Source organism: Patella vulgata, chromosome 6 (assembly GCF_932274485.2).
Source record: "Patella vulgata chromosome 6, xgPatVulg1.2, whole genome shotgun sequence".
NCBI classification, from domain to species: domain Eukaryota; kingdom Metazoa; phylum Mollusca; class Gastropoda; family Patellidae; genus Patella; species Patella vulgata.
In genome coordinates this window covers 21,008,991-21,119,826 of record NC_065884.2, presented here as the reverse complement: position 1 = coordinate 21,119,826, position 110,836 = coordinate 21,008,991, and the positions used below count along the sequence as shown (strand labels likewise).

The 110,836-nt window shown below is 35.8% G+C and overlaps 2 protein-coding genes, 1 long non-coding RNA gene and 2 other non-coding genes across 7 annotated transcripts; 2 read left to right on the top strand and 3 right to left on the bottom strand.

The window, feature by feature from the left end:
* Positions 1-9,643: 9,643 nt before the first annotated feature.
* On the top strand, positions 9,644-20,179 carry LOC126825491 (nucleoporin SEH1). Its single transcript, XM_050555126.2, has 9 exons — positions 9,644-9,867; positions 11,034-11,084; positions 11,423-11,644; positions 12,740-12,876; positions 14,891-14,983; positions 15,688-15,828; positions 16,760-16,838; positions 17,745-17,823; positions 19,881-20,179. Exons 1-9 carry the CDS (start codon positions 9,757-9,759, stop codon positions 20,021-20,023), a joined length of 1,056 nt encoding a protein of 351 aa, XP_050411083.1. The 5' UTR covers positions 9,644-9,756; the 3' UTR covers positions 20,024-20,179.
* A 15,587-nt stretch (positions 20,180-35,766) lies between these two features.
* LOC126824636 (deleted in malignant brain tumors 1 protein) lies at positions 35,767-93,312 on the top strand. Of its 3 annotated transcripts, none has more exons than XM_056101551.1 (28): positions 35,767-35,948; positions 38,271-38,322; positions 40,216-40,360; positions 41,896-42,017; positions 42,621-42,764; positions 43,720-43,819; positions 44,691-44,842; positions 45,199-45,345; positions 47,179-47,266; positions 48,202-48,332; positions 49,530-49,682; positions 50,344-50,422; positions 50,973-51,097; positions 51,410-51,550; positions 53,069-53,162; positions 54,197-54,315; positions 55,126-55,272; positions 57,044-57,125; positions 57,796-57,917; positions 59,871-60,023; positions 61,058-61,136; positions 61,995-62,134; positions 63,511-63,684; positions 86,065-86,164; positions 87,018-87,139; positions 87,575-87,754; positions 88,112-88,309; positions 91,490-93,312. In XM_056101551.1, the coding sequence occupies exons 2-28, from the start codon at positions 38,271-38,273 to the stop codon at positions 91,864-91,866; spliced, it is 3,666 nt and encodes a 1,221-aa protein (XP_055957526.1). In that variant the 5' UTR covers positions 35,767-35,948; the 3' UTR covers positions 91,867-93,312. The 3 variants fall into 3 exon arrangements, with proteins under 3 accessions (XP_055957526.1, XP_050409860.2, XP_055957527.1); XM_050553903.2 differs by lacking the exons at positions 86,065-86,164; positions 87,018-87,139; positions 87,575-87,754; positions 88,112-88,309; positions 91,490-93,312 and adding exons at positions 65,543-65,642; positions 66,498-66,619; positions 67,055-67,234; positions 67,592-67,789; positions 70,970-72,793; XM_056101552.1 differs by lacking the exons at positions 35,767-35,948; positions 38,271-38,322; positions 40,216-40,360; ... (18 more) ...; positions 61,995-62,134; positions 63,511-63,684 and adding exons at positions 74,594-74,707; positions 75,522-75,668; positions 77,453-77,534; ... (3 more) ...; positions 82,376-82,515; positions 83,904-84,077.
* Positions 58,854-58,957, bottom strand: LOC126825903 (U6 spliceosomal RNA). Its single transcript, XR_007682299.1, has one exon. It is a non-coding gene; the product is annotated as a U6 spliceosomal RNA (small nuclear RNA).
* Positions 79,218-79,321, bottom strand: LOC130013273 (U6 spliceosomal RNA). The gene has a single exon (XR_008788669.1). It is a non-coding gene; the product is annotated as a U6 spliceosomal RNA (small nuclear RNA).
* Positions 93,313-95,802: 2,490 nt separating the features above from the next.
* Positions 95,803-100,237, bottom strand: LOC126824652 (uncharacterized). The gene is made up of 4 exons (XR_007681600.2): positions 100,148-100,237; positions 98,424-98,584; positions 98,125-98,319; positions 95,803-97,180 (listed from the first exon to the last, which is right to left on the bottom strand). It is a non-coding gene; the product is annotated as an uncharacterized LOC126824652 (long non-coding RNA).
* Positions 100,238-110,836: the final 10,599 nt, after the last annotated feature.

Here is a 110,836-nt window from a genome sequence, read left to right as displayed (position 1 = left end):
CCTTATGAGATAACAGAATTAGATCACTGCTTTCTAAATTAATTAGAATATCATATATACTATTCAAAAAAAGTAGGGGATATTTGATTTTTAAGTGTTATTAAAGTCACCTAATGAAACTGACGAAGAAACAAATGACAAAATGAAATGAAGTTCACATTCATCGATTTATTCCAAATGATCGTTAGACTAAGTAAGGCACAGACTGACCATTATAAGGGTAAAATGATACCCGGGGTCAAACAGCAAAGTTACCACAGCATCACAACCAAGTCAGTAACGGGTAAATCCTCCTCTGTTTGCCAAACAAGCATTGATCCGACGTGGCATACTCCTAATGAGACGTCTAAGGTCATTTTGGTCCAGATTGTCCCATTCCTGTTGCAACGCAGCAGCAAGTTCTTGGACATTGGCAGTACGTTGTTGACGTTGACGTAACCTCTGTCCAAGCATGTCCCAGACATGCTCGATGGGGGAGAGGTCGGGACTCAGTGCTGGCCAAGGTAATGTGGTGATGTTCTGTTGTTGGAGGTAACCTGCAACGATCCTGGCCCTGTGACATCTTGCGTTGTCATCCTGGAAGATGAAACGGCGGCCATGACGTCGTGTGAACGGCACAACATGGACTGCCAAGATGTTGTCCCGGTAGTACTGGCCTGTAACACGCCCTGCAACAACATGTAAAGCCGTTCTTCCAGCAACAGTGATGCCTCCCCACACCATAACAGAACCACCCCCAAATCGATCATGTCTGATGACGTTAACGTCTTGGAAGCGCTCGTTTCGACGACGCCACACCCTCCTACGTCTGTCCAAAAAATCAACAGTGAACCTTGACTCATCTGAAAACATCACATTGCTCCAGCGTCGATTATCCCAGTGTTGACGATCCCTACACCAACGACGTCTTGCCTGAATGTGATGATCTCTCAAACAAGGGATCACGCCAGGACGTCGGGCGCGAAGGTGACCCCTATGCAGTCGATTCCGAATCGTCTGGCCACTCACTCTCACACCAGTGTCTGTTTGAAGACGAGCGCTGATCTGATTTGCTGTGATGACACGATTTCTCAAGGCCAAGGTACGGATAAATCGATCCTGGGCTTGAGTTGTCGCCCTTGGTCGACCTGAGCGTGGCCTGTCCTGTACAGATTGTGTATCACGGTATCTGGACCATAGCCTGCTTATGACAGACTGAGAAACATTCATCGTCCGCGCCACAACCGCCTGTGTTGTGCCGATCTGTAGCATGCCAAGGGCACGTAACCTTTCATTTTGGGTAAGCCGACGCATATCAAAATTTGTTTTCTGGTCACTAAAACAATTAAACTGATGTTTCCACCCTGGAATTCAATGCCACAATGACTGTAACATTCAAAGTTAGAGTCGTGCAAATCTTGGGTTGGACCCCCATGATGATCCCAAGCCTCACCTGCATTCCATGCGGTAGCTATTGGTGCGTTTGGGCGTCACATGTAACTGGAAATGTTTCTTCTGTTAGGTTCTATAGTGACTTTTTTCGTAGTCATTTGCATATTTTAGTATTATGCCCCCAAAATCAAATATCCCCTACTTTTTTTGAATAGTATATTACATTTAATTAACTTTACTAATGGTAAACATACAAATTGGGGATACAAAATATCAATCTGTTTCACAGAGAATTACGAGTTTTGTAATATATCTCTATCAAAGATGACTGCCTTAACACGTGCTGTCACAGCACGCGGCGTCAATCATTGGCTGAATGGCGCGTGCATTGTTTACATAAGACGTTACTGCTTCGGAGAGAATGCTGCATTTTAGTCATTTTAATACCCATTTACACTAAATAGGAAATAATTTTTACCTACAAATACGTCAAACGCCTTTATTTATTTTTCCAATACATAAAAAAAATGTTTTAGAATTTAATTTGTCGCAGGAAAAAAGTTAATATTTCTGGCCCATTAAGCCGCATCGATGTCATCCTTATCAGTGATTGTAGCGGCCTAGCAAATATTCACTGCGGATCAGTGTGACAAAATATAGGAAAAAATTAAAATGGATAGAAATAAAGACCGAAACAAAATTTAACAGCAATACTTACTGGACAGTTAGGAAACAAAACCAAGCCTGCTATGTAAATTCTAGACATCTGAATTTGACCCTGGGTTGGTTCGCAACAGATGTTTTAATGGGTAAAATCACAGCATTATAATTATGTTTCTTAAGTAAAAGTCGATAACCACATGCAGTTAATATAATTTACTCAATATGAAACAAAGATTTTAAGTTTCTTTAAAGAGTAAGCATTCCTTATATAGTGGATGTCACTCATGGTTAATCTAATTATGTAATGCTAGGTTTCCGCTATCATGATTCGTGCTACGGTTGGAATCGTGGTTTTAATGGTGGAGTAATCGTAGTGTTTGTATCAGGTTTTATCATATATTGAGGTCAGTCGTAGCAATCGTGTTGATCGTATCCGAATGTATCTGCACTCCTATCGTAACGCATCACACGACATTAACTATATTACAAAATTACAGGTTTATATGTTTGAATTTCTTTAAAATTAAAAACAAAATAAAAAACAACAACAAAAATAAAAACCAACAAAAAAACCCAAGCTCTCAATAGTGGTACAATGCGTTGATGTGTCTTGTAGGTGGTTCCAGTCTAAAGTTGTCTTGTTAAAGAACGAGTTTCGAAAGAGTGATGTTTTAGTCGTTTGGATTTTAAAGCATTTGGAATTATTAAATGAGAACTTCTCCACAGGATTTTGATGGTCAAAGTCACTGAAATCTCGAGTCTTAATCCTGCGTTTTTTTCCAATTGGTGTAATAAATTCCTGAGGGGGCAATGATGGTCAAAGTCACTGAAATCTCGAGTCTTAATCCTGCGTTTTTTTCCAATTGGTGTAATAAATTCCTGAGGGGGCAATGATGGTATTTTCCCCTCGACCACTTTATAGAATATCACAAGACGTAACATGCGTCGACGTTCTGTGAGCAGTGAGAGGACTGCGTCCCTAAGCATTTTGCTGTCACAACCCTCTTCTCGTGAGCAAAAATCGCCGGCAATAAACCTTGCAGCTCTCCTCTGGACCCGTTCGAGTTTCGCAATGTCCTCCTGTATGAATGGGTCCCAGATCGTTGCTCCATACTCAAGGATGGATCTAACCAGACACAGATAGGCAGTTCGTCTGCATGCTGATGGACAATGTTTCAGATTCCTGATGATAACGCATAGAGGACAATTTGTTCCTTCCCTGTTTTTGTGATGCTAGATTTCCATTTAAGGTCCTCAGAAATAGTAATGCCAAGGTACGGAGCTTCCGATGTCTGTTGAAGGATGTGGTCACCAATTGTGTAGAAATGTGGCTTTTTGCTTCCAATGCGCAAAACTGTGCATTTCTTGGCATTGAACGACATTCCCCAGTCCTTGGCCCAGGTTTCCAATTTTTAAAGATCATCTTGTAATTTGGTGGTGTCCTTGGATGTTTTGATTTTCCGGTACAGAAGACAGTCGTCTCTGCAAATAAGCGAACCTGTGAAGTTACAGCATCTGGGAGGTCGTTTATATGACAGAGGAACAGCAGGGGTCCAAGAACTGTCCCCCGGGGGACCCCTGATAGTACCGGTGAGCTCACTGAGTGTTCTCCGTCCACAACCACTCTCATGTCACGATTGCACAGAAAGGATGTTAACCACTGATGGATTTCTCCATCTATACCGTAGTTTTTCAGCTTGAAGAGAAGTTTATTATGGGACACTGTATCAAAGGCCTTAGAGAAGTCCAAAACAATTGTGTCTGTCGGATTCCCTTCGCCATGGTTCTTCAGGAGGTCGTGCATGGTGGTGATTAGTTGGGTTTCTGTAGAATATCCTGATCTAAATCCGGAGTTGAGTTTTGTAAGAATCCTATTTTTGTCTAGGTGGTCCAGCAAATGTTTACAGAGGATATGTTCGAAAACTTTACAAGATACACAGGCTAATGACACAGGTCGGTAATTTACTGGTAGGTGAACATTCCCTTTCTTGTATATAGGTGAGACGTTGGCGCTTGTACAGTCCTTTGGTAGTATTCCAGTTGCTATAGACTTCCGGAAAATGTATGTTAGAGCTGGGACCAGTTCGTCTGCACATTTTTTTAAAAATTTGGTTTAGAATGCCATCTGGCCCTATAGCCTTGTGTGTCTGAAGGTTAGCGAGTAGTTTTGCTACTCCTTTCACAGTGATTTTTGGTGATGGCAAGGGTTTTTTTTACATTGGCAGTACGGGGTGTTTCTGGTACTGATGTGTCTTTGTTTAAGACTGACACAAATTGGTCCAGCAGGATTTTAGCTTCCTCAATGCTGTTGTTCATTGGGGCACCATTTAGTTTGAGAGGCGGAACTCCAAGATTCTCTCGTCTCCTAGACTTTACAAGGCGCCAGAATGGTATTGTATTATTGGCTCTTAATCCCTCCTCTATTGTATTGTTTATGTATGCGACTTCTGCCCACTTAAATTCGCGCTTACATTTGTGTTGAAATGCCTTGAACTCAGCCGTGCTTTCCTTTTAACCGTACGCCTGACGTTAAGATAAAACCATGGTAGTGATAAGCGACCTTTCATGACTTTAGGTGGGATATGTGTATCCATAGATGTTTGGATACCAGTCTTGAATGAATCCCACATTGTGTCCATATCGTTCTTGGTTGTGGTGAGTTTGATGGATAGTTTGGTTAAGTCACGCTTGAGGTTCTCCCAGTTTGCTTTCGCATATCGGTAGCATTTTCGTGGCTTCCGGATAACAATGTGTGGGATAATGTCAATATCAGTGACTACCATTGCATGATCACTGATGCAAGAGACACTAGTTGAAAATTTAATGAGGGATGCATGGTTTGTAAGTACCAGGTCCAGGATGTTGTTGTCTCTACATTCATGGTGCACGTGGGTAAGTCCATTATCAACTGAAAAGTTTATAAGAGCTTGTGTAGCACTATCGTCGTTGCGACGTTGTTTTTAAATTTATAGACAAGGAATAGGGAAATAAGATGGGTTAAACAACATTTTTTATCTTTACAAATTATTCTCTATTGTCAGTCTTAAGACACTGTAAGAAGTAAATACACAACGTGAAGTAGAAGTGAAGACAGCTAGAGACAAATTCTAGACGATCACAAGGCTACAGAAATATGTTATAGTAAGAAAAGATGCATATGGGTCGTACGTAGGATGTGGCGACCGGTCTGGCATTCTCGCTCTACATGTCAGACAAAAGACCTATGGTGCTACACTTGTTGAACATCTCGCTGTGGGGGACTCTTTCCAACAGTCAGATCTTCCCAGTTTATGCCAGGACAATTGAAGTCACCTGCTACTATCACATGTTGGTTTGGTGTGTTAACTGATAGTTTATTCACAGATTCAACAAGAAGATTAATGTCACTTATGTTCCTGTGAGGCATATAGAATAATGAGATGTAGAGGTCCCTTTTTTAAGTTTATTTTTTGACCAGCATATCTTGCACTGTACATGACACTCGTCACTAAGAGTCTGTCATACGGTCTGTCATTGAGTCAACTGGAGGGGTTTCGATTCCTCGGTTGTACGTGACAAGGAGTAGGGTCGCCTGTACAACCTCGTGGGTTTTCTCCTGGGCTTCCGGTTTCCTCCCACTGCTAAAGACCCCTACGCGCAAGCGAATTATTGAAATAAAATTAAACCATATGTTAGTCCCGAAATAACCTAGTCTGTGCAATGAGCCTGGGTTTAAACTCTAATTAATGATATTTGTATTGAGAAATTGCTAAGCTTAGCCATACCATTATAGTTTTCTGCTGAATGCTAAAAATAAACATTACAGAACAGATTTCCAGGATGAAGAAGTTGTTTGCCAGTACGTGGATACCTTTAGTTGACGTCTCCAGTCATGTACAATAATTATGATTGATTACTAAGGTATAAATATGGTTTGTTATAAACTAAACACCACAGAGAGTGACGCTCCAGTAACTTGGTACAACCGACGATATGTGAAATGCTTAATCATTATATATTATCATATAATTGTATTATTGTTCCTGTATTTTTAAAATAACCAGATGAAACAACAACCAGTTTCACTAGTATATCCTTTGGTACTATATCACACTATTGTATTTGATAAAAATAATATTTTTCTACAAATTTCTACAGAACATCAAAGCAAACTATGGAATTACACACATGGCTTGCTTAGTTTTCTGGAGAACTATAGTATTTTCTGACGATAGCAGGGGCCTATTAAAATCGGTTCGCCCGTTTATTTTTCTATGTGCCAGTAAGTGTGTCAGAGATTTTCTGACACAATAATTAATAAATGAGCTAGATTATTCAAACTTGACTAATTTGACGAATGACCATTGTTATAAGCAGGTTCGTTGATCAAGGGTTTGGAGAGAGAGAGAGAGAGAGAGAGAGAGAGAGAGAGAGAGAGAGGGGGTAACGTCCACTCGACACAAACTAGGTCATTTCGGGACTAACATATGGTTCAATTTTATTTCAATAATTCGCTTGCGCGTAGGGGTCTTTAACAGTGAAAGGAAACCGGAGGACCCGGCGAAAACCTATAAGGCTGGACAGGCGACCCTATTCCTTGTCACGCCATCTGGGGAATCGAAACCACTCCAGTTGACTCAATAACAGACCTTATGAAACAACACCCACGCGTTAACCATTCGGTCATCCAAGTTCCCTATTGAGATGTGATAACTTTGATTCTAATTATGTAGGAGCGGTGAAACATGGAACAAAATTTCACTACATCAATATCTTAACTATGTTCGATAATGAACATTTGATTGGTCGAGACTTTGGGGCATAACACCTTTGATGGTGAGAATTCTCTACTTAGGCTACAATATCTCAACTTTTAATTGGGGTAAAATTTTCAAACTTGTTGTTGATGTGAATGCCTTGATTAGGTTCGATGTTTAATAGTTTCTGCTTAGGCAAAGCAGAAATAAGGTTGGTCGAGACTTTGGAACACGACAGCTTAGATTTTGATAGCTGGAGTTGGATGGTATAGTTTCACAACATAAAAATATTACTAAGTTCGATCATGGACATTTTCTGCTTAGGCTAAGTATACATAATCAATTTATCGATGCTTTTCAAAAAGATGAACATGTAATTTATTTTGGGACTGACGTGGGCGAAAGCCGTCTCGATGTTTCTTTGTAGCATTCTGTAAACTTCTAAAGAAAATTACGCATGGTTGCTTGGATCAAATCCATCGATGCAAAACTATAGTACGTAATTTCGGATCTATGTAGTAAGTCCCTAATGTGACAAAATCTACAGATTGCGTAATTATTTGACCTGTTATGTTCTCTAGAATCTCTCAAAATTATGTCTGATCCTACACTCTTTTATTTTTCGATCGCCAAATTCACCACAATTTATTTTAATCTTTGAATTGTTTTACTGCGAGCTATTCGGCTGTCTATTCCATCGGTCCAAAAAATATTTCTAGTTCAGCCATTTCGTGTGTCGCTTTTTTTCAAAAGCTATGAATAAAAAAAAGTGAAGTCGTCGGCCAAACCAAATTTATTTTCTGTTCTTTGGGAACACCGATAGTTCAAATTAGCGTTCTCCCATGGTCAACTCAAGTATAAAATTTACAGAAAATGTACAAACAATTTCACGTTAGAATAAATATTTCAGGGTCGTAGGAGCGATTGTCCACTGGTTGATTTGTTGTTGTTTTGTGGTTGTGAATTTACTTTTAACTTTATGACCGGAAAAGGATTGTAGGGCTATTTATTAGTCTGGTCACAACCCCCAGATCCGTGACCATTTGTCGGGGAACAAGGTTTGGCGATGGTTTCTGATAGAAGGGACCCTAGTAAAGATATTTGTAGTTTGCTATTCTAAAATCTACGGGCTAACTTCCTGGAGTGACGAAAATCCAAGATGGCGGCCCAAAATGATCTGAAATTGACCTGTTGGCGAAATGACCCGCGCAATATATCATTTTATAGTTTTTGTTGACCACCGGACCCATTTTGGACGGCTTCCGATTCATCTCACAAACTGTTTCTCTAATATGGCTGCCAAAATTTAAAATGGTGACAGAAATTGGCTCGAAAGGTATTCTTTCAATACCAATAGCGACATATGTGATATGTCGTTTCAGGGGTTGCGGGGGACAATAAACGCGAATATGCCATTTCTATATAAAAAAAAGAGATAGCATTGAAAAAATAAGCATTTTCGCAACTACAAACCTACACGTGTAATAATAACAACCATAAATAGACATCCACGAATCTTATCCTGCATATATTTCAGGTATCATAATACAATATATAATAATATATTCAGTAGCGGGACTCAAATATCAGAAAAATTGTATTTTGAGTCATCTATCGGACTTGCGCAGTCAGATTGAGAAGTATTGTTATTTTGGGAGATATCGAGTGAGAAGTTGTTTTAAACACTTAGACATAGAGCATCGGGTGTGTATCATACAGACAAACATGTTCTATCCACTACTTTCCAACAATTCCAAAGAGATGGGATGAATGAAATAGAGTTTTATGGCACGTCAGCTCCAACCGGGATATATTGCGCCAAACATTCCAAAGAGACGATTTTGGATTCTGGAGTCTGTAAAAGCAGCATTATGTAGGGTTGATATAGTTAGCTCTCTTGGCCTTTTGCATAAAACTATCGGTATCTAGTGGCATACGTGTGGTAAACACTATCAATTGTATGCTTCCATTAAATTAGAACAGTAAATTATGATTTTTTTTTCATTTTTTGCCGATTTGAATGAATTGATTATAATATTTCTAATTGGCTGATCATCATGAAACAAAACCTCTCAAGAACATTTTGTGCGGACTGAACAATTATGCATCAATATCTACAGAAGCTCAAATACGAACTATTTTTTTTTATTATTATCTCCTGTTTTTATTTTTAATTTGTAATTTTGAAAAATGATTTCTGATTTATTTTTTTAAATTATCGATGTTTTAGATTAATTTTCAGTTTTGTTACTTTTTATTTCATATTTGTATTTTTTATCTTTAATTATTTTGTATAAAATTTTTTAATTTTGTAAATGTGTTTTCAATTTTATAAATTTGTATCAGAACCAACAGACCATTCCGGTTCATTCATATCTTTCACAGTAATAGGACTATTACTAGAATGCCCTGTCGCCATAGGAGCCACTGTGGCCAAGTGAGTAAGACGCTGGCTCGCTAGCCTGGAAGTCGCGGGTTCCCTCCCGGTGTTGTCCGGGAAAGTTCATCGGTATTTGCGGGGATTGCGTGGCCGAATGGTTTTGTGTGCGTTGAATCCGAAGATTTGCCAAATATATATAAACTACACAATGACATAGGCCTACTTATGGAAGAACAATTACTGATTTATTTAGGCGACGTTTCGAAGAGTATTCTCTCAACGTTTTGAAGCTAGTACTATACAGTTACTAAATGCCTGTAAAAGGTCATATGTTATATATATTACGTCATTGATTCAAAATGTCACGTTTCGCTTTTTACATAGACAACGAACGCACAAAGTGGCTGAACTCGGGCACCATAGTTGGAAATTATTTTATATCTAGGGGAACTAACTCTAATTAATTGTTCAGCGGAAGTCTCCAGTGTCGGGAATGTCACACATGAAAAATTCCAGTTTGAAAGTGACAAGTCTGGATATCAAAATGTAAGAAGAAATTGAAAGTCGCCCAAAGAAAGGCGAAAGAAATAAACAAGGGGTGAAAAAATGTTGGCTACAAAAGCTTTCCCAGCTGCCCATGAAGATCTAATTCACGATATCGAATACGATTTTCATGGAAGACGAATGGCAACATGTTCAAGTGACCACACTGTAAAGGTATTAGGCTATATTAAACAATATATAATAATATTATTTGGCATTACCGCCTTTTGTTGTATTATTTGTAATAACATTATTATTGGCACATAATTTCGAATGTTTCTCTGGGGATCGCTTTAAACCAGTTTTACAAATGCTTTCTTTATGTGTTTAGTAGAATTTATAAAATTTTTGGTACAACCCTCGATCTTAACCTCAGGTATTACTATTACAAATGAATGATAATGGTTTAATTTACAACTGCATGTAACTGAGTATTGTAAAGGCAACAATTTTGAAAGTAAAAGTTGTTAATTGAATTGGACGAAATGGCACTTTTGCACCTCTACCAGTTCCCGCACCGCTACTTCACTTTCGTACACCTAAGTTAAGTAGGCCTACTTCTAATAATAAGTGCAGGGGACTGCACCAGGTTCACAATTACACAAAACAAATCTATGGACATAACACAATACGCAAAAATCACAGACAAACGTACATATCAGATTAAGTGAATGGATCCTGGGGACTAGCCGTAGGCTTAAGCATCCACTGTTCTGTACAATTAGTACCGGGCCAGTAGTGAGTGATACAGACTTCACTCAAAAATGAAAACTAACAATAAGGAGGAATATGTCCCAAAACATTGTATAATCCTAGTACGAGTCATAATCTGCTATATGCCACATGAAATATGAATGTAAGCCTATTGAAGGAAAAAAATTACCAAACTACCATAGTTTCCAAGTTTTGAAAATAAAATAAAACAGCAAGGCATTACAGTATGACTCTTCACAAAGTGCAAATAATTTTACTAATCAAAGACAGGGTGTTATGTCACACTATGAGAGGAAGTCTTATCAGTATTGTAGGTAAACAAACTAGCAGCACATGCAATATAAAATTTGAGTCTGTGAACACCTTGGTTTGTTGAAAAGGTCTACATGATATAACAAAGTTGTTGAAATATTCAAATAATGACTTTTAGTCTCTGTATTTATAGTGACTGACACTTCCTCTCATTAAATGTCAGACAGCCATTTAGTCAGCTGATTAAAAACAAAATGATATGCACTTTAGGTTGTGCAGGATTGATTCTTTGTTGACTAGAAGAAGTTATTGAATGAAATACGATAAATCTGCAACAACTGTTGTTCTCCTTTAAGATTTGATTTTTTTTCTAGGTGTGGGATTGTGATGAAAATGATCAATGGCAATGCACAGCAAGCTGGAAAGTAAGTACAAAAAGTATAAACAAAACTTATTATCGTACTTAGACACACCAATTTAATTTTCCATTCTTCTGGTTCTTGATAAAAATTAAAATTGCCACTTGAATCCTGTGAAAAATGTTTTGTTTAAAATTTGAAAACTTAAAAATTTGGAACTAAAAGCTTTTGAACAGTACAACCAAGTACCTTTTCATACAAATAAGAGGGGCTTTTTTTATAGGTGTTCCAGAAGAACAGAAAATGAAATAGATGTGACCTTAGCACAAATTCTCAATGATCTTCGATGACTTCAACTAAATGTTTTATTTGAAAAGAAAACTTGGTTTATTATGTTTTTCTAGGCTCACAATGGGTCAGTGTGGAGAGTAACATGGGCACATCCGGAATTTGGTCAAGTTATTGCAACTTGCTCATTTGATAGAACGGCAGCTATATGGGAAGAATTAATTGGTGATCAGGCTAAAGATGGGAAGACACAATGGGTTAGAAAGACAAGTCTGGTAGATAGTAGAACTTCAGTTACAGATGTAAAATTTGGGCCTAGACATCTTGGTTTACAACTGGTACAAACTTTTTATTATGATTTTAATTATTCTGGGTTTTTTTACCTTCGTCATCTGATTTAAAATCAGATGGTAAAACTTTTTTATTTCACATTAAAGATACGTTAGTTAAGATATAAAGAAAGGTTCAGACATTTCTTGCTATGATACTGATAGTTCAAAAATAGATAATGAAAAATTAATATAATGTCAGTCAAATTACTTTGTTCTGAGCAAAGTTGTGAATGTTTGATGTTTTGACAACAAATAGCCATAATTGGCAGACGAAAACTCTCAATTGTCAAGTACCATTTCCATTATTGTCAGTCCTTTTCATTGGCAGTCTCCAGCCATATCAACTTTTGACACAGATTTGGCGGGCATTGTCTAATCCACTTACTATCTAAGCCATCCGGTTGTCTCGATAATTGGTTATTGGCTTGTCATGTGCATATTCATTTGTAAGTGTCTAAATATTGATTTAAATAACATTTAAAGCCAGAAACACATCAGGCAATGGACAAGTTGAGCTCTCACATAATGCCTCTTGAAGATCTGACATATTTTGTATGACTTGCTACAGTCACATTGACATCTGACATATTTAGTTTGAAGTCGGATGTTCGGATCACAAAATATGTTGGCTACTCAGTTTCTTATTGATATTTATTATATTTCGGGTCAGGTACAAGTTCAAAATGTCTAGTACTTACATGTGTTCATTAGTGCGTGTCATTTTGTCAGGTTCAACTAAAATCATAATTTCCACTCTACACAAAATAGGTTAGTTTGGAACTAACATATGGTTCAAAATTATTTTAATAATTTGCTTGCTCGTAGGGGTCTTTATCAGTGGGGGGAACAGGAGGACCTGTAGAGAAAATCCACGAGGTTGGACAGGCGTCCCTATTCCTTGTCATGTACACCTTGGGAATCGAAATCATGCCACTCATTCAATGACAGACATTATGATCTAAAGCGCACTTGTTAGACCATTTGGCCACCTGTGACCCAACCCAAAATGTCCAGACAGTACACATACAATAAGTATCTACTTACATTTTTAATATGTGTGAGATTAATTTGAGTATAAATGTTAATTAAATATATTTGTAGGCGACATGTTCAGCTGATTGTATTGTACGTATTTATGAAGCACAGAATGTATTAAATCTAAGTCAGTGGTCGTTGCAATATGAAATACAGTGTGGTATAACTTGTAGCTGTCTGTCATGGAATCCATCATTGTCCAGGTAAACATCTTTAAATGACAGTAAGAGATTGATTTATTTTTAAAATGTCAGTGTTTAAAAGGCTCATAGTATTTTCAACAATTTTGTGTAAAGATTCTTGCATACTTTAAAATTAATAACTTAAATACCATTGATGATTTTTACAAACTATTTGACACAATAACCCTCAGAAAGCTTGAACCTCATCTGACTTAGGACTTCATCTGACTTAGGACTTCATTTGCTTGGATGGAGCTAAGGAAATACCTTGATTCATGACAATTTCTTGTGAACACTCTATCTACAGACTACATTTATCATCTGATGTTGTTTACATTAGTGAGATGAAGAAGCCTATTTTGATTTCAATAATTTCTATAATTTCTTCGCGAGTTATGGTCCGTGTTTCATTTTGTTGCACCTTGTGAACACTAACAAAGTTATCATCTGATCTCTATGAAATTTATATGCATCATTTAAATTAGTGAAACAAAGGATCCTGTTTAATTTGAGCAATTTTTTTTATTACTTCCAGGGATATGGCCCTTGTTTCCTTTTTATACGTCCACATTCATAATGTGAACGTATTATGCCGTCGCCCCTGTCTGTGTGTGTGTGTGTGTGTATGTATGTATGTGTGTGTGTGTGTGTGTGTGTGTGTGTGTGTCTGTGGTTCGCCTACAGGGCGCAATTCTTCATGGATTTTCTTCAAACTTGGTATACTTATTCCTTATACCCCAAGGAAGATCCCTATTGTTTTTGGTGCATGCCCGACCCCCCGGGGCAGAGCCACGCCCATTTCTAGTATTTGTTTGTTTGTCGTCTACAGGCCACATTTCTTAACTAATAATCTTGAAACTTTGCATACACATTCTTTGTACCCTAAGGAACATCCCTATCGTTTGGGGTGCATGCCCAACCCCCAGGGGCAGAGCCACGCCCATTTTCTTTTCGTGTGTCTTTGTGTCGCCTACAGGGCGCAATTCTTACTGGATTTTCTTCAAACTTGGTATACTTATTCCTTATACCCCAAGGAAGATCCCTATTGTTTTTGGTGCATGCCCGACCCCCAGGGGCAGAGCCACGCCCATTTCTAGTTATTCTTTAAGTGGCATTTAGCGATCAGGGAACAAATTAACAGAACACAGTTTTTATGGGATACAATCACTAGTTTATTCTAAAAGCACGACGTTTCCACAAGTATTCTCTTATCGTTATCAATCAAGCAAAAAAAAACAAAAAAAAAACGTCATGCTTTTAGAATAAAGACATCGATTGTTTTAAAATAAAAATTGTGTTCTGTTAATGTGAACGAAATGTTATACTGATAGCAGTCCTACAACCCAGTTTTATTTCACAGACCCTCAATGCAAACTGGACCATATCAAACAAAACAGGAATGTGGACGTATATTGCTGCGTTAGCGATGCTCTTGTTTGAATTTTGTGAAGGCTCGAATGACGAAAATTACCATCCATATGTATGAAATTTATATGCATACTTTAAATTAGTGAAACAAAGCAGCCTACTGAATTTCAGCAACTTATAATTACTTATAGAGTTGTTGCCCTTGTTTCACTTTGTTGAACCTTGTGAACGTTCGATCTGTATGAAATTTATATGCATGATTGAAATTAGTGAAACAAAGTACCTATTGATTTTCGAGAGTTAAGGCCCTTGTTTCAGCTTGTAGAAACTTGTGAACTTACAAACGACGAAAATTATCATCTGATCAGTATGAAATTATTTTGTAAATGTCCCCTGTTACCTACAAAACAATAAATATGCGACCGCCTTGTCGACCGCTCAGATGATTAAGCTGATGTGGGTGTATTTTTCGTTGTCTGGCCATCATTCATTTGGGATAAGCAACTGTCAAGACATAGCTGCTATGTGAGCATATTTCTATGCTTTGTGTGGCTATCTTTTTTCTTATTATTGTATTTGTTTGTATGTTAATAAACAATGTTTGCTGTATTCTGAGAGGTAGTACATGAATAGAAGTCCTTGAATATTTAACATTAAAATATTTCAGACTGCATCCAATGATGATAGCTGTAGGTAGTGATGACCCATCCCCGGCTACTGGAGGAAAAGTACATATATATGAATATAGTGAAAATAGTCGGTAAGTTTTTTCTAACAGGACTGGTCAGCCGAGAATTAAATAAAGTTGCTCAGTAATTTGACTTGTTAAATACGACTTGTAAGGTTTGTTAATCTCTCATCGCAACCTACAATATTGTGAAAGGTGAATCTCTCTAATAGGAATATCGGTCCAAAAATGGTTCAATTCCGTTTAGTATTTACAATGATGTGTAATAAGCCTGCTGCCATTCTGTTGTGGCCAAACAGAAATGATAGGCCTGTTTTAAATCTAATTAAATCCAATCTGGCAGATTTTTTATGTTAAATAATCGATATGAGAACAGATTAGCTTGTATTAAGCCAAGAGAATTTTGATATTTTACCAAAAAATGCTAATGACGTATCAATACTTTAAGAAGTATTTGAAATATAGCAGTGACCTGCAGATTCTGTTGTATATACTCGCTGAACAAAAAGAAAGTAAAAAAGAGTATATCAAGAAATCGTTGATCCATTAATTAAGGTCTATAACTTTAGCTGATAACTGGGGGATGGTTTTACTTTAAAACCAGGTATATTTATAATGCACATCACTGAAGGTTATTCTCATAGCTTCTGATAGTTATTTGAGCCTTCCGTACAGAATTAACCATTTTGATTCACTGTAATATATCTTACTTGGATTGTTTAAGATCAAGCCATCACATGGCCAGGAACATGAGTATGTGTTCTTGATATTGACAGGAAATGGAAGAGAGTAGAGATTATACCTGTGTCTACAGAACCAGTACATGATTTAGCTTTTGCTCCAAATCTAGGTCGTTTGTATCATACACTAGCTGTAGCCTCTAAAGATCTCAGTATTTTCAGTATTAAACCTCTGGGGTAAGTTCATTATTAAGTTTTTTTTATATTGAATTTGATTCACCATATCCTATTGTCCACTTCAATGTATTTTACGGCCAGACATTTACCAATGCAGACGGACATGTCCAGCATATATAGACGAAAGAGAATAACTGGTGTTAATATTGACCTTTTATTTTAAAGCACCAAAACCACACGTGTGGTTTGATTAAAGCCATTAATGATGTTTCATACATTTTGAAATTTAATGTGAATTGAAGTAATGTTATTTTCCAATCATGTTGTTGAAAGACTCCTCAGTGAGTGGGAGCCAAGGGGCTAAGTGAGTAAGATGCTGGCTCAATATCCTGGAGGTCGATGGTTCGATCCTGTTGTTGACCGAGGAAGTTCATTAAGATTTTCCAGCATGGTTTCCCCCTGCAGTGGTGCAGGAAGGAGGGCCTGACAAGGACAGCTGTCTAATCGTTCAGATGGTATGGAAAAACGGGTCCCAGTGTACACATTGGCATGCACGTAAAAGATCCCTAGGCAGTTGGAACGCCCCTGTCCGAGCAAATTTTCCCTCATAACACACTGTATGGGAGCAACTCTTATTTTCATTTAAACAGCACCTAAACAACATTGTTTTGATTGAAAAGATTAAAAATAAAAAACAACAACATTGATTGCTGGCTTGGGTCATGGTTCCTGTAGTAAAGGGGGGTAACTCTAGTTCAATCCTTTAGTGATCTGTAGACTCATTGAATTAAAAAAATAAAGCATTGGATAATCACCGGTTACTTGATCTTCTTATTCTTCTAAACCAAACAACATTGTACCATGGAGGTGTTATCTGAGTGCAACATAATCACATTTTGTATGCTTAAATTTAATTATTTCTCAAGTGGAGATACATCTAGTAAGTATACTGTGTATCTGAAATATTCATATTTAAACCTTTTAATTACAGTAAAGAATCTTTAGGCTCAGGTGGAATAAGTAAATTTGAAATGCACAGAGTTGCAGAATTCTCAGATCACGAATCACAGGTATGATTAAAGGTCTAGTTGTATATTATAAAAGGGTCTAATCTTTCGAATGGTATTAAAAACCGCTGTCCTGTGTATACCATTGACAACACTTTAAAGATCCCTGTAGGCTGTAGTGTCGCTGCCCTGGCAAACTTTCCGTCATAGCCTGGTTGGTGCAATTGAGTAGGATATTTATTCTGTGGCATATGTTTTTTGATAAGGTAACCATTTCTCTGTGTGTGTGTATGTATACTGGACCACCAATAATATATATTTTCTTTATATGAAGTGATTGTTGGCAATATATTAACAATACAAAACTACAAAAAAAAAATATAAGATTACACACTACACATATCTTGTCTTGTACATGATACCAGCCACTACTTACTGTATTTGGACTAAAAACATATTCAAACTAATTTATCTATAAAAGGTTTGCTTCAAGTCCCTCTCAAGAAAACCACTTCATGTATTTGTTGTTAGTTGCTGTCCATTTACCAGATATTTCGATACATAAGTAAATTCTTGGATTATCCTCTGCCAACTTATTTTTCCTCTGTTTAATCGCAGAGCATACTGGGCATTTAAATCTTTCAATGTTCTTACAACTGTCAGCAATTAAATCAACATGCTTAAGAAGCTGTACTTGTGTCACTTGAGCAGACAGACTGTCAGTTACTGACACGTACAGTTCTGTTTCTCAAAGAATCCAGTAATTTTCTAGTAAGATTGGTTATCTCTACTCTCCATATATACAAAATATGCCATACTTTTATTGTAAATAACGACTCTATGATTACTTTCGTTGGAATGTGTATCTTTAATCAAGCACAATTAGCAGCCCAGTTGAATAGTACAACAACAAATTATGATATTTGAACTAGTACATATTTAAAGTTTCTACTGTTTTATTATAATCAGGTATGGAGATTAAGTTGGAATGTTTTAGGAACAGTTTTATCTTCATCTGGTGATGATGGCAGAGTTCGATTATGGAAAGGTAAGGTTTATTAAACTTTGATATTTTCATATTTTCATGTGGACGTATTATGCCGTCGCCCCTGTCCGTCCGGATCGAAACTTCATGGATTATGGCCCCTGATTGTACGAAAAATCACGTTTTTAGCCTGTGGACCCTATAGAGGTCACAATTTTTATCAGATTTATTTGAAACTTGAAATGTAAGTTTATAACCTAAAGATCTCGGTTCCTTTCGATATTCGCGCATATCGGACAGTAACTTCTTGAATTATGGCCCCTGTTTGTTCGAAAAATCGTGTTTTAGCTTGTGGACCCTATAGAGGTCATAATTTTTATCCGATTTAAAAAAACGTATTATTATATCACCGTTACACCCTAAGGACGGCTGAGTTCGAATTTCGTGAAAATCGGCCCAAAACTGACATACAAAATGGTCGCCCTTCGTTCTCAAATAGCGTAAAAATATGGTATATCAAGGTTGTGGACCCTATAGAGGTCACAATTTTAATCCGATTTTGTTGAAACTTGAAATGTAAGTTTATAACCCAAAGATCTTGGTTCCTTTCGATATTCGCGCCTATCGGACCGTGAATTTATGGCACCTGATTGTATGAAAAATCGCGTTTTTAGCTTGTGGACCCTAGAGAGGTCATAATTTTTATCCGATTTAAAAAACCGTATTATTATATCACCGTTACACCCTAAGGACGACTGAGTTCGAATTTCGTGAAAATCGGCCCAAAACTGACATAAAATGGCCGCCCTTCGTTCTCAAATAGCGTAAAAAATAGGGTATATCAAAGTTGTGGACCCTATAGAAGTCACAATTTTTATCCGATTTTGTTCCTTTCGATATTTGCGCATATCAAATTGTAATTTCCTGAATTATGGCCCTTGATTGTAGGAAAAATCACTTTCTTCTTAGCTTGTTCTCTATCCATCTCTCGAAAATGTGGGCGTATCCTGCCTGGCAGCCACTGGTTACAGTTAATATAATTATGTTTTATTTGTGTTTTTCCACAAATCATAATATAATTATGTTTTATTTGTGTTTTTCCACAAATCGGAATTCTCAGAATCTAACCATAGGATCTTTCTGAAACTTTGACCTACTTAAAAAAAAAACCCAAAGGAATGGTGGCTTTTGCATAGATATATTTTTAAAATGTTTTATGTACTCAAAATACCCAAATGTTTTGAATGAAAAAATTGACCTACATAACTGTGACTTTTTACCCTATTTTACTTACCGGTATTCTTTTTTCTTTGAGTGCCACTGGTTAAAGTTAATATAATTATGTTTTATTTGTGTTTTTCCACAAATCATAATATAATTATGTTTTATTTGTGTTTTTCCACAAATCGGAATTCTCAGAATCTAACCATAGGATCTTTCTGAAACTTTGACCTACTTAAAAAAAAACCCCAAAGGAATGGTGGCTTTTGCATAGATATATTTTTAAAATGTTTTATGTACTCAAAATACCCAAATGTTTTGAATGAAAAAATTGACCTACATAACTGTGACTTTTTACCCTATTTTACTTACCGGTATTCTTTTTTCTTTGAGTGCCTTGACGAAATTACCCCATACCTCGCTCTATCTATCTCTCCAGATGAGAGGCAGGCCAAGTTCGTATTTTGACTAAAGTATGGCCATTTGTTGGACTTTTTTTCACCTGTTAAACTGAGTACACTGTTTACAGACAAATTCAATGAAAAATCAGTTTTACAGAATTTTTTCCATCTATAAATATTCTACATTAAAGAATTAAGTAATATTATCATGTATAAAATTTCCTTTGTGGGGCTTCAATGGATAATCAACTAATTATTTTAAATTTAATTTCAGATAAATATTTTGAATATAATTTCCGAACATTATTTTAAATTTATAATTTCACTAATTTCAGCTAATTATTTAAATGTATAATTTCTACTAATTATTTGAATATATATTTTCAGCTAATTGTTTTCGACATTTAATTGCATCTAATTATTTTAGATATATTATAATTTCAGCTAATTATTTTAAATATATCATTTCAGCTAATCATTTTAAATATATCATTTCAGCTAATTATGCGGGAAAGTGGAAATGTATACAGGTTATAAATGGTAATGGACAGAAAATATCAACAACAAAGGACAGTAAAATAGTTACGGTTACATCTAGCAATAATCAGACACAGAGAATATACCAAGTTCATCCTGTTTGAATATAAACTTTTCAAATATCTGATATTGTAATGCCAGTGGCAGTTAATTTCATAGTATCCAGCTACCTATTTGATAGTTAACAGAGAAAATGTTTGATAAGCTTAAGATTTGATCAGAATGTACTTTATTGGAAAATAAACTAAAAATGTGTTTAATTATGTATTCTAGAGAAAACAGGTAAATCATGAGCAATGCATCATTAAAATCTGAAGAATTAAGTTTAAAAGTCAATCTATCGAATTTATGTATACAGGTAACTGGTTTAGTGTCATTTTGAATTTTCCCAAATTTTTGATTTAACAGATGAATAGGTTTATTGTAGTCTTTTATACATATAATTATGATGGTTTATCATAATGTAACTCATTCATCCATTTATTCAATATATCATGCCAAAATAAAATGCTTATATGTAAATGGGTGTGTCTTTATATGTGCCCACATTTCAGTCTGGAAGTATTATGTCGTTACCATCTCTGTCCATCGGTCCAATAATTGGGGATAGGGGCTGAAGTTTTTGACAGATTCTTTCCAAATTTGGTGTGAACCATTGTTATCATGCGAGGACGAGTACTATTGGTATTGAGTCTTCCGAGAATTTCCCTTCCAGAGTTATACCCCCTTTTCGGAAAATCTTTTGGTGGCATAGAGACTACAGATTTTATTAGATCTTTTTCAAATTTGGTGGAAATCATTGGGGTCATGCGATGAGGAACGCCTTTGATATTCAGGATCCCACAACTTTGGTGGGTATTCTATTTATGCCCCATTATTCTAAAACCTTGAGAACCAGCTAAAGGCTAAATTGGTGTAAATCATTGTGGTCACCACAGGACGAACCCTATCGATAATCAGTGTTCTGACCTTCCAGCCCGAAGTTACCTCCCGTTTGTCGAAACCTTGTGAACGCAATTGAGAGTATAAAGTTTAATAGGATTTGTTTCAAGGTTGGTGTGAAGCATTCAGGTGATGAGGAAATGAAATAGGGTTTAACGTCCTACTGTTTTGCTCCTAAACTGGGCTAATGAAGAGGGGCATACGCCATACAGTGTGCTATGAGGGAAATTTTGCCCGGGCAGCAGCGCTACTGCCTATTCTTATATCGAATTCCAACTGCCAAGGGATCTTTTACGTGCACGCCAATTTGTACACAGGACCTTGGTTTTTTGTCCCATCCAAATGACTAGACAGCTGTCCTTGTCATCACTGCATCATTGACAAGGGGAAACCACGCCGGAAAATCTAAATGAACTTTCTCGGCCAATGCAGGGATCGAACACCCGACCTCCAGGCGAGCAAGCCAGCGGATGAGGAAATGACATTCAGCTTTCCAAGACTTTCAAAGTTGTGCATCATTATACGAAACCCTTGTTAACGCATAGAGGCAATAGTTTTTAACAAATCTTTTTTAAATTTTGTGGGAAGCATTGGGGTCACGAGAGGACAAACCCTATCAATAATCAACAATATGCACCCTTGAAATGTGGTCGCATATTGTCGTCGCCCCTGTTCTTCGGTCCGGCGTCTACAATTGCTTGTGGACGCTCTAGAGGCTAAAATTAATACCCGATTGACTTTAAATTTATACACAGTGTTTAAGGTCATCAGATGAAGATTTCTGATTATTACTGTCAGAGTTATGGTCCTTGATCACTTTGAAAAAACTTGTGGATGCTTTAGAGACCATATTTATCATCTGATTGGTTTTGTATTTATACACTGTGATGACGCCCATATATAATCGTTTCAATTGACTTTAGATTGATACACAGAGTTTAAGGTCTTGAGACGAACAAGTTTATTGATTTTCAATGATTTTTGAACGGCTAGATCCATGATATTAAGTGTTTTGTATACTAAACGAATTCTAATGATTTTCTGATAATTACTTAATGAGTTGTTACTCTTAATCAGATTTTAGTGTATTATAATGTTTCATTAACGGCAAAAGCAAAAATATGCGACAACTTTTGTTGACTGCCGGACAATTTAGCTGATGTGGGCGTAAGTTTCATTGCCTGGCAACCTATCTTTTACAGATTAATTGTCTAATTATATTAAACATATTTATAAGCATCTTAAAATATTCCCATAGACTTAAATAGCCTTAATATACATATTATATTACAAGTATATACCCCTGGGCAAGAAAATAGAAATATTCACGCAGAACAATCAACTCATTTACATTTTTTACTTGACAGTTATGACAAACTATCGCGTTTCATATTAACCAATATCATTATGTTTTCCCCACAAAATCTAATTTAGTTTTTTGTAAGAGCCATTCTAACAGGCGGTGGGGAAAGTTGACGCATCGTTGCTGAAGAAAAGTTACGTCCTGTCAACTTTTGTCAGAAAAGGTAATCGTATTTATTTTGTTTGCTTTGCCTTAACATAAAATCTATTTTGCAATTTCTTGGTGATAATCTTGTTTCATTTGGCAAGATTGGCCGTGCATGGCGTCTACTTTTTTTGTAATTTGATTGTCAATTCATAAGGTATAGTCGAAAATCCATCTTAGAAATTAAAGTACCCGCCCGAGGTACGGGGGTTGTCCAAAACACCCTAAATAATATGCGATCTATACTAATGTCCAAAAGAAAGTATACACACTAAAAATATGAGTTTTGTTTGAATCAACAAAATGTGATAAAACTACACTGAACATGTCTCGTGCGTCCAAACTCAATATTTCTAAGCAAATAAATAGGAAAACAAATTGACATCGTACCTTAATACCGCATACAATGGAAAAACGACTTTGTTTGAAGCAGGACGAAATGCACAGTGTATACTTTCTTTTGGACATTAGTATATATGACAATTGTTATACTTATTTTTCAACATAATCCCCCTTGTCATCAATGCACTTGTTCCATCGTTTCTCCAGCGTATTAACCCGCCAGAAAATTGTTTGTCAGTTAAAAACCAACACCCCCCCCCCCCAAAAAAAAACAAAAAAACAAAACAAACCCCACAGCATCACGGATGACCTCATCATCCGTCCCAAATCTGCAGCCCCTGATGACAGTTTTGAGTTGTGCGAAGAAGTCCGAGGGGCCTGGGTCTGGAGAAAAGGCTGGGTGAGGGGGGGGGGGTCTTGAAACCACAGTCTTGTGCAGCGCTCACTGCTACTTGAGCGGTGTGAGCTGTGGCATATGAGTGAAATAGGATCTTGAAGTCACACTCCTGTCCCTTTATCAATCTGATTAATATACAGATCTATATTTCGTTCCGTTTTTTTTTATACTACTACATGAAGATATGACCAGTTGTAGTAGAAGGTCGCGTCCGAGGTCACACGAGCGTCTTTTGGCCCTGTGACGTCAGACATTTGATTAACCAATCAACGTTGATGTTTCTAGTGTGTTAAATAATAATAATAATAATACTTGATTTATCTAGCGCCAACAATTCAACTCCGCGAGCTGCTCTCGGGTTACCCACAGTTCCAGGCACCTCACGCCAAAACCTCGCCGTAAGAGACCGTTTCATTGGCTAATCCCTCACATCAACCAGAATGCGGGTTATATTACAACCCTTCCAGACTTTAGTGTAGTAAAGACAAGTAAAACTAAATTTTGAACTATAAAAAACGAAACGAAATAGGATCTGTGTTTTAATCAGATTCTCCCTTTATTTGATCACACAACTTGCGCAGTTCATCTGAGTATATATGCATTATTTATGGAGGAACCCTTCATCAGATAATTTATCGTGATTGCGCCCTCGGAGTTCAAGGAAACGGAGGCATGCACTTTTGAACTTGTTGGGTTTTGGTGACGTTACGTCCTTCCACTGCATACTTTGACTACACTATGACCCAAGAAAGCACGTGGATCTCTCCAATAGACCCCGAGAAGCTGTTGACTGACTCCCACGTTTGTGTTCTTCAGTCAACATTCTGGACAGACATCTTGTTCATGTGTGCAGTGGCTAACTGTCTACCAGTTTCTCGTCTGCCCTGTATTATTGTGTCGAGAGCAGCATCTTGGCTGGACACTTCACATGGGCGACAATACCCTGGTTCGTCGTCAGTGGTCATCCGGCCCCTTATAAATTCAGCACACCAGGGTTTGACTATTGTACGAAGGGTCATTTTCACCTAATGACGTTTGTGTCATGTCATCATAAATTTGCTTTGACAATAGTAGGGTGACCCATGTACTCACAGAAATACAGTCCACCGCTGATAGTTCGAGACTACCACTGAAGCGTGCACATTCGCCGTGCCGAGACCAACTTTCTGACAGTATGATACTATAAATAGCCATGGCACGTGCAATTCTCTACAAATCTATCAACTATTACAGCCGTAAAAAATTTATTGTTGACGATTTTGAATAGCAGTTAAATTAAGCTTCTTGGTTATTACAGCAGATTTAGAAATTACGTTCGTTTCATTTTTTAAATCGCTTTATCATTAACTGTACCGTTAAGAGCGGCATCTTTTGGTTTAGTACAAATAATATCTCTGAATCACTCGGGTTAGGCAGGAACATGATACTAGCAGTAGTTTCATTTTACTTTTACAAGCTTCTTAAAACGATTGTTAAGCTGCCTAACGTGCTTATTTCTAAATTCAATTTCTTGTTCTAGCTTTCTGTTACGTTTCGTAAAAAAGTAGTCTTGATTATCCCGACCTGTCAATTAGACGTAGAATGGTCGATAGACTGGTTAAGCGAGACTAATTTCAAAACATGGGCACGTAACCTATCTTTTACTCAAAAGTGTCTGGATGTTATGGACGACTCTTGGAACCAGTTTTCAGTCTATTATTTATACATGATTAATGGTCATAGCTTATTAAGTACAACATGATCGTTTATTTAGTGACTATAATTGTGTGAAACTGATTTGAGGCTTGGCATATATATAAATATTGTGGCGTAATTGTCGAGATATATGGAGATATTTATTTATGGTGGGTCACCCTAACAATAGCCAACTCGTTTTTGATTATGATTGTTTGCTTATTCTCTTACAACCCTCTACTGATATCAGAACTGCATAGGTATTTTCTGAGAGTTTTGATTTTAAAACTTCTAAGCCGATCCTAAGTTTCAGTGGTGTGGATTCTTTTTTCTTAAGTTAGGTGATCAATAATTAGACACCCACACGGCGAAGTATAAAAATTAAAATGAATTACAAAACAAATTAATCCGTAGTCAATTGTTTTATTTAATTAAGGAACTAAGAGGGATTAAGGGACCAGTCAGTCGTTAATGAGTAGACACACCGGCTGTATATAGGTAATTAAGGAATAAACATTCCGAATATGCATTCGGTCACTGTGACGTCACTGGCGTCTGAGGGGATTAAGAGTGTTTTCGATAATTGGCAAAGTCGTTTTTAAGGGAGGTCTATTTTTACGACTTTGAGTGAAGATAACTGAATTAATTTCAATCAGATTGGTGTGAACTTGTCGTAAAGTGGATATAGTAACCTTTGGCTACACGTATCTCAAAGTTTCCAGGCCCATCTTATGTACACTTTAAGTTAGGTGATCAATAATTAGACACCTACACGGCGAAGTATAAAACTGTCACATACATTATCAAATCAAGTGCACATCGGCAAACCATCAAATTGCAGTAAGTGTTTCTTTATTATGGGGATTAAATAAAACAAATATAAAAAATAATAATACCCAATTCAAATGTTTTAATAGCACATTAGTCATAATAAATCAAAATTATCAATTACTATCAATGTTTTTCCGTTTTATGGGGATTCATTTCTATAAACAAGTCAATTCTACATCACTATCAGTCAAAAATTTTAAAACTGCAAAAAAAACCCCCACCCAACTCAAAATAGGACAGAACTAATACTTTAAAGGACAACCGTTCACATTTTTTGCATAATGTGATTGATATTAGTTAAATAGTTCCCAATTCAGCGAACACTGAACCTGCAGATTAGCGGGTCAACGACCGACTCACCGATCCACCATGACTCTTATATTGAAACAGGGAGTGGTAATTTAACAGCTATAGACCGTGAGAGAATTTCAGATAGAAAATAAAATATTCATAAGAGCAACTGATTACCAAGATATATATTAGTATCTGTACTATACGGTAGCCCCAACTTAGATTACAAATCACAATTAGGGGGTCTTTATTGTTCCCCGTCTTTCGAAGAAAGCAGGGGACTATTAAAATGGGTTCGTCCGTCTGTCTGTCCGTCACACCTTTTGGAACACAAGAACCCTCCTAACTGAGCTAGAATGTTTTCACTTGTGTAGGTGTTTATTAGGTGAAAGCCTTGATGAAGTTCAAATTTGCGAATTTTCTACTAAGTAATTTGATTGGTTGATGCTTTGGGACACGATAACTTTAATTCTAATTAAGTGGGAGTGATGCCACTTGGTGTATAGTTTTATCACATCAATACCTTGACTAAGATCGATAATGAACATTTCTGCTGAGGGTAAGCAGAGCGATAAGCAATTTGATTGGTCGAGACTTTGGAACACAATTGAGATAGAATGTTCAAACATGGTGTAGGCGCGCATTAGTTAAATGCCTTGATGGAGTTCGATGATGAACATTGTCTGCTTACGGTAAGCAGAGATAAGCAATCTGTTTGTTTGATTCTTTGGGGCACGATAACTTTATAATTAAGCGAGAGCATTGAAACTCCGAGTATAGATCCATTATATCATTACCTTGACTAAGTTCGATGATGAGAATTTTCTGCTTAGGCTAAGGAGCGGTAAGCAATTTGATTGGTCAAGACTTTGAAATATAACAACTCTGCTTTCAATTGAGGTAGAATGTTTAAATTTGATGTAGATGTTCGTTAGATGAATGTCTTGACCGAGTTCAATGATCAACATTTCGATCTAAAGCTAAGCAATTTCATTGGTCGATGCTTAGGGACAAGATAACTTTGATTCTATCTGATAGAGAGTGACGAAACTTTGTGTATAGTTGATACTCAGTTTGATTGCTCGATACTTTTGAAAAAAATAAGTGTGCGATTATATCGGGATTTCAGCGGGGGACATTAACCTCACTGTTGGCTTGTTTTTATCGTATTTGTATTGATTTTATTGTTTTATAAAGTACTACAGCCCAATCTTTGAGTCTTTGCATTTGTCTAGATGTCGATTTTGTTTCATTTCCAGATGGTATCTGTCAAAGTATCTCTTGTTGCCTGCATAACATTTTGTTATATATTAAATAGATTACCAGCCAAAGGTAAAGTAATGTTTCTTATTCCTATGTCCACCGCGCTTTTGCCCGGGCAGCAGCAATATGGCCTACTCTAATATCGAAATCCAACTGCCAAGGGATCTTTTACGTAGGCCCACACGGGGCCTCGGGATATTTGCCCCATCCGAACGACTATTTGTTGTTTCTTGCCAGGCCACATGTCCTGCACCACTGACAAGGGGGGGGGGGGCACGCCGGAAAATCTCGATGAACTTTCTCGGCCAATGCAGGGATCGAACACGCAACCTCCAGGTGGTTAAAAACTCTCTTTACGGACCAAGTAGAACTCATGTTTTAAGGCTAGTGTAACACAAGCTACGATGAAGGCCTGAAAAATAACGCTAGTTCAACACAACCAAATACCAAAACTGGACTAAAATCGACCCTTTGTTTCAGTTTATTGCCAAGTTAAAGGCACAATACCAGGCTAAAAGCAAATTTTTGACTTTCGCTCTTCAGAGAACTAATTGATCCAAATATAATTAAATTTGATCACTATCCACGATGTCGACCCCAAAATTGTTTCTTACATACGTTTTTGTTCGTTTTAACCAGTCCAAAGTATTATCTAAAGAACACTTTCGGTCCTTATTATGTTAAATATAAATTCTGAAAATGACTGTTGGCCTGACATACTGGTGCTTTATTGTTGCATATCATCTGAAAATGATATTCTAAAATATACTTAACTCCAAAGCATTTTTCGAATCTATCCAGTCAAACTACCGCGGACAGAAAAAGCGGCCATGTTTTATTATATAGAATTTGTTAGTTTCAGCAATTGGTGGTGTACCTTTATTACATGTAGCGAGATACCCAAAAAATATCTTATTCGGTGAGTTATCTTCTGGTGTCTGTTTTAAATGGGTATTTTTGAACGTCAAGTATCGATATTGGTAAAAGATTTACTGACAATAACTATCTAGAATGTTTATAGACATATTATAACTTAAAGTATACACCCAAACCTATTCAAAGATTCTCAATGTTTAAAGCTTGTTCAATTGTTACAGCTGAAAATACAACACCAAATACCAACGACATCCTTCGACAGGTAAAATTTCCATCCAACAACCCTTTCACACAGAATGAAAACCCACAAATCAATCCAGCGCAAAACTACACACATACTGTAATAGAACCACAAGTGGTCGTTAATGTAGAGAGAAAAAAAGTTAACCGACTCGCCACCGGAGAAGTAGGTGGTAATGGCCCTCTGGTGAATGGTGTCCCACAACGTGCACGTGTTCAGATAGAAGCGTTGCCTCAGACGTCAAGCCATAACGTCACAAATACGGCATTTCCGGGACAGGTAATCCATTATCAACAACTAAACGTCCAAAGCACAGGTCAGGCAATCCCTTCCAAGCTGGATTTGGTTCTTCCCCAAACTGCGGGCAACGTAAACGCGAACCAAATGCAATTGACATCGATTCATCAGCAAGAGTCTGCAGCGAATCAGGGTTTAAGCATTGTTGGTGGTTCGAATAATATTGGTGTCGTTCTATCTGGAATACCTAATTGGTTGCCCGCCAGAAGTAAACAGGCCTTGCCAAGCCAGAAATCCAGCACGGTGACAACAATTTTAGGAAGTTCTTTGTCAAATCTTATTGGGAACTCGGATAATACATTTGCTACAGAAATACGTATCCTGGAAACGAATTCAATGCCACAAGATATTCAGCAGAATACCGAGATCAGCATGCCAACAGATATAAATAATATGATATTCACTCAACAAAAACTGTCATCGCAACAGCAAGTGGTCGCCAATGCTAGACTTCCGGTATCTGCACAGTACGCTCATCGACCACCCCAAATGCCTTTTGCACAGAGTCAACCCTTTTTTACGTCAAGTAGTTTATTGGTACGTACTATCACATTCATTATGGAGTTTTGTATTTTGCATGTATTTTGTTAATTATTTTTTATGCTTTTAGTTTTATAGTAGGACGTTAAACCCCATTTCATTTCATTTTTAGTCTTAAAAAAGCAAGGGAGGGTTTAGCTTTTTGTAGAATAATATTTTAAATATTAATATTATTTAGTAAAACTATTTTGATTTGCTTATTTGATCTTTCTTGCTTATTTTGCAGCAAAGATGGCAGCACTGCAGAACAGTGAATTGTTATCAACGTATCTTAAATATTTTATATACCCGTAGTCGAATAAGTCGACTGCGACAAGTTCCTCGGATACACCCATTACAACTATTGCGTCGGTGGCTTCTGTTCCAGCAAGTGCGCCGGGTTCTCCCGCTCAGACTAGTTCCTCATTTAGTCGCCGTGCGCCTTATTTAACGTCATCGGTGTTTACTTAAAGATACATTCCCGCGTACAAACTGAGTGATGTGATGAAATATTCGGACTAAAAACATATTCAAACTAATTAATTTATCATAATTTTGCTTCAAATCCTTCTCAAAACTTTGTAATTGTCAGGGAATATCCCTACTATAAAAAATCGAGGGCATGTTTATGTCACGTGACTTACCTCTCTCGCTACCTAGCGACGGGTGCGAAGCCGGAGGAGAATTCATAGCATATACAAGACTATGTTGTCTTTAATCGATGACTATTTATTACAAATAAAGCCCAATAAATTCTCGGATTATCCACTGCCCAAGTTTTTTCCAGTGGTTTTTAATTCAAAAACTGTTGCACCATCAAGTTTATCAACATATAATTAAACGCCCACTAACGCTGTTAGATTAGGCAATTTTCGCGCGCTACCTTGGACGTTACTCGAGCAGACATCACTAATCATCGGGTTGCCGATTATGGAAATCCTTACATTTTTGCCCTGTGTCCACTCCATGGAATCCAGTATTTTTCTAGTAAGATTGGATGTTTCTACTTTTCATATATACCAAAATTGCCATACTTTTATTGGAAATAAACACCCGATAAATACTTTTCTGGGAAAGTATCTTTAAATATTTTACTGTCTTAAATGAATATTCCAACAATTCATCCAAGATAATCATTTAGAAGGTATGCCATTAATAAAACTATCCCAGTTTAAAAAAACCCCCACATTCGTCGGGACATCCACGCGAACAGCAGAGACGATAAAATGGTCGTACACATGGCTAAAAATCAGATGTTGTAAAAACCACGTGTTTTAAAGAGAACTACTGGAGCCAATAACAATTCTACCTGTTTGACATTTTGCTGCAATTATAATAGACCAGTGGTTCTCAACCATGTTTTGCCAACGGCACACCTTGGAACACATAAAAAAATAGCAGCACACCTGACTAAATATATATGAAAAATATTTGAACTTTGCGAAATAAAAACATGGTACGTCAGATGGAATACAACCGTAGACAGAGACTAGTCATAGACACATAAAATGTCTCAAACTAAATAAAGAAAAACACAGCTATAAACTTATCAGTAGACACCAGTGAATGCTTAATTGGGATCGCGTGGTTTTTTTACATTTTCTTAGTGTGCCGTTCAAAATTTCGCGGCACATTTAGGCCCACTGGTTGAGAATCACTGGAATAGACAATCATTCATTGTAACATTATTTGATTTGTAGATACTCATTTGTTACTAAATCATTTATTACTATTTATTAATATACCGTTTGTTAAAAATACAAAATTACATGTTTAGTAATTCTTCTTTATATTAAGCGAAAAAAAATATTGAAATAGAAGTGATTTTATAAAATCCCGGGTTCTAATAACATTGCTATTAGAAACAATACATCTTAATTATTTTTGGTGTTGGTGTTGGTGTTGGTGGTGGTGATATTAGAATGGTGATGCTTCTGGGGACGGCGACAGGGTGACATCTTTTACTGCAAACTTCATGCTCCAGCATTTTGTTTTATATTTTCGATTAAAATAGGTTTACAGAAAATGTAGCTCTAAAACCTAGGAATATTTTCCTACAAATATATTTTATATAGATATTATATAGAGAGAATGTAATCTTTTCACGAGTATAAAATCGAAAATTAATTTGCTGAACTTGAGATACTATTAATTTCAGGCTGAAGTAATTATACAATAAAATTTAAAATAAAAGATTTTATCACCAGGTTTCAATATATACCATCTATTAATATTTATTGACATTTGAATTAATCAGTGTCAACTTTAAACTAAATCTGAATATAAATTTTCATACTGTATTATATTGATAATCTAGTCTATACTCCATAGCAGTTTAAATACGAAACTTTCAATAAAGTGCAATACGGTTAGTAAAGTAACTTTGATTATCCAGATGAATGGGACATAATGGAAAATCACACGCAAGAAGGGACCATGGCTGGAATGATTATGAAAAACTTACTGTAACCGGTCGACTATTATTGAATGATACTTCACCCCGTGCTCTAGAGTTGGGTGGTCTGTCATTGAGTCAAGTGGTGTGATTTCGATTCTTCGCTTGTACTTGACAAGGATTAGGGTTGCCTGTCCAACTGCGTGCGTTTTCTCCGGGTCCTCCGGTTTCCTCCCACTGCTAACGACCCCTACGCACAAGCGTATTATTAAAATAGAGCTGAGCAATGTGTTAGTCCCGAAATGACATAGATTGTATCGAATGTACATTAAACCACATCCCACACCCCTCTATCTTTTGCTTTCTGCTATCAATGGTACCTAAAGGACACAGTCTTTAAACTTTTGGAAAAATTGTGACAGTGTTATCATTTCATTTCAGTGAAAGCAATCTTCGTGAATATTATCTCCAATCTCGACAAAAAGACATCTACTGTATGGGTACTATTAGACTTACCTAGTTCTTTGGTGCCTAATTAAATGTTTAGGAAAGGTTTAGCTCATATCTAATAAATTAAACCAATAGTCAGCAGTCAATATTGGTTTGTATTCCACAGGGCTCTGTGCTGAGTCCAGTGTTGTTTACGGCATATGTATACATTTTTTTTAAAACACGACATTGGCACTCACCTGTATGCAGTCTACAGTCTACATTTAGACTAATTGTCATTAAAAAGAGAAAATGAACCCGGTGGATAAAATTCAGCAGTGTATAAGGGGCATCGGAGTCGGAATGATAATAGTGTAGTACTTCCGATGGGGTCAAAACTGGACTAATTCAACTAATAACAAAGACTCTCTCCATTGATGACACCGATATACATTTTTCCTAAACCTACAATGACCCTGGGTGTAGCATTTGGCCAGGAACTAAACATGAAAATAATTGTATAGTTAATTTTCATATTTATAATATTGGAAAACTAAGAGCCTATATTGATAAAGATATAACTGAAATGTTAATATGCTCCTGTGTTTTGTGTCTAAACTGGTTTATTGTAATCCTCTCCTCAACCAGCTGCCCAACTCCTACTGATCCTGAATCGAGTTTTATTTTAACAAAATATACTGATTCTCTGTGAACGACAAGAAACTGTCGCGGCTTACAATTGTTTTTGTTTTCATTTGGCCGACTACAGATTTATTTCGGCTTTGTGTCGAAGAAAGGCATTATTAGCAGGTCCAAGGAGAGGGGTGTGCAGTTTGTATACATCGCTCTGGGGCCCATCAAGCCACAGGAGGTTTATGTCTTATAATTAATATTTTTTGTCGGCATGGCCGGTATTTGTGTCACAGAGCCCCGAACCGACCCCCGATGCCCTACCTCTGGCAGGGGTAAAGTTTGAAACTAGCCCAATTATGGCAGGGGAGCAGGTGGGGGGATCTTGATATGGATGAGTGATGATGTTCGTGACCATAATCACCATATATGTATTGATGCCCGTGATGGGAAATCGTTGGTCTATTGTTTTCTATGTGAAAAATGTTTTGTTGCACCCCCAGGCTACTGTAAAATTATATTACAGAGATAATTCATATGCAATAAAAGATACGCCTTAGTAAATCATTATTCTACCCGCGGCTCATGCAATAATCATTAACATTTATTACTTGGGCGCTTTAAGAAACAGAAAAATTACTTATTACTGTGGAGACAAGCATTGTGAATTTATAATTGTTGGAATACTTTTTCTACGGTTCAATAAATCGAAAATATATATGATATTTGTTCTATAAACCCGTATAAAATGTCGGGTTTAAATGAAGAAGGTCCCTTACGAGGACTCTCTCAATCCACACCCATCGCTACTAGCGGCAAAGATGAAAAGTGTGTTTTAAACACAATTGAGCAAAACCGAGCTTGGTGAGGAATGTTTAAAACTACAGTGTGTGTAAGGAAGGCTTACGACAGTGTCAAAAATATTATACAGTCCAGGTTCTCTGGATTTATTGTAGTTAGGGGTGGCCAACCTTTTATTAATAATAATAATGACTTTTTTTTTAAAGAAGTGTTGAAAATTAGGCTTTAATAGCCTTTCTAACACCCTGTCCATTATAGAAAAAATAATACAAAAGATACAGACTGATAATTAAATAACACACCACACTAATTTACAATAGAGGGGAAACATGTACAAAATCAGTTATAAATATTAAATACAGTATATATGCGAGTTCATAAAACAGAAATTTAAAAACATAGATATAACATGTATTAACAAATATACAATATTTTCATGCTTATAAAATGGAGATAGACAGAGATAAGGGGGGGGGGGGAGATAATATATTTGGAGTAGATTTAAGGTAAAAAAGAAGGGTTTTTTTTCCTGAAAAGATTCAAGTTATTTAACAAAAAATTCCATAGTTTGGGGACTTTAAAGCGTATACTGCTTTTGACATTGACTTTAGATATCATGCACCCAATTGTTCACACACAAATTAAGCTGCGCTATACAACGCTTACAATATGTTCCAACTGTTCACACACAAATTAAGCTGCGCTACACAACGCTTGCAATCTGTTTAGAATATACTGATCTATATTTTGAACTCTAAAAAAGAAACGAAATAGGATCTGTGTTTTAATCAGAGTGACAACGCTTGTACTCCACTCTACTCCAATATACAAAAGTCCATCTTTGTTATGATTCATTAAGCATATTTTTTTTTAAAACTCAAAACAGATTACGCGAAGGAGGTAGCATTCACGATCACTAAAAGGGATGTGCACGAAATAGTAAAGTAGTAAAATAATAAGTAGGCCTGCTACCTTACTTTAAAGATATATTCCCATTGGTCATGTCCAGTAAAAGTATATATGAAAAGTAGGGCCATCCAACTTTATAAGAAAAAGGGGGGTTGGATGGTCGAGTGGTTAGCACGTGCGCGCTGTATCATAAGACCTGTCATTGAGTAAACTGGCGTGGTTTCGAATCCCCGGTTGTACGTGACAAGGTGTAGGGTCGCCTGTCCAACCTCGTGGGTTTTCTCCGGGCTATCCGGTTTCCTCCCACTGCTAAAGACCCCTACGCGCAAGCGAATTATTGAAATAAAATTAAACCATGTGTTAGTCCCGAAATGACCTAGTTTGTGTCGAGTGGACGTTAAACCCCATTTCTCTCTCTCTTATAAGAAAAATACTAGTTTTACTTGGGATTTGATATTTATGGTAAATGGACAGCCATTAAAGAAAACATCGTCTTTAATATGCAATAAGTTCTCCCCCGGCTTCGCACCCGTTCCTATAGTTACGTAACACAAATATGCCTACTTTTTATAGATTTTGTATAGCTTGGGTTATTTCCTCGCGAATACACTGTTTTGAGGGGGATTTGACGCACATACTGATAGATTGAATAATTTGATTCATTGACAGACCGTATGATACAGCTAACGTGCTAACCATTCGCCCCCCCCCCCCCCCCGTTTTTAGTCCAAATATATATCATCGAAGCCTCCATGTCGTACATGGAAAGACATCTTTAATATTACCACAGGCATGCAACGCGCCTCTTAATATTACATAATGTAATTAATAGATTTTGCATATTATGAAATTGATAATGTAATTCATTTACGCATATAACGTTATGTCCACGCAGTTTAACGGTCTATATATGAGTAAGGCTACGGTAAGTACTGCTACAGAAATGTGTCTTGATTACAAGCTGCAGTTAGTTGTGCAACTAACTGCAGCTTGTAACCAAGACACATTTCTGTACCAGTACGTACCGTAGCCTTACCCAATGTGCAGTCAATAATGTACTCAATACCCCCCCACTCAAAAAAAAAGAGTTCAAAATAGAGCCGTCTTGTTCAGTTTAAAATGTTTTAAGCAACTCTTACCCAATATGTAATGTTTTGTTTTTTTAAGTAGGCTTTAACTTAAAATATAAGATAACAAACGTGCATATATGTATTCTAGCTATATATAGTGTGAAATCTATGTAGGTTAAGTGATCGAGATATTAAATCAATATCTGGGTCGGTTTAAGCGAGTCGTAACCATTACAATAATTCCACATCCATTTTCACGTAGTATCATATTTATACTTTATTAAATTGCACGTTTACCTTCAGCCCCTAACAGCAACTGGTTGAAATTTGAGTAAAAATATTTCAATAGCAACAATAGCATGTAGCATGTAGTCAAGACCATTGAGTGAAGAGGTTTAATAAAAATATCGATGAGTCGGGTGGTATCCTAGATTATCCAGTCTACTATTGCGAAACTAAACACTGTCAGCACCTGCGAAATAGTATGATATTAAAAAGGATAAACTAGACAAGGCATTAAAAGAACTCGTTGTAATATTGACTTCTTTTTAGTTTAACAAATGATGGGAATATATCTAACTGTTACCTGGGCGTAAGACTTGTCGTTACATACAGGTATGTATGCTGACCTACTTTACCAATCTACCTGTACAGTACACGACTGACAAAGAATGTCATTCTCACAATATATCCATGTCAATCTACATTTTATTTCAGTCTTGTAATACATAAGATAGGAGATAAAAGTGTTCCGTTTTATGTTACGCAGTGTGGTGAAAATGCAACCTGTTTATGTATAATAATGAGCCTCTATTTAAGATCGCTATAATAATTAATATTGATCATTAAATGGATATATTCTTTATTAAGAGTTATATAATTCAAGCAAATATTTAGCAACTGAAACCGAAGCTAAATGGTGGCAATGGTATATTAATACCTTGACCAACAAATTTAAAATATCGGAGAGAACTGCAAAGTCATTGACACAGCCACGCCTTTTTTTTATTATCCAGTAATTCATGTAACAAAATTTCTCTATTTAAATCGACTATTCATACACATCTAGTCCTTACGACAAGCTGACAATATGATAGTTTAAAGCAGAATGCATAAACCTTTCACGTTTTATTTGAAATTCACAACTGAGTTGAATTTAAAGTAGCTAATAACTCAATATCAAAAATCTTTAATTTCACTTCCAACTAAATAATGTACGTGTAAACTTTGTATTAAATAAGCTATATGATACAGTCTTTACATGTAAACTGTATATAAACTACTTCATACGGTGTTAACATGTAAACTTTGTATAAGCTATATCTTATGATATTTTATGTAAACTTTATACGCTACATTATACGGCCTAAACATGTATACGGTATATAAGCTACATCACACGATTTTAACATGTAAACTTTATAAGCTACATTATACAGTCTTAACATGTACACTTTATATAACCTACATCATACGGTCTAAACATGTAAACTTTATATAACCTACATTATACTATTTTAAAATGTAAACTTTTTATAAGCTACATCAATACAGTCTTAACATGTAAATTTTGTATAAGCTACAGCATACGACCCTAACATGTAAACTTTATATAAGCTACATCATACGGTCATAACGTTTAAACTTTATACTTGAAATTGAATTAAAAGCTTCCAGATGGGTTAGTTATATTTAATCATATTTAATCTTTTGTTCGGGGTAAAATATTTGCTGCAGTTTACAAAAAAAAACTATTCGGTATCAGCTCAGTCTACCTATTGCAGGTTTTCTTTAGGCCTTAAATATTATCTAAATTATTAATTAGCCATTAATTAACTTATCAAGACCATAATCAACCCTCGATGCTATCGTTAGTCTGCGATATTTAGTTAATTTGAATACGTTTTGTGATAGATGAATTAACGTAAAAATGATAACCGAGAGTTTGTTTATTATCCTACCAACGGTAGTTATGACGACCGACGCTAGCCTGAAATTGAATCACTAATATCGCGGTTCAGAGTGAAGCAATTTGACTGAAATTTTCAGAATATTTTGTTTACGTTACCTATGTTTTACCTATTACAATTAGCTGCCGGCTCTTTATCTAATCTTACCTAACGCCCCTTTAAAATGATATAAACCATACACAAACCGATGGATAAATTAAAAGGCCGTCTCTCACAGAAAATAAACACGATAGCAGCCGGTTTTATAACAGTATTCAGTCTAACTACTTCCTTTTGGGTATTCACCTTCTGCTACAAATTGAGCCCATATAGCCCGTGCGATAACAAATTTCACTCATATATACCTATGATTACTACCATTTTTTTAAAATATGTATATTATTATATTATAGCCATTTGTTTATTGTAATTCTTTGATTGATTATCCATGAATTATTTATATATCTTTTTTGTATATATCCTTTGTGTTTACAAGTTCGAATTTAAGTTAGCATGACCCCAACAAGGAAGATAAATTTATAACGAAGAAAGACTGCAATCAAATCAACGCATTCAACATTTACACAAATCTCCACTTTAAGTTTTGATCTAGTTTACGTCTAAAATCAACAAGGGTGTGCTCGGGTCTATTGTTACACGTGTTGAATAATAATCAATCGAAAATCAGGGTTTTTTTTGTCCAATACAGTCAGGTTGTTGAGCATTAAGAAAACCAAACTAGATATCAATAATCATAACGATTTCTATTCTTGTCATTTGGTTTATTGTTTTGGCTAAAATTGAGGGTAGATTTTATATTAGATTAAAAAATGGCGATATAGACAATATATCAGATTAACAAATGGCGATACAGACAATATATCAGATTAACAAATGGCGATATAGACAATATATCAGATTAACAAATAATGACATAGATAATTTTAATAATATGGTAATCACAATTTGCTATTTATCTATTGTCTAGATGATGTCAGCTGTATTTTATGTTTTGTTGATATTCATCAGTATAAATCTAGGTGAGTGAAGTTTTGTTTTAACAACCAACTATAATAAAGAGATACATTATTTGAATAAATTTGAAAGATGCTTAACTCTTTTGAATGTAAATAACGAAGACGGAAGAGGTTGGCGGGATGGGGTCGGGCGGGATGGGTGAGGGGAGGTGTTTGCTGGAGTATGCTTGGGAGTAAATTATAATAAATAATTAAATTATTTGACTTACTCGAAATATGAAAATACTATTAAAGATGTTCAATGATTTTGAATGTAAATAACTTTCGTTTAAATGTATGTTCCTTCAAGGATAACTTGGACATCGTTCCGACCCATAAAACATATTTTTGTTATGTCTAAATACAATCGAACAACCTGTAAAAATTAAGTTATAGACTCAATTGTTAGCCCACACTTAATAGAACCATTCTGTGAGTATTTATAGATTTTAAGTCAATAAAGAGCCATAATTTGAAAAAAAAATATTGAAAGGAATGAATCCCACAGGAAGAGGAATCTGATCTGTAACTCTTCGATATACAGCAGTGTACCGACCTTCAATCAAATAACCTGAATACAATCGTCTTGAACTACATTAAAACTATACTTTTTACAAATTCTTTGACAACGCGGCACTAAAGGATTCGCATTTTTATTTAAAAGGCATAGATTTATCTATTCTATTACTATTCTTTATAGAATAATCAAAATCATGTTTTATATTTGATATATTATAATTTAAATGTTAAACAGACTCGCTCCTATCAATGTATTTCCAAAAATGAATATGAATATCATGCAATCTCATTTTTATTAAATAACTTAAAAAATATTTTCAAAGTGTAAAATTTCAACCATTTCTGCTTCAGCCAATATTGTCTGAATTTAACTGAACTACATGTAATTAAATTACTGCTTTCCGTATATGTATCTGAGATGGTAATTGATTAGCATTTCTAGTATGTGATTCAAGTCATGTTTTGATAATCCTAAATTTTACATCAATGCGTATTAGAGAATACCGCCCTAGTTCAGCGAGTACTACTGGTTCATATGGACATTTAAAAGTACAATTGCTCAAAATTAAAAGTAAGTTGACTAATATAAAGTTACGTCGACCTATATGGGCAATCAATGTATTAAATATCCTATATGTTAGATTTAGATAAAGAGCTAGCCGTTCTTGTCATAATAGTTCAAAATAGATAATATAAAATAAATATTGCTCTTATCTGAGCGAAGGTATCCTGTTTCAAGTACCATTGTTAAGAGAGAGAGAGAGAGAGAGAGAGAGAGAGCTGGTTTAACGCCCACTTGGCACAAACTAGGTCATTTCGGGACTAACATATGGTAGAACCCCATGAAATGGGATCAGTCGGTTAAGCGTAAAAACAGGTATTATTTGGTGTCATGTTTTGAGAGAATCTCGATTGGTGACAATCTAATTGAAACATATATCTATATTTCGTTTCTTTTTTATACTTTTGATGGCCTACACTACAGTAAAGACAAGTAAAATCGAAACTTTGAACTATAAAAACGAAACGAAATTGGATCTGTGTTTTAATCAGATTGGATTGGTGACCACTATGGATAAGAAAGTGAATGTTACAATAGCAGGTTGGACTGTGTGCTATAAATAACAAACATCTTATGAATTAATTAATGCTTAACACGATCATAACTTATCAATTAGAAATCACTAGTAAAAATGCTAATATTTCGATGTATTTTGTTAGAGAGGAAATGGGCTTGAACGATACCAAAATTAACATAAGTTAGCAGAAGATGCTTTAGTATAGTTACAAAATAGATCTGTTAGAGATATGAAATTTAATACTGGGTTGTGAGATATTATGATTCGAACTTCCAACACCTTGTGCCCTTTTGTTACTCAAAACTCTTTACTATTTCAGTCTATGGATATGATAACTTGTATCCGACTTGTGTAGATACGGAAGAAGAAGCGAAACGTTTCAGAACAAGACAAAATTTTGTTTTTGCTGATAACAAACCTCGCTTCATATCATCTGATGCTCTCAATATAACCAGTGCTAGAAGGTAAGATTTCGGAGATATCCTACTTCATCACTCCTGTATGTTGAAATATTGATGCCATGAGCTACAGCTGTTTCCAGATCATTTTTAAAATCTTTCAATGAAGATAGTAATAGATCCTACTGAATAAATTAAATAAATCGAACTTTGGTAGAATAAATCAAGGGTTTATTACATGACCAGAAACACGATGCACTAATCTCGTTAGACCCAAAACATCATGTAATAAACTCGTAAGATCAGAAACATCATGAAATAAACTCTCAAGACCTTGAACATCAGGCAACAAACTCCTAAGACCAGGAACGTCATGCAATAAATTCTAAGACACAAAACATCATGCAATAAACTCGTAAGATCAGAAACACCATGAAATAAACTCGTAAGACCTTGAACATCAGGCAATGAACTGGTAAGACCAGGAAGGTCATGTAATAAACTCGTAAGACGTGGAACATCATGCAATAGACTATTAACACGTGAAACATCATGCAAAAAAACCCTCGTAAACTCCTAAGACCTGGAACAACATGTGATAAACTCTTAAGACCAAAAACTTCATGAGAAATAAACTCCTAAGACCTGGAACATCATGTGATAAACTCTTAAGACCAAAAACTTCATGAAATAAACTTGTAAGACAATGAGCACCATGTGATAACTCGTTAGACCAAAAACATCATGAAATAAACTCGCAAGACCGGGAATTTGATGCAATAAAACCTGTAAGAACAGGAACATCATGAAATCAACTCGTAAGAAACGTAAGGCCATGCAAAAAGACCTGAAACGCCATGCAATAAACTCGTCAGACCTGACACGTTATGCATTAAACTCGTAAGATTAGGAACATCATGAAATGAACTCGTAAGACCAAAAGCATCACGCAATAAACTCGTAAGGTCTGAAACGTCATGCAATTAACTCGTTAGATCAGGAACATCATGCAATAAAATCGTTAGGACCGAAACACCATTCAATAAATCCCTGTTTTATTCTGTTCAGCGGAAACTACATTTCTCTTTCTGCCTGCATCAATTTACCATCCAGTAGTTACCTAAAGCAGTTTATCCAATGGACTGTTGTCAATCTCTATCCTTTTCAAGTTCTTAAAATCTACCAGCAATTTTCCATTTGTTCAGATATTTCCTAGAAAACCATTATCATATGAATGCCTACGAAACTAAACATTCCCGAAGCAATGGTCCAAACGATCGATCTCTCTAATCAAGCAAATCTATCTGACGAATATGATCAAACTGGTCAGTCTAAAAATTCAGAAACAAATACCTATTTGATTTTTGTCGTCATTTAGGATGACGGGGTTGGGATGGCCTAGTGGTCTAGAGTGTAGCGCTTCGAGCTCTGACTGTAGGTCAGTTCTGACTTGCGGTCGTAGTTTCGATCCCTCGAGGGTTTACTCCGGGTATCCCGGGTTTCTTCGCACAGGAAAGACCCTTTAGCATGTTAAAATAAGACAACTTGACTGCGATATCACCATTATAGGTTGGGTATACATTATTTTTTTTTTATTTCAGAAATCAATATTGCATTTGGTATTTTCGTTATTTAATATATAGTTTAAAAATCAGTTTTGAGGAGTTTAACCTTACTGATGGCATTGGATGTCCAACGGAATATCTGGCTTTTAAGTTCAACGGTAAGACGAATTATTGTGGCATTCACAAGAACTCTCAGAATTGAAATATTGGAATCATTGTCATTTTATTTTGTAAATGTCATTCCTGCAATATGCTAGTCTGTGTACATAATATTATTTTGAATTTTTGTTTTAAGAGCATCTGACAAATTTGAATGAGAAAGTAACTTAATTATTTATCAAAATTTCCAATTCTGTCATCATTGTGATAGATTAATTATAAATGATTAAGACATCGTACACGAATTTTATCGGAAGAAACTAGTTTGGACATGCTTTCTATTTATCTCACCAAATCCTTTTGAAACCGGTTTTGGTTTACGAAACTGACCAAATCATAGCTGTGGAGAGGTTTGTTCTGTTTTACTTGCATATAAACATGATGGATATCAAATATATTAATAAACCTATTAGTCCCAAAGATATACATGCCTAACCCAAGTTACGGCTATTTGAAGTGTGCATTTATTCCTATTGATAAAGTCCCAAAAAACACTCAGCATACGTTACATGTCATGTACGATCTGAAAATTTATTAATGTTGATGTTTTGCTAATGATGGATTGTTGGCCATTTTTAATATAGTATGTACATTTTTTGCAGGTGATATTCGGAAAGATTTGAAATTTTGTGGAACATCCTATCCGAAGGTGCTTTATCTCGATCAATACTATATTAAAATAATTTACAAATTTAATCCGGATATTTTTTTGCCTGGAAAAGGATTTAGATTACGGATTGAAGAGAGTGAGTTTTACTACATAATTATGAAAACAAATAGGAAATGAAATAAAATCGGATTTAACGTCCTAATTTGCGGCACCGATCGGCTTTTGAAGAATGGCATACTGTGTGTACTGTGTGATACGAGGGAAATTTTGTCCAGACAGCGGCGCTAAGGCCTAGTCTTATTTTCTCGGTTTTTATCCCATTTGAACGATTCGACACCGTCTTTGCCAGGCCTTCCGTCCTACACCACTGACATGGAGAAACCGCACCGAAAAATCCCGAGAAACTCCCTGGGCGAATACCGGAAGTGAATCCGAGACCTTCTGGTTAGCGAGCCAGCGATACACTGAGCCACCGTGGCCCCCGAAAACAAATACGAAGCATAAAAATTTAGGATTAAACATACATTATGCAAGAGCAAAATCTGTCTATTGCAGGTCTTTCTTTAGACCTGAAATGTTATCTAAATTATTAATTAGACATTAATTAACCTATCCAGACCATAATCAACTCTAGATGGCATTGCTAGCCTATGCGATCTTAAATCGTGAAGGATTACATTATCTATTTTTAAACTATTATAGCGGGAATGGCCATATCTTTGTCTAAATCTTACATAATGCATCCTTAACTTACTGTTATTTAGAATAATATTTAAGTTTAATCAGAAATCACGGATATAGAAATACCAATTAACAGCCAAATATCATTGGGTGTGGAAGAAGCTGTGGGTGACAATTTTTCAGTTGTAGTTGTCTCTTCCTATTTCATCCATTGATAGATAACTGGGCCAGTTCGCAAAATTATACAAACATGTATATTATCAATCCTTCTCATCAGATGTGCCATTGTATATAAAACATTTTAGATTTAACAATAGAAGAGACATTATATTCAGTTGGAAAGCATTTATTTTCTAACATAATATAGATACCAATGTATGAATATATAATTAATATATTAAATATTTCAGGCTCGGCACTATGTGAAACCAATCAACAATTAAATGTTGGAAACACTCCATTATACATTACTTCACCTGCATATCCAGCTTCTGAAGGTAACTACGGAAGGTACGTATTAACCGACGTATGTCCATATTATCTGAAACCTTAAAATGAGTCTAAAAGCACATAAGAATGTATGTAAAGTGATTTATATTCAGTTGTTATGTCTAATCAATTATGTTCGGTGAGAAACGTGAAGAGTCCAAATTGAAGGGCAGTCGTTTACTCCTGCTTAGTTAAAATTATCATTTTGTCCTCTGTTAATCAGCCATCGTCTTGATTATCATTCTGTCCTCTGTTAATCAGCCATTGTCTTGATGGATAGGTATTACTTTGTTCATTACAAATGGCGCGCGAAACCATCAACATTGATTGAAATGGGCCAATGTTGTTAATTTCAAAAGAATTAAATAAAGTGTAGTCCGCCATCAAACGAGTAGAGTGTTACATGTAATGAGTATTGTGAGATAATCGACGAAGAAATGTCTTCGGCGAGTCAAAACAATATGGCGCGTGATATACTTTGTATATGGTATAAATATGCGAGACAAGATAATATCAGAAATTTTAATCCCTTCAAGTGCCAGTGAGAATGCATGATAACGAAGTGTCCAAGGGGTTTATATTAAAATATTTTGTTGCTAAGGGCTTTGTTAACAACCTTAAACTAAGTTGCTCTTTCTTACGTTGATCATAGTTTTCCGCGCTCATGTGCTATTTCACCATATATTTATCTTGCATTATACCAACTTACCTCCAGTTATAATCCCTTTTCTTAAAAGTTATTGAAATAAAATTGAACCATATTTTAATCCCGAAATGACCTAGACGTTAAACACCCCCCCCCCCACACCCCCTCCGCCCCTCTCTCCATAAATTTGCTGACCGTATACAGTCCATACATTAAATTAGGTGATTATTCATTTGCATATTTCAGAGAGATCGATTGTAGCTGGGAATTTAACGCCACTGACGAGAAAGAAGTAATTCTTCTCGAATTCTTGCTTTTCGACCCAAAGATTTTGAAATATTCCGAAACGGCTTATGACAAATCCATATGTTATATCAATGGCTTGGAGGTTCAAGGAAGTATGTTTTTATTTTATATCCGTAATTTGTCACTTTACAAGTGATTTAAATCCACTGGTGGTCTTTTCCATTTGTTTTCACGTGAACAAAGTCATAAAGACGATAGGAAATAATCACGACGAAAAATATCGGGAACGAACCCGAGACCTCCTAGTGAAAGAGTCGATCGTCCTACTCACTGGGCCACGAAGGAAAGCTAATTCTTCATAATTTGTTCATTGAGTAGTATTACTATAGTTTGAAATAAATAAAATTGTTTCGCTGTCCCATGTTATTACCTAAATGACTTAGTCTGTGTTGAGACTGCCTTAAAACTACATCTATCTCTGATATTATTATTTATGAATCTATTTCAGATAAAAAATATATTAACTTGTGTGATGTAGAGTACAATAAATTGATTATAAAAACGACCAACAGCACAGTATCAATTCGTTTTAGAAAAAAGAGCTATGATTCTCATCGTAATGTTTTCATTATTAGATATTACAGTGTTCCTAAATGTAAGTTTCATTTTTCATAATTATTATTTTTAGTATTGTTATAGCATATTTATAATGCGTCCTTTCACATCACGTGTTCAGAAACACATTACAAAGTGGCAATATAATTCTCCCCCCCCCCCCAAATTATGGACATGTTAAAACAAAAAGTTGTAAATACAGTCAGTTAAAATCTTCTTTAAATAAATGTGTTTTAAGCTGGTTTTTTTTAAATAGAATATACACTAAAAGACCGATTTATTTCATAAAACAGGAGCTTAAAAACTAAAAGGTGCTGACCATAAGAGGCTAGTAAACAGTTTGGGGCTTTAAAATATTAAAATTATACCCGTATACCAGTATTTTTATATGGGCATGAAACGCCTTACTTTCTGAGCCGTAGGGGATTTCGATATGCTCCAAAACTGAGTAATAATCAATACTTAAACAATTACAAAAAAGATATTATATTTATAAAATATTCACATTATAAATAAAAGATAGTTTATCTGTTGTAACAAGTCATTGACAAAACCAACCTGATTTTCAATAGGAGCAGTTCAGACTCCAATGGGTTTTATTCATTGCTCGTCTCAGAAAGACCATAAGTACATAGCCACAGAGAACTGCGCTGAAAAATATGATATTCTCAATCCATATATTAGTTGATCACCTCAAATAAAGATTTCAGATAAATTTCAATTTTGCAAATCCGCCAAAATTTTCAGAAATTTCGGTATATATAGAATATACCATTTTTTGCATAGCATAGGGTATTGGTTAATTTCATCTATAACTATTTTAACACTGGACAGAATAAAAGACATTTATCAGAATTATCAAAGTATGGAAACACAACTTGTATAAAAGTAAATAAAATAGCTATATAGTTAACACTCTAAAAGACAATGTTCTTCGTTATCGGTACAATAGAACCAAAGCCGGGTCTCAACGGGGATTACCTCATACCGCATACCGCTCAGTTTCTACTCCGCAATTCAATTTCGCCAGAGAAGTGTGATGGGAGGGAATAATATTTCCCGTTACATATTTCGCGGGTTCGTACACATGCTTAAACAAACTATAGGACCGGAACTTATTATGTCTTGGCCGAATTTAGCACTAACATGGGTTACATCATTAAACCAAACAAGTGGCTTTTCATATCTTTATTTATATCTAATGTATTTAAGTGATTCTTAACACTAAAACTGGGCGAACATGTATAGGCACCCAGCCCATGCCCCTGTTAACCGCAGCATTTGTGTAATACTATATGTCTGTAGGGGTTATTTCAGTTCTATGAAAGATGCTCTGATATTGAAATCGTTAAACAAATGGGTGACAGGTAGATTTAGGCTAATTAGGTACCTTGTATTATTTTACCATTTTCTTAGACTAACTCACTTACAGTTCTGCCACCATCCATTTCTGGAAGTGGGTTACTGTTGTCCAGTCATCTGGTGCACAGATTAGTCCAATTAAATAAAATAAAGTTGACGTAAGAGAGTGCCCAAATGAAACACTTACCCAAATATGGCAATGACCAGCCCAAAAAGTCGACGTTTCGAAACGTTTTATATAGATTAAAGAGCGCGATTAAATTTGCTACTGACATCATGCGGGCTCTTAAAGACATACCCACAGCCTTCCCGCTTTAGATGCCGAGATAAAGACAACAAGCTGTGTTCATAGAGAGACATACCTTTAGCGCGTTGGCTTAGAGGCCGTGGGAGATCATGTTGATCTTTGAGTGTCACATTTCCAGCGTATCTTGCCTGTTGCATTCCCAGACATTATGCCAGCGTCATCATTTGCGACATAAGATAACATGATTGTGTGCTCTTTTTATAGATGACTACGGGTGTACTGGACAGACGGATAGCAAAACTTTAACAGCATACAGAGGTCGCTCACAAGTGGTAAATGTTATAGGGACAAGGTATGTAAGAAATCGAAACGAAATAATTATTTCAATCAATAAAACTGACTATTTTCAATTTTAATAGACTATTTTAAAATCTATTCTGTTAATCTAAGTATTTTGAAAGACTATTCTCCAATCTACTCAGCTAATCTTTGTATTTTAAGAGATTATTCTTCAATCTATTCTTTTTATTTAGGTAAACATTCAGAGAATAAGTGACATTGTAAACATTGTGAGAATAAACTTTAAAAATATTTTATTCAGTGCCCTGAACTATTAACACACTGCTTTGTTATAGAAATGTGTTATCTTAAATATGAGATATTTGATCAATTTCGAGAGAACCCCCTTTTATTTTGCTACTGTATTTTATCTAATCATATAACACACCCAGTTAGTGTTCATCGGGTCCGTGATAAAATAGACAATAGAATGTTTGAGATATAGACCAAAAGAAGTTTGAAATAGACAAATTGTGCACATAGGCCACATAAAACGCTAAAATATTAAATATCAGGGGTTGGCTAACTTTCAAGGGACCAGACTGCAATCGCATAGCACGGCCCGATTTCTGCAATAAAAGGGTTGTTTTTTGTCCCATGTCATCCAGATTTTCCGGCGTGCTGGCAAGGACAGCTGTCTAGTCATTCGGATGGGATGAGAACCGAAGTCCTGTGTATACATTGGCGTGCACGTAAAAGATCTTGACAGTTGGAATTCAATATAAGAGTAGGCCGTAGTGCCGCTGTCCAGGCAAAATGTCCCTCATAGCACACTGTATGGCGTATGCCTATCTTCATTAGCCCAGTTCGTAGCAGAACAATAGGGCGTTAAACCCCATTTCATTTCATTTCATTTATATATCTACCTGTCACAAAACAACATTGCACGCTCATAAATCTGAAGCACAATATATACCTATAGTTTAATAATTGTTTTTCATTTTACAGCGGTAAAATTTGCTCCTGGAATATAGAAGCTGAAAATCCTTCTGATGTGATCATATATGAGCTTCTGTCATATGCAACAAAAACATATAACTGTTATTTAAGACTTCGCATCACTGAAGAGAATAATCAAGGTAATTAATTAGGGTTATTTGTTGTTGGGGATGGGGAGATGACTAAAATGCTTGATCATCTATCCACTAACGCATGGCATGGGCGAATAAATCAAAATATATCTTGGAGATATGTCTTTAAGAAAACCTATAGACAAATGCTTACTAATCACATTTAAGTTTTCAGTTCATAAAAACGTCGTTTCAATTAAGAATAATACTCAATAATAAAATTTCAAGGAACATATATAAGAGGGCTGGGTGAAAAGTTCTAAGCCTATCTGTGAAAGGCATGTTCAAAGTCGGTGGTTTCCATTTATTTTTCTACATAGTTCCATTCGAGGTGTACACATTTTTGCCAGCGATGTTGCGTCGAGGCCTGGATGCCGGCCAGGAAGAAATTTTATTCGGTCACCCTTAAATAATGAGGTCATTATTACTACGGAAATGAAGCCCGACTAGTTCCGTTTTCAGTTTTGGAAACAGGTCTCTTCCATGGTTACAAATCTGGCAAAATATTACCAGGACCTGCTTCAAAACGGCGCAGATTGTCACGGAAAGTCAGGAATCTAACACGTTTCTGATCCGCAGTCAAGAGCTTTGACACCCATCTTGTAGATACTTTTGTCATTCCTAAGTCGTTGGCGATAATGAGCTTAACTCTCTCATGGGAGGTGGTCAATCGTCGATCAGCCATCTCCATGTCATGCACCCGGGTAATGTTTTCTGCAATGGGTGATGATGTTGGCCTCCCAGGACGCGGGTCGTCGTCAAGACTCTCTCTGTCACGCTTAAATTCCGCAGTCCAATTCCGCATAATTCCTAAAGTTGAGACCATGTCGGCATGTATCTGTTTTGGGGTTATTCCTTTCAGTTGCAGGAACTTGATGACTGTCCTATAGCCAGTTTTGTCCATTTTTGGTGATTTCAATGAGTAGGTTTATAAAATAATCTGGTACGAAGACAATAGTAACACTACAGCTGCAGTTCTTATATGTCTATGATTCATTCCACGATTTTACATGCTGGTGGCCAAAACTTGTGTCAAGCCTATTGATCTATCCTTTCAGACTTACAACTTTTCAGCCAGTAATCATATCTGTAAGAAAGCCTAAAGACCAATTCGTATTTATTTTAAGAAAACATATAGATTTGGGTGAAATTATTTTACAGTAGTAAAATTAACAATGATTATACTCTTTGTTCCATATTTTTCAGTCAACGATTCTTTGTGGCCATTCACTTGTATTGAGAAATCAGTAAAATATTATCGTTCATCAACTGGTAAAATTAAAATAGATATTGTAGACAAGTCCCAATATTATGAACATTATGGAGGCTTGTCATTCAGTTTCTACAGTATACCACGAGGTTGGCATTGTTTTATTTACTTATTAGTTTCTAAAGCTTACCGGGGGCCCCGTAGACTCAGTGAGTAAGGCACTGGCTCATTAACCAGGAGGTAAGAGGATCGATCCCGGTGTTGGCCGAGAAAGTTCTCCGGGAGTTTCCAATATTAACACGCTTTATAAATGTCGATATTATTATTATAATTGTCATTAGTGTAAAGACAATGTCTAGGCGTTCGGATGGTACGAATATCCGAGATCGCGTGTATACACCTTGGCCTTCACTTGAAAGAACGCATGACAGCTGGAATTCGATATAAGTGTAGGCCGTAGCGCCGCAGACCGGGAAAAAATTTCAATAGTCCTGTCGGTGGAGAGAAGTAGGACGTTAACGCCATTTCATTTTGTTTCTAAAGCTTGACTGAAAGGGGTTGTTACTCTTTACTAAATTAAAAATTATTGGTCAGTTTTGTTTTTCGTTTCGACGTCTACTTAAATCACCGATGGTAGCCACTGAAGACTTTATCGAAGAGTTTCGTTTGAATGTGTTCATGGTTCGTGAAAAAATAAACCCAGCCATTGCAAAAAAACGACACAAACTGTAGCGAACAAAATATTTTCCTATACAACTAGGTGGCGAGATGATTGAGATTTTATTTAATTTAATTTGTATCTATTTATAGACGTATTGGTTGATACCGTGATGGTTATCACTTCTATTCCATCTTATATCTGGATTCCAGGTTTATCAAGTCAGACAAGGTAATATTAACTACATGAGTACCATATTTTGTCATGTCTACGGGTTTTTCCCGTGTAACTGTTTATGTGTGGTGCGATCCTCCTGTATTTACCAATAGGGATCAGCATAGATTGATGGAATTTTCAATTTGTCATTTGTTAATACTGAACAAGAAATTGAACGAGTCTTTAAAAGTAGACAAATCACAAATACAATGGTACTTGAATACACTATAGTGGCACATACATTTACCAGTAATTTTTAACTTGGCTTCACGTTACAGCTATAGGTTCATACTGATGAATTGATTAATTTCTTGCTTATTTTAAATTTGTATTGTCCATACTATCGTCATGCCCTGCTTATTGTTAATCGGTTTGGCTGCATTGCCAAACTAATAAAACAAAACTTGCTGTTCACAAACTGAGAAAGATTAATCTGATTTCACGACTTAACAGGAGACCCTTGTGGAATGTATCAATCCGATATTAGAACAGCACGGTATCTGTGAAATCGATGTATTGTGTCGTGTGTGTACTGCCGATTTACTGAAAATTTTGCATGTTTCAGGAAAGATGTCATCCAATCGGCCATTCTAAAATCCGGCTTTTCCCAAAAGTGTGTTCAAATTAAAGGATTAATGACGAATCTGTCCGGAGTTGAAAATCTTTATGATTATATAAATGTATATGATGGTTAGTAATGATATCATCTTTTTGTAGCTGTAAGAGATTGATTATTTTGGATAAAGACCATTGACGTTATTTCGATATATATTTGTTATACATAAGTATTTTTCGACTATCTAAATCCAGAGCCGCACCTCGCTTATCAGTGTCGTCATAACTTTATAAACTCCTTTTCTATACAAGACAAAGTGTGTAAAACTTTTTAAACTGATGACTGTCAAACTATATTTTATATAGGTAACGAACGGACAAAATCATGTCTATAAATTACACCAAGGATTGCAATTTACACTATTAAACACTATTATTTATCTATAGGTTATAATGATTATGTGAATAAAATAGATGCTGCCTGTGGAATGAAGTTTGATTCAGTGTCAGGAAGTGGTACCTCCATACTCATCAAGATGAGACCAAATAATATAAATGCTGGAATATGGATAAAAGCAGAAGCGACAGGTAATAATGGTTTTAGTGAAATAGAAACACAACGAATAGCTATAAATGATTAAAATTGTACAAATCGGTATTCTAATATGCGCCATTTTTTCTTGAAGAATAATTTCTAAAGCTGTCTGCTAAAAACATCCAGACAAAATTTAAAATTTGTGACCTTGTTTGTGCGTATTGACCTTGTTTGTGCGTATTGGCCAGAAAAGTTTTTGGATGTTAGCATATGTTTTATTGTTTGGCAACCTTTGTGGAAGAAAACAGGGGACAATTAAAATGGGGTTCGTCTACCTTTCTGTTCGTAAAACTGTATTATTGGGTCTTGTGTGTTAATTATGCAGACCGTGAGAAAAACTCGTGCAAGTTTCGCGCTAAATTTAACCATTTTCACTGCATCTGTGTAGTATACAATAACCCAAAGCGCTGATTGGCTGAGGCATGATCGCGATCTACGAAATGCAATCAGAAAATCCCATTCTCCCTGGATTTCAAAATAGAATTGTACTTGTGATTAATATATGGTTAATAACTGAGCGTTCCCTGTGAATTTCAAAACGAAGCCAGGAAATATTCGGAAATTAATTGTGTTACCGAAATGCAAAATTCTGAACAGTTTTTGCACAAGGGAAATAATATTCGAAGAGAAATAGAAAAAAAATGGAACTATCTACCGATAATTAAACCGTTGTACGGTATTATTTGTTGATAATAATTTTTGGTATCTATATATATATATATATAAAAATAACGTGATGTACCTATTCAATGATTTAATGGCCTCGGCTATTAATTTTGCGAGCAAATGTGAAATACATCGACATTTACGGATTTACCTCGGCTACAGCAGATTGCCGAGGTTAATTGACATGACTGCTTAAGTTCATCAGAAAATATTAAAGATATTCAAGGGGGAGATTCAAGGCCCGTAAAACGAATGTCGTCCTTTTTGTTCTGCACCTGTTTTCAAAAGAAATAATCCGACACAACTCTCTAACCAAATAATTTTAAAATACAAGACGGAACAAAATAACGGACTACGGGCGTGTTTATGTTTGTAAAGGCCCAAACTCATTACTGGGTCCGAGAGCAATAGCTTATTCATACAAAAAATTTGAATTGTCGTAAAAGAGCCAAACACCGTTACGATAGACAAGCCTTGCTGAGACTCTCTTATACGAAATGATCTATCCCGATAAGTGACGTAATTAGCTTCCGTTTTTGTATTTCTCGAAGTCAAAGTTTGTGATGAGTTGAATTTTACAAGAGAAAACTTTTTTATTTGCTGGGATATTTAGTTGTACAATGGATTTTATATTTAACCGGAAGTAATTTCAAACATAAGGTAAGTTTATAATAACCAAAGTTAAGTAGTTTATTCATAACCGAAGAAATTGTGCGCGTAAGAAAGGGTTGTGTGATCAATAAAATCTTCTACTCGTCTTTTTTGATATCAAAAAAATATCATCGCGTTTAAACGGATTAACGTTTAAACGGGCAATTGTATTAAAATTGTTCTTATCTTTCCAGCCACATGTGTACTTAATAGTAACCTAAAAGATTTAACTGTTGGGAATATAGCTAAAGTGATTGAAAGTCCAGGATATCCCCAGCATTTTGTTTGGTAAGTGATGAAGCGGTCCAGCAAGGGCAATAAGTCTTGACAACGACTTGGAAGACAGAATTTGCAATATAAAGAGTTTTTCAGAATCGTGCGAAAGTTTGCACTTGGATTTCTGAAGGAAAATTATCCCTACATTTTGTTCTGTTACATTTTATGGCGATCATCGGTATACATCGATTGGAATATTCTATTTTATTGTAAAGGTATCAACAAAGGGCTCTCGTTCCAATCAAAATTGCCAGTGCCTCGCAATGAGATTGACCGACATTGAGAACAATTTGGCTATGGAATAGAATTGGTGTATATTATTCAGATACATTTCGACTAGGCTTCTATAGCCTATGTAAAATAATGATGGCGCATTATATACACATAAAACAATACTTAAAAGGCCTGACTGAAAAGTTCTAAGTCTATACTGTGAAAGACCTGTACAAAGTCGTTGGTTTCTCTAATTATTTTCCTACTCAGTTCCCTTCGAGGTCTTTTCCCAACGATGTTGCAAGGCCTGGATGCCGACCAGGAAGAATTTTTCTTCAGTCACCCTAAAAAAGTCGTTCACAGCTGGCATCATTACTAAGTAAATGACGACCGGTTAGTTCCTTTTTTGATTCTTGGAAACCGGTGGAAGTCTGACGGGGCCAAATCTGGCAAACAAATTATGAGGATCTGCTTCAAAACAACACAGGTGGCCTTCCAGGGCGCTGATAGGTTCGCAAGATAGTCTGGTACGAGGACAAGAATAACACTGCAGCTGCAGCTCTTATCTATGATTCATTCAATAATTGTACGCGTTGGTGACAAAAGTTTGTTTCAACCCAATTCATCTATCCTTTGCAAGCTTAGAACGTTTCAGCCAGCCCTATACATGTATATAATGTCCCATTATATTTTGATGTATAAGAAGTTGCTTATGTTCGACGTAATAGGAAGCCTGATAGTCCCACTCCACTCTATTTATTATTTTCTATTTGACATTATGGTATCCATAAATCTCTTTTTATTTCAACAATTCCTTCAATTTTCATTTGCAGTCATCAATCTCTGTATTGGCAAATTAGAACTGAAAGTGACAACAAAGTGATTTCTTTAAGCACGGATCCCCATTTAATCACCAACACAAACTGTATAAATCGGCTTCAGATATATGATGGTAGGTACACAATATTCGTTTAATTCCCTTCCCAGTCCCCGAAAGCAAAAATGATTTATGTCGTGATATTGATCCTCAGAACATTTGGATCCTGATTTTCTGAAAACCTTGTGAACATGATAAAAGCTATATTATTTCACGGAAATATTTTATATTAGGTTTGAAGCATTTTGACCACAAGAAGATGAATCCTATAAATTCTCAGCGTTTGACAGCCTATGATCAGTGACTTTCCGTTCCGAAGTTACCCGCCTTTTCCGAAAACCCTTTCAACGCGATAGAGGCTACCGTTTGTTTTTCTAATTCGATGCGAAACATTAGGACAATGAGAGGATTAACCCTATTGATTTTTGCTGGGGGTTTCGATTCCCCGGTTGTACATGACAAGGAGTAGGGTCGCCTGTCCAACCTCGTGGGTTTTCTCCGGGTCCTCCGATTTCCTCCCACTGTTAAAGACCCCCACGCGCAAGCGAATTATTGAAATAAAATTGAACCATGTGTTAATCCCGGAATGACCTAGTTTGTGTCGAGTGGACGTTAAACCTCATCTCTCTCTCTCTCTCTCTCTCTCTCTCTGATTTTTTCTGTTCTCCGTTCATCTATTGCAAAATGGTGATTCTAGGACCAAAATGGGCTCGGTCATCGTTTGCACAGAATTTTGAGACGTGTGTGATGACTCGGTGACCAGGACACACATGATGAGAGGCTTAAGGAAAACGAACATTTTGCGGTTTGTAATCTATTAGAAAATATTAATTTGAAGCTTATAAAATATATTTAAGACTCAAACTTTTTCAAATGTTTTAACAGGGTCAGATAGCCGTGGTGATGTCATATCTAGCTGGTGTTTAGGAACGAAGGAGAGTTATGTATCAACTGGTAATGTTATGTATTTAACCCTCCAGTCACACAACACTATCCCACCTTTCAAACTATTAGTATCACAGAGAAATAAAGGTAGGCGTCTTTTTATTGCCCCACGCCTTTCGAGGAGAAAGCGGGGGACTATTAAAATGGGTCCGTCCGTCGGTCCGTCCGTCTGTCCGTCACACTATTTTGGACACAATAACTCTCCTTCTAATTGAGCTAGAATGTTCAAACTTGGTGCAGGTGTTTATTAGGTCAATGCCTTGATGGAGTTCGAAGAGTAAGCAGAGATAAGCAATTTGATTGTTTGATGCTTTGGGACACGATAACTTAAGTTCTAATTAAGTGAGAGTGATGAAATTTAGTGTATAGTTTTGTTACATCAATACCTTGACTAGGTTTGATAATGAGCCTTTTCTGCTCAGAGTAAGCAGAGTGATAAGCAATTTGATTGGTCGAGACTTTGGAACACAATTACTCTCATTCTAATTGAGCTAGAATGTTCAAACTTGGCGTATGTGTTTATTACGTGAATGCTTTGATGGAGTTCGAAGATAAGAATTCTCTGCTTAGGGTAAGCAGGGATAACCAATTTGATTGGTTGATGCTTTGGGACACGATAACTTTAGTTCTAATTAAGTGAGAGTGAGGACACTTGGTGTATCGTTTTATCACATCACCACCTTGTCTAAGCTCGATAATGAGCATTTTCTGCTCGGGATAATCAGAGCGATAAGCAGTTTGATTGGTCGAGACTTTGGAACACGAAAACTCTCCTTCTAATTGAGGTAGAATGTTCAAACTTGGTGTAGGCTTTCATTAGGTGAATGCCTTGATGGAGTTCGATTATAAGCAGAGATAAGCAATCTGATCGGTTGATGCTTTGGGACACAATAACTTTGGTTATAATTAAGTGAGAGTGATGAAACTCCGAGTAAGTTCGATGATGAGAATTTTCTGCTTAGGCTAAGGAGCGATACGCAATTTGATTGGTCAAGACTTTGGAACATAATTAACAACTTTGCTTTTAATTGAGGTAGAATGTTTAAGCTTGATGTAAATGTTCATTAGGTGAATGTCTTGACTGAGATCAATGATTAACATTTCGAGCTAAAGCTAAGCAGAGATAAGCAATTTCATTGGTCGAAGCTTTGGAACAAGATAACTTTGATTCTATCTGATAGAGAGTGATGAAACTTAGTGTATAGTTGATAATCAGTTTGATTGCTTATACTTTTGAAAAAAAAAATCTGCGATTAATTAATATGTGTCATCTATTTATTTTTGGGATTTCGGCGGGGGACATCAGCCTCACTGTTGGCTTGTTTCAAATTACAAGATGACATAGTGACGCTTAGTGAATGTTGTACAAATGTATTTAATTGTAATAATCAATGTCAACTTTTTCTTATCATTGCTTCTTACACTTTGGCACTGGATCCTATCTAGACACAAGTTCAAATGCACTCTCGCTTTTAAACGATTTCCGATAATACCGTCATAGTTGAAATTGATGCACAATATGTCTGTTCAGGAAGACATAGAAGTCTGTTGTTCATCAATGATTTCTATCTGAGTGATCACTTAGGAAAGGCATGGGTCATTTTTATTAAGATAAAGAATCCTATTGAATTGGAAGCTTTCCGATAATTACAGCAACATATAGTCAACTTAAACTCCCAATTCCTCTGCTAGAATATATCGACGTTTATGTAAGGATGGTGCTCTATATGAGCCAGGGTATGCCTTCCTCCCTAGAACACCCGATGCCACTTTTTATTTGAGGATTTCACATAGCTAATACGCTCTTGTTTTAATTTGATTAAAACGAAAAACATACATATTTACTACAAATTTTCAGTTGAATGTTCCGAGGGAAGTAGACTTGCCACGACAGCTTTCCAGTATATAACTTCACCATTCTATCCTGGCCATTATCCAAAGTAAGTATTGGTTGATTTATTGTTATCATTATTATCTACTTTATTTAGCGGTATATTAGCAGTCATATTTAAACATTTGCTGTTACATTGGTCATTTGAGACAATGCTCTATTATCTGATAAAGATGACCAAGAGGAATTGTTCAAGGGATTTCGTTAGAAATATTGATGTTACTTTATTTACAATGTTGCTGTTGTCCCATGACAACTGAAATATGGTGTGCTATGATAGTATACTGTATGAGGAATCAGAGAAAAACCTGTGACCCCACCGCTGAGATTTTACATTATGTCATATTAGCCCTGTGTTGGTTTTCTATGGACCCTTGCGCAAAAATAATTGTTTACATGTACACATGTATATAGGGAAAAGTTTAATTTTGTGAGATTATGACGGGATCATTTCTTTATTTAAAAAGCCGTGTAGCCTGGGTTTCCAGACCTGGTCCCCAAGCGCTACCCATCTTACTGTTGTTCTTGTTGGGGCAGGCGATCTTCCTAAAATTTCTAATGGTCCGCTAATTCTTGTACAATCGACGTTACATGAAACATGGCCAATTAAACATCCATTGACAGCTTAATTTTGACGTGACGCCACAGTTCTAAGATGGCTGCGATGACGCTATGACCTGTTCCTGATTCGTATAGTACGCCCGTATTTTTTCTTTTAGTTCCATGTACTGTAAATGGTATATATCAGCAGATTCACAGTATAGGATCCAGATAAAAATAAATCATCTGGATCTAACCAATACCGTTTTTACATGTGATGATTATCTGAGGATTAGTGATGGTAATTATAATCAGTTTCTTAAGAATAATCAAAATATTTTTTTATGTAATCATATACTGAGACGCAATGGAAACGTTCAACTGATTTGACTGCAAACATATATTGCAGCTGAAAGTTTTGGTATGATTGTAAGCCCCACTCTCGGTAAAGTGATACTTCCAATGGTTCCGATTCTTATCCCCCTTGAATTTACTCAACAAAGCGTTTGCGATGCTTTGGTGTCAACTTTGACATATCGTTGCGTCTTCCACAGAATAATAAGAGTTATATTGACCCGGGGGGGGGGGCTGAATGGTTAGCGTGTGCGCGCTGTATCATAAGGTCTGATTTTGAGTCAACTGGAGTGGTTTCGATTCCCCGGTTGTACGTGACAAAGAGTAGGTTGCCTGTCCAACCTCGTGGGTTTTCTCTGGGTGCTCCGGTTTCCTCCCACTGCTAAAGACCCCTACGCGCAAGCGAATTATTGAAATAAAATTAAACCATATGTTAGTCCCGAAATGACCTAGTTTGTGTCGAGTGGACGTTAAACCCCATCTCTCTCTCTCTCTAGTCTCTCTCTCTCTTAACTTAGGTATATCTCTGAAAGATCTCGGTTCCTTTCGATATTGACATGTATCGGGCGGTAACTTCATGGATTATATGGCCCTTGAGTGTACGAAAAAACACGCTTTTAGCTTGCAGACACTTTAGAGGTCACAATTTTATCCAATTTTGATGAAACTTGAAATGTATGTTTGTAACCCAAAGTTTACGGCGACTTTCGATATTCGCGCACAACTTCATACATTATAGACCCTGATTGTGGTCCCTCAAGAAGTCACAATTTGTATGTGATTTACAAAACTGTTCGGGTATTGTCAGAGTATTGGTTAAGGTGTGTGTGAGTTAGTTGTATTTTACGTCCACATTCACCGAGGTGATATCGCAGACAAAAAAAAAAGTATGGAACGCTTCAAGAATTTGCGTGTCATCCTTGCGCGGGGTCCATGCTAATCTTCTCTGTATCGTTCCAATTTTAGTATATGTACTACGTTAAGGTCACTTTAAATCTATTTATAGCTCATGCTGATGTAATATTGTGTCACTGTGCACGGGGAGTTTTGCTTGACAACGTGGCTGCACAATAAAATCTATTTTTTTTCTTCAAACATATTTGTTCCTTTGTAATAACACGGTTTAGGTCATAATGTTTATCCGATTTTGATTCAACTTAAAACACATCACCGTTACACCATAATGAAGATTGAGTTCGAATTTCGCTAAAATCGAAACAAAATGGCCGCTCCTTGTACGCAAAAAGTGTTAATGTAAATAATAAGAAGTTTGTGGACGCTCTAGAGGTCACAATTTTTGTCCGATTTTTATGAAACTTGAAATATTTATCCTTATCCCAAAGATCTTAATTCCTGTTGATATTCGAACATTTCAGACCATAACTTCCTGAATTATCACCCGTGATTGTTTTTTTAAAACTAGTTCTGGTTCTCTTCAAATTGGTTGTAGAACATTGTGGTCAAGAGAGGACCAACCCTATCGCTATTCATCGTACCGGAGTTACCCCTATGTTCCGAAAACCTTGTGGAAACTATAGAAACTACAGCTTTAAGCGAATAGATTTTACAAATTTGATGTAAACCCTTTAAACTGTAAGATGATTTATCCTATTGATTTTTAAATTGGATGTGAAACACTGGGGTCGGAGAGGTTACCGCTTCTCAGTTTCAAAATTCTACGACATTCTGTTCCAGAGACATAATATCTCTCCGGAAAAACTTGTGAATAAGATATAGGTCAGATTTCTTAAAGGCACAAAGGATCCCTTTCAAATCAAATTTGGTCAACATCAGATAACCTGCTTTCTGTATTTTTTCGGGTCTTAGCTGCTGTGTGGAGCGTATTCCCATGCTTTGCATGGCTATATTCATTTTACATTTTTCTCAATAAACACTTCAGCTGTACCCACATCTAGCAAGATATGCGCTAACAGCACTGGTGCTGGGCTTTCATACATTACTAAATATGACTGGTTAACAATAGAATTTAATAGTAATGGTAGCCATGCAGCAAAGGGTTTCAACATCAGCTATAAAACGTTTCAGAGTGGTGGTAAGTTGCATAAAATACTATACAAATATTATTTCAATAGGATAAGGTTGTTACATGGATAGGCGAAGTGAATAATATATACCCTTTGTATTCACTTTTAATTTGATAATAATCTAAAATATATTGTACCTGTATAACTTAGCTTTTGTGTATATCTATCTATACTAATATTTGTGACTGTCGTTTGTCTGTCTGTTTGTCTGTCTGTCTGTTCGGGGTTGGCGGCTACACTAGGTCTGCCCCGAGTCTGAAATTTGGGGTATAGGGGTATCTCGGACCGGGGAGTAACATAGGCCAGGTGGCGTTAGTCTACCACTTCCGGTTTCGGAGTTATGACCCCCGAGCGAAGCCGGGTATCCTGCTAGTATATAATATATATATAGATCAGAATTAATGACCAATTCAAAAGAGGGCAAATAAAACGTAAATGTTATGATCTAATCAGCTACTCGTAGTCATGCTAAAACAGTCGTACTTTCTATTAGGACACACGATACCTAGACCAAAGATTATGTTAAGTTTAGACCTCCTCCTAATTAAAGGATGTTTGGTAAATAAATCTTTTCGTATCTGATTATCAAGTGACATTTGAACGCTGTTTCGGCTTGTCACAAATATCTGCAATTAATACATTATTGAATTATAATAATGTTTATTATTCAAATATGTAGTTAAATTTGCCTATTTACGAACCAGTGTTTGTTAAACAACTTTGAAGCGTTCCGTTTCAATTTTCCTAATGAACACGTTGTTTGATTCTGATTGGCATATCTTATAAATTTAATACACAGATTAGGTTCGTCTAACAAAATTGATAGAAACCAATTGGGGAAACTAGGCTGTGATAAGTAGAAACTATAGAATTGACCACTCTGACATGTCCTCAAATTGATAATGGTATTTCACATGGTTGTATTACACAACGTTGCGACGATGTCATATATACATGTATGAGATTTGTGTAATTAAGTTTTCACAAAATGTTGTAGATATGGTTTGAGGATAAGACCTGCATATTTAATGATGTTTTTCAGGAGATTGTAATCAGGATTTTATTGTGGATCTGTCACCTAGATACCTTAACTCTACAAACTATCCCAGCATGTATAAACGGTAAAATTTAAATACAACTATTTACTTAATGTTTTAACAAACAACGCCGAGTTAGGTATTAGAAAGCCTGGTAAACACCCGGTTTATTATTGTAACGGTTAAAAATAAACTTCAGGTTTATTATTGTAAAGGTTAAAAATAAACACCAGGTTTATTATTGTAACGGTCAACAATAAAGACCCGGTCTATTATTGTAACGCTTAACAATAAAGACCCAGTTTATTATTTTAACAGTTAACTGTGAAATTCCGTTTTGATATTGTAACTACTAACCCAATTTATTATTGTAAAGGTTTACAATAAAAACCAAATTTATTATTGTAACGGTTAACAATAAACTTTCGGTTTATTATTGTACGGGTTAACAACCAACTTATTATTTGAGAGTTTATTATTGTAACGGCTAAAATTTAACTGGCGGTTTATTATTGTAATTATTAACAAGAAATCAAATGAAATAGAGTTTACGTCCTATAGTGTGCTACACTTTAGCCTAAAGCATCAATGTCCCATGTTAGTTAAAATTTTAGATAAAACGCTAGCCTTTATTGCTATGATAGTGCAAAATTAGCGGATCTGGCCGATTGGCATTTCATATTCTCGCTTACAAAGTACCATTGCCACAATAATAAACGAATTCTCGATTTTCTATCCTTCAATAAACCGGATCCGTGCTATGGGCATTGTCTAATCCACTCAATGGTTAAACCATCCGATTGAGTAGAGTGTTGAGTATAGCCTTTTCATGTGAATATATCTCTACATTTGAAGCCAGAAAAAGTCACTGTTTAATCCGCCACTGCACAAACGTTATGTAAACATGGGGGTAATTTATAAAAGTTTTGGTTCCCATTTCAGAGGATTTGAATGCGTTTACAGATTGAATAAAGATATATATTTTGGTACTGATTACAGCATCGCTGTCTCTGTGGTAGCTTGTGATCTACCACCAAGAATATACCAACAATGTATAAGAGACTACGTTAACGTCTACGATGGTAACGTATTTTATTAAAATTAAATTTCTGTAAATATGAATTGTTTTACTTTTTTGGTAAATAATAATAAAAAATGATATCTTTAAAGAGAGAGCTTTCTCATGCAAACCATTGGACTCGCACTGGTCCATATACTCGATTATATGGAACACATTATCTTTGATTCTAATTAAGTGATTGTGGTGAAAGTCTCTACATACTTTCATTACACCATTGCCATGACTAAGTTGGATGAGGTACATTTTCTGCTTAGGCTAAGTAAAAATAAGCAATTTCATACACACTTTTAAATGAGCGAGTGTGATGGATGAAACTTGGTGTATTTTAGTTCTCCATTACCGTGATTAAGATCGATCGTGGTCATTTTTACCTTCGGTTACAAAGGGTGATAAGTAATGCGTTACTCGTAAGTTTTTGAAACTTGCGCCTAATCCTTTTGATGTGTGCCAATAAAATATGGTTCAACTAAGTAATTTGAGTGTGCGATGCGTTATTAAAAAAAAGTAATTTATTTCATTTCTAAAAACATATAATGATTCATTAAGTAATTAATGAGTTAAACATTTCTTGTAAGCTTAAGGTTCACTATTAGCTTCTCTCTTACTTTTTATATTACATTTATTTAATGGAAACCATAAAATGGAAATTTTAACAACGTTTATATACATGATTTATACCACAGTGAAAACAAACATGATTTGTTTATTTCTTTAATCCAATTATAAACTCAACTTGCAGTGATCCCTGAAGTTTGAGTATGATTCCCCGGAAATTTTGAAACTGAAAAACAGAAGCAACTAGATGTATCGCAGCAATTGCATATTAGATAGCTTAACTTCTATTTCAATGAAGGGCGAATTTTTTGGGAACCGTAACGTATCTGTGGCAGTTGATTCGAGACATGGTCAAATCATAAATTAAATGGACAACTTTCATCTGCGAATGTCCGTGCTTTCAGTACGAACGATCATTCGTGTGGAAAATGAGAGATGTCGCGTTTCGTGGCCGTGATCGTGGTCGCGGTCAGTATAAATTAATCTTTAGTAAATTGAATGTTAGTTTAGGTTGAATAGCACAACGCTGACGCTAAACTAAAGAGATCACATTTCATTGATAGATTGCCATATGACGTTGAATTTGGGGGAATTACTTTTTCTGGGGAGTTTATTTCCAGAGCGAATCATTTGAATTTTTTGTTTTTGCATTAATTAGCTGTGAGTGTGAGGTCAAAAGTCAGATCAGTAGGAACAGGGGTTCATGGTCACGTTTGGGTTTGTGCTCAATCTAAGTGACCCTTACCTGAATGGCAAGTCAACTCGACACTAACTCAGCGTTACGCAATCCAAAACATGAAATAACCAGATCTTGTTTTGCAGGTTCTGTTAAAAATAATCAAGACAAAGTTGGAACATTTTGTGGTGATGAAGATAAGTTCACTGTGACAGCCAAGTCGAGGAGTGTTTTGATCGATTTTGTAACTTCTGGAATAATTTTGGGACATTACAAAGGATTTCAAATAAAGTATATGCTTGAGAGAACTACTAATACTGGTAATAATATTAATGTTTTTTTTAGTTGTGGAAAATACACGCGTTCCTAAAAAGAGCAAGCAAATGACAATTTGGATAACCTAAATTTAAAAACAATATGAAAATATGTCCAAAAATAGACCTTTTTTTATAACCCTAACACCCAGTAACATAGGATATACCTACTGCATTTATTAATTTAAAGCGTTTTCCGCAATGTCGCCCTTATTTTTTTTTTTTTTTTTTTTGACGCCTTCGCCCACAACTTCAACCGGCAGACTCTTGCCATTTAGACGACGACCACCGCCAAGACCGGTCGCAATACGTCTTTCTTGTAAATTATTATTATTTTTTTTTGTCTGGCCGGTTTTGTTTTGCGTGTAGTGCTTTTCTCCTAAACATACTATAACATAGCGCATATTATCATACATTACAATCCGATTAAAACACAGGTCCTGTTTCGTTTCGTTTGTTTTATTTGTCTTTACTACATTTAGTCTCTACGAATGTTAGTCTAGATGCGTTGTCAATTTGAGAATAATAGGTCATTGGCTAGATTATCCAGCCTTTTACATTATGATGAACAGAGTCTAAAGGAAGGTAACTAGTCCTAAAACAAGATGTCGACGCCCATGCAATTTATTAAAGAATTGCAATTTCAGAAAATACATTTGCCAGTTCAATATCCAATATTCTCTTTTTTATTTTAAAATCTTTCTCTTCATGGGCCATATCTATGATTTTAATTAATCCCAATTCGTTGTCACGATTCATGTTTATTTATAATAATCATAGAAATAGACCATTTCTATGTAATAATGCATGGATTGTGTGATTTATTTCGGGAACTTCACTTGGCCAAATATACTGGATAATCACCCACATAAAAAAAAACGGTTACGCATGGGCAATGGAACTTTTCGCAAAATATTTGACAACGGTCCCAGACCAATGAATCGGTCTGTTGCAGTGTGTTCTTGGGGTATAGTACACGGAACGGCAGGTATCCCAGTAGAAACATCAACGCTGATTGGTTAATGAAAAGTCTGACGTCGTAGGATCAAAAGCCGCGCGAATGACACCAGGCACGACCTCCCACTGGTGAGATCTTCATGTAGTGGAACCATCGAAAGTATGAAATATAAAACGAAACGAATTATAGATGTGTATTTTAATCAGATTGTCAGACATTACACCATAGTCTAACATAATAACTATCAATATCTTTCATCTATATTTCCGGTGTGATTTCCCCTTGTCAGTGATGTAGGACGGAGGGCCTGACAAGGACAGCTGTCTAGTCGTTCGGATGGGACGAAAAACCGAGGTCCCGTGTACACATTGGCGTGCACGTAAAAGATCCCTTGGCAGTTGGGATTCGATGTATAGGCCGTAGCGCCGCTGCCCGGGCAAAATTTCCCTCATAGCACACTGTATGGCGTATGCCCGTCTTCATTAGCCCAGTTTAGGAGCAGTAGACGTTAAACCCCAATTCATTTAATTTCTTTCATCTATATTTTATCAGTTCTAGAAAAAATAAAATTTAAAACAAACTGCATAATTTAAATTCTTTAATTTAAAATTCTAAACCTAAACATAGATAAAAGACAATTACATAACTGCATTAAACAAGAGATCCACAGACATATTTGAATGATACTTGAAAATTCCAAGCTGTGTTTGGGTTCAGGTTTGATATTATTAGTATCTCACACAATTATTATGTTTTAGACAAAATTAATCCAGATACTAAATTTGATTGCAAATTGTTTTTTTTTTTTTTTTGACTTTTCAAATACTCTATGATTTACATGGTGTTGAATACATGGTCGTCTTAAAGACAAATTACAATGATTTATTTTGTAATATTTGATTTCAGGAAATAGTGGTACATGTTCGGTAGGACGACCATTGGAACTACCAGCTTCTTCAATTGCTAAATATTTTACTTCACCAAATTATCCCGATAAATATAGAAAGTAAGTTTAAATCGTGCATGTACCCTATCCTGAGTACATATTACATAATGAATTAAAGCTGCATTATGTTAGATTGAGATAAAAGGGCTGTAATAGTTCAAAAATACATAATTAAAAATGAATATATGGATGATTTCAGTCATATTGCTTTTATTGAGCGTAGTTTTGAGTATTTGAGGTTCTGACTATATAGTGTCAATTGTCAAGTGCCATTGTTACGATATAACCCATTTTGACATTACATTATCAAATGGCGATTGTGTTTTAATCAATTTAAAATCACGGCCATCCGATGGTCTTGTCTAAGAAGTTGATAATGGACTGATATGAATAAATGCTTAATTAGTAATTCATATAAAGCTGATTTGATTCTTACATAATGCATCCTTAATACTGATCCTAAAAATGTTCATATACAATACCAATTTGTGGTATCCCGTTAGCTCTGTTAGTTCACTTTCATATTACAAAGTAAAACTATCAGTTAACGTAAAGTTCACTTTTAGTGTGAATATATATATATATATAGAGAGAGAAATTAGGTTTAACGCCCACCTGACATAAACTAGACCATTTAGAGACACCAATTTTATTTCAATAGTTAGCTTGTGCGTAGGGGACTTTCGCAGTGAGAAAGCCCTCGAGGTTATACATGTGACTCTACTGCTTGTCATGTACAAGCTCGGAATCGAAACCATGCCACTTGACTCAATACTATACCTTATGTTCTAAAATGCACATGTTAAACTATTCGTATGCCCTTAAGGGCCTGTGTCTCCTAGCTTCGTTCAGACTATTAGATTCGTGTTATATAAATGTTTATTGGATTATTGTATGCATGTATATATTTTACAGTGATCAGTACTGTCAGTGGCGTATAACTTCCGATTATAAAACTATTGTATTTCAAGTGATTGATTCCGATTTAGGACCTAAACCTATCTATGATAATGAAGATAACGTCAAGGTCTATGACGGTAAGCATTGATTTTAATATATTTCCCAACAGTATATTTCAAATTTTAATAACTATTTCCTTAATTTAGTGTTGACATTTCTAGTCGCCGTAACAGACTGTTTCATTGGCTAATCCCTCACTTCAACCAAAACGCCGGTAATATAACAACTCTTCCAGATCCTAGTGTAGTAAAGACAAGTAAAACAAAATTTTGAACTATAAAAAGCGAAACTAAATAGGATCTGTGTTTTAATCAGATTGATGAAATAAATACATGAAAAAGTTAAAAATTATAGCATGTACAACAAACTTAATAGCGGTTATTTCAATTTTACTCTTTTGTGGTATGCCCCCCCCCCCACCTTTACCGGATGTACTAAACCGTTTCCCCCCATCTGTCTCCATTTCTGGTTTCAAATAACAGATGCTGTAAGTGATCTCTTTTTTTTCCTAGGTAATGATAGATATGGCGACCTTTTGGGTAAACTATACAGTACACATGCACCAACATACCTTAGCTCTGGTTCCAATCTTTATATTGAATTTACCTCCAATTCCAATGGTGTTTATAAAGGGTTTAAAGTGAAATATTACACAATGTCATATAGTGTGCCAGAGGGAAGCCAATCATCAGGTAAGTTCACATTGATTTTTTCGAATGGCATTTTAGCGATTATATATGTGCAAAATTAGCTCTTTTCATTTAAAAAACTAATTTCTTCAGCACTAAACAAATTGCCCTTCTCTTATTATTTAATACTGGAAGTATATGGTCGTCACTTCATGTAAATATTCCTTACATCAATGTTGGTGTGATTGTTTTGAAAAACGTCTAGAATTGTGTTTGTATTGGTATGATAAGGAACCCTATCGAAATTCATAATAGCCCACCTTATTACCCTGATCACATTGCCAAACATATACTCTCCCTTGATAATCATGTGATATACGTATGGAAATTTGCAAAATGAACTTTTTGTGATTATTTCAGATACATCATACGGAGTTATGGCTGGAGTAATCAGCAGCATTACATTGTTGTGCATCTTTATATGTGTATGCCTATGTCGTTTCTGTATGAAAAGAAAAACCCCTCCACCGAGACAGTCACGATCAAACAGCCAAAGGGTCGTTTTTAACACTTCTAATAGTACCGTATTTGTTGTTCCACCAGTTTATGATGCAAATAGTAAGTACTTGAAATATGTGTTACAGTTTATTATTAAAGACCCGGTGCGTCATTTACATTTTCGCTAAACTATCATAATTCTCACGGCTTAATTCACGTTAAATAATCCTAGATTGATTATTTAACATTTAATTAAGAAAACAAAATATCAACTTTAGATAATATCTCGGCTTGGATTCAATCGCATTTAAACCGTCCCATCATGGTAAGGTCTAAATATTTAGACGAACTGCGGATGTAAATAGGGCTAGGACAAGGGATAGGGTTAGTGTTAGCACTAATCATGTTTACATTTTGTGACCTTTAATCATATCTGCAGTTGGCCTTAATATTTAAACCCAATAAAAAAGATTTCGGCGTCTTGGTACGCTCCAGGATAGCATAGATCGATGAAATTTCAATTTATCACAACTCTGTAAATACTGAACGGAATTGAATCATTTTTCGACAGATATTCCTATTAGAGATTACTCGTTCACAATATTATAGTTTATATCATTGACATAACTTTAAGATCCATGTCCACTGGTGTTCCTCGGTGATGCTAGGGGAAGTTTAGTGGCTCTGTAAGACGTCCACTTGATTACCTAGGGGTCCCGTGTTGATTGTACGAAAAATCACGTTTTTAGATTTCGGCAACCCAAGAGGTCACAATTTTTATCCGATTTTGAGAAAACTGAAAATGTATGTTTATAACCCAAAGATCTCGGTTCCTTTCGATATTCGTGCAAATCGGACCGCAACTTCCTGGATTGTGGCCCCTGTACCAAAAATGGCGTTTTTAGCTTGTGGTCCCCTTAAAGGTGACGCATTTTATCATATTTTAAAAACCGTTCAAAATTATCACCGTTTCACCATAAGGACGATTGAGTGAGAATTTCGTGAAAATCGAATCCAAACTCCCCCACAATTTTTTTTTATCCGATTTTGATAAAACTTAAAATATATATTTATATCCCAAAGATCTGGGCTCCTTTCGATATTAATTGTGCATATCAGACAGTAACTTCATGGATTATGGCCCCTGGTTTTACGAAAAATCGCGTTTTTAGCTTGTGACCACTCTAGAGGTAACAATGTTTATCCGATTTTGATTAAACTTAGCAGACATGTTCATATCCCAAATATCTTGGTTCATTTTGATATTGTTGCATGTCGGGCCGTATTATCCTAGATCATGGCCCCTGATTGTACGAAAAGTCGCTTATTTAGATTTTTCTCTGCTTACCTTTTGTAAAATGTGAGCGTATCTTTCATGAAAACCGTTTATTAAAAAGATTTATATTTTGTCCCCCGCCTTTCGAAGAAAGCAGGGGACTATTAAAATGGGTTCGTCCGTCTGTCTGTCAGTCCGCCACACTTTTTGGGACACAATAACTCTCCTTCTAATTGAGCTAGAATCTTCAAACTTGGTGTAGGTGTTTATTAGGTCAATGCCTTGATGGAGTTCGAAGATGAGCATTTTCTGCGTAGGGTAAGCAGAGATAAGCAATTTGATTGGTTGATGCTTTGGGACACGATAACTTTAGTTCTATTCTTTAAATGACATCTAGAAGCACGGTTAACTATTCATAACAAAACACAACACAAGGTATTTATGGATATAACTACTTCTCTGTTATTTAATAACGACGTTTTGTAACACATCCATGACTTGATGGATAGTTATCGTTAACTTGAAAACGTGACCAGGCCCCGAGTTCACAAAGCATTCTCAGACTTAAGTTGAGAATTTACTCAAAATTGTTCGCCTTATTTTAACTAAAATATAGCTCTTTATAATAAATTTGTTGTTTTAATGTATCAGATATATCAATAAGAAACTATATGCAAAGTTTTGTGCTTCTGGATCAAAGATATTTCTCATAAACAGTGATTGAAAGTTGAGCAAATTCTCAACTTAAGTCTGAGAATGCTTTGTGAACTCGGGGCCTGTATATATACCTTGTGTTGTGTTTTGTTATGAACTTTAGTTCTAATTAAGTGAGAGTGATGAAACTTGGTGTATAGTTTCATTACATCATTACCTTGACTAAGTTCGATAATGAGCATTTTCTGCTCAGGGTAAGCAGAGCGATAAGCAATTTGATTGGCTGTGACTTTTGAACACAATAACTCTCCTTCTAATTGAGCTAGAATCTTCAAACTTGGTGTAGGTATTTATTAGGTCAATGCCTTGATGGAGTTCGAAAATGAGCATTTTCTGCTTAGGGTATGCAGAGATAAACAATTTGATTGGTTGATGCTTTGGGACACGATAACTTTAGTTCTAATTAATTGAGAGTGATGAAACTCGGTGTATAGCTCCATTACATCATTACCTTGACTAAGTTCAATAATGAGCATTTTCTGCTCAGGGTAAGCAGAGCGATAAGTAATTTGATTGACTGAGACTTTGGAACACAATAACTCTCCTTCTTTTTTGGGTAGAATGTTCAAACTTGGTGTAGGCGTTCATTAGGTGAAGGAGATCGATGATTAACATTGTCTGCTTACGTTAAGCAGAGATAAGCAATCTGATTGGTTGATGCTTTGGGACACGATAACTTTAGTTATAATGAAGTGAGAGCGATGAAACTCCGAATATAGATTCATTATATCATTACCTTGATTAAGTTCGATGGTGAGTATTTTCTGCTTAGGCAAATGAGCGATAAGCAATTTGATTGGTCAACAACTCTGCTTTTAATTGAGGTAGAATGTTTAAATTTGATGTTCATTAAGTGAATGTCTTGACCGAGCTCAATGATTAACATTTCGAGCTAAAGCTAAGCAGAGCTAATCAATTTCATTGGTCGATGCTTTGGGACAAGATAATCTTGATTCTATATGATAGAGAATGATGAAACTTAGTGTATAGTTTGATTGCTCGATACTTTTGAAAAAAATAAATGTGCGATTAATTAATACGTGTCATCTATTTATTTTGGGATTTCGGCGGGGGACTTCAGCCTCACTGTTGGCTTGTTTTATCCAATTTCTACCACTGCTTTAACAAGTACGAAAGTACTATGGACCAAGAACTGCACATCACGCCATATCAAAAATGGAACAATCATACGCGAAGATGAAGAAAACATCAAAAAGATTTATATTTTAAAATTACATTTAAACCACTGCTTTAATAAAAGAACAACCTCAGAAGTAAAATACAAACAATATTTATGTTCTATATTATAGATACGTCATCACCCCCACCATACTCCGGGGTGTCTAGTCCTGAATATAATATCACAGCACCTTACTATCCTGGAAACATACCCTCAGTACCACCACCAGCTTATTCCGAATTACCAGCCTATGAAGATTCAGCCAAGTATGAAATACATGAAACTAGAAGCCACCCAGAGCCAAATCCGGTACCAGAACAACCACAACGGCAAATATCAAGAGATGACTTGAGAATTCGAAGAAATCCACAACAGTTCCATGTACGAAGGCGTAACAATTCAACCCAATCCATAGACAGTCAAGAAGACTTAGCTTTAGTAGACGAAAGGGAAGTGACAGGCATTGACAATACAATCAATCACCGAAATTATTCCATTCCACTATAACTTAACATTTCGCCAAGTTTTATATAAATTTTTAAATTAAAACATATTTCCCTTGATTATATAATCGAAAATCCTTTAAATCCAAAGATGTGTTTTTATGTAGAAAATTTATATTAAATATTATATTAAATACACTTATTTGCATAATAGTTAACATTTAAATGTAATTATTCTGTTAGGGTTGCATGTGTAAATATTTCACCACCCGACGATTTCAGAATTTGTAGGTCTGCTTTCAGAAACATACCTATGTCTCTGTTAAATGCCCTATACATTAACAAACTGCATTATATGATGGATTTTATTCCAGCATAACTATTTGACTTTATCAAAAACAAAATTGTTGACTACACCTATATATTTGCATAATCGTGAGGGCGTAAATGTAATTTTGAAAGGAAGCACATGTTTAAATACTTTCAGAATTAGTAGGTCGGCTTTCTACATTATAGAAAACTGCCTATTTATCTATTAAATGTCCCCGTACTTGCATACATTAATAAACTACATTACAGATACATGTATATGTAAGATTGTATTCCCGTATAATATTTTATTTTATTCCCGTATGAATATTTGACCTTTATCAAACAGAAACGAACTAATGTAGATCAACAGTAAACATTATTGGAGTTAGTACCAGAATTTACAGGAATCATTTACGTTTTATAGTAACTAATGTAGAGTGATCTGTTTCCCAAGAAAACCATGCATTATTCTGTCGATCGACTGGAATGAAAATTATTTATTATGTTAGGTTTATTTTGTTAACGCCAATAAAACATTAAAACCAAGCTCTATATAAATGATCAGTGCAGTGAACCTCTCCTATAAAATGATTATTTATTACACATGGTTCTAATAACTTGTTATAATTGTGTCATGTGTTATTCTAAATAATGACAGGTAAGGATCATATTATAACTGTCTCGTACTTAGTTTCAACATGACTCTTAGTACAAACATCATGGTGTGTAATCTTTTATAATTTCTGTAGACAGCTATTCTCGACACAAATCAACACATTAAATTGAATCAAATAGATACTTATATATATTGTTAACCCAAGTCATAGAAGTCGTGTCCTTTTTACATTTTATGTGCATTGATTTTTTCCCCAAATCAACCAATGAAGTTGACTCTTGATGGAATAATGTAATCATTTTCACAACGTGTCTTCTTGGGAGTTTTAATTTTTGGACTTTTATAGATTCAAGACCCAACATTTGTGTGTTAATAGTTCAGTTTATTTACGAACTATTTGTGATTGTTTTGTCTTGTTATTTTGTTCACATTATGTTCCATGTTTCATCATTAGTCTAACAGCCTTTGTACATTATAGTTTGCTAAGTATTAACAAATAAAAACAATAATATAAAGTTAACTTACTATGTAAATATAAACATGTTATATGACTCGTATATATTTTTGATAATTAAAAAAAGTGAAATAATCACGGGTGTTTTTTTGGTTTATTAGATTTTATGATATCAACAGATACTCAAATGTCCGAATCTGCGATAACCTTATGAGCAATTAATTTCATTGGTCTTCCAATTGTGCTAGTTGACTATTCAAAATATTTTATACACAGTCTTCTTGCGTCTTACCTTGGACATGGTGTTAAATTCACCCATTATGTTATACTTAAATCTTGTAGAAATTATTAATTGGATACGACTGTATCATTTCGCAACTAAACACTCAGAGGGCACGTCGTTTTAATACCACGGAGATATCGAGGTATCACTTAGGTTATGAAATGCTCTGTTTGTGACACAAAAACATGATAAATTGATTCTAAAAATTACATTGCATAATTTTGGTTGGCCAAGCGTTATAGCCGCTCCCCGGGACGACTTTGCCACGACTAATTTAGTTTTGTCTCCCGCCCTTCGAAGAAAGAAGGGGGCCATTAAAATGGACCTGTCTGTCCGTCTGTCTGTCCGTCACACTTTTTGGGACACAATAACTCTCTTCCTAATTGAGCTAGAATGTTCAAACTTGGTGTATGTGTTTATTAGGTCAATGCCTTGATGGAGTTCGAAGATGAGCATTTTCCGCTTAGGGTAAGCAGAGATAAGCAATTTGATTGGTTGATGCTTTGGGACACGATAACTCTCTTCCTAATTGGGCTAGAATGTTCAAACTTGGTGTATGTGTTGATTAGGTCAATGCCTTGTTCTAATTGGGCTAGAATGTTCAAACTTGGTGTAGGTGTTTATTAGGTCAATGCCTTGATGGAGTTCGAAGATGAGCATTTTCTGCTTAGGGTAAGCAGCGATAAGCAATTTGATTGGTTGATGCTTTGGGACACGATAACTTGAGTTCTAATTAAGTGAGAGTGATGAAACTTGGTGTATAGTTTTATTACATCAATACCTTGACTAAGTTCGATAATAAGCATTTTCTGCTTATGGGTAAGCAGAGCGATAAGCAATTTGATTGGGTGAGACTTTGGAACACATTAACTCTCCTTCTAATTGAGCTAGAATGTTCAAACTTGGTGTAGGTGTTTATTAGGTGAATGCCTTGATAGAGTTCGAAGATGAGCATTTTCTGCTAAGGGTAAGCAGAGATAAGCAATTTGATTGGTCGATGCTTTGGGACACGATAACTTTAGTTCTAATTAAGTGAGAGTGGGGACACTTAGTGTATAGGTTTATCTCATCAATACCTTGAGTAAGTTCCATAAATAAGCATTTTCTGCTTATGGGTAAGCAGAGCGATAAGCAATTTGATTGGTCGAGACTTTGGAACACAACTCTCCTTCTAATTGAGGAAGAATGTTCATACTTGGTGTAGGCATTCATTATGTGAATGTCTTGATGGAGTTCGATGATAAAGCTTGTCTGCTTACGGTCAGCAGAGATAAGCAATCTGATTGGTTGATAACTTTGGTTTTAATTAAGTGAGAGTGATGAAACTCTGAGTATAGATTCGTTATATCATTACCTTGACTAAGTTTGTTAATGAGAATTTTCTGCTTAGGCTAAGGATCGATAACTTTGATTCTATATGATAGAGAGTGATCAAACTTAGTGTATAGGTGATAATTTGTTTGATTGCTTGATACTTTTGAAAAAAAATAAATGTGCGATTAATGAATATGTGTCATCTATTTATTTTGGGATTTCGGCGGGGGACATCAGCCTCACTGTTGGCTTGTTATTTTCCATTTGACATTATGGTATCCATAAATCTCTTTTTATTTCAACAATTCCTTCAATTTTCATTTGCAGTCATCAATCTCTGTATTGGCAAATTAGAACTGAAAGTGACAACAAAGTGATTTCTTTAAGCACGGATCCCCATTTAATCACCAACACAAACTGTATAAATCGGCTTCAGATATATGATGGTAGGTACACAATATTCGTTTAATTCCCTTCCCAGTCCCCGAAAGCAAAAATGATTTATGTCGTGATATTGATCCTCAGAACATTTGGATCCTGATTTTCTGAAAACCTTGTGAACATGATAAAAGCTATATTATTTAACGGAAATATTTTATATTAGGTTTGAAGCATTTTGGCCACAAGAAGATGAATCCTATAAATTCTCAGCGTTTGACAGCCTATGATCAGTGACTTTCCGTTCCGAAGTTACCCGCCTTTTCCGAAAACCCTTTCAACGCGATAAAGGCTACCGTTTGTTTTTCTAATTCGATGCGAAACATTAGGACAATGAGAGGATTAACCCTATTGATTTTTGCTGGGGGTTTCGATTCCCCGGTTGTACATGACAAGGAGTAGGGTCGCCTGTCCAACCTCGTGGGTTTTCTCCGGGTCCTCCGATTTCCTCCCACTGTTAAAGACCCCCACGCGCAAGCGAATTATTGAAATAAAATTGAACCATGTGTTAATCCCGGAATGACCTAGTTTGTGTCGAGTGGACGTTAAACCTCATCTCTCTCTCTCTCTCTCTCTCTCTCTCTCTCTGATTTTTTCTGTTCTCCGTTCATCTATTGCATAATGGTGATTCTAGGACCAAAATGGGCTCGGTCATCGTTTGCACAGAATTTTGAGACGTGTGTGATGACTCGGTGACCAGGACACACATGATGAGAGGCTTAAGGAAAACGAACATTTTGCGGTTTGTAATCTATTAGAAAATATTAATTTGAAGCTTATAAAATATATTTAAGACTCAAACTTTTTCAAATGTTTTAACAGGGTCAGATAGCCGTGGTGATGTCATATCTAGCTGGTGTTTAGGAACGAAGGAGAGTTATGTATCAACTGGTAATGTTATGTATTTAACCCTCCAGTCACACAACACTATCCCACCTTTCAAACTATTAGTATCACAGAGAAATAAAGGTAGGCGTCTTTTTATTGCCCCACGCCTTTCGATGAGAAAGCAGGGGACTATTAAAATGGGTCCGTCCGTCGGTCCGTCCGTCCGTCCGTCAGTCTGTCCGTCACACTATTTTGGACACAATAACTCTCCTTCTAATTGAGCTAGAATGTTCAAACTTGGTGCAGGTGTTTATTAGGTCAATGCCTTGATGGAGTTCGAAGAGTAAGCAGAGATAAGCAATTTGATTGGTTGATGCTTTGGGACACGATAACTTAAGTTCTAATTAAGTGAGAGTGATGAAATTTAGTGTATAGTTTTGTTACATCAATACCTTGACTAGGTTTGATAATGAGCCTTTTCTGCTCAGAGTAAGCAGAGTGATAAGCAATTTGATTGGTCGAGACTTTGGAACACAATTACTCTCATTCTAATTGAGCTAGAATGTTCAAACTTGGCGTATGTGTTTATTACGTGAATGCTTTGATGGAGTTCGAAGATGAGAATTCTCTGCTTAGGGTAAGCAGGGATAACCAATTTGATTGGTTGATGCTTTGGGACACGATAACTTTAGTTCTAATTAAGTGAGAGTGAGGACACTTGGTGTATCGTTTTATCACATCACCACCTTGTCTAAGCTCGATAATGAGCATTTTCTGCTCGGGATAATCAGAGCGATAAGCAGTTTGATTGGTCGAGACTTTGGAACACGAAAACTCTCCTTCTAATTGAGGTAGAATGTTCAAACTTGGTGTAGGCTTTCATTAGGTGAATGCCTTGATGGAGTTCGATTATAAGCAGAGATAAGCAATCTGATCGGTTGATGCTTTGGGACACAATAACTTTGGTTATAATTAAGTGAGAGTGATGAAACTCCGAGTAAGTTCGATGATGAGAATTTTCTGCTTAGGCTAAGGAGCGATACGCAATTTGATTGGTCAAGACTTTGGAACATAATTAACAACTTTGCTTTTAATTGAGGTAGAATGTTTAAGCTTGATGTAAATGTTCATTAGGTGAATGTCTTGACTGAGATCAATGATTAACATTTCGAGCTAAAGCTAAGCAGAGATAAGCAATTTCATTGGTTGATGCTTTGGAACAAGATAACTTTGATTCTATCTGATAGAGAGTGATGAAACTTAGTGTATAGTTAATAATCAGTTTGATTGCTTATACTTTTGAAAAAAAAAATCTGCGATTAATTAATATGTGTCATCTATTTATTTTTGGGATTTCGGCGGGGGACATCAGCCTCACTGTTGGCTTGTTTCAAATTACAAGATGACATAGTGACGCTTAGTGAATGTTGTACAAATGTATTTAATTGTAATAATCAATGTCAACTTTTTCTTATCATTGCTTCTTACACTTTGGCACTGGATCCTATCTAGACACAAGTTCAAATGCACTCTCGGTTTTAAACGATTTCCGATAATTACCGTCATAGTTGAAATTGATGCACAATATGTCTGTTCAGGAAGACATAGAAGTCTGTTGTTCATCAATGATTTCTATCTGAGTGATCACTTAGGAAAGGCATGGGTCATTTTTATTAAGATAAAGAATCCTATTGAATTGGAAGCTTTCCGATAATTACAGCAACATATAGTCAACTTAAACTCCCAATTCCTCTGCTAGAATATATCGACGTTTATGTAAGGATGGTGCTCTATATTGGCTAGGGTATGCCTTCCTCCCTAGAACACCCGATGCCACTTTTTATTTGAGGATTTCACATAGCTAATACGCTCTTGTTTTAATTTGATTAAAACGAAAAACATACATATTTACTACAAATTTTCAGTTGAATGTTCCGAGGGAAGTAGACCTGCCACGACAGCTTTCCAGTATATAACTTCACCATTCTATCCTGGCCATTATCCAAAGTAAGTATTGGTTGATTTATTGTTATCATTATTATCTACTTTATTTAGCGGTATATTAGCAGTCATATTTAAACATTTGCTGTTACATTGGTCATTTGAGACAATGCTCTATTATCTGATAAAGATGACCAAGAGGAATTGTTCAAGGGATTTCGTTAGAAATATTGATGTTACTTTATTTACAATGTTGCTGTTGTCCCATGACAACTGAAATATGGTGTGCTATGATAGTATACTGTATGAGGAATCAGAGAAAAACCTGTGACCCCACCGCTGAGATTTTACATTATGTCATATTAGCCCTGTGTTGGTTTTCTATGGACCCTTGCGCAAAAATAATTGTTTACATGTACACATGTATATAGGGAAAAGTTTAATTTTGTGAGATTCTGACGGGATCATTTCTTTATTTAAAAAGCCGTGTAGCCTGGGTTTCCAGACCTGGTCCCCAAGCGCTACCCATCTTACTGTTGTTCTTGTTGGGGCAGGCGATCTTCCTAAAATTTCTAATGGTCCGCTAATTCTTGTACAATCGACGTTACATGAAACATGGCCAATTAAACATCCATTGACAGCTTAATTTTGACGTGACGCCACAGTTCTAAGATGGCTACGATGACGCTATGACCTGTTCCTGATTCGTATAGTACGCCCGTATTTTTTCTTTTAGTTCCATGTACTGTAAATGGTATATATCAGCAGATTCACAGTATAGGATCCAGATAAAAATAAATCATCTGGATCTAACCAATACCCTTTTTACATGTGATGATTATCTGAGGATTAATGATGGTAATTATAATCAGTTTCTTAAGAATAATCAAAATATTTTTTTATGTAATCATATACTGAGACGCAATGGAAACGTTCAACTGATTTGACTGCAAAGATATATTGCAGCTGAAAGTTTTGGTATGATTGTAAGCCCCACTCTCGGTAAAGTGATACTTCCAATGGTTCCGATTCTTATCCCCCTTGAATTTACTCAACAAAGCGTTTGCGATGCTTTGGTGTCAACTTTGACATATCGTTGCGTCTTCCACAGAACAATAAGAGTTATATTGACCCCGGGGGGGGGGGGGGCTGAATGGTTAGCGTGTGCGCGCCGTATCATAAGGTCTGATTTTGAGTCAACTGGAGTGGTTTCGATTCCCCGGTTGTACGTGACAAGGAGTAGGTTGCCTGTCCAACCTCGTGGGTTTTCTCTGGGTGCTCCGGTTTCCTCCCACTGCTAAAGACCCCTACGCGCAAGCGAATTATTGAAATAAATTAAACCATATGTTAGTCCCGAAATGACCTAGTTTGTGTCGAGTGGACGTTAAACCCCCATCTCTCTCTCTCTAGTCTCTCTCTCTCTCTTAACTTAGGTATATCTCTGAAAGATCTCGGTTCCTTTCGATATGGCCCTTGAGTGTACGAAAAAACACGTTTTTAGCTTGCAGACACTTTAGAGGTCACAATTTTATCCAATTTTGTATGTTTGTAACCCAAAGTTTACGGCGACTTTCGATATTCGCGCACAACTTCATAAGTTATAGACCCTGATTGTGGTCCCTCAAGAAGTCACAATTTGTATGTGATTTACAAAACTGTTCGGGTATTGTCAGAGTATTGGTTAAGGTGTGTGTGAGTTAGTTGTATTTTATGTCCACATCCGCGGAGGTGATATCGCAGACAAAAAAAAAAAGTATGGAACGCTTCAAGAATTTGCGTGTCATCCTTGCGCGGGGTCCATGCTAATCTTCTCTGTATCGTTCCAATTTTAGTATATGTACTACGTTAAGGTCACTTTAAATCTATTTATAGCTCATGCTGATGTAATATTGTGTCACTGTGCACGGGGAGTTTTGCTTGACAACGTGGCTGCACAATAAAATCTATCTTTTTTTCTTCAAACATATTTGTTCCTTTGTAATAACACGGTTTAGGTCATAATGTTTATCCGATTTTGATTCAACTTAAAACACATCACCGTTACACCATAATGAAGATTGAGTTCGAATTTCGCTAAAATCGAAACAAAATGGCCGCTCCTTGTACGCAAAAAGTGTTAATGTAAATAATAAGAAGTTTGTGGACGCTCTAGAGGTCACAATTTTTGTCCGATTTTTATGAAACTTGAAATATTTGTCCATATCCCAAAGATCTTAGTTCCTGTTGATATTCGAACATTTCAGACCATATCTTCCTGGATTATCACCCGTGATTGTTTTTTTAAAACTAGTTCTGGTTCTCTTCAAATTGGTTGTAGAACATTGTGGTCAAGAGAGGACCAACCCTATCGCTATTCATCGTACCGGAGTTACCCCTATGTTCCGAAAACCTTGTGGAAACTATAGAAACTACAGCTTTAAGCGAATAGATTTTACAAATTTGATGTGAACCCTTAAAACTGTAAGATGATTTATCCTATTGATTTTTAAATTGGATGTGAAACACTGGGGTCGGAGAGGTTACCGCTTCTCAGTTTCAAAATTCTACGACATTCTGTTCCAGAGACATAATATCTCTCCGGAAAAACTTGTGAATAAGATATAGGTCAGATTTCTTAAAGGCACAAAGGATCCCTTTCAAATCAAATTTGGTCAACATCGAAAATTTTCATTCAGATAACCTGCTTTCTATATTTTTTCGGGTCTTAGCTGCTGTGTGGAGCGCATTCCCATGCTTTGCATGGCTATATTCATTTTACATTTTTCTTAATAAACACTTCAGCTGTACCCACATCTGACAAGATATGCGATAACAGCACTGGTGCTGAGCTTTCATACATTACTAAATATGACTGGTTAACAATAGAATTTAATAGTAATGGTAGCCATGCAGCAAAGGGTTTCAACATCAGCTATAAAAAGTTTCAGAGTGGTGGTAAGTTGCATAAAATACTATACAAATATTATTTCAATAGGATAAGGTTGTTACATGGATAGGCGAAGTGAATATATATACCCTTTGTATTCACTTTTAATTTGATAATAATCTAAAATATATTGTACCTGTATAACTTAGCTTTTGTGTATATCTATCTATACTAATATTGTGACTGTCGTTTGTCTGTCTGTTTGTCTGTCTGTCTGTCTGTTCGGGGTTGGCGGCTACACTAGGTCTGCCCGAGTCTGAAATTTGGGGTATAGGGGTATCTCGGACCGGGGAGTAACATAGGCCAGGTGGCGTTAGTCTACCACTTCCGGTTTCGGAGTTATGACCCCGAGCGAAGCCGGGTATCCTGCTAGTATATAATATATATATAGATCAGAATTAATGACCAGTTCAAAGGAGGGCAAACAAAACGTAAATGTTATGATCTAATCAGCGACTCGTAGTCATGCTAAAACAGTCGTACTTTCTATTAGGACACACGATACCTAGACCAAAGATTATGTGAAGTTTAGACCTCCTCCTAATTAAAGGATGTTTGGTAAATAAATCTTTTCGTATCTGATTATCAAGTGACATTTGAACGCTGTTTCGGCTTGTCACAAATATCTGCAATTAATACATTATTGAATTATAATAATGTTTATTATTCAAATATGTAGTTAAATTTGCCTATTTACGAACCAGTGTTTGTTTAACAACTTTGAAGCGTTCCGTTTCAATTTTCCTAATGAACACGTTGTTTGATTCTGATTGGCATATCTTATAAATTTAATACACAGGTTAGGTTCGTCTAACAAAATTGATAGAAACCAATTGGGGAAACTAGGCTGTGATAAGTAGAAACTATAGAATTGACCACTCTGACATGTCCTCAAATTGATAATGGTATTTCACATGGTTGTATTACACAACGTTGCGACGATGTCATATATACATGTATGAGATTTGTGTAATTAAGTTTTCACAAAATGTTGTAGATATGGTTTGAGGATAAGACCTGCATATTTAATGATGTTTTTCAGGAGATTGTAATCAGGATTTTGTTGTGGATCTGTCACCTAGATACCTTAACTCTACAAACTATCCCAGCATGTATAAACGGTAAAATTTAAATACAACTATTTACTTAATGTTTTAACAAACAACGCCCAGTTAGGTATTAGAAAGCCTGGTAAACACCCGGTTTATTATTGTAACGGTTAAAAATAAACTTCAGGTTTATTATTGTAAAGGTTAAAAATAAACACCAGGTTTATTATTGTAACGGTCAACAATAAAGACCCGGTCTATTATTGTAACGCTTAACAATAAAGACCCAGTTTATTATTTTAACAGTTAACTGTGAAATTCCGTTTTGATATTAGAACTACTAACCCAATTTATTATTGTAAAGGTTTACAATAAAAACCAAATTTATTATTGTAACGGTTAACAATAAACTTTCGGTTTATTATTGTACGGGTTAACAACCAACTTATTATTTGAGAGTTTATTATTGTAACGGCTAAAATTTAACTGGCGGTTTATTATTGTAATTATTAACAAGAAATCAAATGAAATAGAGTTTACGTCCTATAGTGTGCTACACTTTAGCCTAAAGCATCAATGTCCCATGTTAGTTAAAATTTTAGATAAAACGCTGGCCTTTATTGCTATGATAGTGCAAAATTGGCGGATCTGGCCGATTGGCATTTCATATTCTCGCTTACAAAGTACCATTGCCACAATAATAAACGAATTCTCGATTTTCTATCCTTCAATAAACCGGATCCGTGCTATGGGCATTGTCTAATCCACTCAATGGTTAAGCCATCCGATTGAGTAGGATGTTGAGTATAGCCTTTTCATGTGAATATATCTCTACATTTGAAGCCAGACAGAAAGTCACTGTTTAATCCGCCACTGCACAAACGTTATGTAAACATGGGGGTAATTTATAAAAGTTTTGGTTCCCATTTCAGAGGATTTGAATGCGTTTACAGATTGAATAAAGATATATATTTTGGTACTGATTACAGCATCGTTGTCTCTGTGGTAGCTTGTGATCTACCACCAAAAATATACCAACAATGTAAAAGAGACCACGTTAACGTCTACGATGGTAACGTATTTTATTAAAATTAAATTTCTGTAAATATGAATTGTTTTACTTTTTTTGGTAAATAATAATAAAAAATGATATCTTTAAAGAGAGAGCTTTCTCATGCAAACCATTGGACTCGCACTGGTCCATATACTCGATTATATGGAACACATTATCTTTGATTCTAATTCAGTGATTGTGGTGAAAGTCTCCACATACTTTCATTACACCATTGCCATGACTAAGTTGGATGAGGTACATTTTCTGCTTAGGCTAAGTAAAAATAAGCAATTTCATACACACTTTTAAATGAGCGAGTGTGATGGATGAAACTTGGTGTATTGTAGTTCTCCATTACCGTGATTAAGATCGATCGTGGTCATTTTTACCTTCGGTTACAAAGGGTGATAAGTAATGCGTTACTCGTAAGTTTTTGAAACTTGCGCCTGATCCTTTTGATGTGTGCCAATAAAATATGGTTCAACTAAGTAATTTGAGTGTGCGATGCGTTATTAAAAAAAAGTAATTTATTTCATTTCTAAAAACATATAATGATTCATTAAGTAATTAATGAGTTAAACATTTCTTGTAAGCTTAAGGTTCACTATTAGCTTCTCTCTTACTTTTTATATTACATTTATTTAATGGAAACCATAAAATGGAAATTTTAACAACGTTTATATACATGATTTATACCACAGTGAAAACAAACATGATTTGTTTATTTCTTTAATCCAATTATAAACTCAACTTGCAGTGATCCCTGAAGTTTGAGTATGATTCCCCGGAAATTTTGAAACTGAAAAACAGAAGCAACTAGATGTATCGCAGCAATTGCATATTAGATAGCTTAACTTCTATTTCAATGAAGGGCGATTTTTTTGGGAACCGTAACGTATCTGTGGCAGTTGATTCGAGACATGGTCAAATCATAAATTAAATGGACAACTTTCATCTGCGAATGTCCGTGCTTTCAGTACGAACGATCATTAGCGTGGAAAATGAAAGATGTCGCTTTTCGTGGCCGTGATCGTGGTCGCGGTCAGTATAAATTAATCTTTAGTAAATTGAATGTTAGTTTAGGTTGAATAGCACAACGCTGACGCTAAACTAAAGAGATCACATTTCATTGATAGATTACCATATGACGTTGAATTTGGGGGAATTACTTTTTCGCGCGGAAAACTGGGGAGTTTATTTCCAGAGCGAATCATTTGAATTTTTTGTTTTTGCATTAATTAGCTGTGAGTGTGAGGTCAAAAGTCAGATCAGTAGGAACAGGGGTTCATGGTCACGATCGGGTTTGTGCTCAATCTAAGTGACCCTTACCTGAATGGCAAGTCAACTCGACACTAACTCAGCGTTACGCAATCCAAAACATGAAATAACCAGATCTTGTTTTGCAGGTTCTGTTAAAAATTATCAAGACAAAGTTGGAACATTTTGTGGTGATGAAGATAAGTTCACTGTGACAGCCAAGTCGAGGAGTGTTTTGATCGATTTTGTAACTTCTGGAATAATTTTTGAATATTACAAAGGATTTCAAATAAAGTATATGCTTGAGAGAACTACTAGTACTGGTAATAATATTAATGTTTTTTTTAGTTGTGGAAAATACACGCGTTCCTAAAAAGAGCAAGCAAATGACAATTTGGATAACCTAAATTTAAAAACAATATGAAAATATGTCCAAAAATAGACCTTTTTTCATAACCCTAACACCCAGTAACATAGGATATACCTACTGCATTTATTAATTTAAAGCGTTTTCCGCATTGTCGCCCTTATTTTTTTTTTTTTTTTTTTTGACGCCTTCGCCCACAACTTCAACCGGCAGACTCTTGCCATTTAGACGACGACCACCGCCAAGACCGGTCGCAATACGTCTTTCTTGTAAATTATTATTATTTTTTTTTCATTTTGAGTGACGCTTGTATTAGTACAGGCCCTGGGACTCTACAGCACAGTGGTCGCTTGTGGCTGCCCCCGCCCCCCGATTCATTCACTCGATTTGATATTTTCTGTTTATTTCTTGCTCGCAGGTTTGTCTGGCCGGTTTTGTTTTGCGTGCAGTGCTTTTCTCCTAAACATACTATAACATAGCGCATATTATCATACATTACAATCCGATTAAAACACAGGTCCTGTTTCGTTTCGTTTGTTTTATTTGTCTTTACTACATTTAGTCTCTACGAATGTTAGTCTAGATGCGTTGTCAATTTGAGAATAATAGGTCATTGGCTAGATTATCCAGCCTTTTACATTATGATGAACAGAGTCTAAAGGAAGGTAACTAGTCCTAAAACAAGATGTCGACGCCCATGAAATTAATTAAAGAATTGCAATTTCAGAAAATACATTTGCCAGTTCAATATCCAATATTCTCTTTTTTATTTTAAAATCTTTCTCTTCATGGGCCATATCTATGATTTTAATTAATCCCAATTCGTTGTCACGATTCATGTTTATTTATAATAATCATAGAAATAGACCATTTCTATGTAATAATGCATGGATTATGTGATTTATTTCGGGAACTTCACTTGGCCAAATATACTGGATAATCACCCACATAAAAAAAAACGGTTACGCATGGGCAATAGAACTTTTCGCAAAATATTTGACAACGGTCCCAGACCAATGAATCGGTCTGTTGCAGTGTGTTCTTGGGGTATAGTACACGGAACGGCAGGTATCCCAGTAGAAACATCCACGCTGATTGGTTAATGAAAAGTCTGACGTCATAGGATCAAAAGCCGCGCGAATGACACCAGGCGCGACCTCCCACTGGTGAGATCTTCATGTAGTGGAACCATCGAAAGTATAAAATATAAAACGAAACGAATTATAGATGTGTATTTTAATCAGATTGTCAGACATTACACCATAGTCTAACATAATAACTATCAATATCTTTCATCTATATTTCCGGTGTGATTTCCCCTTGTCAGTGATGTAGGACGGAGGGCCTGACAAGGACAGCTGTCTAGTCGTTCGGATGGGACGAAAAACCGAGGTCCCGTGTACACATTGGCGTGCACGTAAAAGATCCCTTGGCAGTTGGGATTCGATGTATAGGCCGTAGCGCCGCTGCCCGGGCAAAATTTCCCTCATAGCACACTGTATGGCGTATGCCCGTCTTCATTAGCCCAGTTTAGGAGCAGTAGGACGTTAAACCCCAATTCATTTAATTTCTTTCATCTATATTTTATCAGTTCTAGAAAAAATAAAATTTAAAACAAACTGCATAATTTAAATTCTTTAATTTAAAATTCTAAACCTAAACATAGATAAAAGACAATTACATAACTGCATTAAACAAGAGATCCACAGACATATTTGAATGATACTTGAAAATTCCAAGCTGTGTTTGGGTTCAGGTTTGATATTATTAGTATCTCACACAATTATTATGTTTTAGACAAAATTAATCCAGATATTAAATTTGATTGCAAATTGTTTGGTTTTTTTTTGACTTTTCAAATACTCTATGAATTACATGGTGTTGAATACATGGTCGTCTTAAAGACAAATTACAATGATTTATTTTGTAATATTTGATTTCAGGAAATAGTGATACATGTTCTGTAGGACGACCATTGGAACTACCAGCTTCTTCAATTGCTAAATATTTTACTTCACCAAATTATCCCGATAAATATAGAAAGTAAGTTTAAATCGTGCATGTACCCTATCCTGAGTACATATTACATAATGAATTAAAGCTGCATTATGTTAGATTGAGATAAAAGGGCTGTAATAGTTCAAAAATACATAATTAAAAATGAATATATGGATGATTTCAGTCATATTGCTTTTATTGAGCGTAGTTTTGAGTATTTGAGGTTCTGACTATATAGTGTCAATTGTCAAGTGCCATTGTTACGATATAACCCATTTTGACATTACATTATCAAATGGCGATTGTGTTTTAATCAATTTAAAATCACGGCCATCCGATGGTCTTGTCTAAGAAGTTGATAATGGACTGATATGAATAAATGCTTAATTAGTAATTCATATAAAGCTGATTTGATTCTTACATAATGCATCCTTAATACTGATCCTAAAAATGTTCATATACAATACCAATTTGTGGTATCCCGTTAGCTCTGTTAGTTCACTTTCATATTACAAAGTAAAACTATCAGTTAACGTAAAGTTCACTTTTAGTGTGAATATATATATATATATAGAGAGAAATTAGGTTTAACGCCCACCTGACATAAACTAGACCATTTAGAGACACCAATTTTATTTCAATAGTTAGCTTGTGCGTAGGGGACTTTCGCAGTGAGAAAGCCCTCGAGGTTATACATGTGACTCTACTGCTTGTCATGTACAAGCTCGGAATCGAAACCATGCCACTTGACTCAATACTATACCTTATGTTCTAAAATGCACATGTTAAACTATTCGTATGCCCTTAAGGGCCTGTGTCTCCTAGCTTCGTTCAGACTATTAGATTCGTGTTATATAAATGTTTATTGGATTATTGTATGCATGTATATATTTTACAGTGATCAGTACTGTCAGTGGCGTATAACTTCCGATTATAAAACTATTGTATTTGAAGTGATTGATTCCGATTTAGGACCTAAACCTATCTATGACAATGAAGATAACGTCAAGGTCTATGACGGTAAGCATTGATTTTAATATATTTCCCAACAGTATATTTCAAATTTTAATAACTATTTCCTTAATTTAGTGTTGACATTTCTAGTCGCCGTAACAGACTGTTTCATTGGCTAATCCCTCACTTCAACCAAAACGCCGGTAATATAACAACTCTTCCAGATCCTAGTGTAGTAAAGACAAGTAAAACAAAATTTTGAACTATAAAAAGCGAAACTAAATAGGATCTGTGTTTTAATCAGATTGATGAAATAAATACATGAAAAAGTTAAAAATTATAGCATGTACAACAAACTTAATAGCGGTTATTTCAATTTTACTCTTTTGTGGTATGCCCCCCCCCCCACCTTTACCGGATGTACTAAACCGTTTCCCCCCATCTGTCTCCATTTCTGGTTTCAAATAACAGATGCTGTAAGTGATCTCTTTTTTTTTCTAGGTAATGATAGATATGGCGACCTTTTGGGTAAACTATACAGTACACATGAACCAACATACCTTAGCTCTGGTTCCAATCTTTATATTGAATTTACCTCCAATTCCAATGGTGTTTATAAAGGGTTTAAAGTGAAATATTACACAATGTCATATAGTGTGCCAGAGGGAAGCCAATCATCAGGTAAGTTCACATTGATTTTTTCGAATGGCATTTTAGCGATTATATATGTGCAAAATTAGCTCTTTTCATTTAAAAAACTAATTTCTTCAGCACTAAACAAATTGCCCTTCTCTTATTATTTAATACTGGAAGTATATGGTCGTCACTTCATGTAAATATTCCTTACATCAATGTTGGTGTGATTGTTTTGAAAAACGTCTAGAATTGTGTTTGTATTGGTATGATAAGGAACCCTATCGAAATTCATAATAGCCCACCTTATTACCCTGATCACATTGCCAAACATATACTCTCCCTTGATAATCATGTGATATACGTATGGAAATTTGCAAAATGAACTTTTTGTGATTATTTCAGATACATCATACGGAGTTATGGCTGGAGTAATCAGCAGCATTACATTGTTGTGCATCTTTATATGTGTATGCCTATGTCGTTTCTGTATGAAAAGAAAAACCCCTCCACCGAGACAGTCACGATCAAACAGCCAAAGGGTCGTTTTTAACACTTCTAATAGTACCGTATTTGTTGTTCCACCAGTTTATGATGCAAATAGTAAGTACTTGAAATATGTGTTACAGTTTATTATTAAAGACCCGGTGCGTCATTTACATTTTCGCTAAACTATCATAATTCTCACGGCTTAATTCACGTTAAATAATCCTAGATTGATTATTTAACATTTAATTAAGAAAACAAAATATCAACTTTAGATAATATCTCGGCTTGGATTCAATCGCATTTAAACCGTCCCATCATGGTAAGGTCTAAATATTTAGACGAACTGCGGATGTAAATAGGGCTAGGACAAGGGATAGGGTTAGTGTTAGCACTAATCATGTTTACATTTTGTGACCTTTAATCATATCTGCAGTTGGCCTTAATATTTAAACCCAATAAAAAAGATTTCGGCGTCTTGGTACGCTCCAGGATAGCATAGATCGATGAAATTTCAATTTATCACAACTCTGTAAATACTGAACGGAATTGAATCATTTTTCGACAGATATTCCTATTAGAGATTACTCGTTCACAATATTATAGTTTATATCATTGACATAACTTTAAGATCCATGTCCACTGGTGTTCCTCGGTGATGCTAGGGGAAGTTTAGTGGCTCTGTAAGACGTCCACTTGATTACCTAGGGGTCCCGTGTTGATTGTACGAAAAATCACGTTTTTAGATTTCGGCAACCCAAGAGGTCACAATTTTTATCCGATTTTGAGAAAACTGAAAATGTATGTTTATAACCCAAAGATCTCGGTTCCTTTCGATATTCGTGCAAATCGGACCGCAACTTCCTGGATTGTGGCCCCTGTACCAAAAATGGCGTTTTTAGCTTGTGGTCCCCTTAAAGGTGACGCATTTTATCATATTTTAAAAACCGTTCAAAATTATCACCGTTTCACCATAAGGACGATTGAGTGAGAATTTCGTGAAAATCGAATCCAAACTCCCCCACAATTTTTTTTTATCCGATTTTGATAAAACTTAAAATATATATTTATATCCCAAAGATCTGGGCTCCTTTCGATATTAATTGTGCATATCAGACAGTAACTTCATGGATTATGGCCCCTGGTTTTACGAAAAATCGCGTTTTTAGCTTGTGACCACTCTAGAGGTAACAATGTTTATCCGATTTTGATTAAACTTAGCAGACATGTTCATATCCCAAATATCTTGGTTCATTTTGATATTGTTGCATGTCGGGCCGTATTATCCTAGATCATGGCCCCTGATTGTACGAAAAGTCGCTTATTTAGAATTTTCTCTGCTTACCTTTTGTAAAATGTGAGCGTATCTTTCATGAAAACCGTTTATTAAAAAGATTTATATTTTGTCCCCCTCCTTTCGAAGAAAGCAGGGGACTATTAAAATGGGTTCGTCCGTCTGTCTGTCAGTCCGCCACACTTTTTGGGACACAATAACTCTCCTTCTAATTGAGCTAGAATCTTCAAACTTGGTGTAGGTGTTTATTAGGTCAATGCCTTGATGGAGTTCGAAGATGAGCATTTTCTGCGTAGGGTAAGCAGAGATAAGCAATTTGATTGGTTGATGCTTTGGGACACGATAACTTTAGTTCTATTCTTTAAATGACATCTAGAAGCACGGTTAACTATTCATAACAAAACACAACACAAGGTATTTATGGATATAACTACTTCTCTGTTATTTAATAACGACGTTTTGTAACACATCCATGACTTGATGGATAGTTATCGTTAACTTGAAAACGTGACCAGGCCCCGAGTTCACAAAGCATTCTCAGACTTAAGTTGAGAATTTACTCAAAATTGTTCGCCTTATTTTAACTAAAATATAGCTCTTTATAATAAATTTGTTGTTTTAATGTATCAGATATATCAATAAGAAACTATATGCAAAGTTTTGTGCTTCTGGATCAAAGATATTTCTCATAAACAGTGATTGAAAGTTGAGCAAATTCTCAACTTAAGTCTGAGAATGCTTTGTGAACTCGGGGCCTGTATATATACCTTGTGTTGTGTTTTGTTATGAACTTTAGTTCTAATTAAGTGAGAGTGATGAAACTTGGTGTATAGTTTCATTACATCATTACCTTGACTAAGTTCGATAATGAGCATTTTCTGCTCAGGGTAAGCAGAGCGATAAGCAATTTGATTGGCTGTGACTTTTGAACACAATAACTCTCCTTCTAATTGAGCTAGAATCTTCAAACTTGGTGTAGGTATTTATTAGGTCAATGCCTTGATGGAGTTCGAAAATGAGCTTTTTCTGCTTAGGGTATGCAGAGATAAACAATTTGATTGGTTGATGCTTTGGGACACGATAACTTTAGTTCTAATTAATTGAGAGTGATGAAACTCGGTGTATAGCTCCATTACATCATTACCTTGACTAAGTTCAATAATGAGCATTTTCTGCTCAGGGTAAGCAGAACGATAAGTAATTTGATTGACTGAGACTTTGGAACACAATAACTCTCCTTCTTTTTTGGGTAGAATGTTCAAACTTGGTGTAGGCGTTCATTAGGTGAAGGAGATCGATGATTAACATTGTCTGCTTACGGTAAGCAGAGATAAGCAATCTGATTGGTTGATGCTTTGGGACACGATAACTTTAGTTATAATGAAGTGAGAGCGATGAAACTCCGAATATAGATTCATTATATCATTACCTTGATTAAGTTCGATGGTGAGTATTTTCTGCTTAGGCAAATGAGCGATAAGCAATTTGATTGGTCAACAACTCTGCTTTTAATTGAGGTAGAATGTTTAAATTTGATGTTCATTAAGTGAATGTCTTGACCGAGCTCAATGATTAACATTTCGAGCTAAAGCTAAGCAGAGCTAATCAATTTCATTGGTCGATGCTTTGGGACAAGATAATCTTGATTCTATATGATAGAGAATGATGAAACTTAGTGTATAGTTTGATTGCTCGATACTTTTGAAAAAAATAAATGTGCGATTAATTAATACGTGTCATCTATTTATTTTGGGATTTCGGCGGGGGACTTCAGCCTCACTGTTGGCTTGTTTTATCCAATTTCTACCACTGCTTTAACAAGTACGAAAGTACTATGGACCAAGAACTGCACATCACGCCATATCAAAAATGGAACAATCATACGCGAAGATGAAGAAAACATCAAAAAGATTTATATTTTAAAATTACATTTAAACCACTGCTTTAATAAAAGAACAACCTCAGAAGTAAAATACAAACAATATTTATGTTCTATATTATAGATACGTCATCACCCCCACCATACTCCGGGGTGTCTAGTCCTGAATATAATATCACAGCACCTTACTATCCTGGAAACATACCCTCAGTACCACCACCAGCTTATTCCGAATTACCAGCCTATGAAGATTCAGCCAAGTATGAAATACATGAAACTAGAAGCCACCCAGAGCCAAATCCGGTACCAGAACAACCACAACGGCAAATATCAAGAGATGACTTGAGAATTCGAAGAAATCCACAACAGTTCCATGTACGAAGGCGTAACAATTCAACCCAATCCATAGACAGTCAAGAAGACTTAGCTTTAGTAGACGAAAGGGAAGTGACAGGCATTGACAATACAATCAATCACCGAAATTATTCCATTCCACTATAACTTAACATTTCGCCAAGTTTTATATAAATTTTTAAATTAAAACATATTTCCCTTGATTATATAATCGAAAATCCTTTAAATCCAAAGATGTGTTTTTATGTAGAAAATTTATATTAAATATTATATTAAATACACTTATTTGCATAATAGTTAACATTTAAATGTAATTATTCTGTTAGGGTTGCATGTGTAAATATTTCACCACCCGACGATTTCAGAATTTGTAGGTCTGCTTTCAGAAACATACCTATGTCTCTGTTAAATGCCCTATACATTAACAAACTGCATTATATGATGGATTTTATTCCAGCATAACTATTTGACTTTATCAAAAACAAAATTGTTGACTACACCTATATATTTGCATAATAGTGAGGGCGTAAATGTAATTTTGAAAGGAAGCACATGTTTAAATACTTTCAGAATTAGTAGGTCGGCTTTCTACATTATAGAAAACTGCCTATTTATCTATTAAATGTCCCCGTACTTGCATACATTAATAAACTACATTACAGATACATGTATATGTAAGATTGTATTCCCGTATAATATTTTATTTTATTCCCGTATGAATATTTGACCTTTATCAAACAGAAACGAACTAATGTAGATCAACAGTAAACATTATTGGAGTTAGTACCAGAATTTACAGGAATCATTTACGTTTTATAGTAACTAATGTAGAGTGATCTGTTTCCCAAGAAAACCATGCATTATTCTGTCGATCGACTGGAATGAAAATTATTTATTATGTTAGGTTTATTTTGTTAACGCCAATAAAACATTAAAACCAAGCTCTATATAAATGATCAGTGCAGTGAACCTCTCCTATAAAATGATTATTTATTACACATGGTTCTAATAACTTGTTATAATTGTGTCATGTGTTATTCTAAATAATGACAGGTAAGGATCATATTATAACTGTCTCGTACTTAGTTTCAACATGACTCTTAGTACAAACATCATGGTGTGTAATCTTTTATAATTTCTGTAGACAGCTATTCTCGACACAAATCAACACATTAAATTGAATCAAATAGATACTTATATATATTGTTAACCCAAGTCATAGAAGTCGTGTCCTTTTTACATTTTATGTGCATTGATTTTTTCCCCAAATCAACCAATGAAGTTGACTCTTGATGGAATAATGTAATCATTTTCACAAAGTGTCTTCTTGGGAGTTTTAATTTTTGGACTTTTATAGATTCAAGACCCAACATTTGTGTGTTAATAGTTCAGTTTATTTACGAACTATTTGTGATTGTTTTGTCTTGTTATTTTGTTCACATTATGTTCCATGTTTCATCATTAGTCTAACAGCCTTTGTACATTATAGTTTGCTAAGTATTAACAAATAAAAACAATAATATAAAGTTAACTTACTATGTAAATATAAACATGTTATATGACTCGTATATATTTTTGATAATTAAAAAAAAGTGAAATAATCACGGGTGTTTTTTTGGTTTATTAGATTTTATGATATCAACAGATACTCAAATGTCCGAATCTGCGATAACCTTATGAGCAATTAATTTCATTGGTCTTCCAATTGTGCTAGTTGACTATTCAAAATATTTTATACACAGTCTTCTTGCGTCTTACCTTGGACATGGTGTTAAATTCACCCATTATGTTATACTTAAATCTTGTAGAAATTATTAATTGGATACGACTGTATCATTTCGCAACTAAACACTCAGAGGGCACGTCGTTTTAATACCACGGAGATATCGAGGTATCACTTAGGTTATGAAATGCTCTGTTTGTGACACAAAAACATGATAAATTGATTCTAAAAATTACATTGCATAATTTTGGTTGGCCAAGCGTTATAGCCGCTCCCCGGGACGACTTTGCCACGACTAATTTAGTTTTGTCTCCCGCCCTTCGAAGAAAGAAGGGGGCCATTAAAATGGACCTGTCTGTCCGGTCGTCCGTCCGTTTGTCCGTCAGACGTTTTGGGACCCAATAACGCTCCTTCTAATTAAGCTGTTTAAACTTGGTGTAGGTGAATGCCTTGATGGATTTCGAAGATGAGCATTAATTGCTTAGGGTAAGCAGAGATAATCATTTTGATTCGTTAACCCTTTGGGACACGATAGCTTTGGAACTTATTGGACGAACACTTTTAATATGTAAATAATCTGCGGGTCAAGCTATGTGGTTTTTACTGCGAGCACTTCGCTTTTCCACACAAAGCCAGCGGATTCTTTTTCCCCACGGGTTTGTCAGTTGGACCTCCTGTTTAACTTTATTATGACAAAGGGAGAAGATGGCCCACCCTCTCTTCTTACGACAGCGTGTTTATAAGTGTGCTTTAAGGAACTTTTGGTATCCGAGGACACCCCCCCCTTTTTTTAATTTGTTTTTAACAATTTTCAAGTGTAAATTATTTAATTAAATCAACCTGTCCATCATATCATATTCATTGTATTGGACGTTAAATCTGTAATAAACCACAACAACAACATAGCTTTGGTTCTAGTTAAGTGAGAGTGATTAAACTTGGTGTATAGTCTAATTATATTCCAGTTTGATTGGTCGATACTTCGTAGCTTGATAACTTTTATTCTAATTGAGAGAGTATGGTGACACGTCGTATCTAATTTCATTACTTTAATACCTTGACCAAGTTCAGTGATGATCATTTTCAGCTTAGGCTAAGTAGAAACTTCAATCTAATTGTTCAAGGCTTTGTTAGACAATAACTCTCCTTTTAATTGACGCAGAATGTTCAAACTTGGTGTAGGTGTTTATTAGGTGAATGCATTGACAGTGTTCGATTTTACACATTTTACACTAAGGCTGGGCAGAGGTAAGCCATTTCATTGGTTGAGTCTTTGCAACACGATAACTGTTGTTCTAATTGGGTTAGAGATTCATTATAGCTTCACTAAGTTCGATAACGAGAACAGTCTGCTTCGGCTACGTAGCGATAAGTAATTTGATTGGTCCGAGCTTTGGAACATAATAACTCAGCTTTTAATTGCGGTAGAATGTCTCAATTCATTGTCGATGCTTTGGAGCAAGATAACTTTGAGAAATTGGCAAAAATATCATTTTCATCTTCAAATTCCAACGTTTGAAGATAACTACTCCATGGTGGAGAATAGAAAACAAGGGAGGTAATTGTGTTATTATTTCCGGTGTAAATGAGTTTTAAGTGTGAGAATGACACCTATGATCGTATAATAGTGAGTTGACAACCTATTGAGCAAAAGACATAGAAATAATTATGTTTTGACTTTCTTAGAAAATATAAAATTGTAACTTTAAAAAGCTTGACTGAGTTCGATCGTAAACATTTTCTGCTTAGACTAAGCATAGATAATCAGTTTAATGCAAGCGATGGTCAAAATTGGAGCCATTAAAAAATTCTTGGTTTTGGGTCAGGGACAAATTTTCGTTTGCTTTGTCTGTCTTCGTTACCTTTGTCGAATTCCAATAGCCAAGGTTTCTTTTACATAAACAGCAATGTTTACATGGGTGGACCAATGAAACTACCATCATAACTGATAAAGTTTTTTACAATCATTAGTCGGACCTAGTATTGCCTGGATTATGCAGGAAAAGCTTTTAACAGAACATTTCAATACAAATTCTCTTTAAAGCTGCTGCTGCATAATCCTTGCTATATGTTATGAATTATCTGCAATCCATCATGACTTTTAGAAGAATCATCCCTCCACTCCCTTATTCTAATTCCACGCCTCTGTTCCATTTCCCGCCCAGTTGAAAAATCCTATTAAATTTTGATTAAATCCATTAAAAGGTTTGGGGAGTCGACTCTATCAAAGTATGACACTGATCAATTGCATTCGATAAGTAACATCCATGCCATTAATATGTGACAATGCTCAATTTTCTATTTTATAAAATATGAACTATTATTTAGATGCAGTGAACTTATTGAACCCAGCTGGTTTTGATAATATATGATACTGGCTTTCCAACGGTACACTTTGTTCTAAACTCTTACCACACTAAGTCTTTAGAAAAATATCTTCACTAGGGTGTCCGTTCTATCAGAAACCATCGTCAAACCTTGTTCCCCGAGAAATGGTCACGGATCTGGAGGTTGTGACCCGATTACATGTTTTGTATTTTGGCGAATTATATATTTTACCTTGTAGCCTTGGACTGGTAATATAACTCTCTAAATCCCCAATTACCAGCCTTTTACTTATTAATCTTGCTGACATCCACGAAAATTTGTTCTCCGCAATGAACACGTAACAAAATTATATTTTTTTCTTTAATGATATTAAATAAGAAAATTTAAAAGACCGATTGTATTACTAGCTTCGAGAACATCACTAAAACATTGGGATAGATCTGACGTGTTTGGATTAGCAATGATTCGTGCATTTTAATTTCACCTTGCTAAACCCAATTTGTTATAAATAACATAATTACACACAAGAAAAGTAAATCTATCACACCCACTCCTTGCGACGCCAGTCTGTCAGTATCGCATTTTGTGATTGGCCGTTTTCTTCAAACGAAAATGTCTGTCTATCCGACTGGATTGATATTAGATCATTTTGAGCCCGTGTCTGGTATATGCTTAATTGTAATTGTGAAACAATAATCAAAAGTTTTAAAGGAAAATCATTCATAGCCATTTCTCCCTTAATGACGACTCTGTTCATGATAGTTATTGACAAATAGAGCTGTGTAGATGCAGACCTGCTCTCGGGTCACGGTGGGTCGAACCAAAAGGTGTCATGTCTAGTATTATCCTAACTGCAGGTTGCTACTCAAATATCGCCATAAACTATGCTGCGCCCTTTTCCATTAAGATCTCGGCTTATTTGTATAAAAAGGGAAGAAGTGCACAGGCCCATCTTAGACACCCGTTGACTATTAATGCACATGTCACCTGTTCCTCCTGCTTATAGTCCAATACAACATGGTCTCACTATTATGTTTATTTATTATTAGACGCTTGTATCGGAAGAATGCTGCAATCCAATAGTGTTATCAATTTCCAAAGGATCAGTTTCTTGGTTGGAAATAATGTTTCCACTAGCGTCATTTTCAGAACTAATATGCCTTTGTATACGCAACTGGCGTGGTGGACTTCGAATTCTCTCCCTCGATATCCGTCGTTGCGGCCCCCTGAAATCTCGTGCCTCTTCATCATTATTCGTATTATCAGTTATCACATATTGAGCCGCATTTTCGTAGCTGGGTAATTCTGAATAAGATGGAGGTCGTTCACGTGGTATAGTTTGGACGGGTTCGGAAACAGATGTGTTGTCCTCATTTAGTATACTGGTATAAGGTGGTGGTAAGGTACTATCTGTGTTAAAACGATCAAATACAGATTGATGAAATTACATTACAAATTGAATGATGGTTTTGAAAAAACAAATACCAATGTATATCTATCGAAATGGAGAAATGATAATAATAGGTTTTTAAATACATCAATTTAAATCATTATCCCAGTCGAAGCAGAACAGTAGGACGTTAAACCCCATTTCATTTTATTTCTTATATACACAAGGACACAGCAAAACGTTCCGTTCGTTATACATAGGTGTGGCAAATGAGTAGTGCCGTGTTTAGATGAACCTAAGTTATTCCACTTCACGACTAGATGAAGATGAAAGTGTGTTTTAAACACAATTGAACAAAACCGATAATAATGACAGATGTTTAAGACCACATGGCGTGTAAGAAAGGCTTATTATAGTGTAAAAAATATTACAATCTGATTAAAATACAGATCTATATTTCGTTTCGTTTCTTTTATATTTCGATGGGCTACACTACATGAAGATCTAACAAGTTATAGCGATAGGTCACGTCAGGGGTCAAAAGACCGACTTATGACCTATGACGTCAGACATTTGATTAACCAATCAGCATTGATGTTACTAGTGGATTACCCACAGTTCCGTGAAAAACACGCCTAAAGCTCGCCGTAACAGACCGTTTCATTGGCTTATCCCTGACACCATTCAGAACACGAGTTAAATAACAACTCTTCCAGATCCAAGTGTAGCAAAGACAAGTAAAACAAAATTTTGAACTATAAAAAACGAAACAAAATAGGATCTGTGTTTTAACCAGATTAAAAATATTATACACCGTGGGTTCTTGGCCCCCAAGACTCTGAAACCCTAGGCTCCAGCCCGCCACGCATAAATAGGTAACTCTGGCACTGCATATAATCATATCAGATGATATAGAAAATCACTATTTCTTCAGCATTTCTGTATTCAGATATTAAGGACTTACCATCTAATATATAGACTGGTGAAACAATAAATATTGCACTATTAGATCTGTTGTTAACAGTTCTGTCGTTTTCTTCATCTAAGTCCGTTGAATCGTTTCTTCTACAGCAACAATAGTACCAAAAGAAAGCAAATACCAAAGTTCCCGCGATTATACCACACACTAACAGAGCAATTGTATTACCAGATGGGCTCTCTTAAATATAAGAAATATATTACTTTAAATAAAAGCCTAGCTAATACTGGTTTAAAAATGACAGATATACAGGCTAAAGGAAAACGAAGAACAATGAAGCTTACCCGATGGAATGTTCGGTGTAGTCGTGCCTGATAACATCAGATATGCTGTGTTAACATTTTAACTTGTTGACCTTAATGCAAAACCAGACTTGTCCAACCCTTATATAAATTGGCTTCTCGGTACCCGTGAATCTCCCTTTAAAACATTCAACTGTCTTTGGCTAGAATTAATATAAAAAGATATTTTAAAATGCTGTAATGATTTTTCCGCCTTTAAACATAACCGGTTGATTTGGCTGCAAGTGTTAAACTTGGTATGCACATTAATATGTCTCTAAAATGTTGCCTGTTTGTCAACCGAATTCCACAGAAAAAAAGTTAAACCTAGCTGCTGAGAAGCGCCACCCAGGACCAGTTATGCAGATGCAGAAAGCGAAGTTAGCAGTTCATTTGACTCAACTTAAAGAACAATGTTGATCCCCGCCAATTTTACATATGTTTATGTTATCACAGCAAACAATAATTCATTAAATAGGCAGACCATATTCGGCTTACGTTCAAGTATTTGGAACACTCGTGGATGAGCCCCAGTGATATTCGTGTTTAAGCGACATTCTAGCCCTTAGAACCTGTTAATGCGATGGAGACTTCAGTGTTCGATAGATTTCTTTTTCAAATGTGGTGGGAGAACGATCATCGGTCCAAGACATACGTTTTTGAGCACCACCCTGTAAACCTTGTAAACAGTTTTTAAGTGATTTTATTTTCAAATTTTGTGTGAAGCATTGAGGTCATGAGAAGACAAGGCATATCGACAATCATCTCTTCGCGAACTTCCATCCAAAATTTACCGCCCTTTTTGAAACCCCTGTTAATATTTTTTTTAACAGATTTGTTTTTAAAATTTGGCGTGAAGCAAAAGGACTGAGTTTTAACCCTATTGATTTTGAAAGTATGATCACAGTTTTGGGAAATAAAAGTGTCCTCATCGTTATAAACAGTTTAAAAATTATAATATGTTGGAATAGCTAGAAGTCTACTACATCTAAGATTATTTTTCAGGACTCGATACAGGTCTTCATGATCCACTAAATATCCCTCTAAACAAAATAATATTGTAGCCAAACATCCCCGAAAATAAGAAAATAACTGAATTAAAGTCAAGATTTGAAAATGTTTTAAAGAGGTTATACACAGCACCATCTTCAGTCTTATTAGATATTAAGGCCGCTTGAACTCAGTCACCTACATTAGTCTACGGGTTGTCAGTCGACCGGAGACTCTTCTTCGTCTTCGGGATATCACACATGTTTATTCTTTTGGTTCGTTGCCTGGATTCGTTCCCTATACGGGATTTCAAAGAAAAGGAGTCTCTTCCAAGGGGGGGTCTCAGACTGTCAACTGACTAAAATCCAAATTATTACCTACAATATTGCAAGAGTTCTAAAAGAATCTCTCTTTAGAATGGCTTTTGGTTTGACATGGGACCAAGTTGTAAAGCGTCAGAAATATATTTCTAGAGAAATCGTGTGTTTAATTCAATTTGTCGTCGCATTCACAGTTATTGTACGCATATTTAGTTTAACGTCTGTCACGCAGATATCAAACGCCAAGCCTTTTATTCAGTCCAAGAGGGTGAGATAGTAGGATGATATAAATCGGCCACCATATATTATCAACAAGATTTTAAACATAATATTTCATGTCTATTTATTTATTGATCATTCATGTTAATAATCTACAGTACTAAACGTTGATTTCAATAAAAACAATTAGAGATTTACCTGTGTGTAAATTAATATTTTCAGGTGAAATGATGGATATTATACATGTGCTAATACCTTGAAGACACAGAAATAAAACACCACTCCCATTACATTTTATTGAATTTCTTTATCTATAGGTATATAATCACTTATAGGCTAGAATGTCCATTATAGAAATTTCGTCATAATAATTCTGCACTTGATGACCATATCTACGACTGATAACGCAGTTATTTAAAAGTAAACAAGAATGTCATTCAATGTTTACATTGTATGCGCTGTTTCTGTTTGTAATATATACGTGTTATAATTCTATGGGATACAATTATTACTGTTCATTTCTGAGTGACGTTTAGACTACTAAGGATTCTATAGAAAACTCAGCAGATAGAATTTGTTTTATTTTGTAGCAAATATGTCTGCATATTACCGTGGAAACAGCTGTGTGTTGCTGATCCAGTTGCTCAATCCTCGTTTATTTTGCGCTATCCCACTACAGCCTCCATCCATTCTTGTCTTTTCCCGAATGAATCCTGCTATCACAAATTTTACTAACAAATTAAACACCACAAAACAATGATAAGTGCTACGCTCCTGGAATTGTGACCACCGAACGAACATTCCAGACATGTATTCGTAGAAAGGGTGTAAGACGAAGTGTGTACAACCCAAGGGCTTCCGGGTAAAGCTGTAATAATATGGTATTTTTGGGTTCACATATTGTCGAGCAGTCATATCTCACGCACTCAAATTGAATGAGTGACAGGTTTATATCTAAAAACAATTATAATTTCATACACATTTAACTTTGGGTTAAAAATAAAATATTACGTCTGACACTTCTGGTACAAAGTTTCTACTGTCCATATAAGGGTGGTTCTTGACGTCAGTATCATTAATTACGTAATATTTGTCCAATTAAATAATTGACAGATAGGTGTCTCAAGGACAATGTTATATGACTGATTTCGTTCCTATAGATTGGAGACACCACGCAGATTCTTAGAGAGTAGACAAGCATTGAAAGAGAGCGAGAGAGATACCGTTGAGGTTGAAGAGACACCATCTGGATTCAGAATGTCCCGTTAGGGCGTAGGAAAGCAATATGATCTCCGTAGCTTGTCAGTAAACCCGTTCTGCGAAGTTTCTATATAAGGATAGTTCTTGACATCATTAGGCTTAGTAATCAATCAGCATAATTAATTACGCAATATTTGTCCAATTAAATAATTGACAGGGCTGTCTCAAGGACAGTGTGAATGTTATAAGACTGATTTAGGTCCTATAGATTGGAGACACTGTAGATTCTTGGAGAGGAGACACGAATTGAGAGAGATACTGAAAGGACAGCATCTGTATTCAGAATGCCCCGTTAGGTCTTCGGAAATCCATATGATGTCCGTACCCGTAGTTCAGCGAAATGGTGTGGCTGAGAGAGTAGAGAATGACATTTATTGTAATCTATGCTTGTAACCTATGTATCCAGTGCTTGATATGAAATGTTTAAACGAACTGTTGGATTTTCGTTCCTGGTACATAAATGTGTAGCAGAGGAGAGAGTATGTGTCACACGTCGGCTGTGGGGAGTTTTGACAGTGCACTTTCCACATCTAACCAGCGACGCATATTACCATAAAGCAACATCGGGGCCCATAACAATTGTTATGTAAATTTTAGACTAGTTTACTTTTAGGTATCACATTCTTTCACCACAAAATAAAAAACGAAGAATGTTTTTGATTAAACTATAACTGTTACCACTGACCAACATGGTCGTCATCAGCCAAACCTGTAGCTGACATAAACATTTATTTATTTATTTATGTATTTATTTATTTGACCTTGCTAACGCTTCCAATCTATAGTATATAGAGGATATTTGTCGTTTTAGAGTGAATAACATATTTTATTTCATCGAGAAGCAAGAAAACTTATATTTTCACGAATGCGTAGCATGAGTGAAAATATAAACGTTTTCTTGCTTAGATATGAAATAAAATATGTTATTCACGACAAAACGACAAATGTTCTATTTATTTTATGATTTTACAATCATTTTAGGTAAAAACAACATGGACTACTGCTAGCCAGTGGAATAACACTTTTATTTCACTGATAGAACGCGGTATTCCACTACTGATCATAAAATAAAATGTATTATTTTAGGTCATAAGATATATCATACTTTTAGTTAAATATCACTTGATGACTTTATCAAACTCGAAAGAAAGAAAATATCTGGCCGAAAATACCTCCAGGCCGGCTTTCAATTGTTAGCGTGGTACCTGACAAGTCTTAGTTGCCTAATCGTTTGGATTGAATGTAAAACCGAGCGAGGTACAGCCATATACATACAAATAACCCTTTACATTGGTAATCACAGAAAAATGAAACGACAATGACTGGACAAAGTGTACCTACCTTGCATTGTACATGTAACCATAGATAAGAATAGGCTTGTCTCAAAATGAGATATTAAACCTCATTCTATTGGTCTGAATGGGAGCTGTCCACGATATTAAATTAGGTCACTATTATACTTCCTCAATCGTGAAATCAGGTGTATTTTATTTAAGGTACACAAGCTAACAACCGATATTTAAGTGACATCTAGAAATACGGTTAACTATTCGTAACAAAACACAACGCAGGGCATATACATGTATGGATATAATTACTTCTCTGTTATTTGATAACGACGTTTCGTAACATTTACAGGTCACGTTTTCAAGATAATGACAAATATACATCCTGTCAGCCTATTTGACTATATGTTAACGTGTTACCCACATACAGATGTTATCTAGGAATATGGTAATTACTTTAAACTGATCGCTATCCTGTTGGATATATTACTGAATATACGATTCACACCTTACTGTGTGAACCATCGTAAATTTTAAACAGATTTCTTCGATTATGAACAAACTACTTAACTTTGGTTATTATAAACTTAACTGTGTGTTTGTAATGAACTCCCGTTCGATAAAATCCATTGCACAACTAATTATCACAACGATGAAAACAAGTTCTCTCTTGAAAAATTTGAAAATTTACTTGTAATTTCGACAGAGTCGATGTCATCAATGTCTTCGTGACGTATTGGTCGAATCCAATATATACTATTCAAAAAAAGTAGGGGATATTTGATTTTGGGGGCATAATACTAAAATATGCAAATGACTACGAAAAAAGTCACTATAGAACCTAACAGAAGAAACATTTCCAGTTACATGTGACGCCCAAACGCACCAATAGCTACCGCATGGAATGCAGGTGATGCTTGGGATCATCATGGGGCTCCAACCCAAGATTTGCACGACTCTGACTTTGAATGTTACAGTCATTGTGGCATTGAATTCCAGGGTGGGAACATCAGTTTAATTGTTTTAGTGACCAGAAAACAAATTTTGATATGCGTCGGCTTACCCAAAATGAAAGGTTACGTGCCCTTGGCATGCTACAGATCGGCACAACACAGGCGGTTATGGCGCGGACGATGAATGTTTCTCAGTCTGTCATAAGCAGGCTATGGTCCAGATACCGTGATACACAATCTGTACAGGACAGACCACGCTCAGGTCGACCAAGGGCGACAACTCAAGCCCAGGATCGATTTATCCGTACCTTGGCCTTGAGAAATCGTGTCATCACAGCAAATCAGATCAGCGCTCGTCTTCAAACAGACACTGGTGTGAGAGTGAGTGGCCAGACGATTCGGAATCGACTGCATAGGGGTCACCTTCGCGCCCGACGTCCTCGCGTGATCCCTTGTTTGAGAGATCATCACATTCAGGCAAGACGTCGTTGGTGTAGGGATCGTCAACACTGGGATAATCGACGCTGGAGCAATGTGATGTTTTCAGATGAGTCAAGGTTCACTGTTGATTTTTTGGACAGACGTAGGAGGGTGTGGCGTCGTCGAAACGAGCGCTTCCAAGACGTTAACGTCATCAGACATGATCGATTTGGGGGTGGTTCTGTTATGGTGTGGGGAGGCATCACTGTTGCTGGAAGAACGGCATTACCTGTTGTTGCAGGGCGTGTTACAGGCCAGTACTACCGGGACAACATCTTGGCAGTCCATGTTGTGCCGTTCGCACGACGTCATGGCCGCCGTTTCATCTTCCAGGATGACAACGCAAGATGTCACAGGGCCAGGATCGTTACAGGTTACCTCCAACAACAGAACATCACCACATTACCTTGGCCAGCACTGAGTCCCGACCTCTCCCCCATCGAGCATGTCTGGGACATGCTTGGACAGAGGTTACGTCAACGTCAACAACGTCCTGCCAATGTCCAAGAACTTGCTGCTGCGTTGCAACAGGAATGGGACAATCTGGACCAAAATGACCGTAGACGTCTCATTAGGAGTATGCCACGTCGGATCAATGCTTGTTTGGCAAACAGAGGAGGATTTACCCGTTACTGACTTGGTCGTGATGCTGTGGTAACTTTGCTGTTTGACCCCGGGTATCATTTTACCCTTATAATGGTCAGTCTGTGCCTTACTTAGTCTAACGATCATTTGGAATAAATCGATGAATGTGAACTTCATTTCATTTTGTCATTTGTTTCTTCGTCAGTTTCATTAGGTGACTTTAATAACACTTAAAAATCAAATATCCCCTACTTTTTTTGAATAGTATACCTGTTGCGGGGGTTGGTTAACATTGAAAGATAGTTTGACAGCGCGATCATTTTGATCGTATATGGGTTTGGGCGACGAAAAATACCAATTGAAGGCAATTACATTGGAGATTTATATGGAAACCATTGATCGCCAGTCTATCAAATTTTCTTCACAATCAAATTATCACTGATTGCACGGATACTCGTAAAAATAAAGTCATATATAAACTATAAATATCCTATCTTCTTTCTGTTATAAATAATTTAACAAGGATCATGAAGCTTACCTCCGAATTCTCTGAGTGTATTTTTAATTTTATACGCATTCTTTCGATCGAATAATAACCGCTTCAGTAACATCTTTAAGCGTGTTGCCCGGGTGGGTATATAATGCTACTAAGCCCGTATGACCCCGTAAGAAGCGGAACATTAATTCTCGATTCGACAGTTTTGACCGAAGTGTGATAAAGCCCGTAAAACGAATGTATAGTTGTGTTTGTGCGGCATGCTTGTTCAAAAGTAAATTATCCCATCCGAATCGCTAATCAAATAATTAGAACAAAATATTTCAAAAAGTAAAGCTATAAAATTTGCAGAGATTTTACTAGAATGTAAAAGACGGTAACTAAAATACAGGAATGCGGGTAGTTATGTGTGCGAACGCTCAAACTCAATGCCAATTGTTGTAGGTATCCAGACCACTCGGACCAAAGACTACTCGGACTAAGACCAGTCGGACCAAAACAAGACCAGTCGGACCAATTAAATTATATTATAAGGCTAGACAATATGCTATTTATTTATTATTAAATCACAATACAAAGAAGCAAATAATTCTTATACGGAATTCTTATATTTAGAGTTGTTTAGTTCAATTTTGTGTACGGAAAATAAATCAACGATTAGTTTTAAAATTAATTAATAATGGTGACAAAAAAAAATATCAATCTAATTTTTCTTATTTACTCTTGCAATGAGACTCGGTATGTCCAGACTTTTGACAGTTTCTACATATACGGGTATACTGTTCTTATCTGATGGCCTAATTTTACTTTTTCCACATTCGCGGTATCCCCAGTGGTTTCATTCCGTTCTACCCCACTAACCACTGGGTTAATATATGTGGGGGGGGGGGGCACGTTTTCAAGTTATCCGCCCGTGATGCGTTAATATAAACAGCCCATAATAATACGAAGACCGGACGTTTATAATATGCACCTTTTTAAACGTGACTACAAGTGTGGTTCTCGATATTTTGCGATTTGGGATACAATTATCAATTTATTCAAACAACACGTTATTATTAGTTCGAGTAGTCATATTAAAACACACACAATTATCAATTTATTCAAATAACACTTTACTATTGGTTCGAGTAGTCATATTAAAATAAACACAATTATCAATTTATTAAAATAACACTTTTTTATTGGTTCGAGTAATCATATTAAAACAAACGCAATTATCAATTTATTAAAACAACACTATATTATTGGTCCGAGTCGTCTTTCTGTTGGGTCCGCATAGTCTTTTTGTATGGTCCGAGTAGTCTTTTTGTTTGGGCTGAGTGGTCTATCAGTTGGTCCGACTGGTCTTGAACCGGGTGGTCTTTGGTCCGCGTGGTCATGGATTCTTGTCGTAATTGTACTTGAATTTCCTATGCTGTCACGAAATGATATCCTCCGCAGAGTGACATAACCACCTTCCATATTGGTATTTTTCTCTGGGAAAAGTTTGTGATATTTCAATTTTTCAAGAGAGAACTTGTTTTCATCGTTGTGATAATTAGTTGTGCAATGGATTTTATCAAACGGGAGTTGATTACAAACACACAGGTAAGTTTATAATAACCAAAGTTAAGTAGTTTGTTCATAATCGAAGAAATCTGTTTAAAATTTACCAAGACTCAGACATTAAGTTAAGTAGTAGTTATTAGCACACTTTCCTCGGTGTATCGGTGAATATCAGGACAGTTTTGGTCGGGGGGGGGGGGGCCCAGCCGAGGCGGCTCCCGACCAAAACTGTCCTGATATTCACCGATACACCGAGGAAAGGTGCTAATAAGTTACTTACATCACATTTCTATCGAGTATTGTGAAGCAAAATGTGAAAAATGGTATTTATTATCGAGTCGTTTCAACCGAAAAGTGACAAATACTTTCTGCTTTTTCATTATTTATCCCTTTCTGAGCCTCACGTTACATTTCATGGTAGAATGATTTCGCAGTGGAGAGACGACCTGAGTAGTATTTACACGTGCGTCTTGCTATGATACTCTGAGCGTAAAACAATCACGTGTTTGTTTAGACCACATCGTCAAAACAACTTGTCTATGGCGTAGAGGACTGCGATATTATTAAATGTAGTGTAAAGGAAATGCGAAACGTGGGTCATTCCTGGTGAAAGTATGCATCGGCGGATGGTTCTTCCGTTGAAATTTATTTGTAATAAAGTTTATGACTTTCTAGGCGTTTTTTTCATCCTGCTTATTTTCAATACCTGTGAAGTGTCCAGCAAGAGAACTGCGCCTTCTATTATCACAATTAATTAAAATAATTATTCAATATTCTAATTTATATATTTTGCATATTAATATAAATCAAACCAAATTATGAAATAGATGCCAATTGATATGTATAATAATTGTTTTTTGTAATATGTTGTTATGTTAATTTAATGTCATTGTATATGTTTTTGAACTGCCATGTAGTTCCCCCCATTTTGTTTTGTTACTATGATTTTGACTAGTTGTTTCATGTACCTTGTATAGAGCCATCGTTATCAATTGCGATCTGGGTCGGACTAAACGTCCGCTACTTATTGCTTGATAGGTATCTAAAACGGTATGAAGGTATCCGTGTATCAGAAATGAACAGTACTCTTTCTGTACATTTCTGATACACGGTTACTTTTATGCATGTAATGCAATTAAACAGGATAGTTTTATCAAAGGTTGCCAGTGGCAACGAGTAGAAGTGGGATGTAAATATTAATATATATTATGTGAAATGCAGTTAAGTGTTTTCTCTTTTAACCCTTTCCCTGACAACTGGGTGTAATCCAGGGATCGGGTATAAAATATCATTCCAATATAATTAGTAAACGGGTGTGTTACACCCAGTTGTCAGGGATCGGGTATGAAATATGTTGCAAGGGAAAGGGTAAAACTGGTGTTTTAACTTCGGAAGTCTTCAATGGTTGATTTATACATTCACTTACATTACAGTCCTGTTCAATGTAAATTGTTCGCAAAATCTCAAACAAAGCTGCCGAACAATCATTGAGATGTACATGTTTTAATTTTTGGTGGTTTCAAAGAGTTTAACGAATGCTCGGCAACAATATAAGATTCCAAACAATCAAGTATACAAATCTTCTGATCTTCGGATAATTAGAGTCTGGTCAATCGCGTTACTGGTAAACGTAGTCAATTAGTGGTTTAACCCAAAGCCATAATCCGTATACACAGTGGCATAGCGTGGTTGACCGGTTCAAAATGGAATACCTTATCCCTAAAGCACAATGTACTACCACGACAAAGATTTAAAGTTACGATTTCATATTTTTAAGTTATATTTTTAAAATGTATTAAAATAAAACCCTAAATAGATGGTATCTATAAACTGTCCTACCGTGTTAAAGGCTCAATACCACTCTTGTTGTAACTGAATAATATGCCCCAATCTTTATTCTGGTCAACAAATTGTACTATTTTAGAATATTTCAATTAATTGATGATACAAATTTCATCTTAACACACCTTATTTAAAAATTTTGAAAAATTCAACATAATGGTTTGAAACGTCTAACGTAAACCTTTTCAAATGAAACTTCGATTTAAAAATATTTTCGAATCCTCTGGACAAGTAAAAAAGAATGTAATGGATAATTTAGACAACAGGTAGGACACTTAAACATCTAGTACTTAGATAGAGATATTATTTATTTTCTGGAGCTTTCAAGCCCGCAAGAGTGTTATTGTCCCTTTAAAGAATAATCCTATTAATCCTATAATTCACTATTGCCAGTTGAGAAATTGGCAAATATATCATTTTCAACTTCAAATTCAAACGTTTGAAGATAGCTATTCCATGGTGGGGAATAGAAAACAAGGGAGGTAATTCGGAGGTAATTGTGTTATTATTTCTGGTGTGAAGATTTTTAAGATCGTATAATAGTGAGTTGACAACCTATTGAGCAAAAGACATAAAAATAATTATGTTTTGACTTTCTTAGAAAATATGAAATTGTAACTTTAATATGTAGATCATCTAAGATTGCTTGAAAGACAGTCGTATCGGCTAATCCCATACAACCTAAAATTGTTGCCAACTATAATGCCAGACGCATGGTTAACCTATGACAGTGAATTTCAGATTTTATTTATTGTGAGCATAATAAACAGCATACCTTTATCTTCTTTGAGCAGCAAAAAGCAATGTAATAAACACAAAAACATAATATAGAACACAATTACTATTTTAATTTAAGCGACGTTTCGTTGAGGGTTGTCTGTATTCGACATTATGTTTTTGTAGTTAAAATCATAGAAACAAGTTTTCAGCGTGAACTGGATGGGCTTATTAGCCTCTATTGAAAATATCATTAAATAGTTCTTCGTAAAAGTCCCCCGACTAGAATCACAGCCTGGGCTGAAAAGCACTTTCGTATCGTGGTTGTTAGCGGCCATTCAAATGAATCTAAATCGTCGCCTTGTGAAGAAGGCGACAAGACGACAGAATTGACCAGAAAAGTCGACGAAATGAAGGCGACGATCGTCGGGTTATTTTGTCGTGTCGGCGAGTTGGTTTTGTCGACTTGTCGCCTTCGACTTATTCACAACCCGACAAAGCGACAACTTGTCGTGCGGCGACTTGTCGCCTCGGAAGTCAAACTCGAGCTTGCGCATTTGCTGATTGGATAACTTGCATGCGCACAGATTAACTTCCGAGGTGACAAGTCGCCGCACGACAAGTCGAAATAATTGTATTTCGTCGACTTGTCGACTTGTTGGTTTGTGAATAAATCGAAGGCGACAAGTCGACAAGTCGACAAAATCAACCCGCCGACGCAACAAAATAACCCGACGATCGTCGTATGGAAGCGTATTTGGGTAACTACTTATTGAGATAATATCGCAACACATCGAACTAAAATATGTCAACTTCATGAGTTATATTACAAAAAATCGACTTAATAAGTCGACTTGACGCATTAAATTCACCTCTAAACGACAAAAACTATGTCGATATGTTTACATCATGCCAATAGCCGATTTGACTCTAAAACAACAATTCATATTTTAATGCAATATATAGACTTAATAATGTCGCCGTTTTCAGTTATGTACCACGTGCTTAATTTCATTGCCCGAGATTGCTTATTCATGAAAGTGCAGCCAATGATGGGGTTTAACGTCCACTCGACACAAACTAGGTCATTTCGGGACTAACATATGGTTTAATTTTAGGGGTCTTTAGCAGTGGGAGGAAACCGGAGGACCCGGAGAAAACCCACTAGGTTGGACAGGCAACCCTACTCCTTGTCACGTACAACCGGGGATTCGAAACCACGCCAGTTGACTCAATGATACAGTGCGCACGTGCTAACCATTAGCGAGTATTGATGTTTGCTCCTGATGCGTCAACACGTACAATTTTACTTGATATCAGTACTAACAAACCTTGCGGTTTTATTAGGTGGTCATTCCCGTTAAGCGGTCAGTCATGCAAACCCCATTGAGTCTACTGTACTCAGGAGAAATTTGATTGGACGATTACAATAGACACACTTCGTCAAAACCCCAAGATTTTGCTATCAGTACATTGCTTCAGGAATATGGTAAAAGTCACAACATTGTTAACTCTATTGTTCGTCCAAATAGTATTTAGTCTTGACAGTTCACAAGGTTCAGACTAGTAGTATTGACAAGGACAAAGCCGATACTAAAAATAGCCAAACATGTCCATATTGAACTGCAATGTTCTATCTAAAAACATGATAATCCAAAATTTCTCCTAAAAATCTCCCCGCGTTTTCACACAGTAATCACGTAGTTCTTAGTCACACTAT

What these genes read in the sequence shown, in the direction of transcription:
- LOC126825491 (XM_050555126.2), top strand. Translation starts at nt 9,757, where the DNA reads ATGTTGGCTACAAAAGCTTTCCCAGCTGCCCATGAAGATCTAATTCAC. An exon ending in GAATATAGTGAAAATAGTCG is followed by an intron (nt 14,984 to 15,687) that starts GTAAGTTTTTTC and finishes TGATATTGACAG; the next exon opens with GAAATGGAAGAGAGTAGAGA. An exon ending in CAGAGTTCGATTATGGAAAG is followed by an intron (nt 17,824 to 19,880) that starts GTAAGGTTTATT and finishes ATATCATTTCAG; the next exon opens with CTAATTATGCGGGAAAGTGG.
- LOC126824636 (XM_056101551.1), top strand. Translation starts at nt 38,271, where the DNA reads ATGATGTCAGCTGTATTTTATGTTTTGTTGATATTCATCAGTATAAAT. An exon ending in GTAAATGTTATAGGGACAAG is followed by an intron (nt 47,267 to 48,201) that starts GTATGTAAGAAA and finishes TTCATTTTACAG; the next exon opens with CGGTAAAATTTGCTCCTGGA. An exon ending in TATCCCGATAAATATAGAAA is followed by an intron (nt 86,165 to 87,017) that starts GTAAGTTTAAAT and finishes TATATTTTACAG; the next exon opens with TGATCAGTACTGTCAGTGGC.